This window comes from Dermacentor andersoni, chromosome 8 (genome assembly GCF_023375885.2).
Source record: "Dermacentor andersoni chromosome 8, qqDerAnde1_hic_scaffold, whole genome shotgun sequence".
NCBI classification, from domain to species: Eukaryota; Metazoa; Arthropoda; class Arachnida; order Ixodida; family Ixodidae; genus Dermacentor; species Dermacentor andersoni.
The window spans coordinates 13,953,875-14,075,770 of NC_092821.1; the positions used below are offsets into that span (position 1 = coordinate 13,953,875).

Sequence of the window (121,896 nt, forward strand, 5' to 3'; positions counted from 1 at the left end):
CGGAATCTAACTGGCAAAACTTGTAAGACCAGTCACGTGTATCTTGTGAGTTTGTTCAACAAACACTTGATTTCTCACTTGTGCAAATAACTTACCAACCAACTCGTATCGACAGGTTTTGGATTAGATAACATTACTTGTATTCGGTCCAAACGTGAGAAAGCCGTCATTTTTCTTCTTGGTGACTTTAACTTTCCGGAATCTAACTGGCAAAACTTGTAAGACCAGTCATGTGTATCTTGTGAGTTTGTTCAACAAACACTTGATTTCTCACTTGTGCAAATAACTTACCAACCAACTCGTATCGACAGGTTTTGGAATATAGTTGTAACATCAGCACCCGAGAGGGCTAATGCCATCACTTTTGCGTATCGGTTCAGGGATCACGGCTTATTACAATTCGCCTTTCATAGCCCTTCATGCTTCCGTCACCTGAAGACTGCACAAGTATTTGACTACAAAAGACAGAATATCCGCGCTATATACAATAGTTTGGAAAGCTTCATGTCGTCATTCTCGGCAACCTTATGTGAGCTGACGGTGAACGAGAAGTCGTGCCTGTACAAAGAAAGGTTAATGTAATTAGCACATGCGCTAACAACAAAGATTTCATTGCGCATTAGCGCATCGGAACGACCGTTCAGTAAAAATCTTCGTACTCTGAAAAAATAAGAAAGCGTCTCTATAGGACTGCCAAACGTGACGACACAACCGTATCTTGGAGCAAACTATAGTGCCTAGAATATACTGGCTAGTGTGCAAGTCTGCGGCCTCCCGGGTGGCTCCGGATGCAATGAATGCCGGCGGCTGCCGCTAGGAGCGCTGCAGTGCAGGTGGGTGCCGCGGCACCATCCGGTCTTCGTAGCCCGCCGTGTTTCCACAGCACTGGCAAGCGGGCTGCTGCGCTTTTTGTTTTTATTAAGCCGTAGCAGCAGTACAGTTCAAATGTGGGCAGCTGATTCATAAATCAGGGTTTGTTTTAATTACAACAGGCTTCTCTAGCGCTTGTCGCTTGCGTGAAAAGCGTGTGCTATCTCAGCTCGGCTTCGAGCCGGGAACCTGATGTGTTTCTATGCTGGCGAAGAGAAAACGTAATTTTTAAGGCAAATGCCTTAGATCTCCATGTTCCAAGGCCGTGTTGCGAGGTACAGAACATATCACACGATCTAAGGAAGGCCAGAAACGAACCAAAGCATGTCCAGCCGTGTATAAGAGATGCTAAATGATTAGCAAATTTAATTATTGATTATAGTGATTGGATTAAGGGGGATTAGGGGAATTAAGGTGTATTAATTAAGGAGGATTAGGGTGGATGAAGGAGGATTAGGGTGCATCAAGGTGAATTACAGTAGGCTTTACAAGGCGTTCGCCTTCGTGTCTCTTCGGCGATAGCTAAGGACACTTGTTTTTTATTCTAGCCATGATGGCAGCGTAATTTTTTGAAGGGTAAGTTTTAGGTTACATTTTTCATTCTAATAAAGTAAAGGAATTCTAAGGTTACGTTACTGTTCTATTGATGTTATAATAATGCATAACCATTGAAAAGCGCTGTAACCGATCATTTTTGAAATGACTTGAACTTTGCTGTCCTTTCTTTTTATTTTATTTGCTGCTATTTTTGCCTATTATCTTATTGTTGTCCTCATAGGTTTGAATGTTTTTGATTGTTTGTAAACCATGTACCCATCTCCTCATAATGCCCATTGGGCCACGAGGATAGGATAATAAGTAAAAAAATTTGCCTGTAAAATGGACTGCACGCGGTGTTCTGTGTACTATATATTTTTTAATACCTTGTAAACACGTGCAGATTTCTTTTTATGTCTGATATATTTGAACAAAAATTGGAAACAGATCTTTCATTTAAGCGTAACAAATATTCTATTCTCGCGTGACAACAGTCAAACCAGGGCATATAAGACAGCCCTAGATCAGATAATGCACACGTACATGAACAAGATAGATCTAGTGGCAGTGACGCAGTTTAAAGAGCTTCTGCCGTTGCCTTTGCGCTTCCCTCTCTTTGTTGATGCCTTTTAAAAAAGCGAAACCTCAAGAAAACATAGAACTTCACAAGTGTTGTCAAAGTTGGTTTTTCATGCTCTGGGCGCCCTAGTTGGGGAAAGGCATGGGAAAGGCCAGTGTCTGCAGCTGACCTGAAAAATCAGCTAGACTCGCTACATGTAACTTATTTTTGCTAAAGAACACAGTAAAAGCATCTTCCACGGCCTTCACAGCGGTTGACAAGGTCTGACTAAGATAGACAAGGCCTCCATTGTCAAAATGCGTAGTGGAATAGTGAAGCAGCGTCGGCACTAGCTTCAGCTTTACTTACGCAAAGGAAGCCTGCACACTGTGGTCAAGAATTTTGGGCAGTGATCTTTCGTGCAACATAACAGTATAGTAGATCAAAGCACTACTGCTCCTTTTCTTTCGTTCTTTTTTCCCTGGTACTCACGAAAAACCAGTAAGGTGCATGCTTAGGATACTCAGGAAATATCGTGGGTATAGCGTAGGGTTTCAGGCGTGGTTTATCGTGGGGAATCTAATGGACAACGCCGTTCACGGTGATAGAGAACGCGCGCTCGACTAAGCTGTTTTCGAAATATTTTTCACAAACCACAGCAGTTGGTGCCGGCCTTCTGTCCGCTCTCCTGATCATTCTTGCCCATTCTGCTGCCGCTTCGTATCAGTGGTGGAGTGAACAAGGATACACGCCCTTTGTTCGAGCGGTAACCGCTTCGACACAACGGCACAAAACAGGTCCTCTCATTGCACTGTCTCTTCGGCATTTTTTCACCGCCGCCGCATAGTTCTTGTAATGACAGGCACACGAACACAGCAGCGACGCACTCACTCTTTGAAAACACCAAGAACAAACACGCAACGCTGTAATAACACTGAAAACGCCAACATAGAAACCGACGCAACAGCTGCGAAACTGATATGCTAAGCAGACGACATGCGCAGTCTGCACCCACCCGTGTGGCAGCGACCTCTGTCGGCCACCGTGGGCATTCATTGCAGGCAGCGCCACGCTCCTCCATTGAATAGAGCGGGTGCACGGCACACTAGCCAGTATATTCTAGGCACTATAAGCAAAAATAAAACATGTGATAAAGCCTACTGCAATGCTCTCCATCAAGATAAGCATAAATACGTGCTTCTCTGGTAATCTGCACTCCCTGCTTCAAAATTACAAAAAAAAATCTTTGGATGGCCATCTCTCCTGCCCAACACTCCCACATTTCACCATCGCTTGATAGTTCTGGCTTGGCGATTACACGAGAGCTTTCTGCGTCTGTTTTTAAGAATTACTTCACGACCGTATTTACAAGGGAAGACCAATCGCAAATACCCACATCCATCGAATTCGACTATCCAAACATGGGCCCTATTAATATAACAACTATTGGAATTGCAGAGTTGATTAACAATCTCAAGAAGTCAACTTCTTTTGGCATGGATGATATAAACTCCGAAATCTCTCAATGCACAGTAGTACCCTCTAGCAGTCTTTTCTCGGTTGTTTCAACAGTCCCTCTCAACAGCGGAAGTTCTGTATAATTGGGAGGTCGGTAAAGTTACACCGTTCTTTAGGTCAGCTGATAAGAGCGCCGTTAACAATTACATCCCTGTAACAATAACAAGTGTTCCCGGTAATCTACTTGAACATATAATCTTTTCAAATGTAGCACATCACTTGGAAATTACCTGCTTTAAACATGCGCATGATTTTGGAAGAGGACTATCATGTGAAACCTAGCTAATCGAACTTACTATATATATTGCTCGAAACATGGATATGGGCCCGCAGATAGATGCCATTTTCATTGATTTCGCTAAAGCCTTTGATTAGGTCGCTCATTCCCGTCTCGTAGCAAAACTTTCAGGCTCAAACGCCGATTCTCAACAGTATCTTATTCTTCTTCTACTTCTTCTCAACAGTTCTTTTGTCTTTCTGTAAGCAATTCGCCGTTGTCGATGACTACATTTCCAGTATTAGTGATGTAACATCTGATGTACCACACGGAAGCGTACTCGGACCATTACTTGTTCTGATTTACAACCTGCCACTCGAAATAAGATGATTCATTCGCTTGTTCAGAGATGACTGCGCGATAAATCGTCAAACCTTCTCAACTTCTGATGACGTCGCTCTTCTACGAGATCTTTACCGTATCACTAACTGGTGCTCTTCTTGGTAAATGACCATAAATACTGATAAACGCAAACTAGCAGTATTCACCAGCGAGAAGACACTTTACGCTTTGTTTATTCACTGGATAAGAACCCCGTTACACGAACAAACTCATAGAAGTACTTTGGCATTCTCCTTATATGTAACCTGTCATGATTTAGGCAAATGGAAAAATTATTTGCAAAAGCTTCACGAATGCAAGGTTATCCTAAACGAAACGTTTGCGGAGTTCCTGGCCTCACCATAACAATCACCTATCAGACAAATGTAAGCCGTCAACTCGATTTTGCGGCCTCTATCTGGTCACCTCTTCAAGCTTACCTAATCGCGACTCTCGATTGAGTTCGAAACCGTGCCGCCTGCTTCGTTGTCGGAGATTATTGCCGTGACTGTAGCGTGACTAGCATTAAGTCATCTTTATCCCTCTCAACTCTCGAATCACGAAGAACCATAGCATTGCTTTGCCTCTTTCCCAGAATAATCCACAGAACGCGCCCGTCCATCCTGCCATTCATTCGTTCATCTCGGCCTCTGCATAATCATCTCACTTTCCAGCGTATCTATGGTCGAACCAATGTTTTTAATTCATCCACATTATCATGTATCATTCAGCATTGGAACAAACTACATTCTTGAACCTGTATCATTCAGAGCACGTTTACACATAGTAGTACCTTAATTCATCATATTTAACACCAATAAGCACCATGTTGTCTCTAGCGAAGTTGTATAGTCTTTTTTGCTTCATTCATTGCGTTATTTACATTTGTTAGATATTTGTTCTTTCATCATTACCCATTAATGTTGTCCAATTTCTTTGTACGATTTTATTTTTGCTAATTCCCTGTATTCTCCATTCACGCAGTGTTCCTTCGAGAGCCTGTGAGCTAACTGAAAAAAATATATAAAAATAAATAAAGAAAGAAACCTACATTCGCTTATAGTTCACCTTACAGTTGAAATGGAGCCCTATAATTATGGTCACGCATTAACCTACCCCTCTAGGAAATCTGCGTGGAACTGCAGAGTGGCCTAACGTTGCCATGCAGAAGCTGCTCGCACAGGTTATTTTATATGAAAACCCTATAGAAGTGTGCGTATAAGGTAAATGAAGACTCGCAATCACAGAATAGCATGACTGCGCTTAAATGAAAACATACGGGTAATTTCAATGCCGTTTAGTACAATTAGTAGAATAACTCATTGGACCTTCAATATTCATTCACTATTGACCTTCAGTCTTGTCTGCCAAAACCAATGCCTTCTCAAATTGAAATAGCCCCATATTTCAGTGGATGTTCTATATACGTTCAATGTTACTATTCAATATTACGTCAGTGATAAATCGAGCATTCCGAAATTGAAAAATCTGCATGTATTTCAACGATATGTAATAGCTCTGTTGTCTATTTTTGTTAATGAAACTCTCAACAAACCTTCAACGAACGCTTCGCTTACTTTCAACCCAATTTGTTGGCATTAGCTAAACACCTTTCGAAAAATTCTTAACAAAATGATTTTAAGGAAGTCTTTACATCTCATGCAGCTGTGCTAATATAAAGATACGGGCTTCCACGAACCTTTTTGGTCCATAATTAAGAAGCAAGTACTCTCGCACCTCCTGATACCTAAAAGCTAGGCCAGTGAGCGGAATTTCAAATATTGAAACGTTACTTAGCTACAGGTCTGTGTCATGCTGTTGTACTTTACGCAATAGTAGGTCAATTCACGCTGCATGTGATAACATATTGTATACCGCAAGTTGCTAGGCGCCAGTTCAGCAGTAAATAGCCAAAAAAAAGGAAAATTAATTCAGTTACTCTCAATGTAAAGACGTGCATACTGAGTACACAGGGATTCTTGTTCAATAAATCCGTGTTTAGAATACCAGCAATTATATACCCCGTATGTGCAGAATCCCGAGCTTCACACTATGCAGCGAAAAACGTGGGCGCTTTCACTTATGATGTAGTTTGGTTTCAATTAAATTTATTATCTTTCGAAATTACCATCGCTAAAATTGCCGCTGTGGACAGCACGCGAAACGTGTATTTATCTGGTGGCGTGCTTTTTTAAACAGTTTTAAATTGGAAGACTCAACCGTAGATTATATTTACATCATGTGAGCCGCCGCACGAATCCTGGCAGCGTGAGACGCGACGCGCGTAGAGCTCGTGGGGCTCTTGCTGACTCAGACGCGCTATGTGGTTTTCCTATTGCCACGATTGTACACACGTAGAACAAACGAGTGAGCGAGAGCCCGAACTAGCGTTTTCCTTGCCGAGGCCTGCACTACTGCATCTGCACGTTCTCTCATCCATCAGTGCCGCTAGTGAGAAACTTCACATTGAAAGCAAAATGTCGGCAGGCCGACCCCATATGCGCTTCGCTGGTTCTCCACCGTCGTCCCCTTAGCGGCTATTTACCTTGCTATCCTGTTTCCCGTCATTGACTGCAGATGCGGGTAGATCTGTGTGCGTGGGCTGACGAAAACAACGAGGTAAAAAAAGGAATGCCCGATCATTACGATACACGATAATGCGCATTGTGAGCGTAGCTGTACACGTGTTTTAATTTCGCGTATACTGTGGAAAATGATTTGTTACCGGAATCACCGCTGCGACTGGCATTGGGCCAGTGTCGTAAGAGCACCTTCACAGAAGGAGGGGCAGTATGCGAGTGCTAGTATGATGAGCGGCATCAGAGGCAGCTGTGGAAGAAGACGACGACGACGAAGGCTCGAGCAGTCGCGCGAATGCGAGTGGCAGTATGGGAACGCTGACATGATGACCGTCATCGGAAAAATCTGTACATAAAGACGACGAACGCGCGAGCAGTGGCACAAGCGCGTTCGCGCGGTTACACCGAGGGACGACTACGCTAAACACAGGAACGCGCGCCTAAGAGCTGCGCCCTAAAAATGCTGACTTGACTTATGAAATAGGGCTTCGCACTAAGAGCAGACCATGGCTTGCGTGCCGCTGTTCGTATTATCGACATCACATCGTCCTGCCCCACACTGCATCCTGAACGTCAGGTTACTGAAATGCAGGCATGCAAGCACAAACAGAAGGAATGAAGAGGCTAACACTAACTCCGATTGGCATGCATCCTGAATCGACTGCCGTAAATCTCTACCAACCAGCTCAATTTTCAGTCCTACTAGCCCTCAATGCAAATTCGCCTGCTCTTCATGGTGCATGCACATACGCATACGTACACATACACATACGCCAGTTTTACATGCGCCTCCGCAGCCTCGGCACGTAGAAACGCCTGCGGCAGCAGCGCAAGTAACTGCTGCTCAATCTGAAATTCATGTCCCACGTCCTGACGTGTTTTTATCCAGCCCCCTGCCCCTCCTCCCTGTGTACGGTTGAGCTTCTCCTCTATGCTTTGCGCCTCCGCGGCAAACTGGAGGAAGTTTAGTAGACAAGCGGAGGAAACCTCACTGCGGAGTGCGAAGGATCTTTGGTCATGGAAAGATGTCTAGTATAAGGCTCCTTTTTTTTCTCTTATCAAGAAGTTTGGACATGGTCATACACTACGACACTGCGATGTTTATGACGTGAGTGATATCGAGGCTGAGTGCAGGGATGTGTCGAACCACCATGCCAAGTGCCGAACAGTCTAGCGACGCCATTGCCAAATAAGCGGCTGCTGCATACTCGCATGTTCGTACTCTAACCTGAATAACATGTTTAGCGCCAGCGCACGACGACAAAAGGGAATCGTCCACGACACAATGGTATTTGTGTTGTCAACGCGCATTTTGTTTTCAACGTTTCTCCTCGGTCCTTGTCCGCTGGAGCTAAAAATCTTATCTATGGCAAACAACGTTGCCCCTTTGTCTGTGTTTACTGTAGCCGTGTAAGAATATACTCCGGACCGATAACACAAGAACAACAACTGTTCTCCCTCTTGTACAACGTAGTCTTTCTTTTATCCTTGCTAAAATAGATGCATAGCGCGGTTAGCGCTGTCCAACGTGATAAGAAGCACTAAATGAAACTGCTCCAAGCCGCTCCGCGATTGGGCTCGTAGTTCAAACAGATTCGCGAAGCGGTTCGCAACCACAAGTGGTAAAACGAACTCGGAAAGCCTTGCATCCACAACCAATAATATTTTTTTTTCGGTTCAACACCTTTCAGACAGTGTATACTCAGTGGCCAAAACACTGCGTGTAGTGCTGCAAATGACGTATTAGGACATAGTGGTGGTGCTGCAGTAGAACATGAAATAGGCTTCAATGACGGCCTAATGGCGATATCATACTAGCATAATTTCGGCTATTCACGGCTACTGCCTCATTCACGCAAATAGCATAACTTGAGTTCGAGTTATTAAACGCATGAGTTCCATATTAAAGTAATTTGACGATGTGGTTGGCGCAGGTGTTCTCTATATTACAAAAAAAAACGGCTCTTGATTGTGGTGATCTGCTTCATCAACCATAACTAGTGCTCTTGATCAAGGACATGTAAGCTCACTACCCTAGTTTGCACGCCATTGTGTATGACCGTGCTTTGTAAACCCAAACTATTTTCTGATAAATGAAATGCTCATGTTAACAGCATTTGATATAAAAGTTTTGATTAGCGAATATCTTATAACAATTTGCATTGTATTTTTTTTCAAACGCAAATAAACTAGATTTTCATACAATCACAGCACACTTATCATATAAAACAATATGGTGTCTGCTTCTATTTTTTGAAATCTCCTTTGAACTTGTGCTGGTAAAAAACCTCACAATTCCTACTTAATTTCTTTCTCCATAATAAAATAAGTATTTTCTAAGCTGGCAGAGCTACTTGACAGGGGCTCCTACCCTTGTCTGTTTCGTTCTTTGTTCGGGACTGTCTTCCACTTGAGCGGAAACAGCAGAAATTAACAGGATGCGAGAAAAGGACAGATAACTGGGGTAGTGTTGTTTGCTTTCTTTCTGAGACCTTTGTATTTTGCACTGCTTCAGTTCAATTTATAAACAAGCAGCCCAAATGCGTACGATTCTACTGTCCGCTACATTGCGCTAACCCATGATGATCAAACATCAACGCAACACATTTCGATTTGGCTCTGGTAGGATACACGATGTCAAGCCCTTGGCTGAAGTATTGATAGAATAAACGCGACATACTCACTTCGCTGAAGTACTCGTGAAATATAAATGTTGCAATGACATGTGATGTAGTTGCTGTCAACAAACAAGACTGTTCGAAAATAACAGTCAGGTGATAAATATAGTGAGCGCGCGTACAAAGGGTCCCTTCTACAGAACGAACATTCACTGATCTAAATTGATGTTTCAGTTTGGGCATGCACAGGTCAGTGATATATTTATAGACCACAAGGAAAAAAAGAAACATACCAGTATAGAGGAAAGTGTTGGTATGCCCTCCAACAATTAGGTCGAGGTCAGGACATCTTTCCGCAAGGATCTGGTCAACGTCAAATCCAACATGACTAATAAGAAAAAATACTTTGATGTCACATGCAGTTTTAAGGCGCTCTATCTCTTGGTTAATGCTTTCAGCTTCTGGGAGGATCTTCACACCACCTGAAAAGAAAGAAGAACTTATCACAAGACGATTGTCATGCGAATAGCAATTGAGCAATGTAATTACCGACCGTATTGGTGAGCTAACGTCTATTTAACACTTGTAGTGATAATACTGAGACTGGTTGCTTCGGCTGTATGCAAGGTACTCCGATATTGTCCCAATTTGCTTTGGAAGTCGCTTGCGATAGTCCCCCATAGGCATGGCGGCTTGATGACGACGGTGTTACGCCGACGCAGTGAACATAGAATGACGAAGGAGGAATTATATCAATGGAACGTCAAAGGCAGCGTAACGATGACGGCATACCTACAATAAGATGTCGATTCTTAAATTATGGCGATGGTGTAACATCAACAGCGTGACGACGACAATATGAAGACGATGAGATAACGACGACTGTATGACGACGATGGCACGAGGATTAAAGTATCACTGCAACTGGATAAATAAGCTAGAATGACGACGATGGCACGACGACGGCACCATGTTGACAACGGTAGGACAACAGATGGATGATAGCGTCTGCCTGACGACGACTCCATCAAGAGAATGTCAAGACGTCACCATGACCACGATTGTACGACGACAGCATGATTTCATTGGAATGGCGTCGATGGATCGGTGAAAGTTGAATACGGAAGGACGACAATGGAATGACGTAACTGGACTGATGAATATGATGGAAAGGCACCGCGACGGTGATGACATGAAGACAACGGTATGGCGACGACTGCGCCCCGACGATGACATAACGGGTGTCAGGTGTCCAAGTTACAATGACAACGATGTAACATACGGCCGCCATTAAATCACGACGATTATATCGCAATAGGTGCATGGCGACAACTGTATGGCGACGACGACGCAGTGATGATGGCGTGAAAACGGTACAAGGATAACAAGATGACAAATATATGACAGTGGCGTAATGCTGAATCTAGCATGAAACCTTTATGACGACAATAACGTCAGATGAGTCAGATGAGAAAGCTGGCATGACGATGGTGGCGCGACGTCAATGGCATGATGACGGTCTTAGAAGGGATGCATGATGATGACCGTATGACGATGACAGCATGACAAATAGGAGGGAAGGGGTGTTGCATTGAACACGGCGCAAGACTGCGCGACGATTGTGATTAGGTCACTTCACTGGAATGTTTGTTCTGCCCATGCGCAAGACTGTTATCTTTATGTATTATTACGCGATACGATGTGATGCGAGTTTTTTTTTTTTCATTGTTGCTGCGACCCTGCCAGTATGCAGCCGATGTAATAAAGACGTTTCGTAAGTACGTCTCAGCGTGTGTCACGGCAGCGACATGCTGCGCGGCTTGTGGCTTCTCTTGGATCTGGAAAGAGATCGTCAGCGAGGCGAGTCAGGAGTTTTACTTCTAGGGTGACTCGGCGAACGGCACTGAGGAGTGTTTGATGTGGAAGCGCCCACGGCTGGTGAAAACAACGGTGGTGGTGGGTGTGGTGCACACCGTAGTCGGGTAGCTTGATGAGCAGCTTTTAGCGGCCTTTATAGCCTGACAGGCCGCATCTGTAACAGGGCGAATGCCGTTGCAGTTGGCGCAGTTCGGGGCACATGAGTAAGGGGCACACGCTGTGGCATCGGGTTAGCGTCATACCTGTGGCCGCGTTTAAGGCAGCATGTCCCTGCTGTGCGCGGGGATAGCGTGGGTTACACCAGTATATTGCCCTGTTATAGAACACGGCGTATGGTGTAATGTTGCCGTGAAACGTTATCAGAGTTGTCTCTACGCTTCCCATCATCCGGGCAGACAATATCGTGAAGCCCGGCCGTGCATGTTGGCCATTATTTCTACTGTGGTTCCGTGTACAATTCCGCGGCAGGAATTGCATAAAGACTGTGGCGAATGGCTCGAATTGCGAGATTAGTGAGCTGGGCCAGTTTTTGGCTACAGAATCTCGTGTAGAGCTAAGGACAGCCAGGTCTCTCTGTTCTTGTATTCCGAATTTCGTCTCTTTGTATTCGTTGTCGGCGAGAGAAACGGCAATACGCACCGCAGAAATGAGTTTGACAGGTCGCAGAATGTTCAAAACGAAGCCTCCTTATGGTGGCAAGATCACCTTGTGGTCATGAAGCCGGGAGGTGAAGCTCATGGTGGCTCTAAGGTTGTTGAATGGCGTGTTTCCTCGCCGATTCAAAGGTGTCGAACCTACAGAATCAGGCACGGATGCCATGGAGGCAAGCGCTAAAGAAAGTGTCAATACGTTGAACGTAGCAGTCATGAACCCTGAACGGATGCGCGGCCACCGGGACTGCAGTGGGCAGGCGTCGAAAACGAACGCGGCCTTCGAGGTCTTGCCGCAGCTGCGGCAACCCGCCTACAATGCTTCCCTGAGGGACACAGGAAGGAGAGATGCAAACTTGGCAAGAATCGCTAGCAACCATTCGGAGGGCCCAGGTATTTGACATCCTCGTAGTCCAGGCGATGAGAGCAAGGGCCTGGTGGTACTCAAGTCACAATGACTGAAGGGTAGAGTTTCATAGAATTTCTAAATAAATACGCTAGAGGGAAATGTGGCGCTAGTGTCTACGGGGGCTCCCCTTAGCGTTGTCTCAACCTACACGGGAATCGTGAGAAGTACAGGTTGTGGACTAACTTCGATCTTTAGAATAGTGCCGTTTGCTTGGGATGCAGTAAACGAAGCTATATTAAAACACTTTCGCGTAAAATTTAATTTTATTTCTGCAGTATTTTATAAAATGCACAATGCATTGCATAAAGTTTCTTTGACATTGATATCGAATCACGGCTTACCACCAGAGCACGCCAGGGTATGCATTGTTCTGCAATTCTGTCCCTCATTTATTTTGGATGAATATTTATTTACTTATTTTTACAACAGCAATAACTATCGTGCATGTGCTTATATAAAAATATATTTATTGTGACAAAAGTATTGCGCCTTTGAGAGAAATGCTGCAAGTTTCGTCTGCTACGGCAACTGATCGCTCCGAACGCGTGAAAAGGGCACTTTTTTCACAGACAGGCTGGCAGTTGCGAACTCTCTCGCTCTTTAGAAAGGCTGCGTCGGCTGTTACGATTGCTGAATGTCTTCAAGTACTTTTAATAACATCTGCCGCAGTACTACCTGGGACGCTTGTGGCCTCCAGCAAGTATGCTTCATTTTATTTTACGTTGACGCACCGCTTCTCCTGCAGCGTGCGCCAGCAGCTGCTATGTCGTGGTTTGCGCTTACCCATTTGCGAGAGCAGAGTACAGCAAGCAAGCAGCAGCCTTTCTTAGCGCAAGTAAGTTTATGTTCTGAAATTTCCTGACACACAAATTTCAATGGAGTACATAAACGAGCAATGTGTAATGAAGCACTCATTCAGATTTGATTGTAAACCACTAGAAGCACAACTGTCTATGTAGTAAACAAAATGCGTAACGCAAACAGTCAGCCATCTTTTCATTGCACTCTGCATCACTAGCAGAAAAACGTTACTGGCCAGTTATTAAAAAACTAGCACATGTGTGCAGCTAAGGTTTAGAGCTTTAAGGCTCGCAGTGCAACTATAAGCATGTACAAGGAGCGGAAGAGCTGTACCAAAGCAGTATGTTGCATCTACATGCTGACCACGCAAAGATAGTCTGAATGGAAGATCTTACGTGCAACGGCAAGAGACAGGAGGAGTGCAGCAGTGATCAGCGACCAAAAGTGAAGTGCCGATATTCTATTTGACATTAAGAGAAAATAATGGAGCTGGGCAGGCCAAGTAATGCGTACGACATAACCGGTGGACCGGGAAATGCCGGCCAGGGGTGCTATGCAGGATGCGCCGAGTTTGGCGAAACTCGGGATCTTCACGAGCTCTGGCGACACCCCAAGATGAAAGCACAAATGGTACCGAGACACAGTTTATCTTTCGAGAAGCCTCCAGTTTCATTGGTTTATCTCGATTCACTCTGGGTGGCTATCATTCCTTGGGCGTTGCCTTCTGGGCGGTCGACAAACTGGGGCTCACGTGATCATACCGTCGGTGCATGGTCGCGCCTTCTTTCACTTGTTTGTCGTTCCACCGAGTGCATTACACGCACAAGCGAGTTATAAAACAAATGCATTTAATACAATACTATTAGTTAGTTTAACGTGGTTTAAAAGCATTTTAAAGCTTACAAGATGTACACTGAATGTGTATTCGACTAATTTGTAATTTAGTACGCTTCGCATTATACCACGAGGGAACGCTGTGGTGGCGTCATCACATACATTCATCGGGTGAGCATGGCGGCTAAACATCGAAGAGGCCCAGTGTAAACAAACTCGTACAACGAGCTTGCAGTGCGCGACGTAGTGATCAGGCTCGACGATGACCACTATTTCTTGGATAGTTCTGTTCCTCCGTGAGCAATCTTTCCGTGCACCCCGAAAGACTGCGAATAGCTTAGGCGATTTTACAGATCGCAACGCGTACTTACTGTTCACGGCACAATCCTGAACAAACAACTTATCCGGTGCTGCTTCTGTGAGTGCGCTGAGTTCCTCCACTCTGCGTGACTGCGAGCGTCACGAATATTGCATAGTGTGTGCAAAAGGAAGACAGCCGATATAGCTACGATGCGACAAGGAGGTGGTGCCGACGATGGATCTCGCAACCAACACAGTGACGGAGGCATCGACAAACTGCAGATAAGTATATTTCTACTGTTTCATATTTAGCATAATAATAGTGCACGGATTAAGTCACTTTCGTAGTAACGAACTGAATGTCCTGCAGTTTAAAAAAGGCATTGAGAGCCAATGAGTGTTCGTGCTTTTACATGTGCGTGGGCCCGCGAAAATATGGAAAAGATAAAGGTAACCTTCACTAACTTAGTGATATAACAGAAGTTCATCAGTGACATTCAGCCCGCAGAATCTATGGAAGAGTATCTTTATCCAGGTGAAATATCAATAGCAGGTACTGATATAAAGCAGGAAACTGATACAAAAATTTCATGGGTTGAACAGCACATGGGAGGCATTACCGAATTGTGATCGCCACGTTACCGATATCCTTGAAAAATGTTTAGAATCGTTGCATTCTACCGGTTATGCAATATGGGACATAAACCTGGAGGTTAACAAAGAAACTTGAGAAGTCGAGGACTGTGCAGAAAGCGAAGTAACAAAAATTGTTGGAGGCAGCATTAAGGCAGGAAGACAGTGGCGTAGTAAACCGTGGCAACTGATATGCTAGTTGAGATTTAAAAAAAAAAATGGAATCGGTGGGCAGGCCATGCACATCTTCAATCACTTGTTGCCAATTTATAACAGGTGATTACATAAGCGTGACAGAATGGATGTCAAGAAGAGAGAACTGCAGCCGAGGATGGTAGAAAATTGCGTAATGGGACAAAAATATGATGTTTGTAGGCATAGGATGCAATCAGCTCGCATAAGACGGGATTGTAGGGAGCGCCATTGATTTCGCAGTGAACAAAAATAAGTTTGTGGTGCTGACAGTAGAGATTCGTGAAGGTTCGGGGACACGTCAGCTGTTGGCACACTAATAAACATTACAATTGGCTCTGAAAAATACAACCCATTATGAAAAATAAAGCAATGTTGTCCCGACAAATTGTTTTATCATGCATACACTAAAGGCTTCCACAGTCAAGGGCAGTTAGTACCAATAGTGCAATGAGCATTTTTATTTGTAAATAATGGTTTATATGCGGTTGATTCATTCCAACAATCCACTTTTTTTGCAGCAAAACATTCTGCTGTTGGAGGCACTCAACCGCCCGGTGGCAGTAGGCGAGCGCCAGGCACATGCTCTTCAGAGTGTGGCAAGGTCCAGAGGGCTGCTCTGCAACAGTAGGATCAGTGCACTCACTGCTTTCCAGTCGAGCCCCCAGAACACACCTTATAAAGGAGCTTTCAGTTTATTATTTTGTTTATTATTCAAGAGCATGAATAAAATTATTGCAGTAAACATTGTGCTGTGCATATTGGGACACTTGTAACATGCACTTTATGTCTCTTCAAAATGGGCAAACACATAAGACAACCTGGACCGTGTAAATGAAAAAGACACTAATGCAGCATATACGTCATTGTGCTGTTTGTTCTTTCTATGTGCAAGAATACAGTGGGTGTTGATTAGCCACAAGATGAACGGTGTGTGTATTTCACAATGAAAAGACAGGAAACGGCATGACCTTAATAATGCTATCACCTATAGACTGTGGACATGAATGCAACACTCCCCGATTTAAACGTGCCATTACATGCATGTTCGATACCACATATTCTTTAACAATGTCATATATTTGCATGTACTAATTTTCACACAGCTTAAGCGCATGCATAGCTCACTTGTGATGTATCCATTTCATAGGCCAAATAATTGTACACTTTGTCCTTTTGTGTTGTATGAAAAGCGGCATCCTCTAGTCGGATACAACTTCACAAGACAGGAGAGGCCCCGCCCAGATGACCAAAGCGCAGCAGCCGATTGCCTCCACATAGTCCCTCTCTAAAGAGCGGGTATTAGTGCGTCCAGCGGCACGACGTCAGTGTAGAGTGTGTGCCCATTGGTGCAGGCTTGTGTTCACCTGCCGTTGAAGTGCAGATTCTGCGGCCTCCTAAAGTTATATCTGACCATAGAATCACGTAATGCCTTGCACTGGTTGCATAGACTTTAGCAACTTGATAGCACACAATGATCAGGAACAGAAATCTATAAAGGCACCCAAGCAAAGCTGGCTGGCCACACTTCTATTATGAGGGGCTGTAAACAGTTCTCACCAAATATTCCCATGACATCCTTGAAAAAAGAGGTGGTGTTTGGCACTTTAGAATCAAAAACAGATTACAGTGAATGCTGTGTACCACGTTAAAACAAACTGAGCTTGGTTATCTGCACAGCATGTAATGAAAGCTTGTGCTTCACATAGGAAACAAAGTGCTCTGTCCAGTACAACTGTCGAGTTTGCTGTGGCACCTATTATGTCATTAGTGTCGACATACAAATTTTCAAAGGCGATTCATTTCACCATTATTTTTGTATGATGGTTCTTTCAATCAGTGCTTGTATTACATGAGCAGGTGGGTTTGAAAGCAAAGCTTTGTTTGCAAACCTTCAGACTTCCATAATTGTGTGGCAAGGCACTGGCATGGTGTCGAATAGCTTACACTTCCTCGGTCCTGCACCGAAGAGGCCCAATGCTCTACTTGAAGTTGGACCGCACAATTCGACGGCACACAAAGAAGAATAACACACCCAGCAGAGCGTTCTGCTGTGTGTATTTCTCTTCTTTGTGTCCCGTCGAATTGTGGTGCAATTCAGCTACAAGCTTCTATACCGATACAACGAGTCTTCAACCTCACCAATGATCTAGTTATTAAGCCACAATAGCACACATCTTTGAAATGTCCCAACACGAATTAGCTCTCCAACAAATCACCGCAAGCATAAAATTTTGCAGCACAGGTGTATGTACGTGCCATATTCTGTACCACTAAACTCGCAGGAATTAAAGGGGCAAGCATTAACCAGCCTTACTGCTGCCGTTGCCATCATCATCATGACACCAATAGAAAGACAGTGCTGCGTTTCAGTAAAGGGAGTGCCGGAGGGAAAGGCGTGACAGCGAGGCTTGAGGCTTACAATAAAAATAGCATTTACAAGACATGTTCAATGCCAAAATATGCTGCATATCACTCATCCTACTTTGGAATTGCGGCAAGCTTTTACACGTTTGAGCATGTCACAGTTTGTGTAATCATTGCTCTAAAGCTGTACAAAAGGTCTATTCAATCTGCAATCTTTATTTTTATCATGGCGGGTTAAAGACCCACTTTTCATTGGCATCTGCACCACATTTCTCCCGATATGTAATTTTGCCTTGGTGGTTCACGACATCTTCACGCACACCGAGTTCTGCAGAGCATTGGATCTGCATTGTTCTACTGCTGAAGAATTAGAGCGCTATATGAGACGAAAATATACGATTTGTCCATACAGAACAACGCTGCCCCCCCCCAAAAGAAATACACTGAACCACTGGCACATGCACCAACAGTGCACACAGCAAACACTCTGAAGTATTTTCTTCATGCAAGCCAGCACACTAAGATTCTCAATGCATTTTCATTTTGCCATAAATGCATAGGCACAACCGGCTTGGCGCGACATCCGCATCTCGCACTGCAACAAATTGTGCAATGCCTTACTGTTTCATAGTGTGGCCGATAGATGACGCATGACCAAAATTCAGCATTATGCATACTAAGTAACTTGTACTAAGTACTAAGTAATCTCATAAAAAAAAGCAAGTTCTTTATGAGATTAGCATTCACAGGGTACTTCACACAATTTGTGATATCCATCTATCTATTTATACTTCATTAACCTCTTTCCCCAAAAAAGTGAGCCATTTGGAAGGCACCTTGATAGACAAGTAGAACAATCGGTAAAAAGTCAGCAACCAGCGAAAAAGTCAGTATTATAGGCTGCCGCATGTGTGACGTCGGAAACACAAAATTTAGGTCGGCTACAGAGAAGTGACAAATTTGGCAATATGCTGCGTCTAGACATTGCTACAATGCTAATCAGAGTAACGCTGACATTGAAGGCACCTTAATTCCTACGTACGTTGCGTCGACACACCCGACTACGTTCGTAATGTCTCCGCGAAGAAGCGTTTTTATTTATAAATGCCCGCTCAGCCGCAGTCTTCGGGAAAGCCAGCCACCGCTTCCGCACCGCCGCATCAATAAGCGCATCAGACATCTCTGACACAGAGGCTCGCAATAGTTTGATGACGTCCAATGTAACGCTCGGCGCCGACGCTTCCCTGAAAACTCCCCAGTCCCGTAGAAACGGAGGGCGCAGAGGACTTGCTCTTCAACGGTGAGCGAATGAAGCCCGCCACGCTGTCTCCACAGACGAGAGTCTTCGCCTAGCTCGTCACACAGCCAGCGCACTGATGTCTTCGACAGGCCAAGATGACGCTGAAACTCCACGGCGGTCATGTACGCGAACGGGTCCAGACGGTCATACTGACGCTTGCTGCCGCTGGCTGCAATAACACAGGCTGCTGCTGCCGCCGCCATGTTCCCGAGTTGAACTCGGAGGGGGTTTCGCGATGTACGAGTTTAGCACGAGTTCGCCTGTCAATCAAAGCCAGAGGTCACGCCCCGCGCGAGGCATGTAACTCTAGTGCGCGCACCCACCAAGGTTGGGCCACGCCCAACTTATCTTTCGGCAACAGCGACGCGGTGCCGAGCTGAGAGGCATCAACAATATTCACCACCGACATAAAACACGCACAACACACTGTCATCGGTGATGTACTGCGCACTACTATCAAAAACAAAGCGTTGACTGTCGCTGGCTTCTCGGGCTGAGATGGCCCCACAGCACGGTTTCATTGCCTGCATTGTGGCGACGTAGCGCACAGTAAATAATTATCGGCACGTCACTGTAGCTGCTTGCAAGGCGTCGATGCGCCGAGGGTGACGACGATGCTGAGGAGTGCGTATCGCAGCAGTCGTTTGAGATGGCTGCTCCGTCATCGGTGATGTATCGGAGCCACAACGTCGTAAACACGATCAGCGTCCGAGAATCGCTCGCTCTTCTAGACCCAGGGCAATGGCATTTCTTCATCACAAGCACTGCGCACTCAACAGTTCCACCACCTTCCTCAGTTCGAAGTCTCATTTCATAGCCGCACACAAGAGCCCTCACCTGCCAAAATGCGATTCCTGCGGTGTCGTTACGATATCCTTCTGCGATCGCTGCTGGCTCCAGCATAAGTAATCCGCAAGCACCTTGGTGCGCACAAAACACTCAAATACTGCGTACATGCGCTCAGAGGCACTTTCAGTGGGCAAGCGATGACAAGCGATGAACTGTGTCGATGGGAAGCACGCACTTCTTCGCAATGCATCGCCGAGGCTTCGCGCACAAAGATAAACTGGTACATTTTCACTAAACTGCGTCACTACGAGCACTACGGACCACCATTTTGTAGCGACAACCGTTGCTCCCGTATTTATGACTAGTGTGTCGTTTTTAGTTGGTAAAGCGGGCGTCTTAAGGCGCCTGCGATGAACAGCCGTACCATGGCGCTGCGTTTCTATTCCCCTAATAGAGAAAGAGTGGTGATCACTGACATAATTGAGAATAGCACTGTAGCGCCCCTAGGCGACTTCTCACCGTATGAACTGCCTCGTGCGTGTGACCCGGTTCAATGTATCCGCTTCTAAGCTTTCGCCTCACTGTCGCCACTCGCGGCAAGAAGTGCAAAATTTAATATATTTGCTCGATCTCCGTTTGTCATCAGAAATTTCTAGCATTCAAAACGAAAAACAGACACTTAAAGAAATAAAAATGTTCGTTATTTTATTTGTTGTATTATAACGTATTCGTTTGAGCGAAAGCGTAGCTGCAAGAATGCGCCGCATGTACCCTGTTCGCATTCGATGGAGGATAGAAAGATAGTTGCCGAAAGATGAGGCACGCCCTTGACGCGCCCGGGAAAGGCGTGGCAAGCGGCTCACGGCAAGTCTGCAGACAGACAGAGGGACAGTCACGGTATTGCTAAGTTGCGATAATCCGTTGATAACAATACGCGGCGCTGGCGAGTTTCGTTGTGCAGCCGTCTGCGCTTGAAACGTGGAAGCAGCGTGCCGCGCAGGGTGCGCTCATGTTGTCATACGCGGCTTTTTGTCTACATATTTTTTTGCCTGCAGCCTTTGCGCGTTTCACGCTATCTCCGTTCACTGACTGCCGTCGAGCAAACTCGGGTAAAACTCGGGTGAACGAGAAACTCGGCGCATCCTGCATAGCACCCCAGATCAGTCAACCCACGAGATAGAATGAGTCGATTCAGAATCGCGATGCATTTTAATTAAAGCCCCACTTAAGGTTATTAGTAGGCAAGCCAGGTATTCTACTTGCTTTAAAGGTTCTAAGAATAGAACATGTGCGTGGTATTGTGCTTGTATCAGTAGTACCTTATTTTTGCTCTTCTATTGTTTATTAAAGTAGGTAATGCTACAGCGCCAACCTAAAACACTTAACATAGCAAAGTCAAAACAGTCAAAGCACGTTCTCTCGCCATTACGATGCCATCGCTTTCTCGTCATGCCTTTGCCACCACGCCGCGACACAAACCTCGACCGAGGCTCCAGCCAAGCGCGCTATTGCCACTTCGAGCAACAGAAAAAAGGCAGACAGCTTTGCGCCGCACTGCTCCACTACAGCTTATAGCAAGTGCACTTGGAGAGGAACCAAAACTGCCAAAAAAATACCTGTAGGCTACTTCGCCAATTAACATAATACCAATTCGATGCCTGCACTTCTCTTCATACCCATTATACTTGAATGACCGCAACACCAGAATCCCCTGTGCTTATAATTTTAGTAAAGTCTGTGACACAACAGGAACTGCCCCGACGTCACGTCACCTTTTTGAAGACCGAAGAGCAGCCGCAATGGTGTGCCATCTTCCTTTGCGCTTCCATTGAGCTCGCCGGAGGAGATAGGCGCGAGCTTTGAACTTGCATTGCTATGAGCCGCCGGAAGTGTGTGCAAATGACGCGCGTAATAACAAAGTACACGAAACTTCTGTGACAGTTTTAGTGAAGCAGATGCGCTTCTATGCTTTTCCGTGGCACGTTGAAGAAGACGACGAAGACCCACGCCGTGATTACATGAACGTCTCTGCTGCTGGCTGAAACTCACAGTCACAGAGCCATCTAACGCCCCACACTACAAAGTCAGTGATCTTATAAGAATGTGCTTCGAGAAATACACGGGCTAAAAAAAAATATTACTACTTTTCAGAGGCGGAGAGCAGCACTGAGAGCTTCAGGAGCTCGGTTTTTATGGCAACATTGACGTTTGGGGTACCCGTGTCAGTGCTCCTTTGCGAAAAAGAGCACGTGACTTCGTCACACATTCTCCGACAAGTCCACGCCGGCCGGGGTGCCTCCTAGGCTTTCCTTCCTTCATTTGAAGAAGTGTTGTTGGAAATCTTAGGTTTAGCATTGTGGACATGTGTGAAAGGAATGGCCGTTTCATCGGCGCAATGGACCCACGACTTTGTGAACGTAGTGCAGAAACCGCAGACAACTCTCGAAGACATTTTGCTGCTAAACAGCGTATTCCCACGAGAGTCCTGTTTAAGTGCTCTCCTTTGAGAAGCGTAGATGACGTGCTCGAGTTTTGTTCATTAATAGCAGTCGGGGTCATCCGTTGCCTTTTGTTTTCGAGTCCATGTGAAGGGTAAGATAATCCCAGTTGCGTTTAACTTGGTTGCAAGCGGACATCGTTCTATCGAGTTCTGATTCAGGGCAACTTTCTAACCTGAAAGCATTATATTGGTCATCAAGCGAAAAACCTGGCTGCGTGGCCAGAAATTATTCAAAAATGTCACGTTGTCTCACAGACGCACTCGTGCCACTGCTCGCGCGTTCGTCGTCGTCGCCTTCCACAGCCGGCTCCGATGCCGCTCATCATGCTAGCGTTCACATACTGCCCCTCGCGCTCGTGCCATTGCTCGCTTGTTCGTCGTCGTCTTCTTCCACATCTGGCTTCAATGCTGCTCATCATGCCACCATTTCCATACTGCCCCTCGCGCTCGGGCCACTGCTGGTTCGTTCGTCGTCGTCTTCTTCCACAGCTGGTTCTGATGCCGCTCGTCATGCCAGCGTTCACATACTGCCCCTCGCGCTCGTGTCACTGCTCGTTCGTTCGTCGTCGTCTTCTTCCACAGCTGGTTCTGATGCCGCTCATCATGCCAGCGTTCACATACTGCCCCTCGCGCTCGGGCCACTGCTCGTTCGTTCGTCGTCGTCTTCTTCCACAGCTGGTTCTAATGCCGCTCGTCATGTCAGCGTTCACATACTGCCCCTCGCGCTCGTGTCACTGCTCGTTCGTTCGTCGTCGTCTTCTTCCACAGCTGGTTCTGATGCCGCTCGTCATGCCAGCGTTCACATACTGCCCCTCGCGCTCGTGTCACTGCTCGTTCGTTCGTCGTCGTCTTCTTCCACAGCTGGCTCTGATGCCGCTCATCATGCCAGCGTTCACATACTGCCCCTCGCGCTCGGGCCACTGCTCGTTCGTTCGTCGTCGTCTTCCACAGCTGGTTCTGATGCCGCTCATCATGCCAGCGTTCACATACTGCCCCTCGCGCTCGTGCCACTGCTCGTTCGTTCGTCGTCGTCTTCTTCCACAGCTGGTTCTGATGCCGCTCATCATGCCAGTGTTCTCATACTGCTCCTGGCGCTCGTGCCACTTGTCGTTCGTTCGTCGCCGTCTTCTTCCACAGGTAGCTCCGATGCCGCTCGTCATTCCAGCGTTGACATACTGCCCCTCGCGCTCGTGTCACTGCTCGCTTGTTCGTCGTCGTCTTCTTTCATAGCTGGCTCCGATGCCGCTCATCATGCCAGCGTTCACATACTGCCCCTCGCGCTCGGGCCACTGCTCGTTCGTTCGTCGTCGTCTTCTTCCACAGCTGGTTCTAATGCCGCTCATCATGTCAGCGTTCACATACTGCCCCTCGCGCTCGTGTCACTGCTCGTTCGTTCGTCGTCGTCTTCTTCCACAGCTGGTTCTGATGCCGCTCATCATGCCAGCGTTCACATACTGCCCCTCGCGCTCGGGCCACTGCTCGTTCGTTCGTCGTCGTATTCTTCCACAGCTGGTTCTGATGCCGCTCATCATGCCAGCGTTCACATACTGCCCCTCGCGCTCGTGCCACTGCTCGTTCGTTCGTCGTCGTCTTCTTCCACAGCTGGTTCTGATGCCGCTCATCATGCCAGTGTTCTCATACTGCTCCTGGCGCTCGTGCCACTTGTCGCTCGTTCGTCGCCGTCTTCTTCCACAGGTAGCTCCGATGCCGCTCGTCATTCCAGCGTTGACATACTGCCCCTCGCGCTCGTGTCACTGCTCGCTTGTTCGTCGTCGTCTTCTTCCACAGCTGGTTCTGATGCCGCTCATCATGCCAGCGTTCACATACTGCCCCTCGCGCTCGGGCCACTGCTCGTTCGTTCGTCGTCGTCTTCTTCCACAGCTGGTTCTGATGCCGCTCATCATGTCAGCGTTCACATACTGCCCCTCGCGCTCGTGTCACTGCTCGTTCGTTCGTCGTCGTCTTCTTCCACAGCTGGTTCTGATGCCGCTCGTCATGCCAGCGTTCACATACTGCCCCTCGCGCTCGTGTCACTGCTCGTTCGTTCGTCGTCGTCTTCTTCCACAGCTGGTTCTGATGCCGCTCATCATGCCAGCGTTCACATACTGCCCCTCGCGCTCGGGCCACTGCTCGTTCGTTCGTCGTCGTCTTCTTCCACAGCTGTTTCTGATGCCGCTCATCATGCCAGCGTTCACATACTGCCCCTCGCGCTCGTGCCACTGCTCGTTCGTTCGTCGTCGTCTTCTTCCACAGCTGGTTCTGATGCCGCTCATCATGCCAGTGTTCTCATACTGCTCCTGGCGCTCGTGCCACTTGTCGCTCGTTCGTCGCCGTCTTCTTCCACAGGTAGCTCCGATGCCGCTCGTCATTCCAGCATTGACATACTGCCCCTCGCGCTCGTGTCACTGCTCGCTTGTTCGTCGTCGTCTTCTTTCATAGCTGGCTCCGATGCCGCTCATCATGCCAGCGCTCCCATGCTGTCCCTCCCTCTGCAAAGGTGCTTACCGCACCGACGCAATGCTAATCTGTGTGATGCTTTCGATGAGTTCTGCCGTACGCTTCGACGGACAAACCTTTCGCTTCACTTTCTGAGTCAGTAGCTGCGCCCGGCTCCTTCGATGGAAGCACGTGAACCTGACGGAGGATCGTGATGGAATATGTGATTCAAGGCAATGTGAAAATAATACCATTACGTTTCGTACAATACGTCGTCATCGGGAAGATGTCGCAATGATTTCGCATTCATGGCCGTAGAGATAAGTGCCTTTGTTTTTCTCTGGCGTCGAAATGCAAACTTCATTAGATTTAGGCTCGCTACTCTTGTGGGAGGCAGTAGGCCACCGATATAACCCTCTGCATCGCACTTTGTGACGCTAAACACAATATCGTAGGATCCTTTTCGGCGTTCTTGCCATGAGTGGAATTACATTGGCCTCACTAAACAAAACGCCTGTTGGTAAAGCCTGCAAAAGTCCATTATCTACTGTAGTTACGTTATCCCAGTAGTTTGGACGGAAACGGCCGCTTCCTCGGACTCCAGCCCATAAACTCGCCATCATTGAGTGTTACAGTCCCCTCCCCCACCCCCACTATCGCTCATACCCGCCCATATTTTCCCGCCAACCTATTTTCGCTCTTTGCGAGTTTACATTTTTATCGAAAGGGCCCCGTTACCTTACATCACAAACAGAATGGCTCCTTACTTGGGAAGATAATGAGGGCAGGCTCATCGTTAGTATTCAGCTGATGACGCAACAAGTTTAATGTGACTCCGTTTCCCATGGTAATGCGTATGGTCTCGGTCGACTACTGAACGTCTGCCAGCTTGCTGAAATGCTACCATTCTTCTGAGATCGCTATGACTTTTTCATACGTATCAAACATATTGTTTGTCACTTAAGAAACTCGGAAATCTTTGTACCTTAAACAAAATATTATATCTGCTGAGATCTATGACCTAGTATCTGCGTCTTTTGGCCTAAAATTCTTTAAGCCTCACAAACCATAGTTTGACTGCTTCCAATACAAAGGTAGATATTTTCAAGTGGCTGCACTGGTATGTACCATATGACACAAACTGTTCCAGTGCTCCGGCAGTCTCGAAGTCCTTGTTATTATCATCAAGGTAATAGGCTCTGCCGGCAAAATCACAATGTTTTACAACTCTGTTGACGACTTGTGCAAAAGTTAACATAGGTAGCAGAGCAATCCTAGATATTTGAAGGAATTATTTGATGAAGGAGATTATGCAGCGACGACCGAAGATAATTGTCTATGTCAGCGAATAGCGTAGACGCAGAGAAAATGCCACAGTTTCGCACAAAAGACGAAGCATCGATTGGGATAGCAAATCAGTAGGATAGTAGTTTCATAAGCCCTATACACTTGTAAAGATAAGCTTACTAAGTAAATCAACAAGCATGTACATGCTCACAAGCAAACATGAACACGTCTCACTCTATGACAGCGGAAACGCATGGCCAAAACGCTAGCTTGAGTAAGCGGGACAATAGCAGTGAGGGAATTAACCAACGTGCTGCCTGCAGTTTCAACGCGAACTGCGCTGCCAGAACATAGCGCCCACGGAGCTCCTAGAATTTGTACTCATCGCAAATGGTTCTCAAAATAGGGCCCGCGTGGCAGCGTGCGACGGCACCATACGGATTAGCCGCCGGAGGAAACACTCCTCCCCTCACCTCCCTCCGCTCGCACCTGTCCGTGGCGGCTCCTGTAGATTGCGCCTACGCGTCACCCATACGCTGCCTCTCGTGATCTTCCGATTAGCGAGGCAAAAATTAAAATTAAATTATGGGGTTTAACGTGCCAAAACCACTTTCCGATTATGAGGCACGCCGTAGTGGAGGACTCCGGAAATTTCGACCATCTGGGGATCTTTAACGTGCACCTAATTCTAAGTACACGGGGGTTTTCGCATTTCGTCCCCATCGAAATGCGGCCGCCATGGCCGGGATTCGATCCCACGACCTCGTGCTCAGCAGCCTAACACCATAGCCACTGAGCAACCACGGCGGGTGATTAGCGAGGCAGTCGTGCCAACTTCGCTACGTTTGGAACGCGCCGCATGAGACAGATTCACCGCGCAAGCCAATGCTTCGCGAAATAAAAGCATGCATAAAGCTGCTCTCTAATTTCGCATTAGGGAGTATAGTAATCGTCGGTGAGTTTTTTTCAACACTTTCCACGCGCTTCCGGAAATGTTCATTGAATTCCACATATAATGTTGCCAATACAAAGGAGCACCTTCTCTTAACAGGATCACTAAACTTGTTTTGAAAATAAAGAATTTGAATTTGAATTCGAATTCCCGGACATTTACTTCTCACTGGTGCCGCCGGACTTGAATCTCGGTGCTCGCCTGTGTCCGTGTAGTGCATGGAACAATGCTGAGACGTGTTGTCCCAGTTGCCAAGCAAATCACGCAATATCGCGTTCTGTACCTTTTGTCGCAAGCATCAAACGCAAAACATATGGTATGACTGCTGTCAAAAATGTCAACAAGATTTTTGAAATATATATGGCTGTACAAGAATACGGCAAACCGGGCGCTGATGTGGGTACCCAAATATTGCTTTCATATATGCATCGAAGTTCGTTCACCTAATTAAGTAAAATAACTATGAACAATTACATATATTTACGCCTACTGTTTGCGAGGATCTGTAAAAATATTGCTTTATAGACAAGTAATTTAAGCGTTGCATTGCAATTACCTCATATTTAATACGGGGAAATTTTTTTATAAATATTTCGCAAAAGTACCTCGGGACATTTTCAGAACAATAAATTACATCTTAGAGATATTTATCTCATCAGGGGAATAAAAAATGCTTCGTAATCAAAACTACTGGAAGTGAAACGAAGTGGTGATCGCTAGGTTAGTAGAGTTGTTACGTGAACTTTTGTGATTTTCGTTGCACGAGTCAGGGCGTCATAATTTTAGTAATTTTGATATTTGTGTACCACAGTTTAATACATTACAAAGTGCAGTCTGCACTTGTGATTTCATGACAATGTCGCTTTCTTTTTTGGCAGAGCTGTTCCGCTGTACGTAAGTGTGAAAGAAGCTGAATTTTTCGTCCAGCCAAGTTCAGACAGATAGCTGCTCGAGAAAGTGTCACATTTTGTGAATCCTACTTCTTACAGTAAAAGTAAAGTGCAGCTTTACTTCTAAATTGGTGTTTTAATAAAGTGGCATCTATGGTTGAAGCCGTACATCAAAGCGACTAAAGAATGTAATTTTAAAAGATAATAATTTCTATGGAACAACTTACCTGGTTTAGCAATAGTCATAGTCTCTGTAGTGACAACCCCTAAAATGGCTACGCTCGTTCCTGCAATGTTGTAAATTATGGACTTCGGTAGTGTAATATTCGCATTTGTGAACAAGGGCTCTTCTGTGGTATCCAGGTTAGTCCCGAGAACTGTAACGCCTGCTTCTTTCATTTTCAATAAAAAAGGGACCAGTCCTGCAGGTCCATCATCAAATTCATGATTTCCAAGGCACTGTTGGATAAAGATGTAGAGTAAAAATGAAAAAAAAATACAGCATGTATTTCTTAATTACACTAAAATTCGTAACTAGATATGTTACTAGCGATGTTCAAATATGAAAATTTTAGGATCGCACTGCATACAAATTTTAAGAAAGGCTACCTCGGAATGATGACTGGAATATTATATAACTCCAGGTTCTCATGAAAGTGAAATATGAAAGTTGCCCTGAGTCCACACGAGAAGATTTGGTTAGGTTATTTGTTTAATCGAATGACATTACCTACAAACATACAGCTAAACGAGTAACCAAAGAAATTGCTTTCACATATTCAGCACGTCAATACAACGACCGTAATGTAACAAGAAATATCTTTTTACCGGCCACATATAATACAGTACAGTGCCCGTTGGGGGAGCGAAAACATTACTACAGCACTGCGCTTTGCTTCATATATGTTGACATGGAACAGCCGCCACAGTGTTCTTGCATTGAAGAGGAGGAAAACGACGTGTTCCCGATTGCTGTAGGGTCACCATCTATGCCACAGGCCTACATCAGAATATATTGTAAACAGCCTTGTGCATCCACTACATGCAACATTATTCGATTGAAGTCGACGATCCCCGTACCCGCCATGGAATTTCGCAGCAGTCGCAACACCGTCAGTTCAACGTCGGCTCTTGCTTGCGGCACTTGATCTACGCAAGCCTCTACACCTGATGCGATGACCTACGTCAAAATTACCCCATTCGCGATCCTGGCGTATTCAACGGAGATGGTAGTCCTGACGTTGGTCACTGGCTGCGCTTGCACGAAAGTGTCAGCACCAGTCACAGGTGGGATACAAGAATAATGCTCGCAAACGTTCTTTCCTACACTGACGGCACTCGAGGGCCATGGCTCCGGACTCACGGAGAGGAGTTGACGAGCTCGGACCTCTTCAACGAGAAGCCCTGTGACCTTTATGGCAATCTGTTTGGTTGCCAACTCAATGCAAAGAAGGCCCTTGCCACACGCGTACAGACGCCGACCGAGTCCTACGTGTCGAAGATTCTCGACGCCTTCCCCTTTTGTAGCAAGGCCGACGTGAACATTTCGGAGGACGGAAAGGTTAGCCACGTCTTTAAAGGCATCGTCATAGGCATCGACACGATCCTCAAAGAATGCGGTCATCTCGAGTATGCTCAAAGTAACCGAATATTTTAACATATCGCGTGCCTTCCCAGTGCTACATCATCTTGTGCCGACCTCTTCCACCAGCCCTCGCGATGTGCCAACTTAACCCACATCATTATTGGGGACGTTAAAGCATCACAGCCAGTGGCCACTTCTTTCCTGTCATTTTATCATTCTCGGGCGCGCTGTCCTCGATGCAGGCTGTCATCTGCCAAGCCCTGTAAATTGTGGGCCTTCACTCCGTTTGTCCCGTGCGCTCTGGACCTTTTTGTCCACCCACGCTGCCACCTCGCTCCCCTTACTACTCCTATGGACAACTCAACTCGTCCGAATGGCGCACCATTCGACAAAAACGCATATAAAATTCTCTGCAAAAAAAAAAAAACCGCTCAGCTGAATGGGATAACAAAACGTTGCTTTCATTTAAATAACTTAAATCGTTGTATATCAGCCAGCAAAGGGCTACTGCTACTATCCTTTCGGATTTATGACGAAATGAAACTCCCCGTGAAATAGTCCATTGCTCAATATTTGAGCAAATATGTAATGGTAATGTTCCCAACAATACATTTCAAAACACAATATGAAGGCCTGAGGAGAAGGCACAGTTGTATAAATATTTTGCGCATAAACTGACAGTTCCACAACGATAACATAGGGTTGGTTAGGATGCAATATTTTTATTTGAAAATACTACATAGGATACACCACAAATACAGGAGACCTTGTTGGCACATGACTACATTGGAAACTTGAAAAGGGTAGTATCACTTGCATAATATCACATGAAATCACTTCTATCATATCACGGTGTTTGAGCCATGCATGTCATGATTAAATCCACGTTAACTGTCTATATAAAAGTTTGTACTGCAATCAGGAAGCAAGAAAACAAGGCATAGGTTGAGTATATGAGATTACAGGCACTAAAGCATGAATTGGACACTTATGTTCAGATCCACCTTGGACACTACCGAAAAATAAAGCTTTACACATCCTGTGCAGCTTTAGTGCAGGACAATAAAGACACTCCCAAAGCAATGTAGCAAATGCAAAAGATATACAGCTTCGGCTATAGTGACACCTAAAAAAGAAGACGGAGCCGAAGGCTATGCATGCTTCCAAGCCAATATAAATGTGAATTGGCATCAAGACTAAAAACGAAGATAAAACTAAAAACAAATTTTGAAATTAGAGCTCTATACATGTCCATGTAAGCACTGGGGGAAGCATTTTCTCTGTGCATGTGAGCAATAAGTTTCTCTCAAAAGTAGTAACATTTGCATCATAATATACTACGAGCTACACATGACATCAGTGAAATGCTGTCAACTGTCTGTATAAGTTTGCACTGCGGTTAGCAAACAAAAAAACCAGGAAAATTTCAACTGCACCATGATGTTACAGACACAACAACAGAAATGGCACAATTGTTATTATATTGTCACGTGGTAGTGACGTTGAACAACACAGTAGCAATGCTGTGAACGTCAAAACTAACTTTTATTGGGCGAACCTGTGCCCACAAAACAGCCTACACTTATAGCACAACGTTAGCGGCGAACACCGTCGGCGATCGTCGAAAATCTGATCAGCGCGTCAAGTGCGTCGGCTTTTATACAGCAGTCATCGAAGGTTCCAGACTAATCCGTGGGGCCCGTATGCCTTCCACAAAGTTCTACAACATTCGAGTCACGCGATGAAATCAGATAACACAAGGTTCGGCGACAACAGACAGCGGATAGAAGCATCGATAACTTTCCAGAAACTTCGGATACATGCAGACGCGTCCCGCGCTGTGCGATAACATTTGTTAGGTGGGGAAACGTGGTCGCCCGTTAAATATAAGTACACGTGTCAATACCCCCTTCTTAAAAAGCACCGACCCGATGCTGCAAACAAACGAAAGTAATAAAAGAAAAGCACTTCTAACAAAAAAAACTACAAAATAAGGAAGTTCGTCAGCGTCCGTAAAAGGGTTTAAGACGCACCACGTGGACCACTTCAGATCGTGCGCGGCGTCGCTGTGAATGCGAAATGCCGTCTGGCACGACCTCATAGTCCAGTGCGCCAATGCGTCGGATGATCTTGTACGGTCCGAAATAGCGACGCAAAAGCTTCTCGCTAAGTCCTCGTCATCGTATCGGGGTCCACACCCAAACACGGTCGCCGGGCTGGTACTCAACGAAGCGTCGTCGGAGGTTGTAGTGTCGGCTGTCGTTCCTCTGCTGGTTCTTGATCCGCAGGCGGGCGAGCTGTCGGGCATCTTCGGTGCGCTGGAGGTAGGTTGCGACGCCAAGCTTCTTCTCGTCAGTGACGTGCGGCAGCATGGCGTCGAGCGTCGTCGTCGGGTTCCTGCCGTAGACCAGCTTGAACGGCGTGATCTGTGTTGTTTCTTGCACCACCGTGTTGTAAGCGAATGTTACATACGGCAGGACGGCATCCCAGGTCTTGTGTTCGACGTCGACGTACATCGCTAGCATGTCGGCGAGGGTCTTATTCAGCCGCTCCGTAAGACCATTCGTCTGTGGGTGGTAGACAGTTGTCCTCCTGTGCCTTGTCTGACAGTATTGCAGAATGGCCTGGGTGAGCTCAGCTGTAAAGGCCGTTCCTCTGTCGGTGATGAGGACTTCTGGGGCGCCATGTCGCAGCAGGATGTTTTCTACAAAGAATTTCGCCACTTCGGCTGCGCTACCTTTCGGCAGTGCTTTAGTTTCAGCGAAGCGGGTGAGGTAGTCAGTCGCCACGACGATCCACTTATTTCCGGTTGTTGACGTCGGAAAGGGTCCCAACAAGTCCATCCCGATCTGCTGGAATGGTCGGCAAGGAGGCTCGATTGGCTGTAGTAATCCGGCTGGCCTTGTCGGTGGTGTCTTGCGTCACTGACAGTCTCGGCATGTTCTGACATAACGGGCGACGTCGGTGGTCAGGCGCGGCCAATAATACCTTTCCTGTATCTACGATAGTGTCCGGGAAAATCCGAGGTGTCCAGCGGTCGGATCGTCATGTAGGGCGTGCAATACTTCTGGACGCAGTCCTGACGGGACAACAAGAAGGCAGTTGGCGCGCATTGGTGAGAAGTTCTTCTTTACGAGTAGGTTGTTTTGAAGCGAGAACGAAGATAATCCTCGCTTAAATGCCCTAGGCACAACGTCGGTGTGCCCTTCCAAATACTCGATGAGGTTTTTCAACTCCGGGTCTGCTCGCTGCTGTTCAGCGAAGTCTTCTGCGCTTAAAATGCCAAAGAAGGCGTCGTCATCTTCGTCATCTTGCGTCGGCGAGTCAATGGGGGCGCGTGATAGGCAATCGGCATCACAGTGTTCTCGTCCGGACTTATAGGTTATAGTGATATCATATACTTGCAGTCTTAGGCTCCACCGCGCCAGCCGTCCTGAAGGATCCTTTAAATTCGCTAGCCAACACAAAGCGTGATAATCGCTGACGACGTTGAATGGCCTGCCATATAGGTACGGGCGAAATTTCGCTGTAGCCCAAACGATGGCGAGGCATTCCTTTTCGGTTGTAGAATAATTGCCTTCCGCTTTTGACAACGAATGGCTAGCGTAAGCTATCACGTGTTCATGACCATCTTTTCTCTGGACTAGCACGGCACCGAGGCCTAGGCTACTGGCGTCAGTGTGGATTTCGGTATCGGCGTGCTCGTCGAAGTGCGCAAGTACGGGCGGCGACTGCATGCGTCGTTTGAGTTCTTGAAATGCGTCGGCCTGCGCACTTCCCACTTGAACTGGACGTCACATTTAGTTAGCTGTGTCAGCGGCTCAGGGATACGTGAAAAGTCCTTGACAAAGCGCCTGTAGTAGGCACACATGCCAAGGAATCTACACACTGCCTTCTTGTTGATGGGTTGCGGGAACTTTGCCATGGCAGCCGTCTTCTGCGGGTCGGGGCGTACTCCAGATTTGCTGATGACGTGGCCTAGGAACAGAAGCTCACCGTAAGCAAAGCGACACTTTTCTGGCTTCAGAGTGAGCCCTGATGACTTGATGGCCTCTAGTACTGTCGTAAGCCGCCTAAGGTGATCGTCGAAATTTGCGGCGAAGACGACGACATCATCCAAGTAAACAAGACAGGTCTGCCACTTCAATCCTGCTAACACCGTGTCCATGACGCGCTGGAACGTTGCAGGCGCCGAGCAGAGTCCGAATGGCATGACCTTGAACTTGTAGAGGCCGTCTGGCGTGATAAAGGTGGTCTTTTCGCGATCTCTCTCGTCGACTTCTATTTGCCAGTAGCCAGACTTGAGATCCATTGACGAGAAGTATTTTGCGTTGCAGAGCCGATCTAATGCGTCGTCTATCCGTGGTAGGGGTACACATCCTTCTATGCGATTTTGTTCAGTCGACGATAATCGACGCAGAAACGTAAGGTGCCGTCCTTTTTCTTCAAGAAGACAACAGGGGATGCCCACGGGCTTTCCGGCGGCTGGATGATGTCGTCGCGCAGCATTTCGTCGACTTGTTGTCTTATAGCTTCACGTTCTCGCGGCGAAACTCGTTAAGGGCTCTGGCGGAGTGGTCGAGCGCACTGCTCGGTTATTATGCGATGATTGGCGACTGGTGTTTGTCTAATCCTCGATGACGTCGAAAAGCAGCCTTTGTATCGTCGGAGCAGATTTCTGAGCTGCTGTTGCTTAATCACGGGGAGACTTGGATTAATGTCGTAGTCTGGTTCGGGAACCATGGTCGTCGGGGTAGATGCGGCGGAATCCGAGAGGACAAACGCATTACTGGTTTCCAGAATTTCCTCGATGTACGCGATCGTCGCGCCCTTGTTGATGTATTTGAACTCTTGCTAAAGTTTGTCAGCAACACTTCAGTTCTCCCTCCAAGCAGTCGAGCGATCCCTCTTGCGACGCAAATTTCACGGTCTAGCAGTAGACGTTGGTCGCCCTCGATAACGCCTTCTACGTCGGCAGGCGTTTTGGTGCCTACGGAAATGACAATGCTGGAGCGAGGCGGGATGCTGACTTGACTTTCGAGCACGCTTAAGGCGTGGCGAGTACTAGAGCCCTCCGGCGGTATCACTCGATCTTCCGACAGCGTTATGGACTTCAACTTCACGTCGATGATTGCGCCGTGCTGGTTCAGGAAGTCCATGACGAGAATGACGTCTCGCGAACACTGTTGGAGGATAACGAAGGTGGTAGGGTAAGTCCGGTCATGAACGGTAATTCTTGCCCTGCAGATTCCAGTCGGCGTAATGAGATGTCCTCCAGCGGTCCGAATTTGGGGACCCTTCCATGCAGTCTTAACCTTCTTCAACTGGGCGGCGATGTGTCCACTCATTACGGAGTAATCGGCCCCTGTGTCGACTAAGGCAGTGACTGCGTGGCCGTCGAGAAGCACGTCGAGGTCGGTAGTTCTTTGTCTGGCGTTGCAGTTGGGTCTTGGCAGCGGATCACGGCTGCGTCCTGTTGAAGTGAAGCTGGAACGTCGCGCCGTCAAGTCGTCTTTCGTCGGTGTAGTCTTGGCTTCCTGGCTTCGTAAGGGCGGCGGCGTGTCGTCATTAGGTCGTCGAGATCGTTTCTTCGTCGGCGGCGGCGGATCTTCGTCAGTTCGACGAACAGCAACCGCACCTCCATCGGTTGCTGCTTTTAGTTTTCCGGATATGGGCTCGCAGAGCGGCCCCGGGGTGGACCAGTGTATGGTAGGCGCTGCGGTGACAGGTAGCGGCCTGGTGACGGTGAACGGTACGGTCGTCGAGAGTTCCACTGAGTGGCGGCTAGGTAATCGGCGATGTCACGTGGGCGCTCCCCAAGCTGTGGACGCGGCGCGTTGACGGCGAACCCTCTCAGTCCCAAGTCGCGGTATGGGCATCGGCGGTACACATGGCCGGCTTCTCCGCAGTGATAGCAGAGCGGGCGGTGGTCGGGGGCTCGCCAAATCTCTGTCTTGCTCATGTAGGTGCGCTGGGCGACGGGTGGGCGCGCTGGTGGCGGACGACGGAATTGCGGCGTTGCAGGACCCTGGCGCGGTCGCGCAGGGGGGCCTTGACGGCGGGCGACGGCGGCTGCGTAGGTCACTGCTTCCGGCTGCGGTGATTCTGGTTGCACCTCAGGAACTCCAAGGGATCGCTGAACCTCATCTTTGACGATTTCGGCGATTGAGGCCCCTTGAGGGTGCGACCTCGGATACAACTTCTGCAGCTCTTCCCTTACGACAGCTCTGATAGTCTCGCGCAGATCGTCGGTGGCCAGGGATTGAATTCCTGCATAATTTGTAGAGTTCGTGCGGCGGTTGAATTGCCGGTTCCGCATTTCGAGTGTCTTCTCAATGCCGGTGGCCTCGCGAAGGAAATCTGCTACGGTCGTCGGTGGGCTTCGTACCATTGCGCCGAAATGTTCTTCCTTCACACCACGCATGAGTAGGCGAACTTTCTTTTCCTCGGCCATATCCGGGTCGGCGTGGCGGAACAGACGGCTCATTTCTTCCGTAAAGATGGCAACGTTCTCATTTGGTAGCTGCACTCGGGCGTCCAGCATAGCTTCGGCCCTTTCCTTACGCATGACACTTGTAAAGGTGCACAGGAAGCCGCTACGGAACAGGTCCCACGTTGTCAAGGTCGACTCCCTCTTCTCAAACCACGTTCTGGCGGCGTCTTCTAAGGCGAAGTAGACATGCCGCAGCTTGTCGTCGGAGTCCCAGTTGTTGAATGTCGCGATTCGTTCGTAGGTCTCCAGCCAGGATTCCGGGTCTTCAGTCGCTGCTGCATGGAAGGTCGGTGGGTCCCGAGGTTGTTGTAGGATAATGGGGGACGCTGGGGCAGCCATTGGAGTTGTCTTGACCACGATTTTCTTTGTCGTCTCAGGTAGAAGCCCGTGCTCTGGGGGCAGTCGTTGCAGTCTGCGTCTAGCACGCCGGTCTTGGGCGTTGTCGGTTTTGTCCTCCGGCTTCGGGCTTGGATTGCGGCTTTGCGGGGGCGTTCGGTACATGAACGCACAAGCACCTCCACCACATGTCACGTGGTAGTGACGTTAAATAACACAGTAGCAATACTGTGAACGTCAAAACGAACTTTTATTGGGCGAACCTGTGCCCACAAAACAGGCTACTCTTATAGCACAACGATAGCGGCGAATACGGTCGGCGATCGTCGAAAATCTGATCAGCGGGTCAAGTGCGTCGGCTTTTATACAGCTTTCATCGAAGGTTCCAGACTAATCGGTGGAACCCGTATGCCTTCCACAAAGTTCTACAACATTCGAGTCACGCGATGAAATCAGATAACACACGGTTCGGCGACAACAGACAGCGGATAGAAGCATCGATAACTTTCCAGAAACTGCAGACGCGTCCCGCGCTGTGCGATAACATTTGTTAGGCGGCGAAACTTGGTCGCCCGTTAAATATAAGTACACGTGTCAATATGGTTCCAAAGACACTCCAAACGCAATATAGCAAACGCAAAAATGCAAGATTATAAATATTTGATTATGGTTAACATCTGAAAAAGAAGCACTACCATAGAGCCATGTGCAGCGCTTCCAAGTCAATATTATAGGGAAAGCGAGAGGGAGACAAAAAAGCATCATTTCATAGTGTAATTGAGCAAGAATAAAATTAAGAACGGATGTTGAAATTAGACGTCTATACGTGGTCATGCAAGCAGAACAAGCAATGCTTGCATACATGCGAGCTAATACTAAAATCTTAGCAAATATACCAGACGAATATTTCAAACACGCTGACTAATGTGTAGCAATGTAAAATAGTAAGATCATCACACTTCAATTGTGGCACTTGTATTATACAACACACACGCTACGACAAATATCACGTATCACCTTAAATAAAGTATAGCTCATTATTTAACATTTGTAGGTATTTAAATAAATGCTCATATTGCAAATAGAAAATCAAGGCTACTGAGTTTGATCGCGTTGTTATATACATTGCTAATGCTGGCACCACAAGTATTCATTCTCAAAGTCCACTTTAAAGCAGGCTGATCTTGTTAAACAGGCTATTGTCTAAGCATGATATAAGCTTTTCGCTGTGTTTTACTGCGATAATGTATCAGAATCACAGAAGGCCATGTGACACTAACAGGACACCTATGGCATCTATATATGCTATGTTCGTTTGTACGCGGACGGTTTGGGAGCTCAAGATTGTTCTCTTTTTTTCTTCACGGCCAAGAAGCAATAATGAAAAGAAACTTCTAGCACAGCGCTGTGTGGCAGAACACATTTATTGCTACAGCCGCAGCTGGAATGATGCAAATAGACATAAAAGTTGAAGGTTCGTGCACAATATGTCTAAATAGAAATACATATAAGTTTTATGCTATCATAAGGAAGACGACCTCAGCATGTCTGTTTGCGGCCAGTATGTCAGTTGTTAATTCCCCGATCTCCAGTGGAGCCTACAAGAAGAGAATAGCAATCTTAAACTTTTATATTTACTGGTTTAAGTCGCCCTGCAAACGGCTATCAACATGTAATGAAAGAGGCATAAGTTAACCACAAACATATCAAATATAAACACACAACATATAGTTGAACACGCAAAATTTAAGTATCTTCTATCAAGGATATTTCGGTATTAACAAAATTAAAGGTTAAATGTTTAAAAAATATTAATCAATTCAAACTAATCATGCAAATTAATTTCCAAGTCAGTTCGTACTCCTCTTCAGCACAAAAAGCAATACCGGAAGAACGTGACAGGTTAACAGTAAAAACGCGATATTGAGTGATTACGAAATGAACTACTGCCATTATTATTATTTAATTAAGGATAGTTTAGAATTCATTTGTAAACATACGACCATATCTGCACCAAACACCAGCTCCGTGCATGAGGTCTAATGCTGTGTGTACGCACACAAGTGCAACATGTATTCGAGCTTTAAGAATAACCAACACGGTCACTCATAGAGAAAGAAAAACGTGTTTATGAAGCGAGCGAGTAATGCGATTTAATAGAACTCAGTACCGTAAGCATGAGCATGAATTGACGGGGAAATATGCGACACACACACACACACACACACACACACACACACACACACACACACACACGCGCACACACACACACACACACACACACACACACACACACACACACACACACACACACACACACACACACACACACACACACACACACACACACACACACACACACACACACACACACACACACACACACACACACACACACACACACACACACACACACACACACACACACACACACACACACACACACACACACACACACACACACACACACACACACACACACACACACACACACACACACACACACACACACACACACACACACACACACACACACACACACACACACACACACACACACACACACACGCACGCACGCACGCACGCACGCACGCACGCACGCACGCACGCACGCACGCACGCACGCACGCACGCACGCACGCACGCACGCACACACACACACACACACACACACACACACACACGCGCACGCACGCACACACGCACACGCACGCACGCACGCACGCACGCACACACGCACGCACGCACGCACACACACACACACACACACACACACACACACACACACACACACACACGCACGCACACACACAAATAAATAATTGAACAAGAAGCATTGCTTACCTGGGACACATTTATTGCTGTCTTCAGTATTCGTTACAGCAGTCCCAACATAAGCGATGCTCACCACTGTTGCGTAAGCGAAGCACTTTTACCATATTCTCATCGGCAATGCGGCCCCTTGCAGCGGCCAGTGCCACTCAGCGCGCCAATATGTCGCTGATCAACGGCGGCAGTGCTTCTTTTCAGCGGCTCGCGCACCTTTAGGAGTCTTTTTGGTAACTGTACTACGCGTCGCGAGCGACTCAAACACACAACACGCTCTCCACCAAATCGGAGAGCGTTTAAACGTGGTTAAAGCGATTAAACAAAGAGTGACACGACCGTTACAAAAAGAGTGCATCAGCCATGCTATTCCCGGCATGCTTCTTGAGAGCTACACAACGCAGAGGAGATAAGACTGCGCTGCCGTTTGACTGAAGCTGAAGCGCGTATCTACTCAGCGCAAATAAAAACAATAATCAAGCTACAGTTCAGCCAAAGTGTCACATAACAGTATATCAAGATTCTAATATTCTATAGTTTAAAGATGTTGCTGTTGGTTTGTATTTGTATATTTTCTCTCTGCTCATTTGGCCGGCCGCCATTGTGGCCTCATACCGTGAGTGCCCCTTCATCTCTCTACAAGACCTTACTGGAGCGGCTGTCGCCCGCTGTCATGTGAATGTAGTGGCGTCATTATCGCGTGTTAGCGAGCGAGCAAAAGCGGTGCGTGTCTGGCGCTCTCCATAAAGAAACCGACATTCGCTGCAGTTTAGGAACCACTTCCTATTATGCGTTAGAAAGGAAAAGAATAAAAGAAACACGGAGGCGTATTACATTCTGTTGCAGTGTACAAAACCTCTTTCTCCCCTACAGGATAGTTACTGGGCCTGCTCGACGCTTTCATTCTGTCGGTTGTTGAGCTTTTACAATATTCCAGCGTGTGCCCGCATGCACCCTTCGATGTGCGTCCTGCTGTCAAAGGGTGTCGTGTTTCAGGAGAAGATTACAAACGCGACTAAAGGAAGCGTTGATGCTCAAATTAAAAATATTATTGGGTACGAATGTATGTTCAATCACCAGAATACATCTGCGTTTAGTTTTTCTGCAGGCAGGTTTTGTACCACAGCATAAGATGCCTGCAGTGGTACCGCTAGGGTTTCCACCACACTAAACCGTAGTTACAATTTATGCCACAGCATCGTTCGCCACAATATTCTCCGATGTATGTTTCATGTTTCTGTGGCTTGCTTTTACATTATAGTGGCACGTATGCAGTACCTAAATTTGGTCACTGAATTGCTGCTGGTTGACCTGAGCATGGGCTCGCGCAAGATTTAAGCTTTTTTTTTTATATTGATAAAAAAAACAACATTTTGACTGGCAAAATAACATCTTAATTTAGCCCAACCTGCCTCCATCCCACGGCCGCACACCATATTTTACAGGTTAGTCCTGGCTGAAAATATTATATCAGGATCGCCAATGCGACACAATAATCAGCAAACATCCAATCCATACAATAGGTGCCCTGACCCACGGATCACAACTTTCTTTATATAAGTTACAATCTAAAGGTTACGAGACATTTGGCGTTCAAGTACCATCTAAAATAGCATACTTCGACACATGTAACTTCTAGCCACGACTGTAATTAACAAAAACACAAATATCAAGTTGGTTTAGTAACCTCGTAACCTTTATGTTATAGGTTACTTGCAAATAAAGGTAATCTTAAACGTTACCGTGCTAAGAGCGTAACATCGTTCACGTAGCAAGACTGGTGCTTCTACTACCGGGGTGCTTCTACTACCGGGGGTGATGACACTGTCACGTAGTAGTAACGGAAAAGAACACAGTACCACTACAGTGAATGATGAAAGTAATTTTTCTTGACCGAACAGTGGCCACAGAAAACAGGCTACACTAAAATCAAAACGATAGCGGTGAACATAGTAGGCGATCGTCGAAACCTAATCCGTCGGCCAAGCGCGTCGCCTTTTATGCATGAGTCATCGAATGTTCCAAAATATTCCCTGGTGCCCGTGTGCCTTCCGCAACATTTTAGACAATTCGCATCGCACAAGCTTGGGTGACAACAGATATGAAATAGAATCACCGGTAACATTCGAGAAACTTCTGATACATGCAGCCGCGTCCTGCGATTTGTGATAACATTTGTTAGGCGGTAAAATGCGGTCACCCGAAAAATATAAAAAAGTACACGTGTCAATGCCCACTCTCAAACATAATCGTCCCGATGCTGCAAGCAGGAGAGCGAAAAACAAAAGGACACTTACTAAACAAAAGTAACTAAACAACAAAGAAAAAAGTTCAACGTCACGCAGCCCAAAAGAGGAAATTCCAGAGTTCAGCTATGCAAAGTGCCAAAGTTCGTTGGCGCTAGTCATCATCATCATCATCATCATCATCATCATCATCAGCCTAGCTACGCCCACTTCAGGGCAAAGCCTCTCCAATACTTCTCCAACTACCCCGGTCACGCGCTAATTGTGGCCGTGTTGTCCCTGCAAACTTCTTTATATCATCCGCCCACCTAATTTTCTGCCGCGCCCTGCTACGCTTCCCTTCTCCTGTAATCCAGTCCGTAACCCTTAATGGCCATCGGTTATGTTCCCACCTCATTACATGCCCTGCCCACGCCTATTTCTTTTCTTTATTAGCGGCAGAAGAACAGCTTAAGTCTCACATGGACTATTTCAGGGCGTGAGCGGCGCAGCTGTGATAGCGAAATGCCGTCTGGCGTAATGCCATAGAGTTTAATGCAATAAATGCTAGATGGAACTCTGGCGCTAGTTTGATATTGGCTGATATTGAGACCATTAAGGCACGGACGCATGCATCGATAGGCGGTTTGAAACGTTCTAATGAATTTATGGCGGGCATACCAGCCTCTCGAGACGCTTGATACGTTTCGATTTGGCCACCTCGACAAGCTCAAGCGTTGCAATTAGTAGCGAATGTGCATGTTCGCAGCGTCTTCTGCTATAGAAGGGTACAGATTGCTCTGAAATTTACGACAATGAAGGCATATAAAGCGTAATGAGCAGAGCCAGAAGAACGACTGAATCCACGAGCGCGAAGATCAGACAAATACATGCTCTCCCCATCATCCACGTGGTGGGTCAACGACTGCAGCACCACAGTTCCCTCTATACTCGCGGACAACTTTCTGTGGAAATGAAGAAAAGCTACGGAGGCAAATCGCGCACAAGTGAGAGCGCTTCTGAAAGGAGCCCCGCGTTTTCATCCACGTTAGTTTAAGGTGCGGAAGAGAAAACATAAACACCATATCAGCAACAGTTGAATAAGATAAAACACACCATTGAATGTGAAGGTTTACGTATTTTGCGACTTGCCCTTCTGCGTCTGGGCAAATGCGAAACCGATGCACGTGAAGTTGCGTCGATTCAGCGTCTGTTCCGAGCAACCAAAAGTACTGTCAAGTACTGGCGGACTACTTGGCGCCGTTAAGCATGTGCAGCAGCCACGCGCGTGCAGCTTTTCCTTCATTGCCATTGAAAGTTGTCCGCGAGTATGGTATATTGTAAGAAACTCTTATCTGTAAAGCAGGAGCGAACGCTAGCCGACGGGGAGAGCAGTAAAGGACGATAGTAGAGGGCCATGAACGGTTGAATCGGCCGCATGTGGCTGGCTGGCCTAGAAAAAATTGAGGAGGCGACGAGCTGCAGGAGTAAAATAACTACCACTGAGACTACAAAATGATGAAAGGGCTGTGCACCGCATAGATCGCCCTTGTTGGGCGAGCTTCAACAAGAACCATCTTGATCGACCCCTCCGGATGACAGAGTCTCGCATTGATAAAATGAAGCCTAGCTTTCTTGTGATTGTGAATGTAGGAGAAGACGTGGTCCTTGAGCGAGAATGCAACGCTCATCAGGTGGTCACCCACTTATATGGCTAAATATAATCCGACGTAGCGTGAGCGATTGCATACGTTACGTCACGTTGGCGACAACAACACTGTCTATAATTCGACCGATGGTTCGACGCACTGGTGCAGCCAACGTAACCGGACGCGGCCAACGCGCTCCGACGCATCCGACATCGAGCAACGCTCGCCCCCGTGCCGATAAAATCGGAATATAAACTTGCCCTAAGTGTTCCAAACGCTTAAAAGTAAACAGCAGTACACGCAGTAGGCTTACACAAATTGGCAGCGTCACTATGCGAAGACGCATATCCAAAGTGTGTACTCACGGTTACACAGACACCTCTGTTCGCAAAGGCCTGCAGAAGTATTAGACATCAATAGTGTGGGTTCAAGCATGCTATCCAAAAACCGAATTTGTCAAAGGCCGTTATGTAAAGCGACTCCCAATGGAGCTATGAGCCCGTTTTCCAGCGCCAACGCTGACTAACCTTTTTCACGAGAAGTATTTACGATGACCCACGAAATCTTATGCAAGAAAGAAGCAGCAATGCTTCATTGAATAGTAACACGCATTAGCATCTCAGGGAAGCAGGGAGCTGATTCTCTGGCGCCATCTGCGCACAACGTGGAAGTCACTGATTATAATTTATTCAACTTCCATGATGCTAGACTGCTTATACGCCACCTACACCACTCACACCCGGATGAACGTATCGCCAAGATATCGTAACCACAACTATTTCATGTGGTGCATTAAGTCGCCGCAGTTGGCCCCTACTGCGCAAGTTAGGCATTGGGTGCGTAAATTTCACACATCGTCTTCACCGACAAAGACGTGCAGGGGCGTAGCCAGGGGGTGGGGGGGGGGGGCTTATGGGGCTTCAGCCCCCCCGAAATTTTTTCGTGCTGTCCATGCACCGCCGACGAAAGCCACCCCCGACGCCGGAAATCATTCTGGGTTTTGTCTAGAATGTCTTTTTGACGCTCGAAAAGACATTTACCGGCGACGATAGCTAACTCGGGCTGGATTTCGCGGCAACGCCCATGCACCGGGATTCGCATAACGCAAAGCTCCATCTGAGCACAAAGTTTCAAGGGCGTTTTGATGGTGAGCGGGCTCGCCGCGGCATCTCGCTGACGCCGCGGAATCTATGGAGCGCATGGATGTCAATTTTCAAAATTTATGGGTATAAATCTCATAAACTCTTGATGTGAAAGGTGCATTGGCATCTCCAAAGTTGTGCTTTAGATTTTCAATGGCGGAACTTTGTGGGTTTAATGTTGTTATGAACATTTGACGCCAAAGTTCCATTACTTTTCTAAAGTCTTACATCGGAACACACAACGAGACAAGTCAAATCAACACACTAGCAGACAAGTTGACAAAGCACTCAGCGAGGTTCAATGAGACGAAGCGCTGTGGTGGTTCATTTGTGCCGCTATGTCACATGAAAAAAATATCAACATTTTTTTTAACTTACGCGAAAACATTCATGTCAAAACACTAAAGCAAGCCAAGCTAACTACGTTCTTATTTATTTTTGCTATGTTGACTTTTATTGGCGAGGACACATTGAGCCTCTTCAATTTTTTTTTTTTTTTTTTTTTGCGTTCTCGGTACCATTTCTGCGCGCTGCCAGAGCCAGCCAGAGCGCATACGTTTTTCTCGCGTGGCCCCGACCACCGCGCGGCGCACTTCGGTGCGTGTTCGGTTTTCTCTGGCCGAGTGGATTTTCGCCTGGCAGAGTTTTGGAGACTTTCTGGCTAGCAGACGAGATAAAGAAACAATGGTCGCTCGCCGCCATCACTGTGGGGACTCGACGGATTGCACCGCGTTCGCTTTTGCAGAACTTCTCCGGAAAGTGTTGTCTCGCCGGTGTAGGATACCAAGCAGTATGCGTATGGTTGGTTCTCAGTGGACCAAGCGTCTCATGTTTTCTTCGATATTACTTCCGTAGCCACATTAGATGCCCAAAGTAGGCATTCGATTGTGGCCAACATACTTTCCTATGCGTTTTTTCATTTCGGTGCCCCCGCCCCACAGAAGGAAAAAAATACATTGTTGCGGCGCAGCGAATTGTCGCATGGTGAAAGTTCGATTTCGTTATGTCTTCTTTTGTGGAAAGTAATGAGCCATGGGACGCTTCAGTTGCCAGATACTCTTATTATATTATTGCGATAGCAATTATATGGACACTCCAGGCGCATCCCTGCCGTCGCCGTCGCCCTCTTGTTTCGTACAAAGTCCAAGGGTGATAACATCGTGACCGCGTTCTGCATGCTGTATGTGCGAGTGAAAGCGTAGGGGGGGACGGTGGAATGGCTGAGCCGACGATGGTGGCTCAGTCGTGTGTGCGCAAAGGAAAAAAATCGGGGAGCAAGCGCGCCGCCTTCCGTCGCGCGCGGTACATCGCGGGGAGTGCATGGAATTGGGGCGGAATCTAGGATTCTGTGAATCTGTGATCGCGCAACATGTTTATTTGCCTTGTTTGACGCATTATATACAGCGACTTTTTCTTAGATACGTAGATTTATTGGAGACTTATACGTATATTTAAATATCTTGTTGCGAGGTTTCGTGTTTACGTGCAATGAACTTTGTTTCCAGTCACACTTTTTGCCCTTTATCAAGCTGTATCTTCGCATTTCTAATGCACTAGTGCGAGGCGCAATAATGGTTCGGTTCATTATCTGCGAGGCATGCGCGTAGCAGAGTGGCATCTCTCATTTACAAAAGTGGTACGCATGTGTGAGGATAAATGTTCTTTAACGCTCTCATACACTGGGTTGAACATGGTTGCCTGACATAATGGACACCCCAAAAGCTGAACAGCATGGTGTCGCGAAGTTTTCGACAGCTAAAGGTGTTTCCCAAAAAGAAATTAATCGCCGTATGGCTGCCGTGTACGTTGAACATTAGATTTTATTGGCCACTGTAAAGCGTGGGAGCAAACGGTTCAAAGAAGAATTGGAAAGTTACAAAGACATTCCAAGACCGGGCCAATGCCATCGTGCAATCACATCCCGCACAATTTCAAAGGTTGATGAGCTGATGAGACAAGAATGGAGGACAAGCATCGATGAACTGGCAGAGCGTGTGAAAATGAGTCACGGCTCGGCTCACGCCATAATTCATGAGCACCTCGGTTATCGGCTCTTGTGTGCGCAATTGATGCCCAAGATTTTGATCCACCGCCAGAAGACGCAGAAATTTGGCGCTGCTTCACTAAAAAGAAGGAACTAATCTGATCCGGTATCACGATGAGGATGACGATTTCTTGTTTGCTATTGTAATCGGGGACGAACCATGGTGCCACTACTACGAGTCTGAAACACGACGGGAAAGCTTACAGTGGAAACATTTGAATTTACCACGGCCAAAGAACGCAAAGGCCGTCATTCTCGCTGGAAAGGTGTTGTTGTAACGGGCCATTACTGATAGAATTTGCTCAATCTTGAGAGACTATCAATTGTTTCCGATATTGTGAAACGCCGGAACCACTGCCTGTCGCAATCAAGAACAAACTAAGTGGAAAATTGACGAATTGGGTCATCTTGTTCCACGACAATGCCCGTCCCCACGTCGCTGATGTGGCTAATACAAAACTGGCAAAGTTCAAGTGGAAAACCCTGCAACATCCGTCATACAGCTCAGACCTGTCCCCTTGCGACTTCCACATTCTGGGGCAACCGAAAAACAGCTCAATGGAACTAGATTCGTGCCGGACAATGACGTGAAAGAGTCAGTTACAGACTTTTTGAAGCAGCAACCTAAGGAGTTTGATGAGACGGGAATCACGCGACTCGTTAGTCAATGGGGCAAATGTCTAAATTCTCATGAAGACTACTTTTTAATAAAGTACCCCGTTTGTGATATATTCGCATTGGCTCACATTCGTTTGACTCGCCCTCGTATAGCTTGCAGAACTGCTTTTTATACGTGCTCTCTGTTGCGACTATAATTTCGGTGTGATTACACACGATTCACGACCGGTGACAGCAGCTCCTGCGTGATGCATTAGGACAAATGACAGCGTCATGGAGATTTTTCACTGGCCATTGCATATATACAAGAATATAAACACGGTTCTTGAATGACTAAGTTTCATTAACATATTTGTTCTCAACTTGTTCATTTCATGGCCTTTTCATTTTTCATATCAGCGGCATGCGCTGCTTTCCTGGTTTCGAACTGATATAGTTCTAAAGTTCGTGTGATATTTTCTTTACTTATTAAATAGACAAAAACATGGAAGCAGTGATATCAGTTACATTGGGCACAATTTTTGGCACATACGAGAATATTCTTTCATGAAAAAATACACATTTTACTTGTTTGGTCAGTGCGTAGCGTTCAAGAATTCGTTTACAGCATTTTTTACAATGGTAATGCAGTTATTATTCATGTATTTGATCCCTCGACAAATTGTTCAAGAGGAAGCTTTAGCTGGGGCCCAGTCCGACGCGGCCTATTCAAATACATGTAAAACGCAGAAACGCTTTTCTAAGATAGTCCAGCCAATCGCTTTTAATGAAATTTGTTGCATTTGAGGGAGAAGGTAAATTATAGTGTCTGTTGGAAACGGAATTTCGATTTACGGCCTGAATTTTGTATAAAATATTTAGAAAAATTTGAAATTTCGAAAAAATAGAAGCACGATGTTTACAAAATAATAGCTATGTACCAAGAACAGATATCTCGGTTCTGTACACGGCAACTGTTAGGAAAGTCAATGCGGACAAATTTCGTGTGTCGATTTGTATCGTGCGTGAATTGGTGGCGTTGTGTACAAGGGTTCCGCAAAAGTCGTATTTATATAATACAAATTTTTTTGAGATCCATGTTTAACATATCTATTTTGCCGCTGTAGATGTACTATTAGGTGCAATTAACAGAATTGTGCTATCATTTTTCATTGTTGAGTTACTGAGTTTTAAACTTGATAGTTCCGTTTTCTGAAAATTTGCGATTTTGGCGGCCAATTTTTAATACAGAATTGACCGCCTAAATGAAAAATTTGAAACCAACAGTCACTAGAATTTAAGTTTTTCTTTTATATTCAACAAACATCGTCAAATTTGGTGCAGTTGTTGCGAGGGTGAACGAATTACCCTTCTACATGTATTGAAATAACAGCACCAATTACACGAAGGTATTTCGCCCTCGTCAGCAGCATTCCTTGGGATAGTTATTCTGGCGGCTAGCTTCCCACGCTATGCTTACCGCCCTCGCACCTGTTTAAGCTTTTCCTAGACGCTAGAGTTATACTATGTCCGCGCAACCTTGAGCGATCGGAAAGCGCGTTTTCTCCTCTTGGCCGGCGGAGAAGGGAGGCTTTGTTCCGGCCGCAGAGCCCTCCACGTCTCAGTAAGGTGCCTGGTGGTGGTCTGGTGCGGACGATGCCCTCTCGGTGAGCGCATATTACCCCTCATCTTTTAAGCGGTTCAATACTTACAAGCATTTGTCTCGCAAACCATATTTATTTGCAGAGACAAAGCAACAGCGCGCGCATTCGGTCACGCGCTCGCCGTGCACGTGATCAAGCTTTTCCTAGTCTCTAAAGCCGCTCGAGTTCGCTCTTCTCCTCGGGCGGCCATTTTTCCAAGAAAGTATGCCTTCCAACCGACTATCGACTATCGCGGACAACATCAGTCCCTTTCCACGTAAGTGTGAGGCTCGGAGCAGGAGCTATGGCGCTGCAAAGTAACCTGGGGCCTGACGAACCAACCGACTGAGCTATCTTTCCGGGCAACATCCAAGGGTCACGAGTTCAAATCGCCCGTTACGTTCCTTTTTTTCCCGTTTTTTTTTAATGTCTTTTGTTTTATTTGATCACTGTACGGGATCACTATAAATACCAGGTTCTCTAGCCGAGTGCCATCCGTGCGGTATAACCGAGCTCAGATTGGTCCACCTTGACTGATCAAATAAGGCACCACCATCATCATCATCATCATCAGCCTAGTTACGCCCACTGCAGGGCAAAGGCCTCTCCCATACTTCTCCAACTACCCCGGTCATGTACTAATTGTGGCCATGTTGTCCCTGCAAACGTCTTAATGTCATCTGCCCACCTAACTTTCTGCCGCCCCCTGCTACGCTTCCCTTCCCTTGGAATCCAGTCCGTAACTCTTAGTGACCATCGGTTATCTTCCCTCCTCATTACATGTCCGGCCCATGCCCATTTCTTTTTCTTGATTTCAACTAAGATATCGTTTACCCGCGTTTGTTGCCTCACCCAATCTGCTCTTTTCTTATCCCTTAGCGTTACACCCATCATTCTTCTTTCCATAGCTCGTTGCGTCGTCCTCAATTTCAGCAGAACCCTTTTCGTAAGCCTCCAGGTTTCTCCCCCTTATGTGAGTACTGGTAACACACAGCTGTTGTACACTTTCCTTTTGAGGGATAGTGGCAACCTACTGTTCATGATTTGAGAATGCCTGCCAAACGCACCCCAACCCATTCTTATTCTTCTGGTTATTTCAGTCTCATGATCCGTATCCGTGGTCACTACCTGCCCTAAGTAGATGTATTCCCTTACCACTTCCAGTGTTTCGCTACCTATCGTAAACTGCTGTTCTCTTCCGAGACTGTTAAACAGTACTTTAGTTTTCTGCAGATTAATTTTCAGACCCACCCTTCTGCTTTGCCTCTCCAGGTCAGTGAGCATGCATTGCAATTGGTCTCCTGAGTTACTAAGCAAGGCAATATCGTCAGCGAATCGCAAGTTGCTAAGGTATTCTCCATCAACTTTTATCCCCAATTCTTCCCACTCCAGGCCTCTGAATACCTCCTGTAAACATGCTGTGAATAGCATTGGAGATATCGTATCTCCCTGTCTGACGCCTTTCTTTATAGGGATTTTGTTGCTTTCTTTGTCGAGGACTACGGTGGCTGTGGAGCCGCTATAGATATCTTCCAGTATTTTTACATATGGCTCCTCTACACCCTGATTCCGTAATGCCTCCATGACTGCTGAGGTTTCGACTGAATCAAACGCTTTCTCGTAATCAATGAAAGCTATATATAAGGGTTGGTTATATTCTGAACATTTCTCTATCACTTGATTGATAGTGTGAATATGGTCTATTGTTGAGTAGCCTTTACGGAATCCTGCCTGGTCCTTTGGTTGACAGAAGTCTAAGGTGTTCCTGATTCTATTTGCGATTACCTTAGTAAATACTTTGTAGGCAACGGATAGTAAGCTGATCGGTCTATAATTTTTCAAGTCTTTGGCGTCCCCTTTCTTATGGATTAGGATTATGTTAGCGTTCTTCCAAGATTCCGGTACGCTCGAGGTTATGAGGCATTGCGTATACAGGGTGGCCAGTTTCTCTAGAACAATCTGACCACCATCCTTCAACAAATCTGCTGTTACCTGATCCTCCCCAGCTGCCTTCCCCCTTTGCATAGCTCCTAAGGCTTTCTTTACTTCTTCTGGCGTTACCTGTGGGATTTCGAATTCCTCTAGGCTATTCTCTCTTCCACTATCGTCGTGGGTGCCACTGGTACTGTATAAATCTCTATAGAACTCCTCAGCCACTTGAAGTATCTCATCCATATTAGTAACGATATTGCCGGCTTTGTCTCTTAACGCACACATCTGATTTTTGCCTATTCCAAGTTTCTTCTTCACTGTTTTTAGGCTTCCTCCGTTCCTGAGAGCCTGTTCAATTCTATCCATATTATAGTTCCTGATGTCCGCTGTCTTACGCTTGTTGATTAACTTAGAAAGTTCTGCCAGTTCTATTCTAGCTGTAGGATTAGAGGCTTTCATACATTGGCGTTTCTTGATCAGATCTTTCGTCTCCTGCGATAGCTTACTGGTTTCCTGTCTAACGGCGTTACCACCAACTTCTATTGCGCACTCCTTAATGATGCCCATGAGGTTGTCGTTCATTGCTTCAACACTAAGGTCCTCTTCCTGAGTTAAAGCCGAATACCTGTTCTGTAGTTTGATCCGGAATTCCTCTAGTTTCCCTCTTACCGCTAACTCATTGATTGGCTTCTTGTGTACCAGTTTCTTTCGTTCCCTCCTCAAGTCTAGGCTAATTCGAGTTCTTACCATCCTGTGGTCACTGCAGCGTACCTTGCCGAGCACGTCTACATCTTGAATGATGCCAGGGTTCGCGCAGAGTATGAAGTGGATTTCATTTCTAGTCTCACCATTCGGGCTCCTCCACGTCCACTTTCGGCTAACCCGCTTGCGGAAAAAGGTATTCATTATCCGCATATTATTCTGTTCGGCAAACTCTACTAATAATTCTCCTCTGCTATTCCTAGAGCCTATGCCATATTCCCCCACTGACTTGTCTCCAGCCTGCTTCTTGCCTACCCTGGCATTGAAGTCGCCCATCAGTATAGTGTATTTTGTTTTGACTTTACTCATCGCCGATTCTACGTCTTCATAAAAGCTTTCGACTTCCTGGTCATCATGACTAGATGTAGGAGCGTAGACCTGTACAACCTTCATTTTGTACCTCTTATTAAGCTTCACAACAAGACATGCCACCCTCGCGTTAATGCTATAGAATTCCTGCATGTTACCAGCTATTTTCTTATTAATCAGGAATCCGACTACTAGTTCTCGTCTCTCCGCTAAGCCCCGGTAACACAGTACATGCCCGCTTTTTAGCACTGTATATGCTTCTTTTGTCCTCCTAACCTCACTGAGCCCTATTATATCCCATTTACTACCCTCTAATTCCTCCAATAACCCTGCTAGACTCGCCTCACTAGATAGCGTTCTAACGTTAAACGTTGCCAGGTTCAGATTCCAATGGCGGCCTGTCCGGAGCCAGGTATTCTTAGCACCCTCTGCAGCGTCACAGATCTGACCGCCGCCGTGGTCAGTTGCTTCGCGGCTGCCGGGGACTGAGGGCCGGGGTTCGATTGTTGTATTCATAAAGGAGGTTGTGGCCAAGTACTGCACCAGGGTGGCCAATCCTGCTCTGGTGAGAGAGTGCGTTACCGGTTCTGGTCACCGGGATCAGGCCGCACTCCAGGCCTGTTTGTGCAATTTTCTCAACACACGGTTTTTTTTTTGTATTTTCCGGTGGAGAATAGCGCGGCACCGGGATTTGAATCACGGTCCTCTTGCACTGGAGACGGATACTCTACCGTCCCCGTAGGAGTTAAATTAAAAATTAATTTATGGGGTTGTACGTGACAAAACCACTTTCTGATTATGCACGCCGTAGTGGAGGACTCCGAAAATTTCGACCACCTGGGGTTCTTTAACGTGCACCTAATTCTAAGTACACGGGTGTTTTCGCATTTCGCCCCCATCGAAATGCGGCCGCCGTGGTCGGGTTCCGATCCCGCGACCTCGTGCTCAGCAGTCTAACACCATAACCACTGAGCAACCACGGCGGGTCCCGCAGGAGTTGTACGTCTCATTTAACCTACAGTGGTGCCCTATTTGGTCAGTCAAGGTGGACCAATCTGAGCTCGGTTATACCGCATGGATGGCACTCGGCTACAGAACCTGGTATTTATGACCTGCACATGTGAGTGTGAGGCCATACATATTTCAAAATATATATCGTTCTTTTTTTTTTTTTAGGAGGGTTCCCGTACAGTGATAAAATAAAGGAAAAGAAATTAAAAGAAAGAAAAAAAAAAGAAAAAGGGGGAAAAAAAAAAAAGGAACATAACAGGTGATTTGAACTCATGACCCTTCGATGTTGCCCGGAAAGATAGCTCAGTCGGTTGGTTCGTCAGGCCCGAGGCTACTTTCAAGCGCCACAGCTCCTGCTCCAAGCCTCACACTTACGTGGAAAGAGACTCATGTTGTCCGCGATAGTCGGTTTTTCGAGTGGTTGGAAGGCATACTTTCTAGGAAAAATGGCCGCTCGAGGAGAAGAGCGAACTCGAGCGGCTTTAGAGGCTAGGAAAACTGCCTTAAAATATTTAGACTTGAGGGGAAAGCTTCGTTAACAAACTATAACACGGCAATCAGCACTCGAATACGACGAGAGAAATTACAGCGGTAAGAGGGAAACTAGAGGAATTTCGGATCAAGCTACAGAACAGGTATTCGGCTTTAACCCAGGAGGAGGACCATAGTGTTGAAGCAATGAACGACAATCTTATGGGCATCATTAAGGAGTGCGCAATAGAAGTCGGTGGTAACGCCGCTAAAGAGAAAACCAGTAAGCTATCACAGGAGACGAAAGATCTGATCAAGAAACGCCAATGTATGGAAGCCTCTTACCCTACAGCTAGAATAGAACTGGCAGAACTTTCTAAGTTAATCAACAAGCGTAAGACAGCGGACATAAAGAACTATAATATGGATAGAATTGAACAGGCTCTCAGGAACGGAGAAAGCCTAAAAGCAGTGAAGAAGAAACTAGGAATAGGCAAGAATCAGATGTGTGCATTAAGAGACAAAGCCGGCAATATCGTTACTAATATGGATGAGATAGTTCAAGTGGCTGAAGAGTTTTATAGAGATTTATACAGTACCAGTAACGCCCACGACGATAAGGTGAGAGAGAATAGTCTAGAGGAACTTGAAATCCCACAAGTAATGCCGGAAAAGGTAAAGAACGCCTTGGGGGCTATGCAAAGGGGGAAGGCAGCTGGGGAGGATCAGGTAACATCAGATTTGTTGAAGGATGGTGGGAACATTGTCCTAGAAAGATTGGCCGCCCTATATACACTATGCCTCATGACCACGAACGTACCGGAATCTTGGAAGAACGCTAACATAATCCTAATCCATAAGAAAGGGGACGCCAAAGACTTGAAAAACTATAGACCGATCAGCTTACTATCCGTTGCCTACAAAGTATTTACTAAGGCAATCGCAAATAGAATCAGCAATACCTTAGACTTCTGTCAACCAAAGGACCAGGCAGGATTCCATAAAGGCTACTCAACAATACACCATATTCACACTATCAATCAGGTGCAGAATATAACCAACCCTTATATATAGCCTTCATTGATTACGCAAAAGCATTTGATTCAGTCGAAACCTCAGCAGTCATGAAGGCACTACGGAATCAGGGTGTAGATGAGCCATATGTAAAGATACTGGAAGATATATATAGCGGTTCCACAGCCACCGTAGTCCTCCACAAGGAAGGCAACAAAATCCCAATAAAGAAAGACGTCAGACAGGGAGATACGATCTCTCCAATGCTATTCAGAGCATGTTTACAGGAGGTATTCGGAGAGCTGGAGTGGGAAGAATTGGGCATAAATGCTGATGGAGAATACCTTAGCAACTTGCGATTCGCTGATGAAATTGCCTTGCTGAGTAACTCAGGAGATCAATTGCAATGCATGCTCACTGACCTGGAGAGGCAAAGCAGAATGGTGGGTCTGAAAATTAATCTACAGAAAACTAAAGTAATGTTGAACAGTCTCGGAAGAGAACAGCAGTTTACGATAGGTAGCGAGGCACTGGAAGTGGTAAGGAAATACATCTACTTAGGGTAGGTAGTGACCACGGATCCGCATCATGAGACTGAAATAAGCAGAATAAGAATGGGCTGGGGTGCGTTTGGCAGGCATTCTCAAATCATGAACAGCAGGTTGCCACTATCCCTCAAGAGGAAAGTGTATAACAGCTGTGTGTTACCAGTACTCACGTATTGGATAGGAGCCTGGAGGCTTACGAAAAGGGTTCTGCTGAAATTGAGGACGACGCAACGAGCTATGGAAAGAAGAATGATAGGTGTAATGTTAAGGGATAAGAAAAGGGCAGATTGGGTGAGGGAACAAACGCGAGTTAATGATATCTTAGTGGAAATCAAGAAAAAGAAATGGGCGTGGGCAGGACACGTAAGGAGTAGGGAAGATAACCGATGGTCATTAAGGGTTACGGATTGGATTCCAAGGAAAGGGAAGCGTAGTAGGGGGCGGCAGAAAGTTAGGTGGGCGGATGACATTAAGACGTTTGCAGGGACAACATGGCACCAATTAGTACATGACCGGGGTAGTTGGAGAAGTATGGGAGAGGCCTTTGCCCTGCAGTGGGCGTAACTAGGCTGATGATGATGATGATGATGATGACGCGAGCTAAAAGCTTCCTCTTAAGGAGGAGGCCGAGCTGCAACATGAGCCCCCCCCCCCGCCCCCCTCCCCCGAACGAAATTTCTGGCTACGCCACTGAAGACGTGCACCGAGTTCTTCGTGCCTAGCTCGTAGGCATTACAGCGAAACGCTTAAGCAATTGCTGCTGGAATGTTCAAATATTCCACATTTGTAGCGCTGTGGTGCTGGGCAAGTGCAACAACTTATTCTTGCTCGAGCTGCGCTTATAACTATCTCCTTTTTACAAGAGGTCATGCATGAACTAGATGTGATGGTGAAAAAGCTGTGCTAGAATTCCTTTTATTTAGGGGGATAGACAGTCACGTTTATTGCTCTTACTCTGCCTCTGACTGTGTCTTCTTTTGTGGTGTGTTTTCCTCTTTTGTCTTCTTTCTTTTACATTTGTTTTCTTTGTCTTCTCTCCAAACGCGTGGGTGTGCTTTCTCTTGTAGGAGACAATTCCTAGCCCGCTTCCCCCCCCCCCCCCTTTCTGCTTGTTTTTGAGTTTGTTCACATCAACGTTACTTTTAATAATAAAAATAAACGTAACGCAATGGGATTGGCCCAATAATCATGTAGTCTGCCTAACCCTAGGAGGCAATTACGTAAGATGTGTAAAGGGAAATAAGGTTATTTCAAGACTAAAAAGTTGTGTTCTTAAAGGGACAGTAGACGATGAAGTCAACTAGTGCGGACGCGTTGACATCGGCTCCGGTTTTCATAAATGTTCTTTGGTGGTTCTCCCTGCGGAACCGGGTTTTTCATGGATTATTCGACGTGGCAAGTCAAGAGGACTCTGTCGATGCCGGATTTCTGTCGGTTGGGGGTCTCTTCGCCCCTCTGTGAATGTTTGAAACGCGACTCAGAAGCGTCTGAGGGGGAAGCCCAGCAAAGAAAGATGTTGGAGGAACTATTCAGGACAAGTTGCTCAGCTTGCTGGGTTCACTAACGACTTATTTACTTTAGTAGACGCCGGGTTTCAAGTCGACGCTTTGTTTCTCGATTTTTCTAAGGCCTTTGATCGGGTCCCCCACCATAGACTACTACTCAAGTTATCGCATCTCAATGTTCACCCCCAGGTTTTAGCATGGATTAAAGACTTCCTCTCATCTCGCGTTCAGTTCACAGCTGTTAATGGTTCTAACTCTTCAATGGCTCAAGTCACATCCGGTGTACCCCAGGGGAGCGTGCTTGGTCCCCTGCTCTTTCTAATATTTATTAATGATTTACCCACTTGTGTGTCTTCCCAAATTAGACTGTTCGCGGACGACTGTGTTGTGTACCGAGTCATTAAATGTGAAACTGACCACCAATTTTTACAAACTGACCTCCATTCAATTAACACTTGGTGTTTATCGTGGCTAATGATCCTAAACCACTCTAAGACAAAGCTGGTCTCCTTTACAAGAAACTCTCCCCGCATCCCAACAGCATACACTATTAATCACGTAACAGTTGAGACAGCTTCTACTTACAAATATTTAGGAGTTCACCTTCATTCCGACTTAACCTGGAATTATCACATTGATCTGATTCTAGCAGCTGCTAACCGTTCTCTTGGCCTCTTAAAACGTAACCTTCGACACGCTCCGGCGCCTGTGCGTAAACTTGCTTATACCACCCTAATCCGACCTAAAATCGAGTACGCTTCAGCCATATGGGACCCGGATCAAGCCTACCTCATAGATAATATCGAATCCCTGCAGAACCGTGCTGCTCGTTTCATTTTTTCAAATTACTCATGTTTCACTAGCGTCACAGTGTTAAAGGCTCGTGCTGGTCTTGATAACCTTTCCCACCGTCGCAAACTTGCTCGCTTAACACTTTTTCACAAAATCTACCATCATCCCTTGCTTCATGATGATTTCTTTCAATCACCATCGGCGGTCTTTCCACGCCGTGACCATCCTTTCAAGATCAAACGCATCATTTGCCGCACTTCATCTTTTGCGAAATCATTCATACCCAAAACAATAATTGAATGGAACCAGCTGCCTGCTTCAATCGCAACTGAAATGAATACGTCTAAATTTCATGAACTTCTAAAGAATGAATGCGATGAGTAGCTTTCCTTCTAGTTTTGTGTTTGATTTTTCATATATAGATATATATATATATATATATATATATTCTTGTGTTCTCTTTATTATGTTGCGTTTTTTCATTATGTGTAATTAAGTGTTGCTGTTCTACTTTGTTTTTTATGCTTGTTGCCTATTCCTTGAATACGCTTTACTATATGTTTGTTGCATTTTTGTCACCTCCCTATGTAATACCCTCGTTGTGAGGGCCTTTAGGGGTTTCTTGAAATAAAAAAAAGTAGAAAAAGTCCGAAAAGCGTAAATCAATTGTTGCAAATAGTAACGTTACAATAGCAAAAGGCGGCGATTATGGCCAAAGCCAAAGTCCGAGCACAAAGCAAGTCAGCGAATCACTCAAAGTATGCTCCGGGTGTGGAGCAAGGCCTGGTAATGTAGCAACATAGCGGCCGATTCCAAAGAGCTGGTAATCTGGCCGTGGAACTGCCCTAGTTTTGAAAGGCGTAAGGCTCCGCTACGGCAGTTTTTGACGAATCAAGTGTAAGAGCCACCGCCTTTGTTGTTACAGGTGACACTATGTTACATCCAAACCCTCCCTGGCTTAAAAAAATCAAGAATAATTCAGCCTGTATTAAGCACCCAATCTAATCTGGAGGGGGTAAGATGGATGCCCTTTTCGTGGAGGTTATACCGCAAGGGTGGCTCAAGCAGAGCGTTCTTATGTTTAATGTCTATAGCCCACCCTCCAATCAGAGACAGACGTTTAACTCCATGCTTAAGAAGACGACGTCGATAGCGAATCACTATTGCCTGATAGTTGCCGGGAATTTAAATGCCCCTTATAGTTCATGGGGCTGCGTCAGACAGACGGTAAAAGGAGAGAACCTGGCGAGGATCCTGGATGGTCTCTCGTCTACGGTAATCACTGACCGAGGGTTCCCCACTAAGCTGGGCAAGTCGGTTGCGCGAGACACAACGCCTGATTTGGCATTTGTAAAGAATGTAGGTAAGGTCACGTGGGCCAATAAGCTGGAGAACCTGGGCAGTGACCACTTCATAGTCGCAGTAACTTTAAAGGTGGACGCCCGACCGGCCAGGGTTTTTCGAGTCACGGACTGGGGGGGTTCAGGATACTTAAGAAGGAGCGAAAGAGCACATTTTCTTCGTTTCGAGAGACTATCGATTCGCCCACGGAGGGCGTAAACAGGGCTACTAAGGAAGCAGAAACGGAAGCGGAGGTCCCAAGAATGGGCCGGCACATAGCGCACCTGTTGAAGGTTGAATTCTCGATTCTGATGATGCGGAATACACAACGGCTAAACCGCAGGCTTAGGTAAAAGGTTGCAGAGCTTAATAGAGAGATCGATAAATATTCCCCGGCGTTCAGTAGGCTACTATGGGAGCAGCTCAGCGCGGTCGCAGACGGATTCGTGCGCTCAGGATGGAACTGCAACCTCCTCAGGCACCTCCTAAGTGACGCGCAGACTAAGGGTAATCGAAGGCCAACATTTAGTAAAGTCATACACAAGCACAAGCAGGAGGGAAGCACTGAACAGTCCCTTTTGAATGCGGTCGCACACAGATACCTCACCATAGGGCCGACGCAGAAAGAGGATTATCTACAGATCGAGTACGTGACGGTAATAGAGCAAGACGCGCCCTTCACAGAATCGGAGATCAGGGCGGTGCTCTACAACTTATAATGTAGATCGGCTCTGGCTGGATAAGTTTTCTAAAAGGCTATTACGAAACCTGGAGTATAAGGCGAAGGAACTACTAACTAAGGAGATTACTAGGGTATGGAAGGCAGGACAGTTGCCCGACCGAAGGAGGGCGGCTACAGTGATATTGATCCCTAAACCTAGAAAACACTTTTGTTTGGACAACATGAGACCAATATCGCTAACCTATTGCATAGGCAAGGCAGCGGAGCACGCGATCTTGAACTGGGTTTCGGAGTACATAGAGCGCAAAGACGTCTTCCCACATATCAATGGTTTTTGGCCCGGCCTATCGACGCAGGGTGTTATGCTAATGCTGAAGAAGCAAATATTTGACAGTGGCCCTCAGGACGTGAGAGGGATTCTCGCCCTAGATCTCACTAAGACGATCGACACAGCGTTACATCGACACATACTGCAGGCCATGGTCGGGATAGGCCTGGGAGTCAAATTCCAGGCCTTTGTCAGATCCTCTCTCGTGAATAGAAAGGCTGCTATTCAGGTGGGGTAGATTCGGATTAGGAGCTCGGGGTACCCCCTGGGGATCACTCATCTCATCACTGCCCTTCAACATAGTCACGAATGGTCTTTAAGAGAGGCTGGGCGGCTTCCGGATAATAGGCCACGCACAAGCGGCCTTGGACGAGACGGAGGTTTACCTCGCGGACACGGGTCTGAAGCTGTCTCCAAGTAAGACGCAGCCGTTACTTTACAGACCCGCAGGGCAGGGGGTTAGGGGTCTGACACCCCTCAACTAGCTACACATGCCATTATACGAGAATAATGGGCAGAGAATTCCTAGAGTCAACTCATTCAAGATCCTAGGGCGGCTCATAGACGCGAGGGGCTGTAATGCCAGAACAATTAACCACTTTACAGCCAAGAGGGAGATTATTCTGAGGTTAATCGCTCCAACCGAAAGAACGCGTCCAACCCAAAGAAGGGGTTAGGTGAGGACAACTTCCTTGGGATGTACCAAGCTTTTCTCATGAGCCACATTAACCATGTGGCGTCAGCTCTAGTATGGGCCAAAATGGTAACGACCAAGTTAAATGCCCTCATGCGCAAGAGCATCAAGAGACTGCTAGACTCGCCCATTGCCGCGAGCTCCGACAAGCTAGATCAAGTCAGGATGCACAGTAACATTGACGAGGTCATAGAGACGCATGCCTCACCACTACCTAACCTAATCAGTGATAGCCTAAGCACTGCCCAGGTGGTTAGGCTATCATCGACCAATGCTGGCAGGCGAATCCTTGACGAGTTTGCCATGGCTCTGAGGATAATGAAGAACCATGGATAACACTGACACGGGAAACAAGGGCGGCCTGCCTGGTGAGGCCCTTCCCGCGAAACGTACACCCACAGCATAAAGAGGGTAGACGTAAAGCGCGTGCACGGGCCCTCTTGTAGAAAGTTAGGGATGATATAGACTCCGCGGTCTTTTTGCAATGTGGCGCAGTACGGGAAAATGAGAATGTTCGCCCTGTCCGTTACAGACGGGCGGGAGGTGCTTGGCTCCTCCGCCTCGGTAAAGGCGGCCACCCCGGGTCTAGCGGAGCAAATCGCGGTTGCGCTCGCCTTGTGTGACCCAGAGCATTTGTACATTTATACCGACTCGAGAGGCGAAATCAGAGCTTTCGAATCAGCTAACCTCGCTCGAGAGGCGGCCTCTATTCTAGAGAAGAGGGCTTGCCCCAGTACATATTGTATAACGTGGTCCCCTGCACACATGGGGACGATTGTTCTCGAGAGCTTCCCAAATCTCAACGAGCTGTCCCGCGACTCTGCACAAGAACTCACGCGCCCGACGGTCTGGAGGCTCTGGAGGGGCAAGAAGGGACTCAGCAGAACGACACACTTCTCACATTTATTGAAATCACTAAACGTCACCAACTCGGCAGGAGACTTTATCCTCTTCCTCACCCGAAGTTCTGTAGAGACCAGTCAGCTACTCTTCGAATGTTGCAGACGGGGTCTTTCCCGTCGCGGGGCTTCCTTGGTAGGATATACTCGGATATGGACCCTGGTTGTCACGACAGTAATGAAACTTTTTGCTCTATGGCTCACATTCTCTGGCAATGTCCCGCGAAGCCTAACGACCTTCTCTCCAGCGTAGCCGAATGGGAGGAGGCCATCAGAAGCACGCTACCCCGAAAGCAAGCCCAGGCTGTCCAGAGGGCTCAAGAAAGGGCAGAGGGTCACGGCATTCTGTCCTCTACGCAGGCAAGGCGAGCAGTTACAACGGTCTCCTGTTAGGGTGTCCTGACTGTAGCTGCTGAGGATCAAATAAAATTCGTTGTCTGTCTGTCTGTTTGTCTGTCTTAAACGTTTACTAAAGCAACACGAAAAATTAGTGCAGACTGGTAAAGTATTTTTTCAATAGTTTATTGTCGTTAATTCCGCGATAATAGGTTCATTACTCTAAATGAAAAAGACCTTCAACGGTAAATTTTTTTTTCATTTAACGCCAAAGCCCCAAAGCCTATACGTCCGTTCGGCGTCACAGATTTCAAAGTATTTTTGCTTATTTGTACTGCGTTGGCTCCGCAGTAGTTTCTGAAACTTGCCGTGTTACGCCCTTGGGTCCTTTAGAACATCATGTAGTCTAAACAAAAAATCCCAGGCGTCCTTAGCTATCGTTTGATACACAACGGCGAAAGCCTTGTAAATTCTAGTTTAATTCACCTTAAGCCACACTAATGCTCCTTAATCCACACTAACCCACTTTATTCTTTCGTAATCCACCCCAATCCATCCTAATCCTCCGTAATTCACCTTAACCCTCCTTATTTCACCCTAATCAACCATAATCCGCCTTAATCGAACTGAATCCAGCCTAATCCACTTTAATAAATCTTTATTCATCTTAATAGACAGTAATCCACCTTAATCCGCCCTAATAGAATAACTAATTAAATATGCCAATCATTAATCATCTCTAATACACGGCTGCGCATGCTTTGGTTCACATCTGGCCTTCCTTGGGTCACGTCATATTTTCTGTACCTTACGACGCGTCCATGAAGCAAGGAGATCTAAGACTTTCCCCTGAAAAATTATGCAATTTCACGAGCCACCTTTATTGTGAGGCGCAGCGTGGGGGAGGGGGGGGGGGGGGTTCGAAAAAATTTGGACCACCTGGGGTTCTTTAACGTGCACCTAAATCTAAGTACACGGTTGTTTTCGCATTTCGCCCGCGAGAAATGCGGCCGCCCGTACGTGGCCTGATTCGATCCCGCGACTTCGCCCTTAGCCATAACGTAGTACATTGTCACTGTAAAAAAAATTAAGTAGGGTGTAAAAGACGCCATCAAGTTGCACGACTTCACCGCAAGCTGGTGCGTGGACTCCAAGGCGATGCCCTCGCCACCCGTCTTGCGTTCTTGCGTTTTCTGGCTTATCAAGCGGCGTCTACCGGTACGAGTGGTGTTTATGGCATTGCTGAAGGACAATTTATTAAGACAGATGAAACCATTCTTCTCTTTAGTGCCCCTTTAGGTGATTTATATGCGCTTGCTGTGCTAACGGAAGTTATGCGTCTGCACGGCAGTCGATTGATCCTGCTGCGGAACGATTCGAAAGTCTGCACATGCGCCAGTCTCTATCTATGTATACGGTAAAAGATTGTTGTTCAAGCTTGTAGTATTGGAAGGGAAGGAACATCGCGAGATTCAAGTCTAGAACCCTTGAATTCAATAAGAATCAAATTGCTAACGTTTAAGGTGCATTGCTTTTCATTGAATATAGACTGGTCTATATCCGCGCAGCAAACAGCGTGAGCTGTACGTCTTAGAAATTAACATGCATTACCTGGAGCTTGCCGGAGGCTCAAACTAGGCACAGCACCGTCAGAGATTACTACGTTAGATGGAGAATAAGACCACAGTGACAAAAATGTCATCATTTTTCCCGGAAGAATAAGTCGTTAGAGTTATTGGCAAGTGTTAGAAAAGTACACCAAGATTTTATTTTGATATATCGTAAAATTGCTGCAGTCATATAGCTTACAAAAACTGTACAATCGTATGTCAAGTGCACATGGACGTACATACACATGCCTAATTAGAATTTGTTGCTGGGCTAGCTGATTCATATGGAAGGTATTACGAACGCACACCTCAGGCCGAACAGAGAACAAGAAACGAAACGCGCGGTAGCTGGCTACTAAAATCCGCGGAACAGGTAACAGGTAAATCCGTAACAAATTCGTAACAAACTCGTAACAGGTAACATAGTACAATGTAGAACAGCTTTTAGGGAACCCAACATTGGAAACAGAATTATTAAAAATGAAACACCCATTTAACAAACAAAAACGTAAATTCCTTTTAACTTTATCAGTGCAACCCTTTTGTATGCTTCCAAGCAACGAATTCCTTAATCGAACAGAAGAAATGGTACCAATTATCATTCCGTAGTTAGCTCTGAGCTAAAATAAGAAGTGGTCATTTGATGTAGCAAAACGAGTGGACTGAACATCATGAAAGTGACTAGGGTGTAGCAATGAAGGCTTTGCGGGATATGTGCTTTCGAAGTACATATTCAATGTAACCTGCTGTTCATGATGTGAGAATGCCTGCCAAACGCAACCCAGCCCATTCTTATTCTTCTGATTATTTCAGTCTCATGATCCGGATCCGTTGTTACTACCTGCCCTAAGTAGACGTATTCCCTTACCACTTCCAGTGCCTCGCTACCTATCGTAAACTGCTGTTCTCTTCCGAGACTGTTAGACATTACTTTAGTTTTCTGCAGAATAATTTTTAGACCCACCCTTCTGCTTTGCCTCTCCTGATCAGTGAGCATGCATTGCAATCGGTCCGCTGAGGTACTAAGCAAGGCAATATCATCAGCGAATTGCAAGTTACTAAGGAGGTATTCTCCATTAACCCTTATCCCCAATTCTTCCCAATCCAGGCCTCTGAATACCTCCTGTAAAGACGCTGTGAATAGGATTGGACACATCTTATCTCCCTGCCTGACACCTTTCTTTATTGGGATTTTGTTGCTTTCTTTAAGGAGGACTTCGGTTGCTGTAGAGCCGCTATAGATATCTTACAGTATGCTTACATTCGGCTCGTCTACACCCTGACTCCGTAATACCTCCATGACTCCTGACGTTTCGATTGAATCAAACGCTTTCTCTTAATCAATGAAAGTTATATGTAAGGTTTGGTTATATTCCGCAAATTTCTCTATCCCCTGATTGATAGTGTGAATATGGTCTATTGTTGAGTAGCCTTTACGGAATCCTGCCTGGTCCTTTGGTTGACAGAAGTCTAAAGTGTTCCTGATTCTATTTGCGGTTACCTTAGTAAATACTTTGTAGGCAATGGACAGTAAGCTGATCAGTCTATAATTTTTCAAGTCTTAAGCGTCCCCTTTCTTATGGATTAGGATTACGTTAGCGTTCTTCCGAGATTCCGGCACGCTCGAGGTCATGAGGCATTGTGTATAAAGGGTGGCCAGTTTTTCTAGAACAATGTGCCTACCATCCTTCAACAAATCTGCTGTTACCTGATCCTGCCCAGCTGCCTTCCCCCTTTGCATAGCTCCCAAGGCGCTCTTTACTGCTTCCGGCGTTACTTGTGGGATTTCAAATTCCTCTAGACTATTCTCTCTCATATTATCGTCGTGGGTGCTACTGGTACTGTATAAATCTCTATAGAACTCGTCAGCCACTTGAACTATCTCATCCATGTTAGTAATGATATTGCCGGCTTTGTCTCATTTCAATGTGCATTGCATCATGTCGCCAAAAGTCTGCTGCTGATCCGGACGGCATTACATACAATAAGCTAAGAAACCTCGGGCCGACAGGTACAAATGCTCTCTTAGACATCTATTATAATCTATGGATTGAAAGAAACTACGTGACTCTTGGAAAGATACTGGAACCATCCCAATTTTCAAAGTGGGTAAGACGCCCTTGTGCTCTGAATCCTTCCGCCCAGTTAGTTTGACAAATTGTTTTTGCAAATTAATGGAGAAGATGATTGACGCGCCACTTCAATGGTGGTGTAATGAAATGGATGTGATTTTCAACTACTTAGCAAGTTTTAGAAAACAGAGCTGCACAATGCTTTCAATATTGGATATAGTAACCTGTGTGTAGCACGAACGTGCATGTAGAAACTTGACAATATTAGTATTCCTAGACATCAAGAGAGCATTTGACATTGTTAGTCATGTTCATGTTCTGCTAAGTATGTTGGAAATCAGATTGGCTCTCAGGTCCTTGCGGTGGATTTCTGAATTTTTATCATGTCGCAAAATATTTGTCGAAACGGGCGAAGCAAAAAGCGATGACCATGTAGTCAAACACGGAGTACCCATGCGGAAGCGTACTCAGCCCCTTTCTTTTTAAGTGCGTCATGACTCATTTAACAAGAAGGCTGTTATGACAGTAAAGGTTTACACTGTATGCAAACGATGCGTGTATTTCGACTTCTGGGCATAATGATCGATTCCTTGAGATGGCATTGCAACGCAGCATAAATATCATTAGGCAGCTTTTGAGAGAGAGAGAGAGAGGAATGGTTCTATCACACGCGAAGACAGCTGTATTGCGCTTCTCTCCGACGCAGTTAAAAAGTTCACTCTAATCTGGAAGGACGCCCTCTAATGATTGTCACACAGCATCGAGTTCTTGGCGCAATACTTGATAGGCAGCTATCCTGAGCATCCCGCATCGAAAAATAAGTCAATGCGATAGTCACTGTACTTCGCAGGCTTGCCAGCACATGATGGGGCTGATCAGTAGCGTCCATACTTACTGTTTACCATACAGTAATTCGACACAAAATTGCGTATTCCACAACTATCTTACAGGGACTTTGCCACACGTCTGAAGAGGGACTTCAAAGACTTTTAGCTAGAGGACTACGCATATGTCTAAGAGTTCCACGAGCGACTTCTAGCTGTCTTTTATTAGCTGAGGCTCGCCAACCACCATTTCCACTTATGAGAACAACAGAAACATGCCGACGTTATTTCCGTCTTCAAACACAGCATAAAAGCCACCCATTCGCTCTAGACGTAATGAAACGAAATAGAAGTTATGTTCATAAAGAAATTCGAGAAAATCTCCATATATTGCCTAGAAATCAATTTTGGAACTCTGACGTCGAATATCCTCCATGGCTGCTGGCACTTCCAAAAATCAAATTGTCAAAAGACGGGATATTCAGAAAAAGAGACATGTTCATTCAAGCTGCACAGCTAGCAGTTTCCAAGATATATATGCGGTATTCAGGATGCAGACACGTCTACACAGATGGCTCCAGTACAGCATTATACCGCACCTCAGCAAACAAGCATCGTTGAAGTTATTTCGTGCGACTTCGTCCACAACGGCTGAACTGTTCGCAATCCTATGTGCGATAAAATTTACATTGTCCGTAAGAGATGCTCAAAAATGGGTAATTTGCACGCGATTTACAGGCAGCTCTAACATCACTCTGCAGCACAAAAGGAAAAACAATCAGTGATAGTACAATATACGAAACACTTAAAGGCCTCACGAAGGCTAGCCAAGCAAAGCATGACATAGCATTCCAGTGGATACTAGGGTAATCTAACATTCCTGGCAACTCAGCAGCCGATGAAGCAGCACGACCAGCACACCTCAAAGATAATGTGGTTGCGCTCCCAACATCAAAGAATAAATTACGCTGTTTCATGAAAGCAATGTCTTTCAAATTGTGTAGAAATCGACCTCTTGGAATTCTGATAAAACCACGCGATTTGTATCATATTCATGCTTTTATTGAATTCAAATTTTCACATTTATTAGACAGAAATATGTAAGCCCTTACTCATCGATTAAGGCTAGGCACTGCCTACAAAAAACATTTCATCGGCGTGTGGTTCAGAGCGTGCATGTAGATCAAAGGCGCGTGGCAAACAGGAAAGGGTACGCGAGAAAGTCGTTTCCACCGCGTCGAATGTGCACAATGCCCTCTTGAGCTCTATGTGCGTGTTGCGCTTCCTGGGCTTAAATTATCCGTGGCCCCCGCACAAGCAGGCCGCCATTTCGGCGTGCGTCATAATCCGATGGTGGTTTTGGCAAGGACAGCCCCATAATTCAATAAAAGTGTGACGCCTCTGCCATGATGTAATGTGATGCAATGACAATGTTTAACCCCTCTCTGAGGTTATAAAGAATGGCGCACAACAGCGCCTTAAGCAAACACGACTCCCAAAGTGCTTAATGTATTCCGCAGACAAACAGCAGTGATGCGCGCACGGTAACTTTAACATCAACGAACCACTCACTTGTTGGACTAAACGTTGAGGAAATTAAAGGTTCACTGTCGACATCACTCTAGTCGCCGTCAATCAAAGTGAACCGCACAAAAAGGTTCGCTTACGTCTATTTCCTTAGTCCGTAGGGTCAGCATGATTTTCTGCTCCGTTCTGCTCGTCCTGCCATCTCGTGTAATCAAAAAGCATCTAAGCTTGAACTGGTGAATTCGTGTATGCTTAATGCCACCTACTTGTAGGCGCCGAACATCCGATGCGTTATTTTGTCAAGCAGCACAGGAGTGACGGTTAACACTTATGTTTGCCTCAGCTTCGTACTTTTAGCCTCAAACGGCTTCGTAATCTCATCGTTTTAAGCAGAGTACTGTTTTATAAACAATTAAGTAAACTTCACAAAAATTGACCGACGCAAGGATTCGAACACACGACGTCTGGTACAGAGGCCCAATACGGAAACCATTGTACGGCAAATGCATGCATCGGCAACTGGCACAGAACACGCTTACGAGTTTCTGGTGGGCGAACGAGCTCTTTCAGACGCTTCGCGCGCTATGACTTCGTTTTCGCTGTTGGAACACAGAGGAGAGGCCGCCCGCAAAAGGAACACGCGGGTAACGCAAGAAAGCCAGGAAACTGCGACTGCAACAATAGGGACAAGCTGCTAAAGATCACGCGTTGCAACGAAAGCGAGCATGTTGACCTTGAAAGTATGCGGGAAAAGGAACTATAGCGCCATTTCGTCCATTTACAAAACGCAATATTAACCTTGAAAATTTTACTGGAGAGATCGTCATCGTGTGCGTGGTACTCTGTGTACTCGCCTAACTCTTAATATACGGCAGCCTTGGTTTCAAGCGCACAGCCCAGGCTTCGTAAGTAACGATTACAAGGAATGTTACGCCGTATATGACAGTTCTCCAGCCGAGAGTTTCTGGCCACTTTATTGTTTCGCTAGTCCCAGGGCCGTTTACGGTTGGCACAGCCTAGTAGGATATATATATATATATATATATATTGTAAGGCAACGCTTTATTTCAGCCAAGCTCATCCTACTGCCACAATAATTAAGCTGCGTTGCTGTTGCTGATAGACACAAAGAAGATGTACAATGGATGATGATATATTGAAATGATGAAGTTGAAAGTCACGCATGTGTGGAGCTCACACTGATTCGCTCTTGCTGTGGAAGCGGCCACCTGGCCGCGCGGAAGTATTAGGCAATGCGTGAATATACGATTTTAAGCGGCAGACAAGTACTACCTCGGTCCTACGGCAACGGCAATCGGAACGCGTTCCAAGGGGCGAGACGCGGTAATTGACAGGTGATGTCTGCTCAATTACTGTGTAAGGTCCAATAAAACGCGTGACACATTTTTCGCATAAGCCGGGAACGCGCACAGGAGTCCAAAGAAGAACTTCGTCGCCAGGAGAAAAAGTCACAGCAAGATGGGTTGAGTCGCAACAAAACTTGCGAGCGTCCCGGGAGATGCCGGTGTAAGGCGAGCGAGGCGACGACAGTTCGCGAGGTGAGACAGAAACTGCTCTGAGAAACGAGCTTATGGGGGTACTGGAGTCGAAAGGAAGGATACATAAAGATTGAAACTTTGTGTACGGCCATAGACGAGGAAAACAGGTGAAAAGCTGGTGGTACGTTGCGTAGCCATCTTAGAGGCGAATGTCACGAATGGCAGAATTGCATCCCAGTTCGTGTGGTCGGGGCAGATGTGCATTGCAATCATGTCGGATAGGGTACGCTGAAAACGCTCCGTCAAGCCGTTCGTCGGCGGATGGTAACTGGAAGTCGTCTTGTGATTGTGGTAGTGGCGCGCAGAGCTTTGGTAAGGATAGAAGAGAGGAAGACTCTGCCGCAGTTACTTAGGAGAGTGCGCGGAGCGCCATGACGTAAGAAAGTGTTTTGTAGAAAGAAAGCGGCGACTTCAGCAGCAGGGAGGAGAAGACGAAGAAGTTCCGGCAGAGCACGCTCATTCACATGGGCTACGCCGACTATCGACGTTTTAGCCGAAAACTCGTCAACTGTACCAGACTCGACTATCCTATCGGGTTCCACTCGACAAACGCTCCGTTTCAAGACCAAGTTCAAGTCCGTGAGTGAATGTTTCGTCATTCCACGCGACTTTGAAAATTCGAAGCGGCGGAAGCCCCGTTAGGCCTCGATAGGCTTAGCGCGTGAGCGACCGCCTCACCACTTAATAACCGGATCGCTTCTGCCGAGCGTACGAGATGGCTACATCAGAGGACATGGACCTCCAAATAACACCCGCGCATCCGGTTAACAACGCGGAAGGAAACGGGGACACAAGAATAATTTCCGAAGCGGGGACTAGCAAAAGCCAAGAGATCGCCGCCCACAACCAGGCGATGGACGGCTGGCAGTTAGTTCTATCGCGGCGACAGCGAGAGGCTGTCAAGCGCAACGACAGGGAAACGGCTCCCAACAACAAGAATAACAAACGGACAGCCATCAGCAGGTGGCACGAAAGGAGACGGGCAAATCGGTCGTCGCAACATGCGCCCGAGGAAGGGGAAGCCTCTGCCACCATTACCGAAGAATGACATCCAGATAATTCTGAAGCCCCACAAAGGACTAATTCTCAAGGAATATCTGAGAACAGAAATACCACAAGCGATTATTCGGGCTACCGGGACGATAATCACAGGAAACGGACCGAACCAGCGAAAAATCACTGGAGAGGATTTCATACTGCGAATCCGAGAGGGAACAAATATCATCATCGTCTCGGACGTCATCCGTCGAATCACGTGCATGGAGCTGTGAGGCAAGCAACACCCCTTCAACGTGTACGTAGCGGATCCAGATGATAGCTACAAAGGGGTGGTGCACGGATTCCCAGCACACACCGAATCAGCAGATCTCCAGCAACACCTGCGAGTCAGGACCCAAGGAGTCACCATCGAAAGGGCCCGAATGCTAGGAAACTCTAATACCGCTCTCCTCGCCTTCTCGGGAGGCACGCGCCCCAAATGCGTGTACTACATGGGAGTAGAGATGCGGTGTACGGAGTACAGGCCAACAATCCAATTGTGCCTGGAGTGCATGCAAGAGAGACACCGCTCGGACGTTTGTCCGAACTCCAAGAACATATGCCGTGGCTGCGGACTCGAAAATGCACCCCCACAAGGACACGAATGTGAAGTGAAGTGCGCCGTGTGCAGAGCGGCGGGGCACGAGACGCGTCGGTGCCCGAACAAACTGATTGCCGCCAAGCACGTGAAGACGACTCGCCAGTCTCGATCGCGGGAGCGGTCGGGACAGAACACCAAAAAGGCACCGGGGCGCTGGTTCGAGTCCATGGAAGAGGAGGACTTCTACCGGCACCGATCGAGATGCAGATCTCTACACGGAAGCAGAGCGAAAAGCAATACCCCCTCGAGGGACCCCTCCAGCTCCAGGGCTTCGCAGCGGTCAAACTCGCCACTGCCTAAAAAACAGCAGGTGAGCTGGGCGAGGGTTGTTTCTCCCCCTGCTCCAAAACAGAATACTGGTGAAAATGATAAACGTATTGAAAAATTGCAAAAGGAAAATGCGCGACTAAGAGAACAGCTCTCAGGAGAAGAACGCAAACGACAATCACTTGAGAAACAAATGTCAGAGTTAGAGGCGCGCTTCAATAGCACAATACAACAGCTAGAAACGCCGCGTCAGTCTGAAGAAATAGCCAAAGCGAAAGCGGCGGCAGATATAAACTCCGTCTCCGCGCAGTCTCCGACAACCCAAATCTCAAAAAACGCGCAGATAATGGCAGCGCAGATCCAGACAATGATCGCGGAAAACATGAAAATATTTATGCATGAAATGATGACCATGGTTACCCAAAGGTTAACGGAATTTCAACAACTATGCACGAAGGACTTCGAGATACACAAGGCATTCGTGGCGGAACAGCGCAGTCTCGAAGGCTGTACCCACCAAAAAACGCGCAATTGCGATAGGAGCGGGTTCGGTAAAAACTAAAATAAGCCACGGCGTAACAGAATCCGACGGCTCGGACACGGAAACGTCACGGGCTTAAAATAAGAGTGGGAAACATGGCTAATCATGCTAAGAAATCACAACGAATACAAAATTCAGACCAATTAGAGATATGGCAATGGAACTGCCGCTCCTTCTCCAGGAAAGCAGCAGTGTTCCACCAGTTTATCAAAAACTCCGGAATCGCTCCGGACGTGATATGTCTGCAGGAGGTCGGGGCCAAGCCGGCCAAACTGCAGGGATACTACACTCTGAGTGATCCTCAAAATTCGAAGGTCGCCACGCTGGTGAGCAAGTCGATAAACGCTCAATTATTAACACTTCCGCAAACTGAGGGAGATACTAATTCCATAGTTATCAGTGTGATGCCAAAGAAACGAAGTAAGGCACACACACTAATCACAAATATCTACAGTCCTCCCAATAGCAAAGGGGACGACCTACCCCACATTCTCTCAGCAACAAAAGATTTATCGGGCACCAGGGAAAAGGCGGTGATAGTGGGTGACTTTAATGCACCCCACATACTATGGGGATACGCGAAAACATCGCCCAAAGGGTTTCTACTCGAGCGCACCGCAAAGGCCTTGGGCTTACGGGCAATCAATCAGATCGGCAAACCGACGCGCACGGGTAACAGCGTCAGCAGAGACACGGCGCCCGACCGCGCCTTTACAATTAAGATCAGAGACGAACAATGGGTTTCCTGTGAGGAAAATTTGGGAAGCGATCATGACATAATCCGAGTAGAGCTCTCCACGCCCAACATAGGGAGAACAATAGGAATGACTAAATTAACTGACTGGCCTCGTTATAGAGAACTCCAGAGAGCGCTGGAGGAGTTGGATACAGCCCTGACCAACATGCGAGAATGGACTGAATTCCTTCGACGAGCACACGGGGACACCACTAAAGCCATTGAGCGTACAGCGGAGGTGCCGGTGATAGACTCTCACCTGGTTAGCCTATGGGAAAAGAGGCGGAAATTGGCCAAGAGGTGGAAAAGGCAACGTCTAAACAAACACCTGAGACAACGCATCGCTCTCTTGGCAGAGAAAGCCCAAGGCCACGCCAACGAGCTCGCTAAAAACGAGTGGGCGACATTCTGTGGAACCCTGTCAGGAACTCTGGGAACGACCAGTACGTGGCGAATACTACGAAGCATGCTAGACCCGATGAGCACGCGTACTGAGAATAACAAGAAGCTCCAAATATATGGTATGGCCGTAGGGTAGAATGAGTACGTCGCCATCCACAATGTTGAAGGAGTTGACACTTATCTCTTCTCTAGATGCAAAAAGAACGTAATCAGAGGAGGTGACGAGACGAATGCGTTCCTCATGGGTAGGAAGAGAAGTGCCGGTGGTATGCAGTTGTATGAGGCGCCGATGATAAGAAAGAGAAGCGGACGAGGAAGATAAAAAGTCCCACCCCAAGATGAGTTCGTGGGTACACTGACGATATACCGCAGAAAACAATGTGGAGACGAATTCCGTCTATGGACATCCGTACAGTGCACTGCGCGATTATACGAATAATAGCGTTGGTCGATGCACGAAGCGAAGGGCCGCAGTAAGACTTGGTCACTTTTCGGACGCGGGAACAAAGGTCAGCACGAATTATCGAAATGGCAGCGCCTGTATCAATGAGAGCTTCGACGTGTACACCTTCTACAAACACTGACAATAAATTGGACGGTTGCTCTGGATGAATTCTGGGTTGTTCAGTGTGTAAGGAAGTTTATTGAGCGAGTCCAACAAACGGGCGGTAGCTCGGAACAGTGAGCGCGGAGAGCAAGATGGTGGTGTTCGAACGCCGGTCTCGTGCCCTCTGTTCTTGATGATGATCGGTATGCCATTCTCCTCCTTTCTTCATTACAATTGCCCCCGTCGAGAAAGGTGGAGCCATCCTGGCGATCTAACAGGTGGGTACAAGAGGGTCGAAGTACGGCTTGAGGCGGTCTACGTGAACAACATCACGTCCACGTCGACGACGGTCGCCTTGCAGCGTAAGAGGCTCAATGACATAGTTTACGGGGGAAGTACGCTCGACTATGCGGTAGGGACCATGATAATTTGGGAGCAGTTTTTACGACAAGCCAGGGGCGCAGGGTGGTACAAGCAGCCACACAAGTGCTCCAGGAGCGAATGTTGCGGCCGGAGAGTGATCATCATCGCGGGCGTTTTTCTGGCGTTGTTGGTCGGCTGTAGTAAAGCGCTTGGCTAGTTGTCGGCAATCTTCAGCGTAACGGGCCGCTGCTGACACGGGCGTGCACTCTGAGGTATCTGGTGCGTATGGCAGCAACGTGTCGATAGTGTGCGTCGGCTGGCGACCGTACAAAAGGAAGAAGGGGGAAAACCCGGTTGTGACTTGCGTAGCGGTGTTATACGCGTATGTCGCAAATGGGAGAACCAGGTCCCAGTTTGATTGATCAGATGCAACATGTGTCGCAAGCATGTCGCCCAGAGTCCGATTAAACCGCTCAGTGAGACCGTTCGTCTGAGGGTGGTAGGCAGTACACGTCCGATGTACAATTTTGCACTGGTGGAGAAGTGCTTGAATTGCATCGGAGAGAAATACGCGGCCACGGTCACTGAGGAGTTCGCGAGGAGGACCATGCCGAAGCACAAAATGCCTCAGGATGAAAGAGGCGACGTCCTGTGTTGTCGCCGTGGGAAGAGCAGCGGTTTCGGCGTATCGTGTAAGGTGGTCGACAGCAATGATAGCCCATCGGTTTCCGGCCGTGGTCAAAGGTAAGGTCCATAAAGGTCACTTCCAACGCGGTCGAATGGGCGTTCTGGGCATGGAAGGGGCTGCAATGAACCTGCGGCAGGATGCGGTGGTTTTTTTCGTCGCTGACACTCGTGGCAGCCGCGAATGAACTTGCGGACGAAGCGAAACATTCCGCGCCAGTAGTACCTTTTCCGTAAGCGTTCATAGGTCTTGAAGACACCACCGTGAGCACACTGCGGGTCGGAGTGAAAGGAAGCACAGATTGTAGAGCGAAGCGTTCGAGGGATAACTAGGAGCCACTTCCTACCATCTGGCGAGTAGTTGCGCCGGTACAAGAGGCCATCACGGATGCTGAAGTGCGAAGCTTGGCGTCGCAGAGTTCGAGTGGTCGAAAGAGTGGGTGCCCCGGATAAAACGTCAAGAAGCGAAGCGATCCAGGGATCGTGGCGCTGTGCAGAGGAGACGGTGGCGACGTCAAGAGCTGACAATGGAAGGGCTATAGTGGATATGGACGCAGTTTCGGTGGATAGTGGTGACCGCGACAGTGCATCAGCATCGGCATGCTTGCGTCCGGAACGATATATAACGCGGATGTCAAACTCTTGAAGTCGAAGAGCCCAGCGGGCAAGGCGACCTGACGGATCCTTCAACGAAGACAACCAACATAATGCATGATGGTCCGTAACTACATCAAGCGTGCGGCCATATAAGTAAGGGCGGAACTTGACAAGCGCCCAGACTATTGCCAAGCATTCTTTCTCGGTGGCGCTATAGTTTGATTCAGCCTTGGTGAGCGTTCTGCTGGCGTATGCGACGACATACTCTGCGAACCCAGGCTTTCGTTGCGCGAGAACAGCACCGAGGCCGACACCGCTGGCGTCTGTGTGCACCTCAGTTGCGGCCGTAGGATCGTAGTGGCGCAGTATAGGTGGTGACGTCAGGAGACGGCGAAGGGTGGAGAAGGCTTGGTCACACTCAGAAGACCATGACGAGATATTGGAGGCGCTGCTTAGTAGTTGGGTCAAAGGCGCAATTATAGAGGCGAAGTTGCGCACAAACCGACGAAAGTAGGAACATAACCCTATGAAGCTTCGTAACTGCTTTAGAGTCGTCGGTTTGGGGAAGTCAGTCGCGGCACGTAATTTAGCTGGGTCCGGAAGCACACCATCCTTTGATACAACGTGACCAAGAATTGCAAGTTTTCGCGCAGCAAAACGGCACTTCTTGAGATTTAGTTGCAGCTGAGCGGTTTTCAGACACGTCAGGACATGGTTGAGGCGTTCGAGATGGGTTGCGAAATCTGGCGCAAAGACAACAATGTCGTCGAGATAGCAGAGACAAATGTGCCACTTCAAACCCCGCAGAACCGAGTCCATCATGCGTTCGAAGGTGGCAGGCGCATTGCAGAGGCCGAAGGGCATGACATTGAATTCATATAGACCGTCAGGCGTGACGAAGGCTGTCTTTGAACGGTCGGCCTCTGCTAAAGGTACCTGCCAATACCCGGAACGCAAATCTAACGACGAAAAAAACTCGGCACCTTGTAGGCAATCAAGGGCATCGTCAATTCTGGGTAAAGGGTACACGTCTTTTCGAGTGACCTTGTTTAGGCGCCGGTAATCCACGCAGAAGCGAATCGATCCATCCTTTTTTTTAACGAGAACCACAGGGGATGCCCACGGGCTTTGTGAAGGGCGAATAACGTCGCGTTTATGCATATCGTCAACCTGGTCGGTAATAACTTGACGTTCCGCGGTGGAGACGCGGTAAGGGCGTTGTCGCACTGGCGAGTTGGAGCCGGTGTCGATGTTGTGAACAATGGTAGAAGTTCGGCCAAGGGCACGTTGGGCAACGTCGAAGGAGTCGCGGAACTGGTAGAGCAGCTGGAGAAGAGCAGAGCGTTCAAATGGGGACAGTCCGTCTGCGATCGACGAATCGAATAGGTCAGCAGCTGGAACATCAGAAGGGGTAAGAGCACTGATGACGTCGAGGTCGCGTCGAGCTGAATCTTGCTGCACGGAAAAAATTTGGCCGATATCAATGGGTTGCACGCATCCAAGGGATTCACCTTTAAGCAGTCTGATGGGATATGGAAGAGGATTTGTGAGGCAGAGAGCGCTTGTTCCATTCGAAATAGAGAGGGTCGAATAAGGCAAAAGAAGTGGCTTCCGATTTAGAAGAAGGCGTGATGGTTCAAAGAATGCAGCTTCATCACATATGCTGTTGCAGAATACGGGGAGCAAAACAGCTGCTGTCGGCGGAATTTCTGTGTCTTCTGTGACGACTATTTTGTGTGCGGCTTGATGAGCGGGGTAGTAGGACTCGTCACACAAGGGGAAGAGCTCAAGTTCAGATCTGGCACAATCAATAACGGCGTGATTATACGATAGAAAGTCCCAGCCAAGTATAATGTCGTGCGAGCAAGAGGAAAGGACGATAAGCTCGACAATGTAGTGTTCTTTAGCTATAATAAGTCGAGCAGTGCAGGCAGCTATAGGCCGAACAGGGTCTCCATTCGCTGTACGTAAGGGCATCATCTCAAGAGGCGTGGTCACCTTCCGAAGCTTGCGGCAAAGTGTGGCGTCTATAACAGAAACGGCAGCACCGGTATCGACAAGAGCATATGCACGGATGCCTTCTACGAAAACTTCGACAATATTCGACGGCAAAGTTCGAGGACTTGAGCATTTCGACAGCGCAGTTCTTGCCTCACGAACTGCGGAGGCTAGTTTCCCTCATTTTCAGGGGCTGGTCGACGACGCATGGGCGACAAGGAGCGGCGACGGGGTGAAGGTGAGCGACGAGACGTGGGTTGCGGATAGTCACGTGAAGACGTGCTTGGTTGGGGACCCGGATCTTCATAACGAGAGCGGGGACGATCTATGTAGTTCGGTGAACGGGCGTCTGAATATCCTGGCGCGCGACGGCGGCAGAATCGGGCGATATGACCAGGGCCACCGCACGCAAAACAGATCGGCCGGTTGTCGCGCGTTCGCCAGGGATTTGCAGGGATGGGAGCAGACCATGTCACGGACGGCTGAATCGGGGCTGCAGCATACGACACACCATGGGGTGGTGAGGGCTGTTGAAGCTGCTGCCGCTTTACTACCTCAGCGTAACTAAGAGGCGCGGCGACAGGTTGCTGCTGAATGGGCACCGGCATGGCCTCGGAAATCTGCTCTTGAATGACGTGTCGAAGCACGGGAGCCAACGGGATTGGTCGCTGCAGTTGCTGCTGTTGTGGGAGCTCCTGACGCTGAGCAAACGGCAGGAGAGACAACTGACGGGCCACCTCCTCACGCACAAATTCTTTCATTTGTGCGATAAGGTATGGCTGGGCAGGCATGATGTCCAGTGCAGCGAGCGGTTGATTGTACGTCTGAGATGAACGTCGGGTGAGAGCCCGCTGCCTTCTCAACTCGTCGTAGCTGTGGCACAGAGTTACCACTTCAGACACTGTGCCAGGAGACTTCGCAAGAAGCATCTGAAAGACATCGTCGTCGACGCCCTTCATGATGTGCTGTATTTTGGCACTTTCGCTCATTGAGGCATCGGCGCGCCTGCAGAGATCGAGTACGTCCTCAATATAGGCGGTAAATGTTTCACTCGGTTCCTGTGCCCGTGTGCGCAGCCGTTGCTCGGCGCGTAACTTCCGCACGGCAGGGCGACCGAAAACGGCAGATATTGCCTCCTTGAAAGCAGACCAGTTTTCAAATTCCGATTCGTGGTTCGTATACCACAGCTTCGCCACGCCAGCCAAGTAAAAGTTCGCGGTACTCAACTTAGTAGCGTCATCCCACTTGTTGGGTCCACTAACTTTTTCGTAGGACGACAGCCAGTCCTCGACGTCCTGGTCTTCCGTACCCGAAAATACCGGGGGGTCTCGCTGGCGAACGGGGCCGGGACAAACGGCGGCCGGGAGAGGTGGCGGCTGTTGGGCTGCGTCAGCTTGCATGGTCGAGTGCAACGTGCGGGATCGGAGTTCCAGGGTGCCGACGATGTGCGTACCCAGCACGATCCACCAAATGTAAGGAAGTTTATTGAGCGAGTCCAACAAACGGGCGGTAGCTCGGAACAGTGAGCGCGGAGAGCAAGATGGTGGTGTTCGAACGCCGGTCTCGTGCCCTCTGTTCTTGATGATGATCGGTATGCCATTCTCCTCCTTTCTTCATTACAAGTGGATAAAGTTTCCCCTCTTAAAACTGCATCGGGGAGTTTTCCGAGAGGGCATTCGTGACATGAGAAGAGGATCGGAGAGGCGACACCGAACGGCCACATGGAGACGGCGAACTCCGGCGAGATTGACGAGAATTCACAGGCAAATCAGTAGGGTAGGAAGGAGAAGGCGACCGGTGATAAGAGGAGGGGTAGGACGTGCGCTGATAGCTCACTGCAAGATGGACGCTTGTAGGTTCCTCGTGAGCGTAGCCACGTTGCTAATCCTGTTGACGCCTTCGAGAAAATTGGGAGATGTTCCCTCGATAGCCACAGTAGTAGCAAATGGGCCTGGCAGGACGCGGAGCGTAGCAACGATGTACACACACTGGCGGTGACAATGAAGCCACTGGAGGGTGGTATGCTGGTGTAGGCAGATGGGCGGTAATGGCTGGAGAGAGCGCCGTAACGTCGGTATACGTTGGTACCTGAGGAGTGCAGGGGCCGTCGGAGCCCGATAGGCGCGATGCCGACGTGATCTCTTGCCTAATGATGTCGCGGAAGCCGGTCGGTGGAGAAGGGACCATACATAGCGGAACGAAGGAAGAGCGCCGCCCATGAAGCTCTCCACGGACGATGTCGCGGATAAGCGCGTGCAAGTCCATGGTCGAAGGGAGATGAATGTCTGAGGTATCGGTACATAGCCGAAGGGACTGGAGCTCCCCAAGTAGCTGGCAAGTAGATATCACATGCTGGATGGTAGCAGGATTTTACGTAGCAAGGGCTTTGAAGGCGACAGTGCTTATTTAATAGTGGGGTGTATTCAGCCACTATGGAACGTGGCGGCGTTCACAAGCTTGCAAAATGCAAGCATATCCTCAGTGTATGAGGTGTACGATTCCCCAGTGAGTTGGAAGCGCCCACCGAGCTTCTTCTTCGCGGCTTCAGCGCGAACAGCTGGGGTACCGAAAATCTGCCGAAGCTGTTGCGTGAATGTCGTCCGGGCAGGAACATAGGGTTCATGGTTCCAAAACGAGGCTTTTGTGAAATTGGGCAGGTAGAACCGGACATTCCGTAATTTCTGTGCACTGCCCAACTTGTTGAAGTCACTCATGAAGGCGTAGTTTTAGAGCCAGTCCTCTACGTCATCGCCGCGTAGACCAGCGAAGATTTGGGGGCTGCGCTGGCGGTTGTTGATGTTCACGACGCAAGGCGAAGGCTGCAGTGGAGCAGTGGCCTCGGGCGTGCCGGGATTCGATGAAGCGAGCATGGTCGGTGGTGTTATGCGGCGACCCGAGCGGAGCTCCAATGAGAACGCGCCAGATGTTTTTGGGAACGAAAAGCACCGTCTACCACTTGTAAGGAACCACTTTATTTTAGCCGAGCTCGTGCTATTACCACGAGGATCAAGCTGTGCTGCTGGTGATTACATATACAGATGAAGAAGATGTACAATGGATGATGATATGCGGGGATGATGAAGTTGAAAGTCAGCATTGTGTTGCGCTTAAACTTTATTCGAAAATACGCATTACAAATGATTAGCGGTAATTGCGGATTGGAAATCACCTTGTTCCATAACGGAGACAATGACAGCGGGAACGTGGTCCCAGTCTTGACTAGTCTTTGCAATAAACGAGCCAGAGTATTTGTTAATCCAGCACGATGGAATACGAAATTCATATGGCAATTGATACGCATAGATACACAGTTAGAACTACTAAAAAGACTACATATTAGGTTCTTGTTCAAAAATAAAGCCTGTGAAAAAGTCATAGACGATTGATGAGGCGATCAGCGGAAAGATTAGCGAGGCTTAATGTATTTTTTTCGTATTTGTAAGACTAGACTGCGAGAATAGTCAGCTGTGATAAAGTGGACTAATGGATTTTGAATGGCCTGAATGGCTTTAAGGAGTGATTGGGCATGCGGTTGCCAAAGGGATGAAGCGTGCTACGCTTCAATCTACAACACACCTATAATCACGCATTCAATTGCGGAGCCAGAGAGATCCGTTGGCTACGGCAAAGGCGTGAACGCGAGTCACGTAATGTCCCTTCCTATGTCATAGAGATAGCAGCGCCGCTTTCTCCAATGGTGGCCATCAATGCCATATCGGACATACAGGCCGTTTTATGAGTGATCTAGCAGGGAAATATGAACTGCCTATAAGAAGATTGGCAAATCGATTTAGCAGTAAATTTTGAGGCATGGCCTCTGTGTCAGCTGGTAGCATGCCAATTCTGAGTAAAAGTGGAGACATGAGTGTGTGTAAGGTAGTAGAAGCTTTGCATATAAGAACAAACTAGGAGGCGTGTCTAAGGGACACTTCTGTTTTGTTTCGCAGCTTTGAAGGAATATTTTGGGAAAGAAAGCTATAGTTTGCCGAGTTCTTTTCTCTTGCGTATGTGCTGTCAGGTGATGACTACGATACACCTGCATGATGTGGTGTGCCTACCTTCATTGTGTATATGCAATCTGGCTTCCCCAAATAACTTTTAGTGGCAAGTTAGTGCGTGTCTCGTTTCTACTTCCCTATCCTGTTTGAGGTGTGAGCTTTCATAATGTGGGAATACAAAGACCTCACCAGATGACTTCAAGCACTAGCTGCCTCAACGTAGAAGTAATGATGAGGGAAAACCAGGAGCCCTCGTGCTTCTCCGAAAGCGAACATTCTGTGCTTTCTCTCGCGGCGCCCTATAAACTATGCGGCGTCTCAAACACTCAGATAATGCGACCTTCAACACCATCTCGCGGAGAGTCAGCATCCACAAAGCCAGCAGCCTTAACTAGCCCTGTGCTTTTGCGCCCAAAGGATATCACGTCCAAAATACAGCTCGTGAGCGGTGTAAGGTGTGGTCAGCCTCTTGCACAGAGAAGCTCAGCCATGGCCGGGCTACAGGAAAAAAAATTGGAGAACGCTTCAGCTTCGCCTTCAAGAGTGGAACGCGACAGCGTTCCCGTCGACCCGCCAAGGGGTGTAAGGCAATGCGCTACGGCGCAGCGATCACTTAGGAGGCGCCCCGCATCGTACTTTGCATCCACCAATCACGCGGTCAACGTCGAGCAACGCAGCGTTCGGCGCGGCAACGAAACGTGCGCCTGAGCAAGCGGAACGAACCAAAGAACTCGGTGTCTCGGAAGGCGAAACGATCTACGCCAGCCAAACGTCGTGATCGGCACGGGCAGAGAGATAGATAGATAGTGATCTAAAGAAAGGAAGGACGCTTGATTCTGCAACCCGGGAGGGAGCATGGCGAAGCGTCGTCAGGGGAGAGGGAGTCGGGGCCGCGACGCGCCTCGCACCGTGGTCCCCGCACAGCCCCAATGTGCGCGTGGCGCGCCACCTGTCGGGGCAGCGCCGTAGATTGAGAGGAGGGGGTCTTCTGTGTTCTTCTGTTCTGCGTTTGCGGAGAGCGCAGAAGAAATGTAGCTGAAACGTACTTCGCTACGCGTTTAACTGCGACTTCTGTAATTTACATGCTCATAATTACGGATATACACAGCAGTATAGCTTTCTACGGCACGTTTGTAAGACAACACCGCATTCGCTAGAGGCGTTTTTTACCACCTTGAACGATCGAACTCATGGCTGAGTGGTAGCGTCTCCGCCTCACACTCCGGAGACCCTGGTTGGACTCCCGCGCAGCCAATCTTGCAAGTTGTTTATGTTTATGAATAGCCTGCCGGGATTTTTTCACTCCCGGCCAACACCGCCGACACCGGCTTTTCTGAGACACGAGCTCCTTAACGCTGTCGTGTTAAAACGCGTGATTAATCACGTGACATGAAATTAGGACCGCGTAAGGACGTTGCGCATCAAGTCACGTCATTTCAGGACTTACTTTTGCATGCTTTCTCTCCAGCCCGCCACTCATTGTTCTTGTTCGTGGACATATATGAGAATTTCACAAGGATTTCGAAATTTTACCGAGTATTCCTATCACTGATATCACAATATGATCGATAAACTACTCTTGCGACAGCAATATTCCATAAACATCGTCAACTTCATTTTTCCTGCAGCATACCTGCAAGGCAAGTGCTCTTCCGTTACTTCAGTCTTGTGTTGGCTGTCTGCGTCAGAGGGCTGAATTTTCATAACTTTATAATACAAGCTCTCTGCCTTCTTCAACAGCATTGCAGCCTTATGCAGCCCATCCTGTATTCACAATGGAGCACCGGTTATCCGCGCCACACTGTACATTGCCTGCCCAGCTCTATTTCGTTAGCAGTTACACCTGTTTTTGGTCCAGACAACACCACTGTGTTATGTTTTGACAATGCGCGTGTCATTGTTATTGCAATAACAATGATATGGACACTCCAGGCGAATTTCCAACGTCAGCGTCGCCGTGGGGTTCCGCGTAAAGTCGAAGATCGCAGAGCTTCTTCCCTTTTCGGTGGCACGTGTGATTGAGCCTTGACGTGCTTTGGTCGATTTGGGATATGGCGATGTGTGTCATTTGAAATCTACTATAAGCTTTAGTTCTCATATGGCTTATTGGTGTCACTGACGTTCCTCAGAAAAACAAAAAACAAAAGATCACAGCCGCTCGCCGCATGCTGGAGGTGCAAGGGGAATCATGCGAGGTTAATTCGAGAAGAATGGTGGCTTGGTGCGGCAGCGTCTTCTCGCGCACGCATGGAATGAAGGCGAGAAGGTTCGTGGTCTTTTCTCGCAAGAACAAGGGGCGGGGGGGGGGGGGAGGACGTGAGCGCATTCTCTTCTACTACAGCTGCGGTGGCTGAGAACGCCGACCCGTGGCTTGTCCCGACCTGAAATACCTGATAGATTTGTGCGCGTTGTGTACTCACCCGCCTAGTTAGCATATTTTAGTGACAGGCGACACGAACGGAGATTCACTCGCTGCTTCGGCCGCTCTTTATGACGCCAGCATTCTGACAAGTGTGCGCGGTCATCGACAAAGATGTGCTCATGTTTGCCTTATTATTGTTTAGTTAGTAAGCGCACGTTTACACCACTTTATACAGCTAATAAAACTACTAACATTACTACGCGTAGCTCTCTTATCATTTGCTGTCACAACGAATATTTATCCTCTCGGGCGAAACAGCAAATTTATTTCGTTCCATCACATTTCTTTTCGCGCGCATTACGTTATTTTCAAGAATCTTTGTGAACTTCTAAGGATGACGGTAAGCTTTCGGTCGTGCTTGGAAGATAGCCTTCTGCGATCAAACTCTCTCATTTCTTTTTGTAATTTTCTCTTCACGTTTCGTCACATACAAATACGTGGTTTAGATTTATAGTGACATAACTTATAGCACAGCTCCTGTCTGCTGACTTCCAGGCATAAATTCTGTCTGTTTTCAGTTTACTGAACAATTATCATTCAACGTATAGGAGGGGTGGGGGGAGTGCAACCAAAGTGTAGACTTGTTAATTATTCATGTTTTGTGAGCTTGTAGGACTGTGTTTGTTGTTGGTACTTCGTCTGAATGATTGATATGGTTAGAGCATAGAAATTTTAATCGAAGCTAAGCATAACATAGCGTGGCTAAATGATTGCACATGTCCAACTCATCGACCCCGCTCCCCACTAAAAATTCCACGTTGATGCGAAAGTGGGCTTTAAGAGACTGTGTAACTGAAAATGGGCATGTGCGTTTGTCACATAGTGGCAGTAGTACGATGCCACTCGTGTCCGTCTTCGAATTAAATATTTCTTACTGATAAGACATTGTCGTCTCAGTATGAATTCCCGTGATACCTGAACAAATGATGCTGAAGCATATTTCTGTCTAAGCCACATGACGACTTGCACGACACTGATAGAAAGTGGTTCGCTTAATCAGCGCAGAAAGAGGGCGAAATATGTCTAAAGGTATTTTCGTACGCATCACAAGGCATGACTCACAAGGCCTTCCACTTTCTCATCGCACATTTTGTGGCCATTAACCATTTTGGGTCACAGCTGGGGAAACAAAGTCGCCGCTGTTGTTCCTAACTATGGGTGCGATGGAAGCTAAGCTGCAGCCGCGAACGCGCCGAGCCTTGTTGTCAAACCCGCATGCTTCGTCACCCAGATTTTTACGCGCTTGGGAGTGGGTTGTAGAGCCCCCGACATTCTTTTTGCGGACCGACAGTGACACCAATAAGCCGCATGACAACTAAAGATTATAGTACATTTCAAATGATGCACATCGCCATATCCCAAATCGATGAAAACGCGTCAAAGCTCAATCACACGAGCCACCGAAAAGGAAAGAAGCTCTGTGGGAAACGTGATTCGCCAATATTTCTACTAAAACGGTCTATATTGAATAGTGGTACCTACCACAGTGTCGTAGGACATGTTTGCCATCACAGCAGAAACAATGTTGTATTTTAGTATCGAATACCACAGTGTTCCTTGGAAGAAGTCTCCAGCATTGAGGAACAGGGAGCTTCCGGAAATGTTCTTCAGTGTCCTCACCTGCACGTGAACACAATACCACTCGTTATGTTCAGGACAACAGATATTTGTGAGAGGACTAGTTCTGGTGTTCTTGCGCACTATAAAATGTGGGAAAAAATATAAATATCCGCATAATTAATGGATGACGGATGGTCTTTTAGAAAGTTTAACGAAGAAGAAAAACACGTACAAGAAAACTAAACTTCAGCCCTTTAATACTGGACTTGCTAGGCGATATAGTAGGCACTCTAAATTACCGAGCGTTTTACTTAAACAGGCGAAAAAAGGCACTACTAAATTAAATTTCAGTAGAATAAGAATAACCCAAAAAGCAGTGCCAGTTACTGAACTCTTTTTTTAACAAGTCATCGGCTAATGACTTTATGACCAAAATAAATTACAATGGTCTCACATTCTCTGAGCCCAATGCAAATGCTAATGCTTTGCCCGACTACTTTTCTCCTGTTTACACTAATAGCGACCTACATGCGCAGTTGTACAATACTTTAAGCCGTACGACACAATCATTCTTCTTGTTACGAGCTAAACCAAATCATCTCTGTTCCCCCATTGCGAATCTTAAAATTGCAGGGATTCGCTTATTAAAGCGAAAGCTTTACTGGCCGTGAACTTGCGATTTTGCCGTGGCGGTGCTCCGAAGAGGCAGGTGACGTCACAACGCGCGCTTCGCCCCGGATATTTCTCTCTCCCTCTCGCTCCCTAGTCACTACTGCGCATGCGCCACAAGTAGCACCGAGCCACAGGCGTTCCGCAGCTGCGCAGCGCCGCGCCTTTTGCCGCCGCCGTTTGGTATGACGTCACATCGCGTTACTCGTCGTTGCGCTCGCCTCCGCTCCCTTCGCCAGCTGTGTCGCATGCCTAATGTCGGAGGATTGAAAATGAGAGGTCGCGTGTGCCGCAACCAAAATTGAAGTGCTAGTATGGACGGCGACAATTCTGATAAACAGAAGGAGGCCTGGAATCGACGTCGGCACGAGATGAAGAGGAAGCGAATCGCCCAGGAAACAGACGAACAGCGCGCCGAACGACTGGCTAAACGCCGCAACATAGCTAGACAACCAGACTATAGGTTTCGGTACGTTGGCACGCTACGCTGGCATAGCCGAGCTAAGCCAATACCAATTTAAAAAAAAATATATCAGGCATTTATTACTGGTTTGCGATACGCTCTGTAATATTATCAACCTTATTTTTAAACAAGGTGCATTCCCTTTATTTTTTAAAAAAAACACTAAGATTATTCCTGTTTTTGAAAATGGCGACAAAAACAGTTAATAATTACCTGACCAATTGCAATTATTTCATGTCTTAGTAAACACATTGACAAATTCTCTGTTAAAGGACTTAATAATTACTTGACAAAGTTTAGGTAGCTCAAACACAACACATTTGGTTTTCGCCCTGGGGAGAAAGAGAGGAGAATATAAGGAAGGCAGGGACGTTCATCAGTCAAGAGGCTGGTTGGCTACCCTACGCTGGGGGAAGAGAGAAGGGGAGAGAAGGGGAAGAGAGAGAAGATAGAGAAGATACAGAGATTTGCATGGGAAGTACTTGAGGTAAAGCCGTTAGCGCACACCAGACGTTCTGGGTAAGCACAAAACTGCCTTTCATGCTTTTGAGCACATGATCGGTTGACGCAGTGCTCTAGTACAGCCTGTTGACTCAGAGGACGATCATCTAATTTCCTCAACGTGTTGGACAGAGATTGCCTTTGTGCTTCAAATTGAGGACAATGGCAGAATAAGTGGTCAATTTTCTCCTCGCATCCGCAAACATCACATTCAGGGCTATTAGCCATTCTAATTAGTGCTGAGTAGGCATTTGTGAAGGCAACTCCAAGAGACAACCAACACAGAAGGGACGCTATGCGCCGGTGCACTCCGGCCGCAGGACTGAGTTGCAGTGAAGGGTTTAGTCTGTGCAGTCTTATGCGCTTTGCATGTGCGGTATTCCACTCTGTTAACGAAATCGTGCGTGCTAGAATACGAATTTGACTCGCAGCGTCGGGACTTGAGAGTGGAATGGGGACGCAGTAGTCTTTTCGGTTTGACCGCTGAGCTCTCTTATCTGCGCCAGACTGCCCTTTTTCTACGTTTTGCAGCATTTATCACATGAAGCGCGTCGTGGAGAACAGCGTGCTATGCACCCGGGGCGCTATAACGAAAAACTATTCCAAACTTTTCTATTCCAATTCTGCAATCTGCCCACCGCGATTGGTCAAAAACTTTTGTGGACCACCCCCACTTCACCCGTCTGTCACGCGACGTCACGAAATCCGCGATAGCTCCCCTTCTGATATGACATGTACACACTGATTATGCATAACTTGAGCGAACAAAACAAAAACAGTTCTGATTCAACGTCTTTTTGCCATTAGCCCTCGGCTACTGGTAAAAAGTTTTCGGGCTGCGCCCACTTCACCTGCCTGTCACGCGACGTCACAAATCCGCAAAAACTTATCGCGTCAAAGTGATGCGGTAAGTTGCCGAACAAAACTGAATTTTCTTCTGAATAGCGGCATGCTGCCCCGTTCCGAAAGGAATAAAAGATGGCTGCCGCCGATCGCTCCGGCAGTGGCTACTCGCCCCTGCTGGAGAGCATGGGTTTATTTGCGTGTAATAAAACGTTTTGCGTGGCCGTGTAATGTTTTCGAGAACTTTTGGCACGTTCACGACCTCGTTCTGCCAATTCTTCTTCGCTGAGGATCCGTTTTAGCGTCATTCTTAAGCCTCCGTTGCATGCCGCCGCGATTATCGACGAGCCACAGCAAGCTGAGTAAGGGAAAGCGGACCAATCGCAGACGCCGGCACCAGCCTCTTGATCCGGTTATCGATATTCAGTGCAGGGGCTCGGCCCCATCGAATCCCTCTCCACTTGGACATGCTCCTCGCCTCTTGGGAGCCAATTAGATAAGACAAGCCGCTCAGTGCCGGCAATGTTATTCGTTTTTCAAGCAGGCAAAAGTGACCTCCTGTGAACCTGGGGAGCATTTGATTGGTTGGTTCAAACAACCCTGAGGGCGACCGCCCGATGCTTGCGTCGGTGGTTGCGCAAGTTTGACGTCAGGAGATTGGAATAAAAGCGGATTTGAATAGTCTTACGTTATACGGCCCCTGTAGACGTTGTGATATGGAATCTCTCGAAATGCTGGGTTATTCTCATTGTTTAATTACAGCGCCACCGGAACTGGTTGATGTAGTAGGTCCCCTGGAAGTTCCACTAATCTAGCTGTGCTGTCTCTGACTGACTAAAAAACAACATATATCAATTCGGGAAACTTAGTCGGATCTTTTTTTTTCCGACTTCACTAAAGCTTATGACATGGTTAATCATCAAGTCCTGTTTAATCAACTTGACTCTTATGGTATAAGCGGTCCTGCACTAACATTCTTAAAAACTACTGACTTGAACGGCATACACAGTACATGTAGCAAATACTTTTTCTGTAATCAAATGTATTAACGAGGGTATACCACAGCGATCAGTTCTAGGTCCTTTGCTCTTCGCTGTATATATTAATGATATTCCGTATTATCTTAACTCCTCCAACTACGTTGACTGCGTTTTATACCCAGATGACACAACCATATACTCATACGATAAATATATTGCTGCTCTTACTTCAAAGTTAATTGTTGTATTGAGCAACCTCATGAAATGACGCAGAAATAATTACTTAGTTCTCAATTTCCTAAAAACCAAACTTATGTTGTTTAAAGTGCTCAGAGGCCCTTAGCTTTTATTCCTGAACTAAAGCTTGCAATTCATTCAGTTCCCATTTGCAACGATGTTACTTTTCCTGGCATTCATCTTGGCCATGCACTTCGCTCTCACTTCCAACACTTCAAGCAGAAGACTGCGTTTGGCATCCGTGCATTAATCAAAGCTCGACCTTTTTCTTCTTGTGAGGCTCTGCTAACGCTGTATTTCGCTTTCATTCATAGCCACATTAATTACGGTATTGTTGCATGGGAAACACGTACGCTTGTCACTTATCAATTCAACATATGCAAAATCATTCAATACACGTTATCACTTCTTGCTCCATGAAATCCAATGCCTCTGCGTTACTTCGCCTACACAATATCTTGCCTATTAAAAATTTGTTCCAGTGTAACATACTCGTCTTATTCCACGAGTTGCTTCATAATAACCTTATGTTTAAGTTCTATGCAGTTTACATCCTGCAGAATAAGAATCTAACCAGATTTGTGGCAAACAACAATTTCTTCTTACCTATGGTTCACACCAATCACAGCATAAAAACATCTGTGTTTACTGCAATTTCTCTTTGGAATGAATTGCCATCAACTATACAACGCTGTACTGCTCTTGAAATCTTTAAAAATTTGCTGAAGTATAATTTCCTGTGATAACTGTACTGCGATCCTGACCGTGTATCTTTGACTTCTGTCTCAGTCACTTCTCGTGTTACACCCATGCTTTTTCCCCATCTTTCTTTTTTCATGCGCTTTTTCGTGTTTGTTTGATTTCAAATGCCCTGCATAACGATGTATTCTATCTGCCGATGTTATTTGATAATGAGGCTCATTTGCTGTGTATAGATATCGTCATATATATTGTTGAAGTAATACTTAGTACGATGTTGTAGTGAAGAAAGCAAACGAATGTTAGCCTTGTCTTGACAAGTGGCATGACTGCGTTTATTTATGCCCAATACCTTAGGGGCCCATTGAAGGGCATCATCACTTAACTGACTGAACTCAACACAACGAAATTTAAGGTATCACATATCTCCCGTACAACTTCGTATCCCACTTCCTAGTTACTCGAGAATTCCGCTCTCGAATCCGTAACATCGTATTGCTACTTAGGTGTCCACATAACTTCCTCTCTTGCTTAGTCTCTTCATATTAGCAACATAATTAGCAATGAAAACCGCTCGTTAGGTCACCTTCGGCTCAGTTTTTCTGCTCCTGTTTCTTGAAAACTCCTTTACAAATCATTAGTCCGAAGTAAACTCGAATATGCATCTTCCATCTGGGATCCCAGCACTGCTATGTTAACCTCTGCCCTCGAGCTTGTCCAATATAACTCAATCCGCTTTATTCAAGGAAACTACAGTCGTATTGCTGGTATAATTTAATGAAAGAATCTCTACAGCTTGCGTAACTCGCCTGTCGCCGCAAGTTTTCTCGCCTATGTCTCTTTCACAAAATATGATGTAGTGCCGCCCTGCACAATGACCTTATTCTTCCTCCATCATGCATGGAGGAAGAATAGTTTAGATCAGGCACAAAAGGTGGCAATAATGTCGTGCTTAACGCAAATATGTTATCAATCATTTATATACCGCACCTCACAGGGCTGGAACCACCTTTCGGGGTCAGTCACGTCCGTTGCTCACTATTCCCAGTTTCATAATGCTTTAAACACAAGTGTACTGCAATGGAACTAACCAAGTATGTAATTATATTTTATCGGTCAATTGTTTGAAGTTCTTGTTGCTTGACGCTTTTATCTCATCTTTTTAGTTAACATTGTGCATACAGAACAAAACCTGTATCGTGTCCTTTTTCCCGTATGTTCCACTCCCCTCTGTAATGCCTCTGGCGCTGAGGGTAATACTAATAAAGAAATGAATAAATAAATAAACGTGTTTATATTGCCTAGTGCGCCTTTCGAGTGCCTTCTCGAGCAGCACTGCTTCCGTTAAAAATTCTGTGACTGCCTTATATGGGTAGCATAATAAAGGCCAGCGGCAACAAAAATTTCAACCACGCGAAAAGTCCACCTCCTTTACCGGTCGGCTGAAGTGAGGTACTACTAAGAATGTTGGGAGCCAGTGCCATTTGGTGACAGTGTCGATGCGTTGCGTCCACACTTGAGGATAAAGAGCGCATTTGGATGGCGAAAATAAATGCGTGGACGCGATTTACACGCGGCTCAATTACTCAGTGTCATCATAAATTAGACACCACTCCCGCGTGGCTCGCGCGGGAATAGAAAGTCCTATATCAGGCCGGAACCGCTGAGTGCACCGCACGCTGGCTTGCCTGGCCAGCAGCATGCTGGCCTACAGTTAAAATGCACAGAAGGATATTAACTTCATGCACTGAACCAAGTGTGCCGAGTTTGCATATTTGACTAACAACAAAGCACTACGTTACTTTCGGCGATACTATCCCCAAAAGAGACATAGTGCTCAGCAGCCAATCAGATCATTCGGTTTGGCTGAACCAGCCAATAAGCGCGCACTCAGTGACATCAAAGAAATCAACCGTCCGAGAATGCATTCCCTAATCGCCGCGCTACTGCGGGCCAAGGTTAACGCACTTAACTATACCAAAAGCAAACTTTAGTGAACTTAGCACGGCATGGACAGCGGGCTTAGTTTCAGCATCTGGCAAAAAGCGGCGCAGCGTTTCGGGTGGCCAAAGGAAATTTAAATACATTTGTCATTGTAGTAACCTGCTGGGACAGGCAGCAGCACAACGAGACGCTAGCTGGTCGTGGAAAAACGTTTTCTTGGAGGCGCCGCTGCAATATATATATCGCAGTGGTGAAACGGTTTGCGAAAGCGAACGCAGACGATATTTCGGCGCAGGAGACGGGCGGGAAGGGGTACACGAACGAGAAGGTGCAAGAGCGTGCGCGCACGCAGCTGGCTTGGCTGATGCGCAGCAACGTAGAAGACAGAACACATAACATTCCTTCCCTTTTAATTTAAAACCACTGTATCGCCTTCCGAGTTCTTGTCGGTCGCCGTAGGGGAGGCTGTGTAAGGTCAGTCGTATCCGTGGTCGCCGTCGACGTCCGGAACTTGCTGCGTCGGTCGAGTTGCGTCGTCAATGTGGCCCGTCGGTGGCTGTTCAGCCAAGGTCCTTTCCTCGTCTGCCGCGCGATGCTCTGGTGCTGCCGGGACCGTGCTTGTCGCGCCATTGGAAGAGGCAGTGCCAGTTATGTCAAGTCGCCTGTCCAACTGTTGGCTTGCAAGGGTGTGATAACCATTTCTTCCAGTCGTAGCTTCACGACGGTGGCGGACTTGGTCGGCATGGCGCTGCACTACTCCCACTGGATTTTCCACCTTTACTATCCCGGCTACGGACGTAGACTGCACGTGCCCTGGTGCCCGCTTTGGTCCAGTGTCGTAATTGCGCACATATACTCTGCTACATGGCGAGACAACCCAGTCGTCAGTGTCTGTTTCTGAACCTGTGGCCCTAGGCGGCAAAGACCTGTCCAGGCGCGAACGCAGCTGGTAGCCCAGGAGCAACTCTGAGGGAGGCTCCTTCCTTTTGAGGGGTTCGCATGTAATAAACAACAGTTGCATGCGGCTATCTCCCAGCGCCCCTTGTGTTCCCTTGAACAACCCATCCTTCACAGTTCGAACTGCTCTTTCGCTGGCTCCGTTCGACATTGGATGGAACGGCGTTGTACGCAGATGCATAATATTATTTCTTGTTACGAACGTGGCGAACTCCTGACTTGTGAATTGAGTGCCATTATCAGACGCGATTGTGCGCGCTACTCTGAAATGGATGATGATGATGATGATATGTAGTGTTTATTGGCACAAGGGTCAAGTTTGGCCAAAAGAGTGCCAATGCAGTGGTGACGATTACTGAACGGACTAATGGCTGATGTGACGTGGCTGTAGAGAGGCCTAAAATTGAGAGCTATGAGTTGCATAAAATACACAAAGAATAAAAATATGACAATGGCTGAAGTAGGGTATGCTATAAGTATAGGATGTACCACAACGGTGTAACAGCGTCACATGAATAAAAATGGACAGGTGATTGTTGTTGACGAATAGCACAACAGCCTCAGCGGATCGCTTGAGTACAAGGGCCTGGAGGCACGTGCTATAACAATGGTTCACATCGCAACTGTGGCCTCTCGCAAGAAGCCGCGTTAGGAATTTCTTGGACAGAAAACGTGGAGCGTGTCAACGTCGTTTAAAAAGGCTAAGGTAGATTGCATGTGCAATAGCGGTTCTCTACCTAGAAACAGTGCCAGGTGAAGTGGTATACGCTGACTGTATGCTAAAGGGAAATGTTTTTTCCTCTCGACTTGTGTTTCGCGGCGTTCTACGAAGACATGCTGAACACGGAGTGTCTCCCCACATCTACTACACATTCGACGTTCACCGCCACTCAACAAAAAGCTATGTGTACCGTAAGTGTGCCCTATTCTGAGATGACAGAATGGGACACCACTTCGTCTGGACTTGGTCATTGATGGCCAGTATCCTAAATGTGGCTTAACTATTTGGAGTTTATTAAGGGTTTCAGCGTCCCACTTATGCTGCCAGTAGGTTCTGAGTTTTTCCGTAAGTATGGCTTTAGGTCTGAGACCGGAACGGCTACGGACATGTTGCAAGCTTTTGCGTCTGAGGAGGTTGCAATTCGGTCTGCCAGGGTGTTACCTTCAATACCTCTGTGTCCAGGCACTCAGCATATCGTTACATGTTGGCCAGAGGCATAAATAGTACAGATGAGAGAGAAAATATCGGCAATTACTAGATTTGTGTGGCTGAAGCATGACATCAATGTTTTCACAACGCTTAATGCGTTTGTGTATATGACCGCCTTATGTAGTTTTAACTGTTTGATGTGTTTCGCAGCCGACCACAGCGCATACGCCTCTGCTGTCAAGATGCTTGTTTGAGGTTGCAGAAGATCGGACTCGGAAAAGGATGGGCCGACGGCTGCATATGACACGCCAGCATGTGATTTAGATGCATCTGTGTAATATTCTGGACACCGGTATTTAAATTGTAATTCCAGAAAATGCATACGAATGTTCCCCTCTGGAGCGTGCTTCGTTACCTCCACAAATGGCGTGTCACAGTCAATGATTCGCCTCAACCACGGTGTAAACGGCTTGGCAGAAGCCATTAGACGATTTTCATGAATATGAACATCCATCTCCTCGCTCAGCTTTCTCACACGGATGGAGAATGGCTCTCTGGCTGTAGTTTTGTTATGTAAGAGTGTTGCAGAGGTCATATCGTTTATGGTGGGATAACAAGGATGGTTTTTGTTACCATGTAGTTTCAGAAACTAATTAAAGGTAGAATATGACCGCTGCAGATCAAGCGATCATTCATTCGATTCGACATAAAGGCTTTGAATCAGACTCGTCCTAAAGGCGCCGGTGGCGAGGCGGATACCAATATGATGCACAGGGTCCAGCATTTTGAGAGCACTGGGTGTAGCTGAGTGATACAGAACGGCACCGTAGTCTAACCGCGATCGTAGAAGGCTCCTGTAGAGGTTCATGAGGCATTTCCTGTCTCTTCCCCATGTTGTATGTGACAGTATATTTAGGATGTTCATTGTTTTAAGGCATTTACCTTTCAAATACTTGATATCAGGAATGAAGGTTAGTTTTAAATCCAGTATTATGCTTAAAAATTTATGTTCAGTGTTGAGTGGTATGTGTTGTCCATGCAGCATAAGATCAGGATCTTGGATCAAGCCTCTCTTTCTAGAAAAAAGTACACAGGAGCTTTTGAGGGGGTTTAGCTTGAAGCCATTTTCATTTGCCCATTTTGAGACCTTGTTCAGTCCGAGTTGGACTTGGCGCTCGCAGACAGCACGGTTACAAGACTTAAATCCTAGTTGCACATCGTCTACATATATCGAATAAAACATTGAGGATGGAATGACTTTGTGGAGGGAATTCATTTTCACAATGAAGAGGGTGCAACTAAGCACGCCCCCTTGTGGCACACCAGTCTCTTGAGTGAATTTTTAACAGGGATAAGCGGGCTAGTTGGTGGTCGTTATTGGAATGCATCATGTAACCGTACAAAAACAAGGGACAAAGAAGGAACACACAAGACAGGCGCGGAACTTCAACAGTTGAAGTTCCGCGCCTGTCTTGTGTGTTCCTTCTTTGTCCCTTGTTTTTGTGCGGTTACATGATGCATTCTCTTGAGTGAATAGCCTGGACAGGGCATTGCCCACTCTAAAATGGAACGTGCGGTTAGGCAAGTAGTTTTCTATCATATTTAGAATATTGCCACGTACGCCCATCGCAGATAGGTCGCGGAAGATTCCGAATCGCCATGTTGTGTTATAGGCTTTCTCCAAGTCCAGAAATACAGAGAGAAAAACTTTTTTTGTATATAAGCCTCTGTAATGTTTGCCTCAATGCGAACCAGGTGGTCTATTGTTGACCTACCCTCCCTGAAACCACATTGAAGGGGATCAAGTAGACGGTTGCTTTCCAGGATATAGATTAGACGCCGATTTACCAGTTTTTACCCACCGTTGAATGCGAGCTGCCGCCATCGTTGGTGTCTGGCGATCAGGCCTCAGCAGCTAGAGCAGGGGTTGATCGTCGGTGACCTGCCGTGGGTAAACTGCCGACCTAAAAGATAATCCCGAAAATCAGATACACCAAAAGTAAGTGCCAACTCTTCCCGCTCCAACTGCGAATAATTCTGTTCCGCCTTCGTTAATGTTCTCGAGCGGAATCCAATTGGCTTATGCTCATTTCCTTCCGAATGAAACAGCACTGCTTTCAAGCCGCAGGGAGACGCGTCGCATTCTAGCTTCAGCTCTTTCTTTGGGTCGAAATGGACAAACAGTTGTGCGTTCTTCAGGCTTTCCATCGCATGCTCGAATGGAGACTTATGCGATGACAGCCACTTCCAGCGCGATTTCTTTTCCATTAGCCGGTACAACGGAGAGAGGTGAGGACAAATTCGGCAAGAATCGTGCATGATACGGGAGCATGCCCAAGAATGAACGCAACTCTCTGATATTACGTGGTCGTGGCGCTTGCATGATGGCGTCTACGTTCCGAATGGGATGCAATCCTTCACGATCAATTCGATGCCCAAGATACGTAAGTGAAGGTTGTTTGAACTTGAATTTGTCGGGCCTAAATTTCACGCCGTGGTCTCTGAATCGTTCTAATAATTCCTTAAGCCTTACTCCGCTGTCACCGCTACGCTCCGACACTAGCATTTTGTCAAGGTAGGCTCGGACGCCCGGTAACTCGCTAAGTATCGCTTACATCTTCCTTTGAAAGGTAGCCGGCGTTGAAGGTATGCCGAACGGGAGTCTATTATTACAATACAAACCGCGATGGGTGTTAATGACACACAATTTGCGGGACATGTCGTCTAGCGGTACTTAGTTGTACGAGTCCTTCAACTCCAACGTACTGAAAGCCTCACCCCCATTTAAACCAGCAAAAGATGTCCTCGACTACCGGAAGTGGCTAATGCTCCACATCGCAAGCTCCGCTGAGGGTGACCTTAATGTCTCCGCAAATTCGAACAGCACCGTCTTTTTCCAAGACCATTATGATAGGTGTAGCCCATTCCGCATGCTGTACCGGCGACGAGACTCCCAGAAACACCAACCGATCAATTTAACTTGAGACGTTGTCACGGAGCGCGTAAGGAATAGATCTAGCCTTACAGAACTTCGGAGTCGCTGTCGACTTCAGGCTGGCAGGAGGACATTTGATGAGTCTAAGGTCGGCCGAGAAGACGTCTTCGTAGTCCGCAAGCTTACTGTTCACCCTGTGAGCGGACGAACTTCTAGCAACAGGCAATTCCGGCGCCGTCAGCTGTCCAATCGTCACGCCCATATTGCGGAGCGCCGTTATCAGGTCCGGTCCACACAGGCTCGGTCCTGCACAGTCAAGCACAATTAGTGTGCACATAAAGGCCGATCCACACGACGGACCAAATTGCTCTTTTGGACCGTGGTCCGCGCATCACGTGATAGGACGTCACCAGTTCGTGCGTACCGCCGTTGGCCCGCGCAAGACCGCGGCCCTCGCGGTCCAACAAATCGCGGAGGCTTTTCCCGCTTGTTTCGGCGGTGGACCGCATGCAAACCGCAGCGATTTTGGCGTAGCCGACGAAGGTTGTGCGGCAACAGAGTGTCTTCAGCCAAATCCAATCTAGTTTTCGGCTCAGCAAAAGCCAGTCAAGCCAGCCGTTTGATGTCCGCCCTTCCGTCTGCACGTGCGTGCAGCAGATATATTTTTTAAACTTTTAAACACCGTGTCCTCTTGCAGTGACGAGGAGGTTTTTTCATTTTGTATACCTCGTTGAGCAGTTCCCGGCTTTGTGGGACTCGAGCCGGAATGATAACAATGATAACACTCTGGGCGAGAGTGTAGCTGGTTGGTCTGCTCTGCCGTCTGCTATGGCGGTCCACCGTGTGGATGTGATGTGCGCCGGACCGGACCACGCCGGGCCGCGACGTCGCATCACGCAACCGAGCGGCCCGCGGACTTGGTCCGTCGTGTGGATCGGCCTTAACGGACCCATTTTTGTACTGCACCGACAGTTCGAGTTCACCCAGCGCGGGCACTATTCCCGCGTAACACGATAACTTCATTAGAGTAGCTTTCAAGCGTGGCCACTGTGCGCAGTGTCGCTAGTAGATATGGCTTGAGATGACGCACAGCGGAGACCTTGTGCCGATTACCATCTGTTGTTCCACACCTCACCCACAAGACGTGCGTCGTATCGGTGGTTCCAATCCGTTTTTCCTTGGAGAGATTACGATCCAAACGTGTGCCGCGCTGGCTTCGTCACTGTCGTCATGGTTTGACGTGGTTTGCGTGACCCCCCGCATATTCCTTTACACTCTGTTCCCCTCTGATCTTGGCGCGTCATAGCACATCCTATCCATATGCCCGCGCCACCCACAACGAAAACAGCGTGCCGTCGTCCACCAGCAGGCGTTATCGTCATGCCTCGTGCTTCCGCCTCTTCCGCACCTTAGCGCTGGGCTTCTGTTGTGGTTATTTGGAGATGAGCGATGACGGGTGTGCACTTTGAGCCGCGTTGGCGATTCTATGCTCATATCTCTAGCAGAGTTGACAGCTGCTTCTCCTGAAATGGCTATAGCTTTGGCGTCTTCTAGCGTTAACCCTTCTTTCGTCAGTAGCTGCTTGCGCAGGATATTTGCGAGTACGCCGCAAATAAAACGGTGCCTTAAGCTTCGGTATAATACTCTGCCAAAGTTGTAGTTTTCCGCTATGCGCCGTATGTAGAAGAGAAACGCTTACATCGACTCCCCTTCCTGTTGGCTACGCGTAAAAAACTTGTGGTTTCGTGACGCTCAGGGTCGTAGTAGCTATTGAGCTGCGATAATGTGAGCGAATTGGGAGTCTTTGGCACGATTTGACCAGCTAGCACTTGAACTGTCTGCGTGCTGAGGACAGCGACCAGCAGCGCACGTTGCTTATTTCAGGCGGTATTGACGTTTGCTTCAAAATATGCTTCTGCCCTTCAGAGATATGGTTTCCACTTATCTCTGGTATCGTCGTACAGCGGTTAGCTTAAGAAAAGCTATGGTTCTCTTTGGTGCTTCATGTCGTGGTAGTCCGGTTTCACAGCCGTCTTGGGCCGCTTTCACCGGATGGTCGGTGTTCGTGAGACTCGTCGCCACTGTAGTAACCTTCTGTGGATCGTCAGGCGAGGGCATGTTTTCATTGTTATTGAAGCACAAGCTCAGCTTGAGTGCCTACTAACGCTCACGCTACGTGTATCAGCTACCGTGTGGACCTTACACTCTACCGTCCAGTATAGCCGACATCTTGGGAGCCGATAGAGCGACATGAATGTGATGGTGCCCTAGAAATTGTTTCAGCTCTTCACGAGCCAGGGCCAGTTAATTTCCTTTCCCTTTATCCTCTGGTAGCTTCAACACTAGTTAAGGAGGGAAGGTGTTTAAGGTCCGAAGTCGGCGCCTCCCAATGATTCGAGTGCACGGTGGCAGCGCGAAGGAAGGGCCGTTGTCCGGTAATGAGACGCTTTATTCAAATGCCGAGGCGTTTGTGCGAATCGAAGCCCGAAACGCCATCTCTCTCGCACCACCCAAACATGACTTTTTAAACCATCAGCTGCACAAAACAGTCACAAGCCAGCCTGTCACACATGTGAGTTCACCCCTTTGCAACCAGTAGCACAACCTTCGTGCCGCACACGGCTTTGGTGGAAACAGTGGCACATTTTACAACACGCCCAGGGATAGGCTTGCTCAGAGATACGTGTCATCTCCCTCTCTCCTACGTTAGGCTCTGAGTAGTCGCCTTGTCCTCCTTTTTTCTCCGGCAAGTGGCCGCGAGAATGTTTCCACGAAGCCACGGCTCATTCATGGCATGTCCGCCGCACAGTGGGTGGCCCTGCCAGTATTAACAAAACTCGTTCCCTCGTGCAGCTATGGGCCGGTTCGCTTGAAATCCAAATACCATAATTTGGGACCCGATGGCGGTCGCACACAAAGGCATCTATCGGTCGTAGCTGGCGAAATCGTCATAAAGATACCACCGTTCTCACAAAGCATCCTCAGAAGGCGCGCGCTGAAGGCCAAATATTGACACTCAACCCGGATTGGCAGTGTCGCGTCGCCCGATTTCCGTGACCGAGACGGTTGTCGCGACATGTGGGAAGCGCATGGGCATTAGCGATGGCGATGACCCCTAACTTTTATCTTCCCGCCCCTATCCCCGAACGCTCCTCTCCAACTCGGACCGTCTTCCTTTTTTTTGTTGTTCCGAAAGAGGGTGCATATCTGGCGCCTCTTCTACTGCGCAACCACTAATTCGATTTCTTTCCACGCGTGGGTGTCTCCCCCGTCCCATCTCTGCGGAACCCACCCGCGTCCTTCGTTTCCGGTCATTGGCCGATACAGTCACGTGTGAAATCGTCCTGCGCTTTGCTGTAGTCGCATAAACGGGGCCCCACGACAACAGCGAGACCAACCCCCTAACCTCGAATTGACTGGGCCAGCCATTTGTTTGGGTTTCTCGCGTTGCAAAAAGATTGGTCTACTCGATGATTTCATCGAGGAAGCTGTCTTGAAAAAATTCTTTGAAATTTTCAATAGGTGCTCCCACAGTGTTATGTTCAGGAAGAGTGGCATTCCATAATGGTATTTCCCGCTGTTCTTGACAGTCTCATTTTTTTTCACTTCACTCTCTTCTGCAGAGGCAGTTGGTAAAGCCAGCGCCTCACCGTCTTCAAATTCAATGCTCAACGAAGACACTCTCGAGGGTGCTGCTCGGGCTTGTGCATGAGGATCGTAGTTAACATCGTCGTCATCACTGTCACTAAGATTGATCTCGTTAGTCTTATCCTCACGTGGCAGGCGTATGCGAAGCCGTTTTGTTCCGTTGAATGACCCGACGTCCATCCTCTGCCACAAAATAAAAAAACAGACTCGTCATAGCTGCAGTCACGCAAAGTAGCCAAATGGCCGAGTGTCGCGAATTCGCAACATACTGTGAAAGCAAGGCGCATGCAACAAAACAAAACGTATTTCTAGACAGTGTAACACGTCATGAACAGTGTCCTGAATGCATGCAAATAGAAACAATATTGCGGGAGCTTGTACTCACTTTGGTTACGTAGAAAACGACGAAGAAATTAGTGTTGTCGCACGTGCCTCGTGCTTTCCGCCAGCCGATAGATAACACTGGGTTCTAATTTTCAACACCCTATACAAGATGGTGCTACATGTCTTGAGCGCAACGCCCTCTTTGCCGAAAACACATCGCAACCGGCGTTGCAGGCAGCAAGCGTTTTCCGAGTTGCTTGACCACCTTCATTCAGTATGTCGCGAATTCGCGACAACTGGCAGTAAAGGACTAAGAACAAATCATGCGGTTCATGCAATCCATTCTATGCCCCAGCTCGCTCAGAAGACATTTTCATTTATTGACTATACCTCAACGTCAAAGCACCTTCCAACTTTTTACTATTTGGTGCCAGTGGAAAATATAAGTACTCATGTCTTGTCCGCCTCGAAAAATGCTGAGTCATTGCATGTCGCTTCGTCTCAGTCGAGGCCATCACGTGAATCCTGAAGCGCGTTGTTTAACTATAGTACCACAGAATTTGCAGACTCCTTTGTCCAATGAATACGTTTGTGTTCGCCACAGAAATCCTCCTTGCGGCACACGTTCTTTTATGCCGGCTGGGTTTCTAAACATCAAGAGAGCCGCCAACGAAAAAATTCCGGCAGAACCTATTTCACGATTATTGTTTAGGTTAATGCGAGAGCATTTACACGCAAAAACACACGTTTAGACAACTGCCATTCTATCGTTTGTCGTGCAAATTACGGCAATCAGGATACGGTGATTTCTAACGTATGGTGCATACTTGAAGGCTTTCTATTTGAACTTCAATGCGACTCGCATGTGCTGTAACATGCACTCATGTTCTTGAGGTGTTCCTTGTGCGATGCGTTGCCATTGGTATATACTGCAGTTGTGGGAACCGGCGTTTCATGGCTCCTCCGATCGTGGCAGCATAGCGAAGACGTTCTCATTCAGCTCTTCGTCGCATCCTATCTTCAACATTTTCTTCTGACGGAGGTGTGTTCCTAGGTGTGTTCTTTGTAAAGGACGAACTACTTGCTGTTCAAAGAAACCAAAGCTACTCACTCACTCATCCAATACTTCGTTTTCGTTTTATTCATAATGGGAACCACTTCGGGTTCGATTCTGTACGCCGCCTCCTTAGTGGCACCTATTATGTACCCCTTCCTCAACTGTTGGGGTGATGCAAAGAAAGGTGCCCCGCAACGATTTTCGATTTTATAAAGAAGCAGAGCCAGCCACCTAAATTTGTTCAGGATAACTTCTCCTTGAAATACTTAAGCAGGGTAAAATAGAAGCAGCTCTATTGTGAAACCGTGGACCTGGTATACCCTCCATTGCTACTTCGCAACATTGGCAATGCTGGTGTCACTTCAATGTATTGCAACGTTTACGTAGAGACACCGCTTGCACAGCAGCAACATACTACTTTGAATGCAAGAGTATCGAATTGCTGATTGAGCCGAAAATTCGGCGTGTTTGTAGCACCGAACGGCACCTAAATTTCCAATGGCTTTGACGCCACCTCACGAGCGCGCCTCGACGAAGCAGAGCGGGCGAATCGGAACCGCTGCCGTATTTTTCGCGGGGGGTGAGGGCATCACCGAGGCTCCTTGTCACCAGCGAGGCTCAACTGCGCAGATACGGCGACGCGACGCTGGTCTTGGTGGCGGCTGCTTCTTCCTCGGTGTCTCATCGCGCAGGACGTCGGTGGAATGTGACGTCCTTGATTTCTCAGCAATATCGTGCAATTTATTCAGGTCTACTGCCAACATGGTAAGATAGAAACTGTGCAACTGTGCAAACTGTGCAGAAAATAAGCCGCACCAATTTATTAGCAATACTCGATGAGATGCTCGGCAGCAAAGCTAAGAACTTTATTCACAGCGAAGAACTCGAAGGACCACTCAGCGGTGTTCAATTGGAAATAAATGCCCGCGCATTCACAACTCATAAGAAGTGTTTAGGTGTCCTAGGATTTTTTTTTTTTTCATGCAGCAGTCCTCTTCGTTGATTCATATTAGGTGCTTAAAGAATTTTATTTACTATGGTCAGTGAATGGTGGTTTCGGCTCTGTACCAGGAACGCTACAGCATGTGTTCGTGGCCATGGCTCATATGAATGCTTTGCAGTGATACATTATACATGGTGCGTAAGCAAGCGAAAATTGGAGCCGCTACACAATATTTATTAGGCTCTGTCAAGTAGAACACCACGCTATCTCTTGTGAATAATTGAAATGGAACATAATTATTTCGTGGGAAAAAGAAATGAACTTTACTCGCCCACCACGCTGCGGGTACTAGCTGAATTTGTCGTTGGGAACTGAAGTGCTTCCTTCTAAATTCGCTTTCTTTTTCTGACGACGGCTACAAAGCCATCATATCGAGGCCAGATATACTGCCAGGATAAAGTGGGTAAGGGTAAGCAACAAAATGATCTGCTATTTAATACTTAAACGAGCCCTAATATTCTGCTTGGTCATCTACTTATTTCAAAAGCTGATTTTCCTCGAAAAAAGCCAACAAATTTTTTTTCCGCGAGGACTTCAAATATGTTAGTATCCGATGATATGTCTTTTGCTGTGAGTAAAGCTATGCTCATGCTGTTCACTGAAACCTTTGTTCTGGTGTTTATTTCGGCCTCGTAATAGTTTAACCTCTGAATATTGAAGGCGCGAAGTTAGTCCAAGTATCCTGCTGCTCTTGAGGAAAGGTATATCCTTTAAAATTTTAGCGAATTTTAAATGTGGCTATTGCAACACCACAAATATGCGTCCAGTTTGTAGAAAGGCTTGATAAATTGCATAAATGTACAACGTATAATTACAAACAATTTAATAGCTATAGATTTACGGTATGGTATTTTGGGTAACACTCTTAATACATTGAGTATAATTCTCCAGCTGCTTTTCCTTTCTCTGGCATTGTTTTCCTTACACTGCTATTTCATAAACTAGAAAAACGGAAATCAACGGGCCAGATTTTAATATTCTTATCATAGGAAGCCAACAAACACAGCAGCGACAACACAAGGGGGAATTACTTCTGCTTGCTAATTGAATTAAAAAAATGATAAAAATAATGTAAATGAAAAATGGATGGAAAACAACACTCCGCAGGTGGGGAACGATCCCACGATTGACCAATTAATTGCCTTCATCCCAAAAGATCTCACTTACGTCGTGCCTGGGAAAACTGTATGAGAGAATAGTCACCAGAAGGATCCAGCAGCACCTGGAGAACGGGAGGTGGTACCCTGACAGCATGTATGATTTCAGGGCCAACCTACCAACGCAGGACGTCCTCCTACAACTCAAAGAGGAGGTACTCGACACAATGCCCAAAGAGGGTGAAAACGTTGTGATGGCGCTCGACATCAAAGGCGCCTTCGACAACGTCAGCCACGCGGCCATAATGGAGGGCCTCAACAACACCAACTGCGGAAGGAAAGTACACGACTACGTCAAGGACTTCCTAACCGACAGAACGGCAACGGTAGGGCAGGGGGAGTTGAGAAGCGACACGTTCTCCACACCGTGTAAAGGCACACCCCAAGGCTCCGTGATATCGCCCGTGCTATTTAATGTGGCGATGATCGGCCTGGCAAAACGACTCGGCGAGATCCAGGGCATCCAACACGCTATGTACGTGGACGACGTCACGGTTTGGGTCATGCAAGGTTCACTGGGAGAAAAACAAGAGAAGCTACAAGAGGCTGCGCGCTGTGTCGAAAAGTACACCAGAGAGAGGGGACTGGTATGCTCCACAGAAAAATCCGAACTACTGAGAGTAGGTAGACACCCCACCCAAACAACACTGGAAGTAACGCTTGACGGTCAAAACATCCCGGAAAAAAACATGATCAGAATCCTGGGCATGTGGCTACAGGGCGGCAGAAAATGCAGCCACACCATCAGCCTGCTGAGCAAAGTGACGGAGAAAGTGGGCCGGATGATCAACAGGGTCTCCCAAAAAAGATACGGCATCAAAGAGGAAGACACACTCAAACTCGTCGGCAGCCTGGTCGTCAGCCGAGTCATCTACTCGCTACAGTACCACGCGATGAGCAAAGGAGAGAGGGAACAGGCGGACACGATACTCAGGAAAGCATACAAGACGGCTCTCCATCTGCCAAAAAACACGTCAAAAGAAAAACTGCTCCAACTGGGCATCAGCAACACTTTCAGCGAACTGACGGAAGCCCTGCTTGAAACGCAAAAATCCAGACTCAAAAGCACCCCTGCAGGGACAGCGCTCCTGACTAGGCTGGAACGGGACACGAGCGGACACGTAGATAGATACGCAGACGTGCCCGACTGCTTAAGAAAAACAATAAGCGTTAGGCCAGTACCTAAGAACATGGACCCCAACCTCCACGAGAGCAGAAGGCAGGCGCAAGCCGAATACGTGGAAAAGACACTAGCGCTACTAGGCAACACGGTATACACGGATGCTGCCACGTACCCGCGAGAAGGGAAGCGCACGGTGACGGCGGTGGTGGTGGATGGCGACGGGAATCTGATCACATGTGCGACGGCAAAGGCAGCCGGCACAGCGGAGGCCGAAGAACTTGCCGTGGCGCTGGCGGCAGTAGAAGGATATGGGACAGGCAGGCCTCTAAACATCCTAACAGACTCGAAGGAAGCGTGCAAAAATTACACGAGGGGCTGGATTAGCAAAGCCGCCCTCAGGATTCTTGGCGGAGCCAACTTCGCCGAGAGGAACGTTACGCAAAAGTTAATCTGGATTCCGGCCCACGAAGGCATAGAGGGTAACGAAAGGGCAGACAGCCTAGCTCGAGAGACCACGTTCCGAGCAGAGCAGTCGCACGCCCCGGAGTATCACCCACACGCTTGTGAAGGAGGATACACAGAAATCTTAAACTTATACAGAGGGACGACAGCTAAATATCCCCCACCGCACAAAGCTCTAACGATGGAGGAAGCAACGAGTTGGCGCAGATTGCAGACAAACTCCTTGCCGAATTTATACATACTAAACGAAACGTACCCAACCCAATACAGAGACACCTGCCCATGGTACGGCGCCACACCCACACTATATCATGTCACATGGGAATGTAAACACAATCAATCATTCCACCAACACAATAACCCGAGTGCGGAGCAATGGGAGAGTCGGCTTACCAGCTGCGAGCTCACGGCCCAAAGGGCGTTAGTGCAGCACGCTAGTAAGGTGGCTAGGCTCAGTGGAGCCCTGGAATAGGGGCCCACCCTTGCCGGAAGAGGCTCCAAGTCGCCGGCGCCCAAGAAGACGACGGAGACCTCGAGACGCTAAATCCTTGAAGGAATCAAATAAAGCTTTTCTCTCTCTCTCTCTCTCTCTCTCTCCCCATCCGCCGCCAAAATATGTGACTGATGGGGCTGCCTAACACTACCGAGTTTACTTGTAGCAGTAAAAGATAAGTACCTCAGAAAGTGGATGGGAAAACGGCGTTGTGGTAACGCCATTGCTAAGAACATCGCACGCGTAATGCGAGGACGTGGGATCGTTCCCCACTTGCGGCCAGTTGTTTTTTCATGCATTTTCCCCCCTTCTTTCATCATTTCTTTTATCCCGATAGTAAGCACAAGTAATCTCCCCTGTATTGTCGAGGGTGTTTTGTGGCTTCATAACATGCTATTTCATGTAGAATGACGTGTCTTTAACTTTGCTTCGGTTTCATTACATTTGTTTGTGGGCTGCCGTTCTCAAAATTCCGAGGAATAAATTTGGTGCAGCGATGACGTAGAGGTATAGGATCCGCCTCGCGCAGCAAAAGAACCGTTTTTCAAATCCCGGTGCGCTGCAATTTTCCACCGGATTAAAAAAATTCGCGTGTTGATAAAATTGTATAAACAGGCCAGGAGTATGGCCTGATTCCGGTAATCAGAACCTGTAACGCACTCCCTCACCAATGCGGGATTGGCCAGGCTGCTGCAGTACTTCCTACATACCGCACCAGTACTTACTGCACCAGTGCGTCCAGTACTGGTGCAGTACCTCCTATATGAATACCACAATCAAACCCCGGCCTTCAGTCCCTAGCAGCTGCGAAGTAACTGACCAAGACGGCGGTCAGACCTGTAGCGCAGCAGAGGGTGCTAAGAATCTCTGCATCCGGACAGGCCACCATCGAAATCTGAACCTGGCAACGTTTAACGCTAGAACGGTATCTAGTGAGGCGAGTCTAGCAGTGCCATTCGAGGAATTAGAGGGTATTAAATGATATATAATAGGGCTCACTGAGGTTAGGACAAATGAAGCATATGCAGTGCTAAAGATCGTGCACGTACCAGGGCTTAGCGGAGAGACATGAACTAGGAGTCAGATTATTGAATAAAAAATAAAAAAAAATATTTCCATTGAACAAATCTTAAGGAAAATGGAACATGTTAATAAGGATATAGCTGGTAAAGTACAGGAATTCTATAGCATTAACGAGAGGGTGGCAAGTCTTGTTCTGAAACATAAGAAGAGGCACAAATTGAAAGTCGTACAGGTCTACGCGCCTACATCCACTCATGATGACCAGCAAGTCGAACGATTCTACGAAGACGTGGAATCGGTGATAGGTAAAGTAAAAAGAAAATACAGAATACTGATAGGTGACTTCAATGCCAGAGTAGGCAAGAAGCAGGCTGTAGACAAGTCAGTGCGGAAATATGGTATAGGTTCTAGGAATAGCAGGGGAGAGTCATTAGTAGAGTTTGCAGAACGGAATAATTTGCGGATAATGAATACCTTTTTCCACAAGCGGGATAAGCGAAAGTGCGCGTGGAGGAGCCCAAATAGCGAGAGTAGAAATGAAATAGACTTCATACTCTGCAATAACCCTGGCATCATACAAGATCTGGACGTGCTCAGCAAGGTGCGCTGCAGTGACCATAGGATGGTAAGATCTTGAATTACCCTAGACTTGAGAAGGCAATGAAATAAACTGGTGCATAAGAAGCTGATAAATGAGTTGGCGGTAAGAGGGAAAGTAGAGGAATTCCGGATCAAGCTACAGAACAGGTATTCGGCTTTAACTCAGGAAGAGGATCTTAGTATTGAAGCAATGGACGACAACCTTATTGGCATCATTATGGAGTGTGCAATAGAAGTCCCTGGTAAGTCCGTTAGAAAGGATACCGGTAAGCTATCGCTGGAGACGAAAGATCTGATTGAGAAACATCAATGTATGAAAGCCTCTAACCCTACAGCTAGAACAGAACTGACAGAATTTTCCAAGTTAATCAACAAGCGTAAAACAGCTGACATAAGGAAGTATAATATGGATAGAATTTAGCATGCTCTAAGGAACGGAGGAAGCCTAAAAGCAGTGAAGAAGAAACTAGGAATAGGCAAGAATCAGATGTATACGTTAAGAAACAAAGCCTACAATATCATTACTAATATGGATAAGATAGTTCAAGTGGCTGAGTAGTTCTATAGAGATTCATGCAGTACCAGTGGCACCCACGACGATAATGGAAGAGGGAATCGTCTAGAGGAATTTCACATCCCCCAAGTAACGCCCGAAGAAGTAAAGAAAGCCTCCAAAGCGAGAAAGCTATGCAAAGGGGGAAGGCAGCGGGGGAGGATCCGGTAACAGCAGATTTGCTGAATGATGGTGGGCAGATCGTTCCAGAAAAACTGGCCACCCTGTATTCGCAATGCCTTATGACCTCAAGCATACCGGAATCTTGGAAGTACGCTAACATAATCCTAATCCATAAGAAAGGGGACGCCAAAAACTTGAAAAATTAGAGACCGACCAGCTTACTGTCCGTTGCCTAAAAAGTACTTACTAAGGTGGTCACAAACAGAATCAGGAACACCTTAGACTTCTGTCAACCAAAGGACCAGACAGGATTCCGTAAGGGCTACTCAACAATAGCCCATATTGACACTATCAATCAGGTGATAGAGAAATGTGCGGAATATAACCAACCCTTATATATAGCTTTCATTGATTACCAGAAAACTTTTGATTTAGTCGAAACCTCAGCATTCATGCAGGCATTACGGAATCAGGGTGTAGACGAGCCGTATGTAAAAATACTGAAAGATATATATGGCGGCTCCACAGTCGCCGTGGTCCTCCATAAAGAAAGCAACAAAAGCCCAATAAAGATGGCATCAGGCAGGGAGATACGATCTCTCCAATGCTGTTCACAGTGTGTGTACAGGAGGTATTCAGGGACCTGGATTGGGATGAATTGGGGATAAGAGGTAAGGGAGAATACTTTAATGACTTGCGATTCGCTGGAGATATTGCCTTGCTTAGTAACTAAGGTGACCAACTGCAATGCATGGTCACTGAGCTGGACAGGCAAGCAGAAGGGTTGGTCTAAAAATTAATCTGCAGAAAACTAATGTTTCAGAGTCTCGGAAGATAACAGCAGTTTACGATAGGTAGCGAGGCACTGAAAGTGGTATGGGAATACATCTACTCATGACAGATAGTGACCGCGGATCCAGATCATGAGACTAAAATAATCAGAAAAATAGGAATGGGCTGGGGTGCGTTTGGCAGGCATTGTTAGATCATGAACAACAGGTTGCCATTATCCCTCAAAAGCAAAGTGTATAACAGTTGTGTCTTACCAGTACTCACCTACCGGGCTGAAACCTGGAGGCTTACGAAAACTGTTCTACGTAAAAGTGTTCTACGTAAAGGCCGACGCAACGAGCTATCGGAAAAAGAATGATTGGTGTAACGTTAAGGGGAAGGGGCATAAGAATAGGGCAGATTGGGTGAGGAAACAAACGCGACTTAATGACATCTTAGTTGAAATCAAGAAAAAGAAATGGGCATGGGCAGGGCATGTAATGAAGAGGAAAATTGACGGAAACGGGGGACGCGTCGTTCCCGTCAGTTTTTCGACGATATTATTCGTCGAAAAACTGACGACGATACTAGACGATATTATACGACGATATTAGGTCAAGGAACTTGGTGAAGTGTTACGAAACTCATCATAACGAGATTTCTATTGCAGTATGACGGTATGCAGCGCAACAAGCTGTACTAACCGCGCGGAAGCTGGCAAAGCTTTTTACGCGGTGGCACACGAACGGGCAGACGTGCGCCGGCGAGAAGTACGGCTGCTCTGTATCAGCCGAGACTGGCCGGCTCCGAAAGGGAACAGAATATGCGAGATGGGTTCTCCTCATTTACATTGGTGAGTTTGCGTTGTTTACACTAAAGCAACATTTCTCTCGAGTAACAGGCCTGTTAACGCTGAGATGCGTACGTGTGGCATGAAAGGTTGCTCACTTGTACGCTTTTTGGCGTATATGTGAAGCACGACACAGACGTGCGACAAAGAATGAACGACATGTCTGTATCGCGCTGCACATATATCCCACGAATGTTAACTTACCAACTAGCCCAATTCGCGGTCTTGCTTTTACGATTGTTCTGACTATGCGTCTCTAGAACGGTGTTTTCAAAACAGAGCGAGTACTAGCGGATACAATTTGCCCGCTGCGCCCTGGTTTTTCCCTACTCGTTTTTATTGTTTGTCGGCGTTCTGATTTTTTCATGTAACGTTGATTGATGTGCCAGTGTTCATTGTTTTGTAGCAAGCCAAAACTTCGCGGGCTCCCGCTTACGAGACAGCTGCGTGATAGCTTCGGCATTTACCGCCCGCAATATCTTACTTGTTCGCTCAGCCTTAGTCAACGTGAGCAATGTATAATTATGCCTGTACGTTTAATAGGCGCTGTGTTTAGCAAATTGACCCGAGTAGTGTGAAAAGATAAATAAAGATGTGTCATACTAGAGTCTGCAATGTGTGAATAATTAATTTGCAAGTTTGCCAACTTGGCGTGATTACTGCAATGAAAATAACCTCTTGTTACTCCTAGTAGCTTTCTGCCTTTCCGATTGCTTTGAATTTTGCCCCACCAGGCTCCAAGAAACAGCACTCTTGCCCTTCTGCCTGCAGCCACTGGTCGTCCATTCCCTTGAACGAAAGAAACTTGATATTGACGCTCGTGCATCTCTAATCTTTTCTCACTTGAAGATTTGTTGCTGTATAGCAGCTGGTAAGTCCGCGGTATGAATGAATCGTAAAAACAGCTGTGCACAAGACGCTTTTAAATCTACGTGTAGCCGCTGTGAAGGACGGTTAGTGATAAATGACGCTCTCGTAACTATTCCTGACATTACTACAGGCGTGATAGTTCTCACGGCAACGATCTTTTATCGGATGGTTTCGGCAGCGAAAATACGCTCACATAATTGTCTACCTTACATGCGTGAAGTTTAATTGAAACACACTTTAAAACATTTCTTGCCTTCAAACCTTGGTGGGAAAACTGATGCTGAAAAATATGACACCGCATTTTGTTGCAAGGTGCAGTGCGTTTTCACGCGCACTTTTGAGCTGTTCGAGCCACGCGCATAGTGCGGTTTCTTTTTCGAAGGATCAAGGGGAGTCCTACCCCTTATATGTACGTTCGTGCGTGTGTGTAGGTTTTAATGCCTTAGGTGACGTAATTTTACTGCTAAGCATTGTATTCATGGTGAAAGAAAAGTCGTGCTGTTGGCTTATTTCACCTGATGTTTGATTGAAGAATAGGTCTTTCTACAAATGTTTTCTATGTGCTGCTGCAAAAGGTGACTTCCTTCTGCTCCCCCTTGCTATCGTTACTCAATTTGTGGCCAAGTTCAAAATAATGTGATAATGTGTATTTCAGTTTTTAGTACAATGATGTTTTTGTTCTACCATGCTTTTTTTCATATTGTTCAGTAGTAATCAACATATCACGCATTTCATATACTTTTATGCAAGTTTGTAAGTAAGCTCTTGTTGTTTTTCTTGACATGGCTGTCAATGAAACAATCAATAAAGTGAATTTTCGCTTTCGTTAGTTGTCATGACTATGTCCTACATGTTGTCCAGTTTTGTGCAATATATCAGTGAGTATATCAGAAGACCTCAGTGCGCATACCATAAGCTCTGCTACACTTTGGTCTTTAAGGAATGATGTAAAAATCTGTTATATGTGTGTACATGAAACGCCCTTCGCGTTTTCTTGAGCTTTTTTGTCATTTCACTGTCTGTGAACTTTTGCGTTGTTCAGTATTGATTTACATGTCATTCATTTTTCACTTTTGTTTATTTTGTGAGCGTGTATCATACTAAGTTATGCGAAAATATTTGTTTTCGGAAACGGAAGTAAATAAAACGAGCCCAATGATCTGTTGTCTTGGAAGTGGAATTTAGATATGTTCTGACACATGCTGGCATACTCAAAGTAGGCAAAAGACTGCGTGCGTGCTAACGCATAAAGAACCCACGACGCACCACGCCCCAGTGCCCCAGGTCACAAAGAATGCCTGGGGTAGCGCGCCCGCGCAATAAAACGTAATAATAAAATGCGCACCGCGGACAGGCAAACAGAACGCAAAGATGAAGGTTTGCGGTGCACGGGGAAGGGTGGAGAGGGTGCGAAGCGGGTCGTCATAATAAAACAAAGAAGAAACAAAGAGCGCTAAGGTGAGGAGGCACCGCACGGCTGCTGTTCCTGTTGCCATAATAACGTAAACAATCGTGTGCTCCGCCATTTTGCCAAAGTATCACCCTCCTGCTGGGGTCGTAACTGATAGGGACCTTGGCGCTAGCGTCGAAAGAGCGTCTGCATCAAAACAGCCAATGGCAGCCATGCGGACATTTACGCCTGGAACCAAAGTGCGCGCCCAAGCGGTCCTCATCTTCAAAGCGATCTGCTATGTTTGTAGAGTGCACGTAGCGCAGGTAGCTTCGTATGCGCTGTGCGTTCCACGTTTCTTTCGCGTCGAAGCGAGATATGCACGAAGGTCAATTCGATTGCTGCTGGTGCCGCGATTGCTCGCTCTAGCATTTTCACAGCGAGTTCCCGCTGTTTACCTGTGCGCGCCAGACACCGTTCTTGGTAATTTAGTTAAAACACGTTGGCGGGCTAGTTGGTTTGAATCCGATGGAATGTGTAAGTGGGACTGAACAGGCACACAGAGACAGCGCTGTCTGTGAGTGTCTGATTCTTTCTACATCCTCGTTAGGCCAGGCTTGCACATTCTATCATTATTACTTTACTTGGTAAGTGAATGCTTAGAAATTTATACGGATGATGAAAGTACTCTCCCTACTTCATATAGCTATCTACGTATTAGATATCACAATCGGTGCTTCGCCTTTTGGTTGTAACTGCGATATTTTTGTTTAATATTAGTGAAATCACCTTTCTGGGGAGCTTAGCTATCGGTTAACAGAACATACAATATTAAGCAAATTTACATAATGATCAAACAGTACAGATCCCGAGTAAGCTTGATAATGTGTCAAAATGTGTAAAGTAGTTAAAATAAGCTGGATACTAACAATGATAGCGTCGGCGCCAGCACTGAATTACTACTTTATTTCACTCAGTAACAGTGCGAGCAAAGAGGAAATGTTTAAATACTAAACGGTAGTAAAGGGACTGACAACCAATTTTCATGGAACCTCATTTTCTTATGCAATGGAAAGCTCAGCAATCACAGTGTCTAATCGTGAAGTGGAAGCGCGCCAAACGTGTGCAATATTTTAATCTAAATTTTTGCATCTGTAGTGACCATGGAGTCGTTCACTGGAAGCATGCAAAAACAGTGATCGCTGAGCGCGGTAGCGATTATACGCCGGAATCAGTAGGAGGCAGACGACAAGTGCTGCCATAACTGTGAGGAATTATGTTTTTGTCAAGTTGATGTTCCTGCGATTCATGGTTTCAGAAATGTTAAAGTATTTCTGCCACAATAGCTACGCGTTTTCATGGTTTTCTATCCGACTGCTTTGGTATTTAACCAGTTAGAGCGAGAGGAATTGGATCGCAAACGAAACGACGCTTTTACATGTGGTGCGCAGTTCAGTGTGTTGTGGTAGCCATGTGTGCACTTTTAATTTCCGAAGCGTACAATAGAGCAGAAGTGTCTAACAGTGAAGACACTGTATATTTAAGCAATAATTATGTTGTTCTCAAAAGCAGTCGACTTACAATAATCTCATATACTGCATTCGAAGTACCGGATTTCGCAGCCAGGCTTGACCACTTACTTGTTTATCAGACTTTCATTGCCAATATAAAATTACAATTCCTACTTAAATCGCGAACAGCGTGCTGGATTCCACTACTATTATTCTTCGTCATTTTGTTTCCATCAGCGTCTCACAACGCAGTCTGGCCAGTTGTCAGTCCATTTATTGTTAGAATATGGCATCGCCCGGTGGCATATAGCGATTATATATGAAATAGTTTCGTCATGTCAATGTTATAGTGCTCTATCTAAGCGACAGACAAACTTTAGGTAGGAACAGCTCTTTCTCTGGCTGAGGATTGGTAGATTAGCTTCCGAGAAAAGTTCAATTATTGATGTGTAGCGGAAACTACAAGAACGAAATTCAGTCTGCTTCACACTTTTTCGTATTTCTGAACACGTATTTGGATCTCAGATGACGAAAGCGTAAGCAAGTGTTTAATGCATCACTGATTTGTATGTTAACAGACGTACTTGAAGTTTGGAGAGCTTCAGTGATCTTCGAAGGAAATAGAGCTTATGATATGTTATGCTGGTTGCATTAAAGGATATGTTTAGTTCAAATATGGTCATCTTCATCAAGATACCTAAATATTCACAATCTGTCACTGCACAGAAAGACACATTGTTTTCAGAATAAAGAAGATGGCTCTCCTTTCTTCAATTCCTTAAAAGCCTCATTTTTGAACTCATTGGACACTTCTCAGGCCTCGCACAATGCACCAGCTTTCTGGAAAGCTTGGTTTGGTATTGCTTGGTCGGAAGAATTTTCGAAAGTGGAATACCGCAGACAGTAATTGGGAAACAGTTGTATGTTAACGGGCATGAGTAGAATATCCTATTAGATATTACGAAAAGCAGTTGTGCAGGCACCCAGCCTTGTGGGATGCCATAGCGAGCGGGAACTCGTCCGTCAACGTTGTCTCTGAAAACCGCATATGGCCGCTGATTACTAAGGTAAGCTTTCAGGAAGTTAAAAGGTATCTGTTTTTGAGTGGTTTTTGCTTGCCTAAGACAATTTTCTGAGCGTAACCTTGTCGAAAGCTTTTTAGAAGTACAAGAACTTTTTAATAATTTGGTTCCCCTTTTTTATTCACTTCGGGGAAATCATGCAACGTTCCTACATGCTGCGTGCAAGCAAAAATCACTTTGCTGAATCCATGATGCTATTCAGTTAACATTTTATATTTTTCCAAAAAGTCCAATATAGCGTTATTAATAAGGTGCTTCAGTAGTTTATTGATGACTTATGGTATTTAGAATCCGTAGTAGTGACTAATGCATTACTAATTGCCACTCTTATTGTGTTTGTGAATTGTGACGCACTATAGTGGTTACCATTTACGCAATGACCCCGTGAAATGCGTGAAGTGTCATGTCTGTCACGAGTCACCTGCTTTTGAAACCCAAGTGCATGCATGGAGATGAGAACGTTATTGAAATCGGAAAGCGGAAAGTTGGCAAGTTTCTTCTCAGTGATATGCTCTACATGCAATTGCTCAAATGCGTCATTTCTTCTGATTAACAGTGTGAACGTTTAGCTCATTTGACAGTAATTATGTGATGTCTTGTTCATTCATTTTACTGAACCACATTGTTTATAATTGTTGTAAGGCTTCATGAATACCGCGCTTTAAAAAAAAAGTCCAGCTGTGTTTGTAATCTTGTTAGAGGCAGATTCATTAGTACATGTGCTATTTGTGCTCAAATAAGTTCAATTTGACCTACTTTCATTTAAATTTAATGTTTCCAATTAGTTACAGTAAATTTAGAAACTATACCGCGTGCTCAGTGAAAGCTATCGAACTGTAATCTTAGTGGAGTGCTGATGCCGATGTCATTCGGCACACATCTAAGCAATTGTCCCAAGTATAGCGAGGAAGCCGTTTTTTTATATTTGTTCATTAAATTATCTGCAGATAGCGTGGCGCATGGAATAAGATTTCAGATTGCAAGTCATTATTTTTCTCCGACTCGGTCTTTATTGTATTAGTCATTTAAAAGCCTCAATCACTACGGCACACTATATTGTGCAAACTCACTGCCTTTCCGAGGCATTAGGAAACTCTCTGAACAGTTGCTAATAGATACGTTTCCATTACTCAACTACTCATATTCTGTGAACAAACCTCGCAAGCCATTGCGCGTGTAAAGGTACCAGTAAATATTATTTCGCATGCTTATCTCCAGGCATTGTGACTACATAAACTAAAAGTGGAAATACCAGTACGGCAATGTAACTTTAAAAGTTCTTCTAAAGCAATATAACTTGTAGATAACTTGCAATTCTCAGAGAATAAACGTATACTTCTAATAAATGGCACATTCATTGAAACGAAACTTGGGCTCATATCTATATAAAATTGTGAAAATGCGCACTTGTTTTCTATAAAGAGCAAATTTATTAAGGATGCTACTTCTATATACAGGTATAAAAATTATGAAAATACGGACTTAAGTTATAGGTTACAGTGTACACGTAGAGAAAGCCTTCATTTCCTGCTCTATGATTATTGCAATCCCCGTTATTTTTCGTCCTAATTGAGTTACAAACGTTATGTTGCTGTTGCTTCCTGTGTTTAGTTTCTGTCTCCCATTATTTGTTGTATGAGTTTAAAGCTTTTCGCAGGTTATCTCTTCCATGTTCATTTCTCGGCGTTTGGTCTAGTCGTTCATAGATCATTTCTGAGGCTAAGATGCAATCGATGTATGGCTCTTTATTTCCGCACTGCTCCATTAGCTCTCCATGACACGTAATATTCCTGCTCAATACAACCAACGTCTTTTCTAGGTACAGCGCCTGCACGATTTAACCATTATAATGACTATGTCAGTTATATCTTCCATTTGCGCTTTCATATCATTTACTATATCCATCTTGGGGTTTTTCTGAGGTCAATAATATATTGTAATATAAATGAATAAATCAACAACTAAATAACTAATAGCGCGCCTAATTTAGGCATCAATTTCTGTTCTAAATCTCTGCATCACAACCTATCTATAGGTAGGCTACTCCGAGCCAAGCCGTTCTCATGTGCAGCTAATGCACGAATGTTGCTCCTTACTTGACTGCTCCTGGGTTTCTCTTTTACCGGCTAACAACAAAAAGGGGGCCTCGCTGAGAGACATGTGCTCTCCTTCAGCGCGACGATGAAAAAGAAATATCTACATAAAGACTCGTGCATGAAAGACTAAAGAATTTTATAGACAACTCCTACGCTCCTTTCATAAGCATGTATGCCAACGTAAACGCTGGCGTTCATAAGCTTACCTACAAAAAGACTAAGCTGTGCTTGATATATGATCCAACATGTGCATTATCTGTATATTTGTTTTAATGAAATCGCGAATCACTGAAGACGGGCGCGATTAGGTGAAGCTTCATCGCCCCAGGTGCATTAAGAACAAGTGGAATACACTACAATTCTCGCCCATTATTTCACAGCTGACGTCGCAATCTACAAAATTTGGGCGTATAAGATACACTATCTCACTAAAAGATGTTGTCTTACTGCCAAAATTATAATGTGAGCAATTATTGCTATCTTACATTTTTGGGAAAGCCACCAAATACACAATAGAAAAATGCTTAAATGCTTGAATGCTTTGAATGTTACTATTCGCTCATTGTCCATATGGTTTGAGAACGAGGCTGTAATATTAATAATGAAAACAAAAATGTGATAGAGCACAAAACTAAGGAGTTGAAGGGCTCATTGGACGTTGGGGTTAAACGTCACATCGGGCGATTCAGCGTGATGATATTGTCTGAACAACGTCCAATCTTGATTAACCTTCGAATGCCTTGCTATACTCGAGGGCTCACTTTTACACATTTTCCACTGAGTACCAAAGGTAAACGCATAAAAAGTTCCAAAGCGAACTTTTGCCGGTCTAAAAGCGAAGAAACGCAGGAAAATACTTATGACCACAGCAATTATAAAGTACGTACTTTCGCTTCTACTGTATCTATAAATACAATGTTCTTCATTTACTCACCACATTGGCGATTCTGGCCACTCCACCGAAGCACTTGTTCGCCTTCCGTGCCTTGTCGTCACATTGTACGCCGCGTTTTGTGCTTTCAAGCATTCGCGAGTGAATGTCATTTGTATGAAAAATTGTTAATGTGACTACTCCACCATCATTTGCTTTGTTTTCAACCTGGCTATTGCTATTCTGTGCCACAGGAAGCGTATGGTCGTTTGCTGTACTTACGCTAGAAGGTTCCCTTGACCCAGTCTGAATAAATTCAGCGTTAGTTTCACTCCTTCCGAACGGTATGAAAAACAATAGCACGGCTAACATTGCGGGGAATACGTGGTACGGCATCTCTCTACGGCCGCTTGAAATCGCCTAGTGATTCTACTGGGTTGTCCGCTTGCGCTTGTCGAGCGCTCACGAATCGCTTTTCGTCCTCTTGCACTAAAATCAAAGTGAGTGTTCACCGCTTCGTTTCATTGTATGATAATGCCAAACCAGGTAATATATAATAATGTGCAAGGGTGGAAGCTCGAAATGTTGCTGTAAACACCGTTTGACCTAAGTGCTTTTCATTTTTGACGAATCAAAGTAACGCAGAAGGCGGCGTATAAGACAACATGTATTCTCACGAGGCCACAACTGGTAAACTTTTCCAACACGAAAAATGCAATAAGTGTAGCAATCTCTAGTGCCCTTTCTTTCGTACGTTTTTTTCAGTTCCTTGGCAAGGAAAGGAAGCCATGCTGCTGACCTTTATCGGAAACTATGAAACATATGCGAAGTCAGGATGATTTTATTTGCGGCCCCCTGAGGTGTGTTTTGAGAAGTGAATACAAAGGTTCCTATAGGTCACTCAAGCGCCTTAGTGCGACTCATAGGCTGACAGAAAGAGCACCTTTCGTCTGTGTAGGATCACCATAAAAGACAAATATAGAAGGCACACTTGTGTGATTCAAAGGAGGCATTAATTAAAACACGGATGCTGAATGTTCAAAAAATTTGCACCCAGAGAAAGGTAGAATGCGCCGAGTCTTATATGGAATTTGCAAGCCTCGCACGAAAATTTTGAGCGACAGTGGAAACTTGTGGATAGAGTCATGGGAACATACATTTCATTTAGTATGTGGTTGTTACAATGTCGTAAATATTGTAGAAGTGTGCGGATTTTGGCTGCTTGTCTCATGACTTGAGCGGAAACAGCACAACATATCAGAACATCAGAATGGGAACGACAGCGCTGCTGCCTATTTCTTTCTCACTTCCGATTATTTTGTGTGGCTCTTTCTGAAATAAATATTTTCTGTATATCAAGCGATAACTAGCTGTGAGACAAAAATTTTGTTACTTCTATGGAAACACTTGGTCGCCTTGCCAAGCACATACACACACAAGAAAAACTCAGTACATTCCAACGAAAAACTCAACACAACAATACGGGCCCCTACAAGTGCTGTGCAACTGGATCGCAATGCTCGTAAAAGAACGGCATTACGACAAAGAGATTCAGTCCCTACCTTCTTCCTCCCCCCCCCCCCTCCTCGGCTCGTCTAAGTGCATTACGCACCTATTGTACGAGTTCTCAAAAGGTTTTATTTCATTGCATCAAATAAGTGAAATCACGTGTTTGACGACTAACTATAAACGTTACCATTACTTATACCTGAACAAAAGGTGTCACGCATGGTCCTTCTTGTTTTGTTCCTATTCTCGCCTGCATCAGAGACAGTTTCTGTTAATTAACAAGGCAGTTTCGCGTCCATTGATGAAACACAATTGAAAGATATCATCATGACTTAACGATACACCACGTCATCAGAGGAAGCTAAGTACATACTGGCACGTGCTAGTAACGCTGGAAGCCGAAGATCAAGAAGTGTGCCTGGTAGCAGCTGCAGAAAAGAGCAGTAAACGGCCGTTCCCTTGGAACTGACTGCTTGGCTTTTCCTCTCGCGACAAAGTGGTGGAAGCACTGGCTCCGCATCCACCCTATGCTTACTCGTCCTGAACGAGAAGCTACCCACGCCAGTACCTCGGCGACGGCAGAAATCCATCGAAGCAGCCCTCGCCTCCAAGGTCTTCCACCACAATACAGTCCCCTGGGAAGCTCGGTGAGGAAGATGTCAACAACAACCGCAAGCCAAACCGAGGAGATCTCAAATCCTGCTGTACCATGCATTTTCAGCGCGCCTTCCACACCTAACCCGTTCCACGGCAACGCCATTGAGAACGTTGAAGACTGGTTGGACCATTTCGACCAGGTCGCCACCTTTAATTACTGGGACGATCGCCGTAAGTTGAACAACGTTTACTTTTTCCTTCTAGACGCGGCAAGAGTGTGGTACGAGAACCACGAAGCTTGGTTTACCAGCTGGCAGGAGTTTTACCGACTTCTTGGCGACGCCTTCAGCACACCCGAAAGGAAATTAGGAGCCGAACAGGCACTGTCTTCGAGGTTCCAAATGCCGAACGACACCGTCGCCATGTTCGTCGAAGACATGACACGATTGTTCCGTTGAGCCAATGCACTAATGCCAGAAGGCATGAGGGTGCGTGTGTTATGCGAGGCGTAAAAGAACGGTTTTTCGCGGGTCTCGTGGCGCAATGCTCCTACAACAGTGTCTCAGTTCGTTCATGAGGCAACAGTCATGGAACACATGCTTCGGCAGTGGCTCTCACAGTATGAACGCCATACCATCATGACTGCTCCATGCTCGCTTGTACTTGCAAATGATGACAGGGAGTCCCTTACCGAACTAATGCGGCAGATTGCTAAAGAACTGCCGAAGTCTTTTGCATCGGCTCCAGCACCTCCAAGTGCCGCGGCTCTTACGGACGTCATTCGGGAGGAAATCGGCAAAGTGGTTCATTCCTCGCCACCAACACGTAACGTATCCCCCACGTTCTCGTACGCGGATGCTCTTCGGGTTTGCTGGGATCCCAGCCGGCTGCTGGGATTCGTCGACGCTTCTCAAGTACAATACACCACACGACTTTGCAAGCAGCCTTTCATTCCGGTCCGCGTAAGTCTACGGTATGGTGTGCTCCCGACAACATTACGTTGTGCTACCACTGTGGGGAGGCTGGTAATTTGTATCGCGACTGCCAGTACCGACGGAATGGTCGGCGGGTATATCACCTGGGCTGCTATCTGGTACACGTTCGATTTCGCCTCGCGCGATTGTCCAGGCTGAGCCGATATCGCGGCCTAGGCCAATCTAGTCCACTCGCGTGAGGCGAAATTGAATGTCGGCTTTTCGAACATGTACAAGATAGCGGCCCTGGACGCCCATTGCCCGCGCTATGGCGAGCGCCCGCATGAAATCGAGGAATACTTGGAAAGTAACCAACTTCCTCCTGCCCCGCAGCGAAGACTGTCTCGGTCTACATCACCTCGTCGGCACGCGTCACCAAGCCGCGCTCAACCCACCTTTGATTCCGCTGCAGTGAACGCTGAAAGCACGCACCGAGGAAAACAATAATGGCGACCTCCGGGGTCGAGGCCGGCTGTCATGCGAACCGTCAAATATCCTCCGCCGACGCCACCCCCTCGTGACGTACCGCTGACGCCTTCATTCTAAACTGCCAAAAGAACGTCCAATTCTATTAGTTTCCTTCGACGGTTATCCGGTGACTGCACTTGTCGATACGGGAGCTGATTACTCGGTTATAAGTGCCTGGCTGGCCACTCGGCTACGCAAGGTGCTGACAGCGTGGGACGGCGCGCATCTGATTTTACGGCTGGAGGACACCTCGTGTCACCAATTGGACGATGAACCGCTAGACTTGCAATTTATACTTAGACTTTCGTAGCGCCTTTCCTTGTGCTGCCCAAGTGTTCTCTCTGGTTATATTGGGCATGGATTTTCTCCAGGAATATTGGGCTATCATTAACCTGCGAGACTTGTTCGCGACCTTTTCTACGTTTCTTCGGATTCGAGTGTGGAGGATGAACATCATCGCGCGGCTTTGCGAGTGGTCGATGACTGCGTGACGTTACCGCCTCGAAGTAGCGCCTTCGTCCCCGTTAAATGACGCCAAGACCAAATAGGAATAGCCATTACCGAAGGTAACCTCACCATTTTGCTGGATCTAGAAGTCGGCGTCGCACAAGGTCTCGCAAAGCTCCAAAATAGGCAACCACGATCCTAGTTGCGAACTTCAGTGGCGAATACAAGCACTTTGCGAGGCATAAAACCAAGGTCTACTTTGAAACAGTGGCCGAGTCCAACGCTTGTGCTTCGGTAACGACAATCCCGATTCCGGAACCTGGCGATGTGGACTTGACCAGTCACATCAACGTCAGTCCACGCCTAGAACAACCCGAAAAAGAGAGGGTTCCTCACTCCACTATCATGATATAGTGATTGTTTCACCACTACGTCGAAGATCAAGCAGAATTCTTTAACAAAACACCGAATCATCACTGAACCGACCATCCAACCTGTTCGCCAACACGCTTACCACGTGTCGCTGAGATAACAGGATGCTATTCGTCATCCGATTAAACAAATGCTTGATGATGATGTCATTCAACCATCGACAAGTCCTTGGGCTTCGCCTGATGTACTAGTTCAAGAGAAAGACGGTTTACCACGATTCTGAGTCGATTATCGCAAACAGAACACGATTACGAAAAAAGACGTTTACCCTCTTCCTAGGATTGACGACTCCTTGGATCGCCTGCGACATGCCCGTTACTTTTCTTCAATGGATCTGTGTAGTGGGTACCGGCAGATTGAAGCTGACGAACGGGACAAGGATAAAACAGTCTTTATAACACCCGACGGTCTCTATCAGTTTACGGTCCTCCATCTTGCATTGCGTTCCGCTCCGGCCTCATTCAAACGCATGATAGAGAGTTTGATCTGACCTGAAGTGGCACTCGTGTTTATTCTACGTAGACGATGTAGTTGTTTGTTCCACCACGTTTGAGCAACACATCGAGCGGCTTGAGGCGGTTCTTCAAGCCATCCGCACCACCGGCCTGTCTGAGAAGCCCGAAAAATGTCACTTTGGATGCGAACTGCCAAAATGTCTAGGTCATGTTGTCAGCAGCAGCAGTGTGCGCCTTGACCCTGACAAAGCCATGGTAGGTGCACCGTTCCCAATGCCGAATACAAAGCACGATTTCCGCTGATCTTTAGGGCTTTGTGGGTATTACCGCTGTTCTGTGCCCAATTTTTCTGAGATTGCCGAGCCTTTGCAACGACTCATCAAGAAGCACGTCACATTTGTTTTGGGCCCGGCACAATCCGACGCCTTCCACGACCTTTAGCGTCGTCTAGAGACATCACCCATTCTTGGTCACTTTGACACAGATGCCGACACAGAAGTGCATACTGATGCTAGTAATGTTGGTATCGGAGCAACGCTCGTACAATTTCAAGCTGGTCTTGAACATGTTATCGCCTCTGCCAGCTGAATGTTGTCTGCTGCTGAAAAATTTACCATGCAAC

At 46.8% G+C, this 121,896-nt stretch overlaps 1 protein-coding gene across 1 annotated transcript; it reads right to left on the bottom strand.

Annotated features, from left to right (window-relative positions):
* Nucleotides 1-11,159: 11,159 nt before the first annotated feature.
* LOC129383596 (protein 5NUC-like) lies at nucleotides 11,160-118,689 on the bottom strand. The gene is made up of 5 exons (XM_055068223.1): nucleotides 118,642-118,689; nucleotides 116,456-116,635; nucleotides 83,930-84,067; nucleotides 27,725-27,956; nucleotides 11,160-11,311 (listed from the first exon to the last, which is right to left on the bottom strand). The coding sequence occupies exons 1-5, from the start codon at nucleotides 118,687-118,689 to the stop codon at nucleotides 11,160-11,162; spliced, it is 750 nt and encodes a 249-aa protein (XP_054924198.1).
* Between the last annotated feature and the right edge of the window lie 3,207 nt (nucleotides 118,690-121,896).

Coding starts and splice junctions, on each gene's coding strand:
- LOC129383596 (XM_055068223.1), bottom strand. CDS start 118,689: ATGGTCCAACCAGTCTTCAACGTTCTCAATGGCGTTGCCGTGGAACGG. Junction 116,636..118,641: donor ATGGCGTTGCCGTGGAACGG/GTTAGGTGTGGA, acceptor CCTGTGGCACAG/AATAGCAATAGCCAGGTTGA. Junction 11,312..27,724: donor TATGACTATTGCTAAACCAG/GTAAGTTGTTCC, acceptor GCCCTGTTACAG/ATGCGGCCTGTCAGGCTATA.